The 144,179-nt window shown below is 43.8% G+C and overlaps 1 protein-coding gene across 1 annotated transcript; it reads right to left on the reverse strand.

The window, feature by feature from the left end:
• Window positions 1-7,085: 7,085 nt before the first annotated feature.
• On the reverse strand, window positions 7,086-111,591 carry Bmerb1 (bMERB domain containing 1). The gene is made up of 6 exons (XM_006983870.4): window positions 111,317-111,591; window positions 55,867-55,990; window positions 32,017-32,090; window positions 12,616-12,730; window positions 11,516-11,598; window positions 7,086-8,309 (listed from the first exon to the last, which is right to left on the reverse strand). Exons 1-6 carry the CDS (start codon window positions 111,417-111,419, stop codon window positions 8,197-8,199), a joined length of 612 nt encoding a protein of 203 aa, XP_006983932.1. The 5' UTR covers window positions 111,420-111,591; the 3' UTR covers window positions 7,086-8,196.
• Window positions 111,592-144,179: the final 32,588 nt, after the last annotated feature.

Raw genomic sequence — 144,179 nt, forward strand, 5'->3', positions numbered from 1 at the left:
TCAGGCTTTAGAGCAACACAATTCAGCTGAGATTCATTCTGGATGAGGACTCAGAGGCTTCCAGTCTGAGGAAACAGGACCAGCTGAGGAATTGGCAAGGTGAGATAGCTGTGGCTTGTTTTGTCTCTCTGATCTACCAGCATTGACCCCAGTAACTGGCCTCAGGTTTGATTTAATTAATAAGACTTTCTAAGATTCATGCTACATTGGCTTTGTGTCCTGGGGCCTTATTTGCAACTTTGGATCCTGGAGTGTATGGAGAAGAGTGACCTGAGCCATGTGTCAGGTCACACAAGAGAGATGTGGCAAATCTCATGCCAGAAGATGCTGAGGTTCAGAGGTTATCATGGGACCTGCCCTGGGGACATGCAAGAATCTTGGGAAAGTACATGGCATGGGGCCTTGGCTGGTATCAGAACTGCATCATTTGTGGTGCCCCTGAAACATCCCTCCTGCTGACCTCTTAAGAACCACAGCAAAGCTTAGCAGCCTTCCCATTTCTAGCTTCCTGTCTTCAGGCTTGCTGGTGGCAGGTTCCTTTATCACATGCCTGACTCTAAGCTCCCCTGGTCCTCTTATGCATTCCAGTATCTTAAAAGCTGGATATGGGAAGTGAAGAGATGTGAAGACGGTGTCCTGGGTTAACTCAGGTGGAGCTCCACTGGGGTTTAGTTCTGAGCAATGTAGCTCCATGGTGAAGCCTCAGTCCCTTTGGCTAACCCCACTATTCAAGGAGATTCCATTCTGCTTCCAAGTTCCTCATTGATCTCTGTCTTTCTCACTGGATATAATGTTCACACAATCCATTTCCCAGCACCTGCCAAGGACTGCACTGACCAATGGAATTACCTCACACATCCACAAATTGAAACATGCCTGATGTCTGTTCCTGGCCTCAGCACTCTGGCCCAGCTGTGATGCTCACCTGCTGTCTTAGGAGTGGCAGGTGTCTAAGTCCTGGCTGGTAGTGTCCCCTGTGCTCAGTGGAACTACAGCTTTCTACATTGTGCATGAGCTGAATCATGCCCTGAGGGTCAGGGATATGGAACTTGAATGTTCCTTTGAGACTTAACTACTGACATGACCATGAGCTAATTCCTTTTGGTCCCTCACAGCCAGTGTATTGATGATGATGCTGGAATCACACGTATAAAGTGAACACCAGATCTGACAGACTCTCACATAGATAGCTCAAGACTTCTGGTCCCTGAACCAAACTCCATCACTTCAATACATGCTATGTGACTTAAAGTTCATCACTTCCCCACTCTGAGCCTCAATTTACCCATCTACCAACTGGGGATGATGGCCCTACTGCCCTGCAGCACTGCAATGAGAGAATTTTCCTTGTCTGATGCATTGGCTTCTACCCCGGTACTTTACTGGGTGCTATACAGCATCTTCTCTTACTACTGGGCACTCCTCTTTGCACAGTCTTCCTTCTTTGCTGGCAATTCCTGTTCAGTTTGTCTCCATCTCCTTAAGTCACTATGAACCAAGGCACAAATCTAGAGGGACTGGGAAAAGGGTGGACAGAAGGCTTAGATTGTGTGGACCTGAGAAAGCTGGCCTAGGACCTTGGACTCTCCCACTAAGGCCTGTAGGAAAGCACAGGAGGACCACAAGCAGCAGCCCTGATTACAGCTATGCTTTGCAAAGATCACTTCAGCTGTAGAGCACAGCATGATCCGTCTGGAGGCAGAGCCGCATGAAGAAATGCTGGTGAGGAACCCGAGATGTCTTTGGCAGGGGAAATAACGTGAAGATCTAGGAGACAAGGCAACAGAGAAAGTGGAAGAGGAGCTAAGGAACCTGTGTGCTCTGTGTCGAGTACCAGTTTTCTTCTTTCACCATAAAAATGGCTTAGGAAAAATCAATAGGCTGCTGTGTGAAGGTATTTAAGGAATGAGTGTTAATGAAGGATTAATGAGTGGTTGTAGTTGACAAAAATTGACAAAGTAATAACAGTGCCTACCATAGGAGAGGCCACATTCTAGAGATACGTATGAAGTAGATGCTGAAGATGTAGCAGTTGAGTAGAAATGTGTAATAAAGAAGCCAAAGACAAGAGGGCACGTCCTGGAATAACCCTGGGCAGTGTGGGAGCCCACAGAGGTTTCTTAATGAGATCTGAGCTTGCTTTACCAGCAGGGCTGCATAAGGGGATGACTTGACCATGGGCATGGTTACCAGGTGTTTGGAAGGCTCTGCACTTGGCTGTGTGTTATGTTTTGATCTAGCAAGGGGGAGGTCTTCTGCCCCACCCCTTGGCATTGCTATAAAAAGCCCTTTTGAAGAGACAGAAGGGGCCAGTAGATTTTTATCCGGGTCCTTCCAAAGCTGTCCTGTGTTTCTCTCTTGTTTCATCTCCACTATCTTTCTATCTACAAATTCCTTATGCCTCTGTCCTCCTCATAGGAACCCTGTAAAAGGTGGGAGCTAGTCTCCCACAGGGCAGCTGGGTTCCCTTCTCCAACATGGGAATCCTTAGAAGAAACTTAGTACTAAGTTAGACTGGGTCAACTGATTTTTCCAAAGATTAATTATTAGTGTGCAGGGCACGGATGGGGGTTGGGAGACTCATGCCACAATATGAGTATGGAGGTCAAAGGAGAATTTTCAGGAATCACTTCTCTCCTTCCACACAGGACCCACCTCAGGTCATCAGGCTTATGTGGCAAGTACTTTACCTGCTGAGCTATCTTGTCAGCTTGAAGTTGACCAATTTTGTCTTATGGCTCAGAGACTAAATTGTGGACCATGTGTTCTTTAATAGGCAACTCTCCTACTTAGCACAGAAGCACCCAGAGGTGATCTGGGAATGAGTGAGAGTGACTTTTTTTTACAATAAACTTTATTTCCAGGGGCTGGAGAGGTGGCTCAATGGTTAAGAGCACTGGCTGCTCTTCCAGAGGACCGGGGCTCGCTCGATTCCCTGCACCCACATGGCAATGACAACTCCAGTTCCAGGAAATTTAATACTCTCTTCTCCATAGGCACTGCATTCAGGCAGTGCACATACATGCAGGCCAAACACATATCATCAAGGTCAAGGTTTTGAAAGCTTTATTTACAAAGACAGAAGGCAGTGGGCCTTAGACAGCAGCTTGCCAGCCCTTGCTTAGGATGTGTTACTTTAATGCACATGTTGTATTCCAGTGCAGATTCAGGATGGATCTGAGTTTAGTAGAGATTTTGATTGAAGAACATGTCTAGGAAGCTGTCTGAGTGTAGTTGGCTAACCAAGATGTTTGAGGAGTAGAAGAGAGAAAAGAGCACAATCGCCGAGGGTCCCCAGGACCAGGAAGCTTTAAAGGAGCCCAGGAAGTTGGGCTATAACCCTGGCATTTGAGAGGCAAGAACAGGATGCTGCAAGTCTGAGAGAGCCTGTGGCCAAGCCAGTCTAGGTACTGAGTTCACCTGACCTACATGGCAGGAGGCTATGTAATAAGAGGCCAGAAAGATGGCTCAGCAGTTAAGAGTGTTGGTTGTTTTGGAGACGGGTATTAGTTCAGTTCCCAGCTCACAACCTCGTGTAATTCCAGCTCCATAGCCTCTGACACCCTCTTCTGGCCTGCACAGATACCTGCACACATGTGGCATACATACACACATGTGGCACACATATGCACACACATCTGTAAATAAAAAGTTCAAAAACAAGTTAAATAAAGGGAGGTCCTCCTGGGAGGTAGGAAGCATGTGTCTATGATAGGCACTAGAGGCCAGGCTGGCTCATGTGCTTGAGCCAGATGTAACCTCATAGCTGTATTCCTGGTGAGTTTAAAAAAACAGGTTAAAAGAGACTTAAGAGATCTGGCAGCAGCTCCATGGTGGAGCACTAACACGTACAAGTCCCAACCCCAGAAGGACAAACAAGTAGACTCAGGAGGCTAGGAAGGTGGGGGTGGCAAGGCTATGGCCACCTCAAAAAATGTAAGGCTGTGAAGATGCTGAGAAAGACAGCAACGAAAGGGGAAAGGTATTTGCTTAAATGTGAGATGTGTTTAAATGCAGTAAGAAGAAAATGAACTGCCAGGGATATAGGAGCGTGAGCAATGAAAGATGGTTCCCCTACCAACTGCCACGGGACCTGGGCCATGGAGTCCTGCCATTTCCTCAACTGCACAGTGGAGGTAGTAAAAGGATCTGCTTCGTTGGCCAATAGGAGATGCAAGCAAGCCAATGTGTGTATGTTACTCAGTACAATAAATGGGTATTGGAAATTCCTTGGGGGCCTGCCCTGAGGAGATTTCTCTGAGAGTTCTGATGCTTTCCACAGGGGTGGAGTCTGGGTGTGGAGGGTCCTATGGTCTTCAAGGTTCCCCAGCTTTGTGGTAGCCCTGGTGATCTGAGAGCATCATCTCTCAATTTCATCCTGCCCTGTCCGCTAAACCACAAGTAAGTGTTTGTTTTATAACTTGTATAATTGTGTGTGTGAAATACGCTGTGAGTGTGAATGCACATGTGCAAAGGTGTCCATTGGAGGTCAGAGGACAACTTTCAAGGGCAGTTCTCTCCTTTGAGGCAGGATCTCTTGTTGTTTCTGCCATGCTGTGTATTTCAAGCTAACTGAGCCAAGAGCTTCTGGGCAAGAAAGTGAGTGTCTTGTTCCTGCCTCTCGTCTCATGCCAGAGGGCTGAGGCTGCAGAGGCTTGCTACTGCATCTGGCTTTTTTTTTTTTTTTTTTAATGAGATGTACCCCATAAGTCTTGTGCATTTGAATACTTGGTTCCATTTGGTGGCTGTTTGGTGGGGAGGGGTTGGAAGGTGTGCCCTTCCTGGAGGAAGTATGTCACTGGAGGTGGGCTTTGAGCTTTCAAAAGACCACTGCCATTCCCAGTGTACTCTTGATTCTCTGCTTGTGGATCAGGATGTTTGCTCTCAACTGTTCCTGCCACCATGCCTACACTGCACCATCATGGACTCTAACCCTCTAAATGCTTTTTAAAAAATAAGTTGCCTAGACTGTGGTGTTTTATCATAGCAATAGAAAAGTAACTAACACAGTGGATTCTGGGGATGATCAAGTTTGTGTGACAAGTACTTTTTTACTCACCAAACCATCTTACTGGCCCTAGATATTTATTTTTAAAACCAATAATGGAATAGCAAGAAATAATACTGGTCTGCTAGGAGCTTAGTGAGGTAATGCATTCTGGGAACTTAGTGGGTGTACTGGATGTTGGAGCTTAGTGAGATACAGGATGCTGGGAATTTAGTGGTACTGGATGCTGGGAGCTTAGTGAGGTGAGTACTGGAGGCAGGATATTTGTAAGGGATTGGCTCTTCTTGGCCCTTTGGCTTGCTGTGTTTTCTATGGGGGAAGGGACAGCAGAGAGCCCTTTGTGTTGTCATAGTGTTTTGTGTTAGAGTGTAAAAAGAGTCTATAAGAAGTTGAATTACATCGGCCCCAATTTCATGTCTACCTCTGATGGTTCATCTTGTCTGATTGGATTAAGAGATACCTGAGGGATCAACAAGGCACATCTCTAACTGTATCTATGAAGGTGTTTCCAAAGAGAGAAAGACCTACCCCGTATGTGGCAGAATCCCATCTTACAGGCTGGGAGCCCTAGTAGAATAGAAGTGGGAAGCCAGATAAGGTAGGCATTGCTGCTCACTGTGAGGTACAGGACTCCTCCAACATTCTGCACTGCATTCTGTCCTGCTCAAGTGCATGGAGCTAAGCAGCCATGGGTAGATCCCTCAGAAACCGTGAACTCACAATTCTCCTTCTTTAAGCTGTTTTATCAGGCATTCCATCACAGCAACCAAGTCTGAGCCACACAGCCAGACATTTAGAATCCAGAAGATCATGAAGTCAGACTGAGTTAGGGCCCTAAACTCTATCACTGGTGTCTTACATGATGAACAAGGAGAATGCCTGAAGACAGGCAGGGATGGGAGCATTGAAACCAACCAAGGCCCAAGATTCCTAGGAACTGAACGAAGCCAAGAGGGACTCTGCCCACACATAGCCCTGGCAGTGAAAGCCCTAGGGACCTTTGACTTCATGCTGGATTTCTGTGGTACTGAGCCCCAAGTTTGTGCTCACTTATTGTGGTTGTTCTAGGACACACATACGGCCTGGCTTCACATGTGGTCTAGGGTACTGAAGGAGGACATAGTGTCCCCCTGAGGCCAGTATTCTGACAAATGCCCTACTGAGAATCTTCACTGATAGGATATCAGGATGTGGCCTGTAGGCTGAAGCAGAAACTCATCTGGAACAGTGCATGGTCTGGTCTGACACACACTGTCCACCCTACCAAGACACCAGGTCCCACAGCTGGAACTGAAGTCCCACAGCTGGAACTGAAGTCAATTCCAAAGCCATTTACTTTTTTTTTTTTTTTTTTTTTTTTTTTTGAGATGGAGATCTTATTTAGCTTTAAATATAACATGTAGCCAAGGGTGGCCTTAAACTTCTTAACCTCCCATATCCACTCCCCCCCCAGTGCTTTGAGTCAGACATGCCCTATCACACCCAGGTTATACACAAGTCGAGATAGAACCCAGGGGCTTTGTTCATGTGAGGCAAGCAGTTTACCTAAGCTATACCCCGAGCCAAGTTGACAAGTATTTTGAAAATGCTTCTTATTAATGGTCTAACAATGTTTCTTCTAGTCTATCTTAGAAAAAAAAAAAGACAGAAATTCAGATGAGGGTTTATCTCCTCAGGATATTGATCATGACCTTATTGTAATGTGGGAAAAGGTAGGGACAGTCTAGATGCCCAGTAATGAGGCAATGGTAAGATAACAAGATGGAGTACTAAACAGCCATTATAAATATTTATGAAGAGTGTTTAACATTAATAAAGAGCTTTTAATGATGTAGGAGGAACCTATGTGGAATAATAATAACTGAAAAGAAAGCTGGGTATAAAGTGTTTCAATATGGATGCCAATCATGACAAAAGAAATCTATGAGAAGGCTTCAAAGAAATATGTCAAAATATCAGAGGTCATGGGAAAGTTGTGAGTGGTTAAATTTTCTTATATACTTTCTGTACTTTTAAAATGATTTCCTATGTACATGTCCATAATCAAGAAAGAGGTAAGAACTTATAAAATGCGGTGTCTGTGTTTTTCATTTTTATTTTCTCTGATGGATAGTTTGCACATCAGCAAATCTTGACTGGTGCTAACTATTTAGGCCAATCACAACACACATATACGCACAGAGAGGTCACACAGGCTGTGCCAGGCTGGCCATGGCAAATGTACATCAAGTTACACAGGAGGAATTGTGGGGCTGGTTCAAACACACCATCAGACGGACGGGACACAGTTGGGTCAGGCTTCCTTTCCTGCCTGTCAATTGTTCTTTACAGAGATGTGTTTGGGCCAGCAGGGTGACCCCTCACTGGTACTCCCTGTAGCATCCCTCAGTGGGTGAAGAGGATGTGGGTTGGCATCTGTTCTGGATCCCTTTCTCGACCACTCAACCTTGACATTGGCACCTGCAGCTCTCTGCAACCTGGTCCAAGCACTGCAACTGTTCTTGGCCACTTCTCCCCACCCTGCTCCACTGTGGGCTGGATATGGCAAACTGAGAAAGAACCTGGAGCCTGATGTGAACTATGACCAGATACAGGATGGGAGGGAGCTGGAGGCGTAAACCCAATACCACACACAAACTCAGCCCTCACAGACAGGCCAGTGCCTCTAGGAAAGTGATCATAATGGAACCTAAGAGGAGTGTGGGCTGTGTGGAACCCTCCAGGCTATAGTCCCTGGGAGAGGACAAACAGGGAACAGGACTTGTATCTGACAGCAAAGCTGGGAGGGTGGATGGGGAATGGGTCCAACATGGTGCTATATTATTGGAATTCACAGCCATACACACCTAGGGGGCATGCCCCTTTCCCAGTTTGTTCACATGATGGGTTTGTGGGGGTATACTCTTTTAAGGGAGGGGCTTTCTTGGTGGTTAGATAAACAATGAGACAGACTCCTGGGTTGGGCATGCTCTGGGGAGGGCCATGCGACAGTGAGGGGCTTTCTATTGCTACACTCTGCACAGCAGTGGCTGGGCCCACCTGCCATACCCATGGCCCTTGATAGCAGTCATGGGCTTGCCTTCAACCCCTTCTGCCTTGGAAATCTCTTAAACCCCTGTAAAATGGGGGCTATGAGGACAAGAGGGTGGGGGATGGTCCCCATGGCTCTGGGGTACCCCACATAGGGGCTACATGATGTTGCACTGGGTGGCCCCACAGCAATCCTTGATGAGTGCCAGGCCTGTCTTGGCCACAGTTGGCTTGCTAGGTGGGGGATCTGCCTTCTTCTCTGCCCGGGAGCCTGCAGCAATGGAAAAGCAGAGGGAAAGAGAGAAAGGTAAGGACAAGAAAGCCCTGACCATTGGCAGTCCAACCCAAACCCAACCCATGACCAGGCCTTGTGGAGAATGGCTATGCATTTTATGTTTTTCATTCATGGACCTTCATGTCATTCATTCCTCAGGTTTTAAGTGAAGCTTTAGCCTATCTCCTAGTCAGTTCCTCTCATCATGTTAGCTTCCAGGCCTAGTGCAGGATAAATGGGAAATTTTGTTCAAGGCACTTTAACCTGAGGGTTCACACCCTTCAATTTAGGAAAATGCTCATGTTATCTTTTCAGAATGCTCTACTGGTCATCCTCCATTTTATCCCCTTCAGAATACCTATTAAATGTAAGTTAGACCTTGTCATTCTGCCCTCTCTCTTTGTAGAAGCTATTGTATTTTCCACTGCTTCCTATTTGTTTTGTATCCTGAGTAATTTCCTCAGAACTGCCTTCCATTTTATGAAGCATGCTTTCAACTGTGTCTCCTTATTTAATCCTTTTAATTTTTTTCTTCCACAGAAGTTTTATTAATGAGGCTAATGTTTTTGCAAGTCTGTTTATTCTTTTTCATAACATTGTTCTATTTCATCTTGAGTTTTGTTTCTTGTCTCTTTAATAATTTCAGTATGCCCAGTGCACTGTCTCTTCAAGATAGTTTTTTTAATATTTTTTAAAAACTTTATTTATCATTTATATATATATATATATGTGTGTGTGTGTGTGTGTGTGTGTGTGTGTGTGTGTGTGTGTGTACACACACACAGATGTTGTGTAGGGAACATATGTGTGGAGGGCAGAGGACTACTGTGTGAAGTTCTCTCAGATTTACATGGGTGCTGAAGATCAAACTCAGGTTGTCAGGCTTGTGTAGCAAGTGTCTTTATCCACTGAGCCATCTTGATGGCTTCTTCTATCAGGTTCTTGGGAAGTCATTTTCTTTGTTGTATCCACTGACTCCTGTCATAGTGATTCAATTTTCCATGAGTTTTGAAATTTTACTGTGAGATAATCTTCCTAGAGGTTGTTGCCTATGGAAGGCTGTGTGTATGAGATGTGTGCACCACTTTGAGAAGTTCTACAAGTCCAGTTTTTTTGTGCCACCCTTTAATGACCTGTGAAAACATGGTTGTCAAGTATGAGGAATATAGAAGGGCTCTCTTGTATTGGTCACTAAAACCACAAGGTACACAGCCCTGCCTAAAATCAGTTTCCTCACTGGCCTGTCTCTTCTATAAAATATTAAATAGAAAGACTCCACCTAATAACATGGTGAGAGAGCAGAGACATATACCTTCTGTGTAGGAACATGGATAGAATAAAGTAACACAGAGAAAAAGAGAGAGAGAGAGAGAGAGAGAGAGAGAGAGAGAGAGAGAGAGAGAGAGAGAGAGAGAGAGAGAATTTTTCATTCTATAAGTTCTGTTCCTCTAGAGAACCCTGACTAAAGTACAAGAAAGAGCCTGGTGCTGGGCAGCAGTGGCGCACATCTTTAATCCCAGGACTCGGGAGGCAGAGCCAGGTAAACCTCTGTGAGTTCGAGGCCAGCCTGGTCTACAGAGCAAGATCCAGGACAGGCACCAAAACTACACAAAGAAACCCTGTCTTGAAAAACCAAAAAAAAAGGGGAAGAAAAAAAAAAGAGTCTGGCATTACCTTGGAGATGCCAAGCTGTGGTTCTGGGTTCTGGCCCATGGAGACCTCTTTATCAGATTATGATAGTTCATATGAATTTTCAAATTGATTGGATTGAGAATTATCTATTTAGTAAAGCATACCTCTGGATGTGTCTATGGTGGTATTCCAGAGAAGGTTAGAATGTGAAGCTCTGGCCTAATTAATGGAGTCATCCCTTGAAGGATTCTTAATTTGAAAGCATTGCTAGAGTTGGAAGGAGGTGGAGCAAGGCCCACTTAGAGGAACTGAGTTACTGGGGCATGCTTCTGGGAGATACATTTTGTTCTGGCCCCTTTCTATGATCTTTTTTCTTTTATTTCTAGACATCATGTCAACTATTCTTCTCCATCATGCTCCCTCTATCATGATGGACTGACACCTCTGAAGCCAGGAGCTCAAATGAACCTTTACTCCTTCAGGTTGTTCTGGCAGGTCCAGTACACAGGAGCCATGGAGCTAGTGTAAAGGACATGAGTTGTGGGGAGAAGGAAAGGCAGGCTTAGCAGTGCTGTGTCACAGAGGATGAGTTCTTCTTTCTTGAACAACTCTTCCCCATTTTCTTAGTCTAAATTTAATAAGGTATGTACTTTTTTTTCTGAGGTAGGGTCTTACTTTGTAGCTCTAGCTGGCCTGGAACTAGTTCTATGTATGTAGACCTCAAACTGAGACCCACTTGTCTCTGCCTCCCAAGTACTGGGATTAAAGATGTGCACCACCAATATCCAAGGATATCCACTTATTTTTTGTTTGTTTGTTTGTTTTTGTTTTTGCCTTTTGGTTTTTCGAGACAGAGTTTCACTGTATAACAGCTCTAGCTGTCCTGGAACTAGTCCTGGAGACCAGACTGGCCTCAAACTCACAGAGATCCACCGCCTCTGCCTCCTGAGTACTGGAATTAAAGGTGTGTGCAACCACCACCTGGCAGGATATATAGTTCTTAAAACTAAAAGGGACCTCACTAATGTAGCAGTTAGATATTTCTACCAAACATTATATCAAAAAAGAGAAGACATTGGCAACAGAAACCCTGATCACTTTAACATCTGGTGGACATGAGGTATTCCCAAATTTGTCTCATGCAAAACTCTTTCTGCTCTGGGTGTTTCTTAAAGCTAATAATTATTTTGAGAATTGTGTTTCTGGCTCTTTCAGATTCCAGCCCTAACAGCAGCTGGAACTCCCCCTTTAATGAAACACATCAAATGGGACTGTGGAAGGACAGCTCTGCAGAACCAGCTGCTTATACTGGGGGAAATGACAGCACAAGGCTCTTGAAACCAAAATTACTACAAGTTTTAAGACCATTGTAGCAAAACATTAAACCAAGCATGGAGCACATCAGGGCATGGACCTGGGAAACTGCACAAGTTGCAGGCTCATGAGCCTGGCACTGCCTGCTGCCATCCCATGCTCGAGCTATATTTATAAAGCATGTTTTATGCCCCCTGCCCTCACTTGTTTGAAATCTTCTCTGTCATAGGGAAGGGGGGAACCATGCAGGCACTCACTGGCTGAAGATTTGGTTACTTTGTCTAGAGGTTTTAACTTGATCCTCAGGAAATCAGCCATTTCCTTGTCTTCTTCCTGTTCCCTGGGAAGATGGACATGGGAAAGAGAAGAGGGAAATAAAGTCAGCAAAGAAAATGCCAGTGATACCCAGAAAGGGGCTAAGTGAGAGCAGACATGTTGAGCTTTGTGGGCGGTGTGGATATGTTATTGTGTAACGTGTACATATGGTGTGTGAGTCTGTGCTAGGTGGACTGTATCTCTAATGAAGACACACACCACTGTATAAATGCTGGCCCAGAGCTATAGTGAGACCTCAAGGCAGAAATAAGGACATTCTAGGACCCAGTCACCTTTCTGGGGTTCATTGAACTGGGAAACATCCTTGTGCCTTCAAGCTAGCCCACACACCCTGACTCCCACAGGTTCAGGGCCCATCTCAGAGAGAAAGTCACCTTTGCCTTCAAGGCTGCTAAGAATAAAATGGGTTTTGTGCAGCCCAGCTGACTCTGGCAAAGTTCTCAGAGGACACAGGCAATGAAGAGAAAGTTGCCCCCTACATGGAGAGAGACTCCAAAGGCTTTGTCCTGGGACATAATATCCAAGACGCACAGCTGCACCCAGACCTGGCATTCTTAGGGGCCTCTAGTTAGTTGAACAACTCCAGAGATGGGGGGGGGGGGCCTCCAGGCTAAGATTTCCAGGTACAAATAGATAGGAAACAGCATGAGGGGGAGAAAAGGAGAGGAAAGCACAGAGCTGGGAATGGGAGACACTGTCATGAGGGCAGTGTTTGTAAGTATTGACAGTAGTTTTGATGCATCCAGACAATATGTAGGGCACTTTGTCCTCTATCACATGATGGATTCCTTCCTGCCCACCTGCCTAGATGGCAATCAGCTGAGATAAAGAGGACTTTGAGGGATGAAATGGCGTTTTTCTTGAATATGAAATAGGTTCTGCTGTCAAAAGGGTTCAGTGTCTGGGGAGCAATGGCAGAGGCCACGCCTGTTAGGCAAGGCCCTGAGTCCCAGGAGCAGACAGTGGGTTTGTAGGGTGGTGCAGGGAGTAGAGGCTTGGGATCCGATGGCCTAGGCCCCACCTTAACCGTTCCACCTCAGCATCATCCACCAGGAAATCTCTCTTCTGCACCAGTCTGTGAATCTTCTGGATTAACTCATCCTCTCTCTGCTTCTGCAGCTTGGTTTTTTCTTTTTCTGGGAGGAAGAAAACAGGGGGGAAGCTATGATGGTGCTTGTCTGCAGTCCCAACACTAAGGAGGTTGAAGCAGGAGAGTGGTGAGTTTGAAGCTAGCCTGGGACAACATGTGAGACCCCGTCTCAAGAAAGAACAAAACAGTCAATGAGTGTAAGTAGTAGAAACACTGAGTCTGAGGGACAAGATTGGACATGTGGCTCTGTGACTTCATTCACTGGGTAAACCTGAAGAGGCAACATGGCCTCTTGTGTGTTTGTTTATGTGTATGAATGGGCACATATATGTGTCTGTGTGCTCACTCATGTGTATGCATGCAGGTGGAGGATAATGCTCAACACTGGGTAATTGCGCTAGATAGTTTTATGTCAACTTGACAAAAACTAAAGTCACCTAAAAGAACCTCAATTAAGAAAATGCCTCTATAAGATAGGGCTGTAGGCAGGCCTGTATGGCATTTTCTTAATTAGTTGTTAATGGGGGAAGGCCCAGCCTATTGTGGGTGGTGCCATCCCTGGGCTGGTGGTTCTGGGTTCTATAAGAAAGCAGGCTGAGCAAGCCAGGGGGAGCAAGCCAGTAAGCAACACCCCTCAAGGGCCTCTGCCTCAGCTCTTGCCTCCAGGATCCTTCCTTGTTTGAGTTCCTGTCCTGACTTCCTTTGATTATGAACAGTGATGTGGAAGTGCAAGCTGAATGAACTCATCACTCTCCAAGCTCCTTTGCTCACACTATTTCATCATAGTAATAGTAATCCTAACTAGGACAGGTGTTGTTCCTCAGGTTCTGTCTAACAGTTTTGATTTGTTTGCTTTGGGGGGGGGGGTGTTGTTTTTAGAGACAAGGTTTCTCTATGTGGTCCTGGTGGTCCTGGATCTCGCTCTGTAGGCCAGGCTGGCCTCGAACTCACAGAGATCCACCTGCCTCTGCTTCCCGAGTGAAGGGATTAAAGGCATGCCCCACCATGTCCAGCTTTGTTTGTTTGTGTTTGTAGTATGTGTGTGCCTGAGAATATGAGTGTGCACCATATGGCTGCAGGTACTTGTGGAAGCCAGAAGAAGGCCTCTGATGCTCTGGAGCTGGAGTTATAAGCAGTTGTGAGCTACTCTGTGTGGGTTTGGGAAATGAATCCAGTTCTCCTGAAAAATAGCAAGTGATCTTAACCACTAAGCCATCTCTCCAGCCTCCACTTTTCTTTTTAGACGAGGTTTCCTCTTGTGTCTGCCACCTTAGCACTGATATCACAAGTACAGGTGCAATGCCTGACTCTGTGTGTGTGTGTGTGTGTGTGTGTGTGTGTGTGTGTGTGTGTGTGTGTGTGTTCGTTCTGGAGATTAAATGCAGGTCTTCATGCTTAAAAGGTAAGCACTTTACCAACTGGGCTATCTCCCCAGCCCTTGTATGGAAGGGACTTATATAAGATGGACTGGTAGGTATGATGATGCACACAGCTGTAACGCCAGCACTTGGAAAGTTGAGGCAGGAGGATCATGAGCTTGAGGTCAGCCTGTTTAAAAAACAAAAACAAACAAACATACAAAATACAACTTTAGGGTTTTTTTTTTCCTTCATATTTTCATAGCCTTCTGCAATCAGCCCTCCATGGGTACCGAGGGACAGTATGCCTTGTTCTCACCTCTAGTCTTGTTTCCAGATCTCAAAGAACTTGTCAGTGTCCATCCCTGGACAGTCAGATGGGCACGCTGCCCCTCATTTTAATCCTTAGAGATCTGGACTGAGAGAGCCCACAGTGGCTTTAAGTTTCATAGTTTTCCTAGTCTCATCTTCAGCCCTCTTTCTAGTTTTTGGGCCCCTCATATCTGCAACAAGGCTGTCATTAGCAGATGAACCCTTTAACCCTCAACATAGAGCCGATTCCAGCTGTCTCCTTCAACCTGAGTCCGTGGCCACCTCCTACCTTAGAACCCCCTGCTGGATCATCACTGTTTTCTGAGTTCCATCCAAGGCCAAGCTCCAGAGGTTGCCACAGAGACATAGGGTGTGCAGTAGGTATTCAACAAATGCCATGTCTCTCCCACTTCCTGTGCCAACAGAAGCTGGGGTCATGCTTTGTAGGCCTTGAGGCTAAGCTGTAACCTAGGTTGGCCTGTGGACATGTATTCAGTTCTGTTTGTGTTTTGTTTTGTTTTGTTTTTGCTAATATGACTGCACTATGAGCCTTCTTGTGTGTATTTTACAGATAGGGACACAGAGCTTTGGAAAGGTCATGGTATGGGGCCTAGGAGATGGCTCAGTTTACAGTAAGATGCTTGGCTTTCAAGTTTGGGGACCTGAGTTCAATCCCCAGGACCCACAGAAAAGCCAGGCATAACGGCATCCATTTATGATCTTAGTGCTGGGAAAGTGGAGAGAAGCATATCCTTGGGTTTTGATGGCCATCCAGTCTAGTATAATTAATGGGCAACTGAGGGACTCTGTCTCAAGGGAGGTGGACAATGTTTCTGGAGATCTCACACACACACACACACACACACACACACACACACACACACACACGCACGCACGCACACACACACACACACAGTATTTGTATACGACCCCAAATACTTGTATATATTAAATCACTTCCAGGCTGTCTGCAACATGGAACACAACACACACATTTAGTAAATGGTTGTTATGTGTATCCTCCATGGATACTGACAAGAAAAGATCTGTACAACTTTCAGTGGGGATATTATTTTTCCAGGGGTACTTTCAGTCCATTCATGGCTAAATCTGTGGATGTAGAACATAGAGCACACAAGACACACTGAGCTGCCTGGAAAGCAAAGGCAAGGTAAAGATTTCTTGTTGACCAAAAGTCACCACTACCTCCATGCAGCAAGCATGGACAGTCACCAACTATCACCCATTGGATGAAAGTGCATGGCTCCTGTTCAGTGAGGCCTAGGTATGAGTCCCTAGACCACACATTGCACTACAGAGCCCTCCCTGCCTTATCCTCCAGTGCCAGCACCCAGGGACTCTCACAAGGAGTCTGGGGGACAGCTTCTTTCCCATCCACAGCACTCCGACATTTCCAGACCTTACCTAGAGCCACCTGATGACTTCTGGGTGTGCTAGGCTTCTGACAGACACCTACCAACATTTTCTAGTTCTCCTTTAGCTGAGCACTCCCCAGCCTCTCCTGGATTCTCAGAGACAGCACTTCCAGTCATACAATGAAGGAGCCATTGCCTCACACTTACTCAGTGTAGCCTCACCAACCAGCACTAATCCAAGTCTCCAAGCTGTGGCCAGTGCTCTTCATTCATTCATCACATCCTTCTTATCAACATTTCCCACCCACCTCCCGGCACCCTCCCTCTGGTGGAGTTCCATTTTGCACCTCTTTCTCCTTCTCTTCTCAGACTCTGGGATTTATTAAAGCCCCAATGTCTTACTGGAAATGGCTTGGCCTCAGTACAGCTCAATCAATAGCCAAAGATGACACACTCAATTTTTCAAATTCTCTCATATGGTAGCAACCTCTGCTACTGCACAAACAAATGAACCCCAAATCTCTTATTTCTAAACTTTCTCTGTTCTACACTTCCAAAAGTCCCTTATCTCTAAGATTTTTCTACTTTCCACTCCTAAAAATCTTTTATCTCTACAATCCGCCCCCCCTCTCCCCGAGAGAGGGTTTCTCTGTGTAGTGTTGGTGCTTGTCCTGGAACTTGCTCTGTAGACCAGGCTGGCCTCGAACTCACAGAGATCCGCCTGGCTCTGCCTCCCGAGTGCTGGGATTAAAGGCATGCCCTACCACTGCCCAGCCAAAAATCTCTTAAGACCATGCTGTAAACTATCTCAAGATTTGTAAATTCATAGGCTATAGTTAAAAAATCTGTAAAATCTGTAACAAAAAGTTAGCTTAAAACTTATAACAAAAGGTTGACAGTTAAAATTTTAAGCATGGGTAATCTTAATTTGCTACATGTGATTCAACTCTTAAAATTAGTTCTACACCAGGTGGTGGTGCTGCACACCTTTAATCCCAGCACTTGGGAGGCAGAGGCAGGCTGATCTCATTGAGTTTGAGGCCAGCCTGGTCTATAGAGTGAGTTCCAGGACAGCCAGAGCTACACAGAGAAACCCTGTCTCGAAAAACAAACAAAATTAGATCTACAACTCTGTGTGTGTGTGTGTGTGTGTGTGTGTGTGTGTGTGTGTGTGTGTGTGTGTGTAAAACTTGGATTCAACTCTTGTTTAGAAAGTAGATATTTTTAAATAGCAACTACATGGCTCTCCTTCATCTTGGCTGATGACCTCATCAAGACAGAAGCAACCATGTGGCTGGCAGCCATCTTTACTAAGGTTAAAAGAGAGTACATGTACTGTAACTTCACCACCATCTTAAGGTTACCACATAGTATAAACTAACTAATGCAACAATGATAAAACTTCTTAGTCCTACTGAGCCCTCTGCTTATCATTGTATCTCCTTTTTAGACTAGGGAGGTAACAGTAGGTCTCCCAAATATCTTGGATTAGGATAGATTTTTGTATGATGATAAACTGCTAAAGTTTATAAAAAAAAAAAACTTTGGGGCTGGAGAGATGGCTCAGAGGTTAAGAGCACTGGCTGCTCTACCAGAGGTCCTGAGTTCAATTCCCAGCACCCACATGGTGGCTCACAACCATCTATAATGAGATCTGATGCCCTCTTCTGTGTGCATAATAAATAAATAAATAAATAAATAAAAAATAAAAAATAAAAAAAAATAAAATAAAAACTTTATAAAGTTTATAAAAAAGGATATAAGTATGTAAATGTCTACACGGGTTAACAGAAACTGAGTTAGAGGTGTATGTCTAACCACATATGTCCTTACTAACTGTTCAATACCAGGCTTCTAAAAATTTTAGATTAAGTGTGGTAGTTTGAATGTAATTGGCCTCCATAAGCTCATTGGGAGCAGCACTATTGGGAGGTGTGACCTTGTTGAAGTAAGTATGGCCTTGTTAGAGGAAGTGTGTCACTGTGGGGGTGGGCTTTGAGGTTTCCTATGCTCAAGTTACACCTAGTTCAGATCAAATCTTGGTGCCTGTGGATCAAGATGTAGAACTCTCAGCATCTTTTCCAGCACCAAGTCTGCCTGCATGCCACCATGTTGCACCATGATGATAATGAACTAAACCTCTGAAAATGTAAACCAGCCCCAATTAAATGTTTTCCTTTATAGGAATTGCTATGGTTGTGGTGTATCTTTACACCAACAGAAACCCAAACAAAGACAATAAATAACAATATATGTTTGATAAATAAGGTTTATAAACTCACAAGGTTTACAGTAACTGATTTGAAGATGTGTGCCTAGTCTCTCTGTCTCTGCTAAGCTTGCAAAGCTTGAACTACTTGGATGAACTGAGTCATACAAGAAACTGATATTCTGTAATGGTACACTAAAAAAGGATCAAAAAAGTTCCCAGCCTTTCTGTGGACTGTATTTATGGTTTAAAATTTATTGCATTTATGGTTAAAGTTTTTAATCTAAGGATCTTCAATTAAAATTTTAATTAAAATTTTTAAAACTCAAACTTAACAAAGATAAAATTATAAATTCCTTTTCTTTCCTTTCTTTTTTCCTTTCTTCTTCCTTCCTTCCTTAATTTTTTTAGAAGTGGAATTTCTCTGTGTAACAGCCTTGGCTGTCCTGGAACTCACTTTGTAAACCAGGCTGGCCTCAAACTTAACAGAGATCCACCTGTCTCTACCTCCTAAGTGTTGGGATTAAAGGCATAAAAGCTACTAATTTGTAAACTGTTAGATAACTAAGACCTGCAAGTTAATGCTCAGTCACCTTATAAATGGTCAAATTCTTTAATGTGCTCAGAACTATGCTTATTGTCATGCTAATTACAAATGAAATTCATTTACAGTGACAAGCTTTATTTGGCTTCCTGCTATATAAATTTTCAAGATTAAGCCTAAAGCAAGTAACTAAAAGCAACTAAAGTTTGTTTAACTTAGAAATATTTAATAGATAATGGTCCTCAAACTTTTCAGAGATCTGCTGAATTTGGCATTTAATGTTTAATTAAAGTTTCCCATGATAGAAGAAATGCCAGCTCCTAACAGCAACCCTAAGGTCCAAAGAAGATGGGGCACAGATGATTCCACCTGGACTGTGGTAATGCTAATCATTAGGCAAAGAACAGCCACATGCCTCACCCACTATCAGGGCCCTGAACAAACTAAGGACACTGTTGGGTTGACTGCTTTACTCTGCCTCAACAAAGTAGGTCAGTTTCCAAGTTCCCCCCTCCACAGGTAAAATCTCTCAGACCTTTTGGGTCTGGCAGCTGAAGGCTGATGCTATCCTGTGCAGTAACTGAAGATGTAATGTTGTCCTGTGTGACAAAGACCTACAATCTCTGTCCCCTAATGAAGCCATCAAGACCACTGGAGTCTAGGTAGTAGGTAAGTCTCTGTCATTTTAATTGCTACATAGACCATTATACTTCCTGCCATTATTTATCCTGCTCAGATCTCGGATGGTGTTGATGGCCAACTGTAGCTTTGTCAGTTTGGCAGTGGCAAGCACCCAGCTCCTCCCCTCAAGGCTGCAGCTGCTTGGTCAGTTCATTTCCTATGTAAAATCTGGCCTCACTTTTGTAGAGCCACTGGATTTCCTGCTGAAAAAGGCAGACACAGACACAGTTCACCTTGCTGACTGACTTCACTTTGAAAGAAATAAACTCACAAAACAGGTTTCAATGTAATTTTTACTATTCCTTTATTTAAAGGAACTTTCTTTGCAACGACTACTCTCAATGATCAACCACTTGTGTCTCCTGATAAATTTTTTATGTCTATTTAAGTTGTGGGGGTCTAAGAAAGTAATTTTGTTTGTTTGTCTGGTTGGTTGGTTGTTTTTGTGAGACAGGGTTTCTCTGTGTAGCTCTGGCTATCTTGGAACTTGTTTTGTAGACCAGGTTGGCCTTGAACTCACATAGATCTATCTGCCTCTGCCTCCTGAATTCTGGGACTAAAGGTGTGCATCACCACTGTCTGGCTTGAAGAAAGTAGCTTTACAGTATGTAAATGCAAGTTGTAAAGGAAATGACTTAAGATATGTGAAAATTGAGAAATGTTTCAGATTTCTTTCCTTCATTATGCTATTGTTATATTAAGACTTCAAAAGTTCAGAGTTTTAACATTAATCAGTAGAGTTCTGATAAGCTATTAATACAGCCCTGGGAAAGCACTGACTAAAGTATTTCTCATTGTGCTGAAACATCTCTTTCCAATCTATGTATCCAACCATCTGGACAGAGGAAAGAGTGTTCATGCTTTTAACCCAGAATTATTTTTGGGGTCCCCAAGCTTTTACTATGACTCAAAAGTGTGAGTCAACTGCTTTTTCTACAATGTGGATTTCAGTGGTAATGCTAGCATAGCTAAAACTTTTATCTCTTTTTGTCATGAGACTTGGATCCACCTGTCACAGGTCAAACAGACCCCATTTTCCTGTCAATCAACAGCCTAAGTTCCCCCACCTGCCTATTCCTGAGGGTGGGATCTGTGTGTGTGCACATGTGTCTCTCTGTCTGACTCTGTCCTTCTCTTTGTGTCTCTTTCTCTGTGTATCTCTGTGTGTCTCTGTCTCTGTCTCTGTCTCTCTCTTTGTCTGGGGACTCCCCCCAGCTCCAATTACCAGGACCATAGGCCTGGAAGTTTCAAATGTACACCTAAGAGAAAAAGTTCCCCTAAACTCCTTAACTTTATCTTCAGTCCCTAGTCTACATCTGTCCCAACAGATTCCCAATCAACTACAGACTGCTCCAAAGCTGCTTGCAGTGGTCCTTGGAACCTACATACCAGATGGCTCCAAAGCAGCCTGCATTTCACTAGCCACAGGTGGTCTCAGGGAACCTGGGCAGCAAGCAAAACAGATGTCCCCCAGCCTGCACTCCTGTCTCCCTTCCCATCCTTTGACCATCATTCCAGCCTTCCTGGGCCAACAACAACAATGCCTTAATTTTAGCAGGAAGTATTACAGAAGAGGTTATGTCACCTCTTAGCATCAACAAAATGCTGGAATGGTAGGTCTCCAAAACACTCAGGACAAATGACTAGCTGAGGTGTCTATTATATCAAAGTAGACACTGGCTTCCAGGTTCTCCCACCATCACAAGTACCTGTTACAGAGTCCTGGCTCCTCCCAGCACTTCTCAGCCCCACCTCCTACCCTAAAACTTTTCTAACTCATGAGCTGGGCTTTGCTTCCTCTTCCCCAGCTTATTTTTCTCTATATAACTCAGCCATTTTGGCCATGCCTGCTCTCTTGGTTCTCTTGGTTACCATGGGCTCTGTTGATTCTCTTGGCCCCTCTCTCCTTTCTTCCCTTCCTCTCTTGCTCCTTCTTTATCTCCCTCCTCTAGTGGTTTAGTCTATTCTGCTGGCCATGTTCAGTCTGGACTCTTCCAGGTGCCTCTGGCTGTTCTCTTCCTCATATCTACAATAAAAACCTTATCCTCAACCATACACCAGAGCAGTCATGTCCTTATTTTCATTCACTTAGCAAAAAGAAAGCCACCTCACCTATTGTGCCACATACCCAGGTCTTTAATGCCCCTACATGCTTGCTTCTCATTTCATTCCCTCAGATGGGGCCACCATCTATCCTCCCTAAACAACGCTATGGCTTCCTTTCTGATTTCTCTGGCCTATAGCTCCTGTCTCACCTGTGACCTTTACTGTCTGGGAGAGACAGGATGGTTGTGATGGTCTACTTGCCCTCTCTGCCCAGCTATGTGACTCTGGGTGCATTCCTTGACCACTCTAAGCATCCAGTGTTTCAATACAGATTGTCATAGAGTTCTTGTAAGTTGCTTGGTTGGTTGGTTTGAAATAGGCAGACCTCATACTCATAATTCTTATGCATCAGTTTTTCCAAGTTCTGACATAATTAGTATTTACATATGACCCTGAATATCCTCTTGTATACATTACATCACTTCCAGATTGCCTATAATATGGGACATGTACAAACATTCAGTAACCAGTTGTTATATGCACCAGCCATGCCAACCAGTCCCAAGTTTTAAGAGAAATAAATCAAGTTTTTACTTGCCAAGTCAATAAATCAAGTTTTACACTTGCCAAGGTCAAGTTCTTGAAAACGAAGCTGTGTCTATTAATAATCCTCCCTTAGCACTACCAGACTTCCACACATGCTATCAGTGGCATGAAGTGAGAGAGATGCATTGGCTGAGTCAACAAAGGAGAGCTACCATGAACAGCCATAAGGGGTTTTCTTAATCAGGTTATCTGAAGTAGGAAGACTGACATCAAATGTAACTGGCACCATTTGGTTGCAGTATAGATTAAATATGTGAGAAAGAAAGCTTTGGCTTTTGCCTATTATTTATTACCATCTGTGAAGTCATCACACAGCTTGCTGCTGCTGTGTGGCTGTTACATTCCTTTGCAGATCTCAGAACCAGATTCTTTGGCCTTCCAATGTGAACTGACAATCAGTGGCTCTACAGGAACCTGCCAGGCCCTCAGGGACAGATTGGGGCTACTGAGGCATAATCCAGCCTCATAGACTGAGCAGCCACTGGGCTCTCAGCCTCCTCAGTGTGCAGAGACCAGAGTATATCATGTATATCATGTCAACCTAATAAATCCCCTTTAAATATATATTCATCCTATAGTTTCTGCTCCTCCAGAGAACTCTAATATAACAGACACTTGACTGGTTAGTCCTTTGATAAACAGAAGGCCGATGGGGCACCTAACCCAGGGTGTTTGGGGAGGTAAGTCATTTAGGGGGAAAAGGGATGAGATAATCAGTACCACTGATAACTAATGTAGGTTTGACCCCAATATTAACCCATGACTGCTCTATTCTCCCTGTTTCCACACATAATAAAAATGGCACTACTGGACTCTGAGCCAAAGTGATGCTTGACCCAAAGTGTACGTTTACTTCTGGGATAATTAGACTTGGGCAGCTTTATCCTACTTTTGCAGTGATGGGGTTCAGACACCAGTCCCTGCACACACTAGGAAAGTATTCCGCCACTGAACTGTTCATCTCAGTCCCTCATGAGACTGATGTTAGGTATACTACTATTCTGTTTTCAGAGAAAGAAAAATTGAGTCTTGGAAAAATAAAGTGGCTTGCCTGAGGTCAAAGTTGGCCCTGCCTGACATAAACTTGTGTTTACCTTGTTTGTTTGAGATACAGTGGAAGTCAGTAGCCCAGGCTGGTTTCAAATGTGTGGGCTATCTTCTTGCCTCCTGCCTCCTAAGTGTTTAGATTATAGGTGTGTGCCACCATACCCTGCATGAACTTGTGTTTAATTTATGGAGCCTCCATTGCAAGACTGAGTCCTCATTAGGAAAAGAGACAACCCCACTCCTCCCAATCCCATGGGTGTTGGCCCCATAAGGCCTGAGCATGAGGCCCAGTATAACTTCCTGAGCCTAGCTCGAGTTTGGCGACCTGTCTTCAGACATGACTTCCACATCTGAATGACTCAGCTCAACCTGACCTAGAATCGCCTCTGCCTAGTAACTACTGAGATGGCATCATCTCATTGGCCTGCTATCCTCACCCCATCCCTCATCACCCCAACCTATATAAGTCCACTCCTGATGTGATAAAATGAGTTCCTGCTTTGACAAGACTCCCAGCTCAGTGTGCTTCTCTCTGGTAGACAGGGGAGGTCTGGGTTGTCGACACTCACCATCCTGCTCAGCCCCAGGGAGAGACCGGCCGGATCGGTCCTGCCTCAGCCCTACCTGTCAGTCAGCCCAACAGACTGGTGCCCCATGTGAGGAACGATTTCTTTGACAGAAGAACGCTGATGGGCCAATGTCTGCAGGTGAGGGTAACCCCATAAGATATGGGGCAGTCTTCTTCTAAGCTAAATCCTGCCTTGGAGTCCCTGCGAGTCCTACTAAAGAGCAGGAGTCTCAACCTCTCTAGTAGTCAGGCACTCTAGACATGGACTTAACCTCATTAAGATTGCCCCATGGTTGCCTGATGGCAGTCTTTTCAACTGGGACACCTGGGATAGAATAGAAACCCTGATTCACAGGGCCCAGGTTGACAGAGCAGAGATTCCTCCACTGGGAGTTATCTCCATTGGTACTGCCTTAAAAGGCTGCTTTCCACCAAGGCCCATTAAGGAGAAGTGGCCCATGGATACCTCGGAAGACTCTAAGAGGGAGACATAAGTCAGGAGCCCTACAAGGATAAGGGGCCTATAGGGAGACCTCAAGGAGAGGAAACAGAGCCCAGATGCTACAGGCCACAGGAAAATATTATAAGAACTCAGCTAGTTATGGGAAAGCCACTTACCTGAAGGGATCAAGGAATTCTTTCAGAGGAAGCCAAATTCCAAGGACCTTTTTGGTGTTATTTGGCTTGTTATATATCAGCTGTCTTCTGTTATGAAAATCATGTGTGCCTTCATAGTTTTCACAATTGATTTTTCCCTAAGAAGGGCTAACAGTGTGAACTGATCACTCTCTGAACATACACATTCCAGGAATTTGGAGAACAGCCTCAGGAAAGGCTTCCTTCCCCCCAGCCCATCTGTTTCTCCCCTTTCATCACTGGAATCAGATACCTCCCTTAGCCACTTTCAAGGATTAACAGAAATAATAATCCAAACCACCACATAATAAGTCTCCTGATTTAAGGTAAATTCCACAAGGAGACACGGGCTAGGTCAAGGTGGACCTTAAGTAATAGCTTTATACAGTTTAGTTCGGACCCTCCTTTCTTACAGCCTTGCTAACTATATGGACCCCTAACTTCTTACCTAACCACTTCTCAGAATGTAGACTGAGCATATAGATCCCCTTTTTGATATGCTAACTGGTCATAGCACTCAGTTGACCTCTTTTACCACTCCCATTTTGGATTGTAAAAGAAGGCCTGGTGGTCACTGCCTGAGGAAAATTCTTACCTGCCTTTATGACCCCAAAGAATTCAACCCTGGTGACCTTGCTCATCCAGAGGATTGATATTGCTTGTGTTTATAACTGGATTCCTGAGAGACTTAGGGAGTACTGAGATAATAAGGAGACAGGAGAAAAGAGAATGGAAGAACTAGATGGATAAGAATTGGAGAGAAACAAACTGAGACAGGGAAGAACTAGATTAAAGGGCAAGAAGAGAGTACTAGAGGGATGAAATGGAAGATGAGAAAAAGCCAGATGGGGAAGAACAAAATGAGAGAGAAGGAGATGGGAGAGGAACCAGTATGGGAAAGAACTAGATGGATGAGAACCTAGAAGGGACAGAACTAAAATGAAGGAATTTAGATAAAAACTAGAGGGGATAGCAGATACATGTAGAGAGAAATCAGGCAAGAAAGGAGCTAAAAATGAGAGCAGAATAGAAGCTTGTAAAGAGAGAACTGAAAGAATAATAAAGTATATGGACTAAGGAGTTTCGTGTACATAGATTAATTTTTTTCATCAAAGATTAATTATCAGCTGGTTATATATTTTTCCTGGACCCTGGGAGGGGACTATCAAGGGGCTGGACCTCCATAGTCCCCAGAGAGAAAAGAGACATAAAAACTCAGGCCACACCCAAACCAAAAATCCCTGAGTCAGCCTGGCTCATCTGGCTCCTTGTCTCCATCTCTTGATCCTTTTGATCACACACACACACCACCACCACCACCACCACCACCACCACCACCACCACCACCACACACACACACACCAGCCTTCAAAGGACCCTTCAACATCCGCTATCCCTACCAATACATTCCTCACCCCCTCCATCTTGCATTCCATTCTCCCAAATCTGTCTGCACCTCTGCCCTGCTCTGGGTGGGGTGCGGTCCCAGGGAATGTGACTGGCCTCTTTCCTGTTAATATTAACCCTGGCGGCAATCGCCCCTTTGCCTGGTTTCCCTGGGAGGCTCAGGACCTTAAGGACCTTAAAAAGGCCATTTCAGAGGACAGGCCATAGTCCCCTTGGGCTGAGACTGTTCTTCTGGATCTGGCTCATCAAGCCTTGACCAATCAGGATTGGAAGACCCTCGCCAAAGCGGTCCTCTCTGGACCCCTCTACTTGATATGGGATGCCTTCTATCTAGAGTGCAGGGTCCAGGCAGAGAGAAATCAAGCAGCCAACCCTCAAATCCCAATCACCTTTGAGATGCTGTCTGGTACCTCCAACCTGTACTCCACTGGCCTCCAGCAGGCCGTCATCCCTGCCCCCTGTCAAGATCAAGTTAGGGCACTTGGGATAGCTGCTTGGAAAAAAATTGAATGAAGGCCCCACAGAGGCTCCTATAGCTGGGGTCCATCAGAGATCAGGCGAGGACTTAGTGACATTTGTTGAAAGGGTCAGTAAGAGCCTCCAGAGAAAGTTTCCTCCAGGAGAGCTGAGGGATAAATTTGGTAAAATGTTGGTGTGGGACGGCATGAACACTGATCATAAGCTTGCCTGTGCTGGATTGAGAGATCAGGGCATTAGTAAATGGATTGTGGCCTCCCGAGATGTTGGCTCTACTTCTCACCAGGCTCAAACCATGGCCGTAGCCATGCCGGCAGCTAATAGTGAACAGATAACAACCTTAGTCTCCATGGGGGAAAACGGTCCTGCTTCGGTTGTGGGGGGCGGGGAGGCCATTTTAAAAGAGTGTCCTAACCATGTTAAGGTTGCCTCCATGGCTCCTCCCCAATCGGGCCTGCCCCACACCCCATGCCCCAGGTGTAAGAAGGGGTTCCACTGGGCCAAAGACTGTAGATCTAAATTCAACCTCCAAGGGTGCCTTTAAACTCCCCCAGGGGTGATCCCCAGCCCTGTTAAATAAGAGGAAAGAGGTGGTCAAAGCCCACTGGACTGTACCCTTGGTGCCTGGATTGAGGCCCAAGATGACCCTAACCATTGAAGGAAAAACCTTTAATTTTATCATAGACACTGGGGCTGACCATACGGTTATCCAAAAGGAGGAAATCCTCTCCTCTTGGCGGTTGGTTCCCGGACCCCACGTGCTTGGTGTGTGTGTGTGGGGGGGGGGGTTATTCTATGTCATGGGAGACAGCTAATTGGTTGTCCTGGACTGACCCCGATGGTAATTATGGGGAGGTGCACCCCCTTGTGGTTCCTGGTGTAACTGACAACATTCTTGGCCTGGACATCCTTGGGGAAGCTGAGGCCTTTATCACCACCGACGTGCTTGACACAGAAGAGTACCAACAGCAGTTTGAGGAGGGGTGGGAAACTCACCCCAATTACAGGGATGATCCCTATTTTGAGAAGCTCAGATGAGACTTTTCCCAGGTTCACCCCCAATCCCAAGGGCCACTGCTTGCCCCCTGGTGCCAAAGATTCAGTGGACACCTGGGGAACCTGTATGGGTTGAGCAGTGGCCTCTACTATCCTTTAAATTACAACAGCTTGATGCTCTGGTTAAACAACAATTGTCCTTGGGGCATGTTCGGCTGTCCACCAGCCCCTGGAACTCTATTGTTTTTGTTATTTAGAAAAAAAAAAAAAAAAAAAAAAGGCTAATGGTTCCTGGAGATTCCTACATGACTTAAGAAAAATTAATGAAAGAATGATCCCATTTGGGATCCCCCAAAGGGGACTTCCCTGGATATCTGCCATCCCTAATACCTATTATCTGACTATTATTGATACTAAGGATTGTTTTTTCTCCATTCCATTACATCCAGATGATATGGAGAAGTTTGCATTCTCCCTGCCCTCTACCAATTTCCAGGGCCCGGACTTAAGGTTCAAATGGACCACTTTGCCCCAGGGGATGGCTAACAGCCCCACTATGTGTCAGTACTTTATGTCACATATTTTTTCCTCCCTAATGGGATGCCCCAACATTTTATTTTATATTTACATGGATGATATTATTCTAGGAAGCCCCACTTTGACGGGCCTTCAGGACCACTAATTTCCTTACCATCTTTAAAGATCATAATTTTAGGGTGGCTCCAGATAAAGTACAGTCCATTCTCCCCTTTAAAATTCTGGGTGCTCTCCTGTCCCTTAATACAGTTTCTCCAGCTAAACACCAGTTGCTTATTCAAGGGACCTATACCTTAACTCAGCTTCAAAAGATGCTGGGAGAAATAAATTGGCTGAGGTCATGGATCTCTGTGCCCACAGAGCAGTTAACCCCTTTAGATGAACTCCTTAAGGGCCTTGATCTTTTATCCAGATTACCTTATCCTCCCACCATTTGCAAATCTTGCAACAGGTTCAACAATCCATTGATACAGCGCCCCTAAGGAGATTCAACCCTGGCCTGCCTGTCTCCCTGTGTATTTTTCCTGGGGAAACCGTATGCACTGTGCTGTTAGCACAAGAGCCCATTCATTGTGTTCACCTCTCGGTGGGTGGAGCCCCCAGGTTTACTCCCTGATCAACCAGGTAGCCGATTGCATTATTAAGGGCAAGCATATTCCTGCCAGGATATTTGGCACAGAACCTCATTCTGTTATTGTTCCATTTAAAATTACTGACTTTACCTGGCCCCAAAGAAATAATAGCAGAATTGCCATAGCCCTTGAGGGGTTTCCAGAGAAGGCTGATTGACATTATGGTCCTTATAAATGGATGAGTTCCTTCTCCCGTCTGGAGTAGAGGCCCCCTAGAATTTTTTTGCCTCACCCAAACCCCAATTTTCTTAAGGTGTTTACCGACAGGGGATGCTTGTGGGGCTCCCTAGTTGTGTTCCTACCCCTTGGATGAGGAGAGGAACCTATACCTATAAAAACAATCTTCCTCAACATGGAGGGGTCTGCACAGTTTAAGGAACTGTTTGCTGTTGTTATGGCGCTAGACTCCATATCAGAGTCATTTAATCTATCCTCTGATAGCCTGTATGCTGTAAATCTTTTGCCTAACCTGGCTGAAGCCCATATTAAATTAGATTCCAATCCCATTTCTCCTCTTATGATTCAGGCTCACTCTTTACTTAAACAGAGACTCGATCCCATTTATTTACAACATCTTAGAGGTCACTAAAATTTGCCAGGATTTCTCTCCAAAGGAAATCAGTTGGCTGACCATCTGGCTTCAATGCCTCAATGTAATACTGTTACTGAGGCCACAGATTTCCACCTACTTACCCATGTTAACTGGAGAGGCCTGAAACATAAGTTTCCCTGGGTACCGATTAAAGACCTCAAAAAAACTGTCCAGACCTCCAAGTCTTGTCAGCCCTTCCTTCAAATCCCTCCCCTCCAAAAGATGGGGAGCAATCCCCGAGGACTTCGCCCCAATCATCTCTGGCAGATTGATGTCACACACTATTCCCCATCTGGAAAACTTAAATATGTTTTTCTTTCTGTAGATACTTTCTCCCATGCCTGTTGGGCATCAGCTCATGCCGGGGAAAAATCCAAGCATGTTTCAAATCAAATCAAAACAGATAATGACCCATGCTTTATTGGCAAAGCCTTTGTAAATTTCCTACACACCTGGAAAATTTATCATTTTACTGGCATCCCCTATAATCCTTGGGGTCAGGCCATTGTGGAAAGATTCAACCAAACACTTAAGTCCAAATTACAAAACAAAAGGGGGAGTCATGATCAACTAAGAAAGGCATTATTAACCTTAAATATTTTAAATTTTTCTAAGGAAGATAAACTTTTGTCTCCTTTTCAAAAACATTGGTCCTCCTTGGTTACTTATAGTACCATTTGGGTCAAGTGGAGGGACCCCTTAATTGGGGCCTGGAGAGGGCCGGACTCACTCCTCACTGCAGGAAGAGGGTTCAGATCTGGGTACCGGCCAGAGACCCCAAATATTTACCCCAACAAGGGGACAATGATAATGACGGCTCCAGGGAGTATTCTACCCCAGAGGGTAGTCTTTTTGCTTCTTCCTCAGAAACAACCAAAGATGCGGATGCTGTTGCTTGTCCTGATGCTGATGTTGACTGCCCAGCCTGGTGAAAAGGGGTTTGGGGGTCATTATGATGCACAAGAACCCCTGAACTTGATATGTGGAAAACCCTGTGATTGTGGTGGTCGAGTGTTCAAGGCCTCACCATACTCTGTACAGCTGATTAGCACAGCAGATTGTGGGGGTAAAGTTGCATGCCTCAGTATTCATACCAGCACCACCATTATTGAATCTGCCTCACATAAATGGGTGTGGGTAGACAAGCCTAAAATCATACCTACAGTAAATGGCAAACCTGGGCCCTGACCCTGCACCTCATTTTACCAATCCATGCATGCCACCTGCTACACCATGGTGTGTGAATGCATTAGAAAGACTGATAATAAGACCTACTGGATCACCACCAGAAATGGCATTGGCCATTCAGGTACTTTTGGTTCTGTTTGGAAGGCATCCAGTGGGGAACTAAACCCTGTTTCAGCCACTCCAGTGACCATGTTTACTGGGAATTGGAGGCCCCCATGGGTTACTCTGATGGTGGAGGAGTGCAGGACCAGTTGTAGGAGTTACAGATCCAAAAGAGAGTGGAACAATTGCTTAAATCTGAGTTCCCCAAGCTCTTCTATCACCCCTCAGCCCTCCCTGATCAGAAAGGTGATCTTAACCTCAATGCTGATACCCAGGCCATCCTGGAGACATATTTCTCCACACTCAATCAGACCAATCCCTCCCTTGCTGAGAATTGTTGGCTCTGCCTATGCCTGGGGCCACCATGACCACTGGCATTGCCTGTTAATGTTTCCCATTCCATCCTTACCTTTTTTGAAATTGATGTTTCCTCTACCATCCCCCCACCAGGCTGTTCCCCTACCCTGCCTATTAAGGTGCAGCCCCTCCATGTTTTGCCCACTAATTTCCTGTCTCTGGGCTCCACCACAAAATAGTATGGATGCCATTGATGTGGGCCAGGTCTCATCTTTCTTTTGTGCTGGAAACCACACTAGCACCGCCCCCCCCCCCAAGGAGATATGTCCCTCCATGGGAATGGTTTTTTTGTGCTGAGGAGGAATGGCTTTTAGCTTTCTCCCTGGGTCATGGACAGTCCTTTGTGCCCCTGCCATGCTGATACCAGATGCAGATGTCCCCAATGATGAGGCTCTTCCAGTACCCTCTTTTGACTACATAGGAGGAAGGTCTAAGAGGGCCATTCAAATGATACCGCTCCTTGCTGGACTGGGAATAATTGCAGGCATGGCCACAGGAGCCATGGGGGATAGGCCTGTCCTCACATCTTTTTAGGAAATTATCCACTCAGTTAATTGATGATGTAAAAGCCATTTATAGCACCATTCTTGACCTGCAGAGTCAGTTAGACTCTGGCTGAAGTAGTCCTCCAGAATAGGAGGGGGTTAGATCTGCTAACTTCAGAAAAGGGGGGCCTTTGTTGTTACAGGAAAAATGCTGCTTCTACACTAACAAGTCGGGGATTATCCAGGATAAGAGAAAGAGGCTCCAGAAAGACCTAGAAAGGAGACGGTGGAAATTTCAAGACAGTCCTCTATGGACAGGTCTTCATGGATTCTTACCCTACCTACTTCCCCTCCTTGAACCCTTCCTTCTCCTTATTTTCCTCTTCACCATTGGGCCTTGTGTGTTCTATAAGTCCACACAATTTATCCACCAGAGATTAGAGGCAATTAACATAAATCAGATTGAGGTACACTACCAAAGATTAGCCACTCAGGAGTCTGGTCCCTCCCATGGCTGGGTATCCTCCTATGAGTGCCCTTCTTCTGCTCTCCACTTGACCAATGACGGTAAGCTCTCAAGCGGGCTGAGACAACCTATGGCAGGTCATGGAGTGACCTCCCCCTCCTATTTATGATACATGGTACTCGATGACGGGTAAGATCTCCAAGTGGGAGACAACCTAACACAGGGGCTATATCTTACAAAAAACAAAAGGGGGAGATGTTGGCCCCCATAAGGCCTGGGCATGAGGCCCAGTATAACTTCCTGAGCCTAGCTCGAGTTTGGCGACCTGTCTTCAGACATGACTCCCACAGATGAGTGACTCAGCTCAACCTGACCTAGAATTGCCTCTGCCTAGTAACTACTGAGATGGCATCATCTCATTGGCCTGCTATCCTCACCCCATCCCTCATCACCCCAACCTATATAAGTCCACTCCTGATGTGATAAAATGAGTTCCTGCTTTGACAAGACTCCCAGCTCAGTGTGCTTCTCTCTGGTAGACAGGGGAGGTCTGGGCTGTTGACACTCACCATCCTGCTCAGCCCCAGGGAGAGACCGGCCGGATCAGTCCTGCCTCAGTCCTACCTGTTGGTCAGCCCGACACATGGGTACAGAGGGCAGATGAAGAGCCCTAGGCAGTAGCTAAAAGAGGGTGCAATCACTCACATTACCTGGAATGGCAACCAAGTTCTGCAGCTCCTGCTTCAGGTCCATGATGTCCTTGCAGAGCTGAATGTCATCCATCCTGTGGGGGAGGGGACACACACTAAGTTACTTCAGCAGAACATACATCAGCATTAGCCTGGTTTAAACACAGGCAGCTGGTGCGAGTGGATGCCCCTTCCAAGAGCTATACTGACTGCTTAACTTGATTGAAGGAGGCCTGGGTTATCAGTGACCAGCCTGTTTCTGAATAAGTCTGGGTCTTCATCACTTTTCTCCTTGCTGTGACAGAATACCGAACTTACAAGTAACTTAGGGGGAAGAGTTGTTGTTTAGGCTCACAGTCCTAGGGACTACAGTCCACCAGGCAGCTCTGTAGCCATGTGAGCCTGAAAGCTACTTTTACACAGTCCAGACTAGGAAACAGAGCTTGGGCAGAAACCTGGCATGTAGAACCCTCTAGGCTTGCCCCCACAGCTAGCTAGACCCCATATTTCCAAAATCACATAACCTTCCACAACAGTACCACCAGCTGGGGTCAAACATATAAGCCTGACATTAGGGATAGTTTACATTTAAACCACAACAGTCTGTGACAATGTCCCCAGAGGTTGGCTTGTGAGTCACTGAACTGTTTAAGGAAGTCCTGCCCTCATGTAGGCAACATCTAGTCAGCTGGAGGTGATAGGGGAAGAGGATGAAAAGGAAGAAGTAGGGGGTTGTCCACTCTCTCTGTCACTATTTTTCTCTGTCTTTTCTTGATCTGTCTCTCTCTGTTTCTTTGTCTCCTTCCCACTGCCCTTAAATATAACTCCAAAATTTTCACCTCTTGGATTCTGGGTTTTGTACCATTGATACCCAGGGGCTGACCTGTGGACTGATCATCCACTTCCAAGTTCTGAAGCTTCCAGACACAAACTGAATCAGAGTACTACTCATGCCTCTAGTTTAGTATTGATTCTTACAGGTTTAAAAATATGCTAGTTATAAATATCATATGACATTGTTACTATACAGAATATTTCAGCAATTTGCTCTTTTTTCTTTATATATCTTTTTACATCAAATTATATGTAATTCTATTTAATAATACATCTTGGGCATGGTTCCCTGTTAGTAATGCAAGTCAATTGATGTGTGTGTGTGTGTGTGTGTGTGTGTGTGTGTACAGTATCACACTATGTTGCTATACAGTGATTGATGCACTGCTCACATCTAGGTTTTTCTGTGATAAATTCCTAGACAAGCAAGCCACTGGTCAACCAATATGAACATTTATATTTCTATAGGAATTTACAAATTCCTTCCAGGGGTATGTTTAAACTGGGCTTCCCTACAATTCTGCTGTGTGTCATAGTAGGGTGTGTGTTATTAAAAAAATTAACTCTGGCCCAAGACTGTAGCTCAGTGGGTAGAATACTCTCCCAGCATGCTCAAAGCCCTGGGTTTGATTCTGGTGCTCTGAAGAACAAGGCAGCAGATGAAGGGAGGATGGGTCTTTTTGGAAACAGCACTCTGTGTTGGCCTTGACAACCATCCTGGGAAGAGGTATAGAGAAGCTACCAATGTAAACTTAGGTTAAGGGACTTAGCTGGACCACAAGTTACACAGGATCAGGACGAGAGCCTTACTCTCTGGAGTCTGACTCCGACCACGTGCCTACTCATCACCACACCTTTACCAAAAGCCTCAGTCTGCAGTTCCTCCCCGAAGTGTGACCACAGAACAGTGTGGGCCCACCTGTGGCTGACCTCAGATGCCCCCAGTTTTCACCCCACTCCTAACATCTGAGATCCCAGGACCAGGGCAAGGATTCAGTCTGCATCTCTTCATGCCAGAAGCATGCCAGGCCTTTTTCAAGACTCTGCCTAGAACATCCTAGCAGGTCACCTTGAATGAGCCAGGGCTTGCCAGAAGGGCATAGGCTGCCTGCTGGTTTGTAACAGGGCCCCACACCTTAGTAGACTCCTAGACCTTAGCACAACTGCCTCCATGACAGAAATACCATTCAGGCCATAAAACTCATCTGTAGACAGCACCACCTGCTAAAATGAAAACAAAGTCTTAATCTATCAAAGTCCATAGTTCTGAGAAAGTCTCTAAATGTACTAACCTTGCCTTTTGGCTTCTGTAGTTCCATTTCTGGCTAACTGTTCTGGTTAACAGAAGTATGTTAACCCAGAACATGGTTTTTTGTGCTTAAAAGCTCATCCTGAAAAAGGTTCAATGCTACACTGTGATCCCAAATACTCCATGTAGTTGCCAGTGGACTAATTAAGACTTTCTATTGGCTTAAACCCATGTCTGAGCAGTCTTCTATAGTGAATATCCCACAAGAGGTTTCTCCCAGCAAGTATTCAGCTGGAGGTCTCTGGAATCTCCAACTAATAGAAATCCAGCTAAATTATGATCCTTAATGGGGTGATATGATCTCTAAGGACAATTGATATGGCTGGAGACATATGTGCTATTACAACTCCTTTGGGTAGACAGTGTTGCTACTGAATGAGGCCCCAGGGCGTTGCTAAACACCTGCCAGTGCATAGAAAAGTGCTCCACAACAGAGAAGGATCTAGTCTGAACTGTCAGTCAAGTTGAAGGTCAGCAATACCCAGTTAAAACTCAAAACTCAGATATTTTGTTGAAAATGAGATGGAGACAGAAATAGAAACAGAGAGAGACAGAGATAGAGAGAAGCTAGAGCTGGGGAACCAAAAGCCATGCACCAGGGACTTCACTTCCCCAAGTCTCCAAGTCTCACTACCTTCATCTTTGTTTTGTTTTTCATTTATTTACCATCTACCTTTATATGAATGTATACGTGTATGTATGCATGTGGGGGGGTACACGTGTATGAGTGTCACAGCACATCTGTGGAAGGCAGACAATAACTTCAGCATGATGCTGGGAAATGACTGGGCCAGGGCTCCCTGGAGACTTGCCAGCACATTAGCACTCCAGGGATAACACTGATGCTTGCATGTCTAGTGTGCTGGCTAGTTTTTATGTCAGCTTGACACAAGGTAGAGTTATCTAAAGAAGGGACTTCAGCTGAGGAAATGTCTCCACAGGATTGGCCTGTGGGCAAGTGGGGGGGGGCATTTTCCTGATTGATGATTGACGTGGGAGGGCCCAGACCACTGTAGGCAGTGCACCCTGGACAGATGGCCCTGGATGGTATAAGAAATCGAGCTGAGTAAGTCATGGGAAGTAAGCTGGTAAGCATTCCTCCACGGCCTCTGCTTCAGTTCCTACTTGACTTCCCTAGACTACAACTGTGAGGTGAACAACCCCCTTCCTCCCCAAGCTGCTTTTGGTCACAGTGTTTATCACAGTATTAGAAGCCCTAACCAGCACATCTGGCCAAGGCTAAACCAACGCCCACATTCACACGTCAGAACAATTTGGCTTGAGGAAATGGAGTAGCCTGAGAAGGTGCGACACACACTCAGAGGACAGAATGCCATTTAGAAGCTGTGATGGTTAATACTGTCAACTTGGCTGGCTCTAGAATCATGTAGGAGACAATCCTTTGAACATGCCTTCAGCCAAACCTGACAACCTGGGTAAAATACCCAGCACACTAGACATGTAAGTATCAGTGTTATCCCTGATAACACTGTGCTGATGTACGGACAAGTCTCCTGGGAGCCCTGGCCCAGCCATTTACCAGCATCATGCTAGGGGCCAGGGTACAGAGAGGAAAGAGATGCCCCTGGGACATCCTTGAAGGCCCAGCTATCAGTTTCCTCCCTGGGGCTTTTTAAATGATCTCTGTCTTAATCTCCATTGTCTCCTGGGTTGTGAACAGATCTTTCCTGGATGAGACACTTATTCCCCAAAGAACACCATATCCCCTTGAGAACAGCTTACTCTTTCTTGAAAGAATATTCTAGACTGAGTTTTGATTCTTTTGTGTGTATGTGGTGTATATGAACTTTAAACTTTTAAATTTAGTTTACCTTTTATTTTACATGTATGCATGTCTTGCCTGCTTGAATGTCTGTCTACCATGTGTGTACCTGGTGTCCATGGAGGCCAGAAGAGGGCATTGGATTCCTTGGTACTGGAGTTATAGATATCTGTGAGCTGCCATGTGGGTGTCACTGGGTCCTCTAGAAGAGCAGCCAGTGCTTGTAACCATTAAGCCACCTTGCCAGCCCCATCTAAGAATCTTTTATGCTTCAAATGTTCCCTCCACAATTTGTGTTAAGATTTAGCAGTCATTGAAATGTATTTGTCTTATGAGAGAGGTGAATCAGTCAGAAGGGTGTGGCCCTTTTCAACGCCTCCCAGCCTGGACTTGGTTCCCAACTAAACCTTATTTCCAGTAATTTTTGCCTGTCAGCCTTAGCCATGCTCACTTGCCTCTCCAGAGATTTTCCAGCAGCCAGAACTTCAAGAATATAAATATCTTTTTAAAAAATGCAACCTAATCAGTGATATGGGAGACTGTGACTTGGGTGTGAAGCTAATTTCTTATGTTTTTTTAATGAATAGGGGACCTCACTCTGTAGCCACCTGAGTGCTGAGATTATAGGGTATATACTACTGTGTCTGCTAATTGTTTTCTTTATGACCTCTCTAATCTCTGTCTTGTTATGGTGGAACAACACAGATGAAGACAGGGGCTTAGTCAGACTTTGTAAGCTGTGTTTAGCCTCTGAGGCTGTTCTGATAATGGTGGGATATCCCAGCCTCCTTATCTTCTCACTCCTGAGGAGTGCCATGTGGAAGAATTTCCAGTTGTATGAGAGTTGGGAGGACATCAGTGAAAAGGCAGATGGGCTAGTACAATGGCTCAGTGGGTAAAGGGCTTTGCTACCAACATGATACCTGGGACCCACGCAGTTGAAGGAGAAGAATGAGTCTGGCAAGTTGTTTCCTGACCTTCATGCATGCACAGTCATGAGCATACACAAGAGCTGTGGAGCTGTTCAGTGAACCAACACTGGCAATCCATGCCACTTTGAAGACAGTTAAATCCTTTAGTCTTTCCACTGTTTATGAATTTTTATCCCAGGGAGCTTATGGGCATGTGAAAATGTAGTTGTGACTGCTACCGCCTGTTTATAAGAGAAAAAAAAGGAAGCAAGTGGATGTCCAACAGCAGAGCATGGCTGAAGCAAATTATGGTGCAGAGGCATGAAGTAGAGTTCTCTGAAGACACTAGCAGTGTGGGAGAGTAAACCACATGAAAGCAGCTCACAGGAAAGATCACGGTCCCATTCTGTAAGGTGCATCTGCACAAAAAGAGACAGGGAGGCTCCATTCACAGTGTTACATTATTGTGAAAGAATACTTACTTCCTTCATTAGCTTCTTAGCTTCTCTGAGGGTGTGTGTGTGTGTGTGTGTGTGTGTGTGTGTGTGTGTGTGTGTGTTGAATATGTCTTTTGGGGGGACTGTATTTGTGTGTATGTTGGATATGTCTTTAGGGACTGTATTCGTGTGTGTGTGTGTGTGTGTGTGTGTGTGTGTGTGTGTGTGTGTGTATGTGTATGTTGGATATATCTTTTGGGACTGTATTCCTGTGTATGCATGTGTGTGTGTGTGTGTGTGTGTGTGTGTGTGTGTGTGTGTGTGTGTGTGTCTATGCAAGAATGGATGTGCCAGAGGTCAAGGTTGGATATCTTCCTTGACTACTTTTCACCTTATTTTTTTGAGGCAGGGTCTCTCACTGAACCTCAGTCTGGCTAGGCAGGCTGGTCAATGAGCTTCACAGAAGCTCTGTCTGTCTCTGCCTCCTCTGGGGTTACAGATGTGTGCCACCACACCTAGCTTTTTACTTAGATAGGGATTCAAATCCAGGTCTTCGTGCTTGCTTGACAGGTGTTTTTATCAACCTAGGCAGCAGCCTACCAACTTTTTATTTTTATCTTCCATTTGTTCTTTGGAAATTTCATGCATGTATACATTGATCATATCCATCTCAACTCGAACGCATCCACCTCCTGCCTTCATGTTCTCTCTCTCTCTCTCTCTCTCTCTCTCTCTCTCTCTCTCTCTCTCTCTCAAAACCTACTAAGTCTATTTAGTGCTACCTGCTGGAATACTGGCTGATCTTGTTGGCTTGCTCTTGTGTAGGTAAGAACTTACCAGAGCTGTAGCGAGTTTATGGGTGCAACAGCCAGGTCATTTCCAGAAGAGAGCATTTCACAGCACTCCTTCCCATCCTCCACCCCTTACATTCTATCCACCCACTCTTCTGAGATGTTCCTTGAGCCTGGGAGAGGAGGGACTACCTTAGTTTTTGAGAAAAAGTCTCTCGGTGAACCAGGAGCTCACTGATTGGGTTAGATTGGCTGGTCAGTAAGCCCCAAATCCTGTTTGCACCTTCCCTGCACTGGGATTATAAGACTGCAATGCTGCACCTGTTTTTTTTTTTTTTTCACATGGTTGCTGGTGACTGAACTCAGGTATTCATGGTTACATGGCAAACAATCTGCTGACCAAGCTATTCCCCATTCCCTTCTCTGTAGTTTTTTTATTTTTATTTTTACAATAAGTTTGTGCTATTTAATTTTAAAATTTGTATTATCACTATGAACAACAACAATAATAATCATAGTGTGTGTGTGTGTGTGTGTGTGTGTGTGTGTGTGCATGTATGGTGCTAGAGATGGAATCCAGGGCCATGTTCAAGCTAAATAAATGCTTGAGCATGGCCATTGAACTACCTGACCCACCCAGCTCCTGTCTGGATAACTTTGAAAGGTTTTATGTTTTTAATTTCATGAGCAACTCCTTTCTTTGGAGACCAATATAACCACAGTCATCTCAGCTCCTCCATTCCCTAGCTTCTTCTGCCTCAGAGTGCTTGAGTTATGGCCCAGTAGCTGTTCTACAAGCCTATGAGTTATGGCCCCACATCTTCCCAGTCTTTGACCAAACATTTCCTAAGTCATAGCACCTTTGCTGCTCAAACTAATTCCTGTGCAGCCTTCAAAACAGCCCAGTGCCTCCTTCTGGAACCTTCTCTACGTTCCCAGGCTGGTTTAGTTCCTCTCTTTCATGATAGCTCAGCTTTTGTGTTTCCCCAAACAGACTGCCCTCCTTAAAGGACTTGAGTTCTGTTTCCTGTGTGACACATCTCAATCAATATGTGATTTTTTTTTTTTTTAAAAGCAGACAAGCTGTCAGGTGGGCACAGAGAAGAACACATAGTCCTGGATTCCATTGAACAAAGCTTAGAGCTTCCAATGCAAGTGGAAATTTTCAGATCTTATGAGAGAGACACCAGGAGGATAATAACATCTATCAAAGGCAGTGAGTCACTCTGGAAGAAACCCAGTTAAACACTGGTAGTTCGAGTAATGTAGCTTTGCATTCTGTCAATGAGCTCTTGAAGTCACTGCCTCCCCCCATGCCTTCCATGGTCAATCACTTGCCAAGACTTCCTGCCAGTGCCTTGTCTTCTCTCCTACATACTACATCCCCACTGCCAAAATCCACCCATCTTTCACACTGACACCAACAAAAGCTAACACATAGTTGACAATGTCCTACCAGCCTGTATCTGGTCCCAGCACTGTCTAGGACAATGCTCACTGCCTATAGGGCACACATTCCCATTCTTTCTAGCAGTCTTACAGAGGTTAAGTCAGTCAACCAAGATCATACAGCTGGCGAGATTCTAGAGAACATAATCTGGGACAATTGCCACTGTAACACTATGTGATATGTCACCCAGATCCCCTTTTCTTTGTTGTACTCATGAGCCTTTTAGAAGGCCCAGCATCAGGCCAGGTGTGGTAATACACCCAGGCAGATATCTGGGAGTTTGAGGCTAGCCTAGTCTACATAGTGAGTTCCAGGACAGCAAGGACTATCTATCTCCAAAAAACCAAAATAAATAAGTAAATAAGTAAGTGAGTAAATAATGCCCTAGGGGTAAGTCTAAGAGGTGGGTTTTCTTAGCAAGATTTGAAAACTGAAATCTCAGGCAATAAAGAAGACACAAACTGAGGGAATACTGGAAATGGAAAATCTGAGTAAATGAACAGGAACTACAGATGCAAGCATAACCAACAGAATGCAAGAGATGGAAGAGAGAATCTTTGACGTTAAAGATATGATAGAGGAAATAGATTCGTCAGTCAAAGAAAATACTAAAGCCAAAAAGTCATAACACGGGGCTGGAGAGATGGCTCAGAGGTTAAGAGCACTGACTGCTCTTCCAGAAGTCCTGAGTTCAATTCCCAGCAACCACATGGTGGCTCACAACCATCTGTAATGAGATGTGGTGCCCTTTTCTGGCCTGCAGTCATACATGCTGTATACATAATAAATAAATAAATCTAAAAAAAAAAAACAAAAAAAACTCAATTTCTTAAAAAAAAAAAAGTCATAACACAAAACATCCAGGAAATTTGGGACACCATGAAAAGACTAAACTTAAAAATAATAGGGATAGAAGGAGAAGAAAACCAACTCAAAGGCACAGAAAATATATTCAACAAAATCATAGAAGAAAACTTTCCCAACCTAAAGAAAGAAATGCCTATGAAGATACAAGAAGCTTACAGAACACCAAATAGACTGGATCCAAAAAAAAAAAAGTCCCCTTGCCACATGATTATCAAACCACTAAACATATAGAATAAAAAAAAATATTAAGAGCTGCAAAGGAAAAAGTAACAAAGAAAGGCAAACCCATCAGAATAACACCTAACTTCTCAAGGGAGACTCTGAAAAGCAGAAGGTCCTGGAGAGACATTATGCAGATATTAAAAGACCATGGATGCCAACCCAGACTATTATATCCAGCAAAACTCTCAATTGCCATAGACAGAGTAAGCAAAATATTCCATGATAAAACCAGATTTAAACAATACATGTCCACAAATCCAGCCCTACAGAAAGCACTAGACGGAAAAAATCCAATCTAAGCCAATCAACTGTCTCACCTATTCAGAGGGCCTGATCCAGTTGGGCATCTAGGCAGTGGTACCAGGTCCTGTGCTCATTGCATGAGTTGGCTGTTTGAAACCTGGGGCTTATGCAGGGACGGTTGGCTCAGTCTGGGAGGAGGGGACTGGACCTGCCTGGACTGAGTCTAGCAGGTCTATCTCAGCCCTCAGGGGAGGCTTTGCCCTGGAGGAGGTGGGAATGGGGGGTGGGCTGGGGAGAAGGGGAGGGAGGGGGGCAGGAGAGGGGAGAACAAGGGAATCTGTGCCTGATATGTAGAACTGAATGGTATTGTAAAATAAAATAAAAGGAAAAAAATCCAATCTAAGGAAGTTAGATACACCCATGAAAACACAGGCAATAGATAATCCCACACCAACAAATACCAAAGAAGTGAAACACACAACATTACCACCAAAAAATAACAGGAATAAACAATCACTGGTCATTAATATCCCTTAGTATCAAGGTCTCAATTCACCTATAAAATGACACAGGCTAACAGAATGGATATGAAAACAGAATCCATCCTTCTGCTACATACAAGAAACATACCTTAACTTCAAAGACAGACACTATCTCAGAGTAAAAGGCTGGGAAAAGACTTACCAATCAAATGGACTTAGGAAGTAAGCTGGTGTAGCTATCCTAGTATCTAATAAAATAGACTTCAAACTAAAATCAATCAAAAGAAATGAGGAAGGACATTATATATTTACAACAGGGAAAATCCACCAAGAGGAAGTCTCAATTCTGAACATTTATGCTCCAAATACAAGGGCACCCATATTTGTAAAAAAACATTACTAAAGCTTAAATCACACACCAAACACCACACACTAGTAGCGGGAGATTTCAACACCCCACTTTCACCACTGGATAGATCTGCCAGACAGAAACTTTACAAAGAAATAAGGGACCTAACAGAAATTATGACTCAAATGGACTTAATAGATATTTACAGGCCATTCCACCCTAACACAAAGGAATATACCTTCCTCTCAGCACCCCATGGGACCTTCTCTAAAACTGGACACATGCTCAGTCACAAAGCAAATCTCAACAGATACAAAAACATTGGAATAACCTCTTGTATCTTATCGAACCACCATGCCTTAAAGTTAGATTTCAACAACAACAAAAACTACAGAAAGCCTACAATCTCATGGAAACTGAATAATGCCCAAATGAATCACCAATGGGTCAAGGAAGAAGTAAAGAAAGAAATTAAGTATTTCCTAAAATTCAATGAAAACCAAAGTACAACATACCCAAACTTATGGGACACTATGAAAGCAGTGCTAAGTGAAAACTCATAGCACTAAATGCACACATAAAGAAAATGGAGAAATCTCACACTAGTGACTCACCTGAAAGCTCTAGAACAAAAAGAAGCAAACTCACCCAGGAGGAACAGACAACAGGAAATAATCAAATTGAGGGCTGAAATCAATGAAATAGAAACAAAAAGAACAATACAAAGAATCAGAGAAACAAAGAGTTGGTTCTTTGAAAAAATCGAAAAGATAGACAAGCCCTTATCCAAATTAACCAAAAGGGAGAGAGAGAGAGAGAGGGAGAGAGAGAATCCAAGTTAACAAAATCAGCAATGAAAAGGGAGACATAACAGAAAATGAGGAAATCTAGAGAATCATCAGATCATACTTCAAAAACCTGTACTCCACAAAACTAGAAAATCAGAAAGAAATGAACAATTTTCTGGATAGGTACCACATACCAAAGTTAAATCAAGACCAGATAAACTATTTAAATAGACCAATAATCCTTAAGGAAATAAGAAGCAGTCATTAAAAGTCTCCCAATCAAAAAAAGCCCAGGACCAGATTTTGAAAATCTACCAGATTTTGAAAGAAGAGCTAATTCCAATGCTCTTCAAATTGTTCCAAACAGAAGGAACATTACCAAACTCTTTTTACGAGACTACAGTTACCCTGATACTCAAACCACACTAAGATGCAACAAAGAAAGAGAATTACAGACCGATCTCCCTCATGAACATTGATGCAAAAATACTCAATAAAATATTGGCAAACCGAATCCAAGAACACATCAAAAAAATTATCTACCATGACCAAGTAGGCTTCATCCTAGGGATGCAAGGATGGTTCAACATATGAAAATCCATCAATGTAACACATCATATAAACAAACTGAAAGAAAAAAACCACATGATCATCTCATTAGATGCTGAAAAAGCCTTTGACAAAATCCAACACCCCTTCATGATAAAGGTCTTGGAGAGACCTTGTATCAGGAATACAAGGAACATTCCTAAACATAATAAAGGCAATTTACAGCAAGCCAACAGCCAACATCAAATTAAATAGAAAGAAATTCAAAGCGATTCCACTAAAATCAGGAACAAGACAAGGCTGTACACTCTCCCCTTATTTATTCAATATAGTACTTGAAGTTCTAGCTAGAGCAATAAGACAACAAAAGGAGATCAAAGGGATAGAAATTGGAAAGGAAGAAGTCAAACTTTCACTATTTGCAGACAATACATAAGTGACCCCAAAAATTCTACCTGGGAACTCCTACAGCTGATAAACTCCTTCTGTAATGTGGCAGGATAAAAGATTATCTCAAAAAATCAGTAGCTCTCCTATATACAAATGATAAAAGGGCTGAGAAAGAACTCTGAGAAACATCACCCTTTACAATAGCCACAAATAATATAAAATACCCTGAGGTAACTCTAACTAAGCAAGTGAAGGACCTGTATGATAAGAACTTTAAGTCACTGAAGAAAGAAATCGAAGAAGATATCAGAAAATGGAAAGATCTTCCATGCTCATGGATAGGTAGGATTAATATAATAAAAATGGCAATCTTAGCAAAAGCAATCTACAGATTCAATGCAATCCCCATCAAAATCCCAACACAATTCTTCATAGACTTGCAAAGAACAATACTCAACTTCATATGGAAAAACAACAAAACCCAGGATAGCTAAAAGAATCCTGTACAATAAATCAACCTCTGGAGGCATCACCATCCCTGACTTCAAGCTCTACTATAGAGCTATAGTAATAAAAACAGCTTGGTACTAGCATAAAAACCAACATGTAGACCAATGGAATCAAATTGAAGATCCTGACATTAATCTGCAGCTGATTTTTGACAAAGCCAAAACTGTATAATAAAAAAAAAAAGAAAGAAAGCATCCTCAACAAATGGTGCTGGCATAACTGGATGCCAACATGTAGAAGATTGCAAATAGATCCATATCTATTGTTGTGCACAAAACTCAAGTCCAAGTAGATCAAAGACTCAACATAAATCCAGTTACACTGAACTTGATAGAAGAGAAAGTTGCTGTGTATATCGCTCTGTATAAATAAAATGCTAGTAGCCAGGCGGGAAGTATAGGTGGGACAAGCAGAGAAGAGAATTCTGGGAACAGGAAGGCTGAGTCAGGAGATCCTGCCAGATGCTGCCATGAGTACCAACATGTAAGATACTGGTAAGCCACGAGCCATGTGGCAAGGTATAGATTTATAGAAATGGGTTAATTTAAGATGTGAGAACTAGATAGCTCGAAGCCTGAGCCATTAAGCCAAACAGTTTAAATAATATAAGAGTCTGTGTGTTTATTTTATAAGTGGGCTCCGGGACTGCTGGGGCTTGGCGGGAGCTGGAGAGAAACCCTCCAGTTACAGAAAGTAAGAAGTAGTCTTGAATGCATTGGCACAGGAGACCACTTCCTAAATATAACACCAGCAGCACAGACACTGAGAGCAACAATTAATAAATGGTACCTCTTGAAACTCAGAAGCTTTTGTAGGGCAAAGGACATGGTCAATAAGACAAAACGACAGCCTCCAGAATGGGAAAAAATCTTTACCAACCCCACATCTGACTGAGGGCTGATTTCCAAAATATATAAACAACTTAAGAAACTAGACATCAAAATACCTAACAATCCAATTATAAAATAGGCTACAGAGCTAAAGAGAGAATTCTCAATGGAAGAATGTCAGATGGCTGAGAGACATTTGAGGAATTGCTCAACATCCTTAGTCATCAGGGAAATGCAAATCAAAACAACCCTGAGATACCATCCTATACCTGTCAGAATGGCTAAGATCAAAAACACTGAGAACAGCTTATGTTGGAGAGGATGTGGAGCAAGGGGAACACTCCTCAACTGTTGGTGGGAATGCAAACTTGTACAACCACTGTGGAAATCAGTATGGCAGTTTTTCAGAAAAATTGGGAATCAATCTACCTCAAGACCCAGCAATACCACTCTTGGGCATATACCCAAGGAATGCTCAATCATACCACAAGGACACATGCTCAACTATGTTCATGTCAACATTATTCATAATAGCCAGAATGTGGAAACAACCTAGATGCCCCTCAACTGAAGAATGGATTAATAATATGTGGTACATATACACGATGAAATACTACTCAACAGAGAAAAACAATGACATCATGAAATTTGCAGGTAAATATATGGAACTAGAAAATATCCTGAGCAAGGTAACCCAGACTCAGAAGGACAAACATAGTATATACTCACTCACAAGTGGATACTAGATGTAAAGCAAAGGATATCCAGACTGCAACCCACAGCTCCAGGGAGGCTAGCTAGCAGGGAGAACCCTAGGAAGGACACATGGATCACCCAGCGAAGAATAAATAGATGAGATCTACATGAGCAAACTGGGGGTGAGGGAGGTTATGGAGGGCAAGGGATGGGGAATGAGAAAATAAGGGAACGGGAGGTTCGAGCTGGAACAGGGACAGAGTGGGAAAGCAAGGAAAGAGACACCATGATAAATAAAGACATCATGGAAATAGGGAGAAACAGAGTGCTAGGGAAGTTCCCAGGAATCTACAAGGAGGACCCCATCTTAGACTACTGGCCATAGTCAAGAAAATGCCTGAACTGGCCTGCTCTGGTGGTCAGATGGCTGAATACCCCAACTGCCATCATAGAGCCCTCATCCAATGAATGATGAAAGCAGATACAGAGATTCATGGCCAGGCGCCAGGCTGAGCTCCAGGAGTCCAATCAATGAGAGAAAGGAGGGATTCTATGAGCAAGGGACATGGAGATCATGATGGGAAAATGTACAGAGATGGCCAGCCAAACTAGTGGAAATGCATGAACTGTGGACCAATGGCTGAGGAGCCCCCATAGTACTGGACTAGGCCCTCTGGATAAGTGAGACAGTCATTTAGCTTGAGCTGTTTAGGGGGCCCCCAGGCTGTGGGATCAGGACCCATCCCTGGTGCATGAGCCAGTTTTTTGGAGCCTAGTGCCTATGGTGGGACACTTTGCGCAGCCTTGGTGTAGGGCAGAAAGGCTTTGACCTGCCTCAGCTGAGTGTGCCAGGTTCTGCTGACTCCTCATGGGAGACCTTGTCTTGGAGGAGGTGGGAATGGATGAGGTTGGGGGGAAAGGCTGGGGGTGGGAGGAGGGAGGTGAGGGGAATCGTGGTTGGAATATAAAATGAACAGAAAATCTCTTAATAATAATAATAACAAAAACAAACAAACAAACAAAGAAACAAAGCCCTTTTGAATAAACAGAAGAGGCTGTTGGCTATTGATCCAGGCCCTCCCAAAGCTATCCTGTATTTCTGTCTTTCCTCTGGTCAGCTAGGTCTCTCTTTCTATCTAATATTTTCTTATCCCTCTCTCATAAGAACACTTCAAAGTGTGGGAGCAGGCCTCCCACATTGTACTTATGGAGAAACTGAGGCTCCAACAGGACAAATATTTGTTCTAGGCCACATAATTGGCAATAGAAACTAGACCTAAAATCATTGAGAAGCTCAAGGGTTGAAAGCATTGATCTATCCCTACCCTCACTCCCCAGAGACCTCAGGTCATACCACCATCCTCTGTTTATCAGAACCCATGCAAGCTTGGACAAGTAACTCAATCTCTCTGTGCCCCAGTTTCTCATCTATAAAATGAGTATGTGATATCATCCACCTCCAGAGCTGTCTTAGTCAAGGTTTCTATTGCTGTAAAGAGACACCATGACCACGGCAACACTTAAATAAAACATTTAATTGGGGTGGCTTGCTTACAGTTTCAGAGGTTCTGTCCATTATTATCATGATAGGGAGCATGGCAGCATGCAGGCAGAAGAGGTGCTGGAGCTGAGAGTGCTACATCTTGACTAGAAGGCAGCAGGAAGTCGATCGACTGACTGTCACACTGAGTGAAGCTGGGGGAAAGGAGACCTCAAAGCTCACCCCTACAGTGACACACTTCCTCCAACAAGACCACACCTCCTATTAGTACCACTCCCTTTTGGAACTATTTTCTTTCAAACTACCACAAGAGCTATGATGAAGATCAATACATCAATACACAGAGAATCTTCCTCAGGAATGGATGGGGTCTGCAGTGTGTGCATCTGCCGCCGCTCTTGGGATCTCTGCCAGGTTCCTAGGACTTGGGCTCTTCCTCAAACCTTATGTTTCTAAATGAAATAGTTCTGGGGAAATATTAGAATCCAGGACCTCACTCCTGAGATATGCCCTTCACACCATCATTTTCCCTTGCCTGATGCCATTAAAAGCTGCCACTGCCTGGAGCAAGCTGAGAGGAGGGCCACACATCCAGCAGGTGGAGAGTGGAAATAACCAGCCCAGCCCACTGGAAGGCTGAGGGTACTTATTTTCTAGAGCCCAGGAATAGGGAGGGGTATGAGACAGAGAGCTGAGCCAGGTAGCCAAGGGCTACAGGAGTTATTAGAAGCTGATAACGTAATCCCTGGCTGGAATGAAGGAAAAGAGAATATGCCTGAGGTTGTAGCAGCAGACAGGATTGGAGAGACAAGAGTGCCCTGGAGAAGGACAGTCCTAAACATTAGCCCCCAGCTACTGCTGGCTGCTGCAGGGGATGGGGTTCTCTGAGACCCAGGAGCTCCCTAACTTCTTTGAAGGAAAGTTCAACAAATTTCAGCAAAGAAATCTCAAAATGGCATTTTGTAGGTTTGAAGCCAGAGGGCAAGCTAAAGGGAAGACACAGAGAAGACATACTGGGTATTCAGATTGGGAAACATACTACTGGGGGCTCCTTTATGACTAAGCTATGGATCTGACCATGGCCTAGGAACCTGACTGTGGTGTATAACTTGACTGCATGGGCTTGAGTGTCTTGATATATCCTGTTACGAAGCACTTAGTGTGTGCCACGGGCCCAGGAGAACTAAAAAAGTACCAATATTGTGAATGTCATAGTTACTTTTCCTGTTAGGACAAAACAGCTGGCAAAAAGCAGTAGAAGACTGGAGGGGCTTACTTAGTCCCACTGTCTGAAGGTGCAGCAGGAGCATGAGACAGCTGGTCACATCACATCCACCATCAGGAAGCAGAGAGATGAGTTGCCTGCTGCCCAGATGGCTTTCTCCTGTCTCCTTTTTCATCCAGTTCCTGTTTCCTGCCCAACAGGTGGAGCTGCCCATATTGAACATGAGTCTCCCTCCTCAGTTAAAGCCCTGTAGAAACTCTCTTAGACACTCCTAGAGCTGTGTCCCCTAGAAGATTCTAAATCCAGTCAAGTTGGCAATCAAAACCATTAAGAGGTCCCCAGGAACCCTTGAAGAAAGGGGGCTCCACAGCAAGGTCATAGTGGGCTGTCTTTACTAACTTGGGGTTTAGGATCTGCAAGTCCCAAACTGTCATTCTGTATCCTAGATCTAGAATGTCTTCTACAGGCCCACGTGTTAAAGGCATAGTCCCAGGATGGTGCTTTTAGAAGGCAGTGGAGACTTTAAGAGGTGGAGCCTAGTGAGAGAAAGTTAGGCCATAGGGGGATTCTTTTGCAGAAGAATTTTGGGACCCCATCTCTTCTTACTTCCTTTCCAGGGTATTCTGTTTCCTCTAGGCTCATAGCAATGAAGCCAACTGATCACAGTTGAAACTTGAAACCCTGAGCCCAGAGAATCCTCTCTGTTTATGAATCCATTATCCTAGGTGTTTGTTATCATAACAGAAAGCTGCCTAGCACAGTTTCTGTCCAATATGACTTCTATCTACTCTCAACTCAACACATGGGGAGAGAAAGTTTTTATTGTAGATATGAGGGAGAGTTCAGCAGAAGTATCTGGAAGGTTCCGAACTGAACCAAGCCATGGGAGATAGGGGGGCAGGGAAGAGAGAAGGCAAGAGAAGGGACCAGGAGCCAAGAGCAGAGGATCCAGGGGGCACATGGCCAAAATGGCTAAGTTTTATAGAAAAGGAGAAGCTGGAGGAAAGGAAGCAAAGCCCAGCCCATGGGCTGGAGAGGTTTTAGGGTAGTGGGTCTGGGTGAGAAGTGCTGGGAGGAGCCAGGACTCTCTAACATGCACTTGTGATGCTGGGAGAACCTGGTAGCCAGCACCTGCTTATGCTAATAGACACTTCAGTTAGTCATTTGTCCTGAATTTCTTTGGGACACAGCAGTGAGCAGGCACATGGTGCCAGGAGGTGGGTGGGAAATGTTGATAAGAAGGATGTGATGAATGAATGAAGAGCATTGGCCACAGCTTGGAGACTTGGATCAGTGCTGGTTGGTGAGGCTACACTGAGTAAGTGTGAGGCAATGGCTCCTTCATTGTATGACTGGAAGTGCTGTCTCTGAGAATCCAGGAGAGGCTGGGGAGTGCTCAGCTAAAGGAGAACTAGAAAATGTTGGTAGGTGTCTGTCAGAAGCCTAGCACACCCAGAAGTCATCAGGTGGCTCTAGGTAAGGTCTGGAAATGTCGGAGTGCTGTGGATGAGAAAGAAGCTGTCCCCCAGACTCCTTGTGAGAGACCCTGGGTGCTGGCACTGGAGGATAAGGCAGGGAGGGCTCTGTAGTGCAATGTGTGGTCTAGGGATTGAGTGAGGGTTTCTTGGGGACCTAACAAAGATGGTGAAGCAAGACAAAACCCAATGTGGGCATGCGGGCACCCCAGCAGGAGCTTGCTCTGTTCTGGAAGGGCTGGACAATTAAGGGACAGGGGATCCTTGCATTGGGAGTAGCTTCAGGTTAAGGCTCTGCCTCCAAGACAGACATCACGGGTTCAAATTGTGCTTCTGTTGTTCACTAGCTACTGACCTGGAGTCAGTCATGTCTCTCTTGCCTCGGTTTCTATATCCACGTAGGGGAAAAGTTGAAACCACATTTTGTTGGTTTCTGTGAATGAATTATACCGTGTGTAGGGCACACTGTGTGACATTTCAGAGCCCCCAGGAAACAGCAGCTCTTAGTTGCCTTGCCTTGGGCCCAAGTAGTAGTAGAAGCTCCTGAGTTCTCAATAGGGCTCAGAGAATGGATACATCTCTCTCTCATACTACTCAACATTCTGGCGGAAGAAAGATGAGGAGAGGCTGTGCATCCCAGAGGACAGAGCAGTAACAAACCAAGGAAGAAACAGAGGGAGTGATGGCAGCTGCCACCACACCTGGTCTGAAAAGGATCTGCGCATGGCCACCTGGACTGTGGAATACAGGTTAATTTACAGGTCCCACAGCAGCTTAAAGATCGCCTCAGAGCGGGTGTAACAGAACCGGTCTCCTCGTGGCCATGACTGCTACTGGTTCTGCCAAAGGCTGCTAGGTTCAGGTCAGGAGAGAGAGAGAGAGAGAGAGAGAGAGAGAGAGAGAGAGAGAGAGAGAGAGAGAGAGAAATAACAAGGCTCTGAGGGATAAGGATGGGTAAGGTTGAGAAAGGTAATCTATTGTACATTTGAGAAATATTAATTGGCCTAAGTACTCAGCACTGCTCAGAATGCTAGAGATGTTACATTTACATTAAGAGAGATAAAGGTCCCCACCCCGTCCCCCTCCCCCTCCATCCCCCCACAGGCAACTATTCAGCTTATTCAGATGTAGTTTCTGCAGCGCCCTTTCCCTCCCCTCCCCTCCCCTCTCTCCCCTCCTCTCCCCTCCCTCCCATCTTCCTCCTTTCCTTCTTTCCTTCCATCCCTTCTTTTCTTTCTCACAGACTGCCAGCCATTGCTCCTGCAGCAGCAGACGAATTCTCCAGCCATCTCAAGTAACTCCAGGCTGAAGGGGTCCTCAGTCCTCTAAAGCAGCCTGTGTTCTTTGTCCTACTTTTAATGCTTGGGTGGAGTGGGGTGGGGGAGGGGAGTGTGCAGGGTTGTTTCTGAATCCTTATATTTCAGTTTGCTTATTTCCAGACAAAGGGAACATTGGTTTTTTGTTGTTGGTGGTGGTGTTTTAAATCTGTAAACTGGGAATGTTCTGAAGCCTTCCTTCCTCCAAAGGATCCCATCAGCAGAGTCATGCCCATGAAGCATCAATCCCTCTGTTTAAGCCACACTCTGGCACATGCAGAATAGAGTGAATGGCTGCAGTCAGTATTGCTCTCCATTTTACAGAGTAGGAGACAATACCAGAGTGTTATATACTGAGAGCATAGGTTTGAAGTGGGGGGGGGGGACTGGGCATGGATTCTAACTCCCTCTTTCCCAGATGGGAGACCTGTGGCAGCTCCTTTAACCCCTGAGGCTTGGTCTCTTCCTCTGCTAAATGGGATAATCACACACCCTGCTGAACAGGTGGGGCTGGAAAAAAAAATCACCAAAGGAAGATGCTGTGACCTGTTTGGAGGGTGATGCTCCCCAATTCCACTTCTGGTAGAGGATGGAATTGAGCTGACAGACAACTGAGATGTCAGCCCAGCTACCTTTGTTTTGTTGTTTTCTACTTTAGAAGGACACAGATCTAGCTGCACTTACTGTCTTTTTAGTGTTCCATGTCCAGTAGCCTGGGCAGGATGCTTGCTTAGGAATCTGACCAGAACTAGCCTGCTGTATGCATGGGCTAAGGGACTTTGAAGTGCACACACAAGCACAGTTCTTGCTTGATGGAACTAAGTTCACTTGGGCATAAGCATCTTCAAGTTTAGGAGCCTCTGTGTGTTCCCTTTGGTTATAGAGACCCTTCACAGAGCCAGGAAAGATGGCTGCACCTCCTCCTTGCAGACCCTGGTGTTTGGAAGTGCTGTTTCAATTCTCCTAGGTTCCCAGGTGTAAGAAGGAGTCCCTGTCTCCTAACTCTTTGATGTGCTTCAGTTCTAAATGCTCACCGTATGCCTGTTAGAATCCAGTTTTTAAAAACATATATTCTCACACCGGGTGGTGGTGGCACACGCCTTTAATCCCAGCACTCGGAGGCAGAGCCAGGCGGATCTCTGTGAGTTCGAGGCCAGCCTGGTCTACAAAGCGAGTTCCAGGCAATGCACAAAGCTACACAAAGAAAATCTCTGTCTCGAAAAAAAAAAAAAGTGGGGGGGAGGGAAACATATATTCTCTTGGGAGAACCCCTGCTCATCCCCAGGAATCCCGAGTTCTGGAGACCCAGATCACCAGGCAGCCCTAGAAAACAGTGCTATTTCTTGTATAATATTAGAGGGACCAGCCTTAATATTATACATCCCAGGGGCTCAGGAGAGAAACTATGAACAGCGAGGACTATTTTCAGGAAATAGAATCTCAGCGCACCGAGCTCTTAGTCCAGTCATTTATTCTCCCAAATCTTCTTCTCCATCCTTCCGTGCCCTGGGAGTCCCATGCCCTGGGAGTCCTGGTATGCATAAGCTTACAAGCAGTAATCCCTTGGTAGTGCAAAGGCAAGCTTCCAGGGGCAAACGGAGGGGTGATAAGAATCACAAAGAGGAGCAGTAATTGTTAATTATCATTTGCAACCCAAAAGGGAAGTGACTAATGGGGAAATGAATTAACTAAATTCGGGTAATATCTAAGAAGAGGGATCTTATGTGCTCAACTATATATAATCTTAAATGTGATTGGGAGAAAATGTTGCTAGGTCAATGGAAGAAAATAAAACTGCCTCCTTTTTTCCTGTGGCTCCTATCTGTCCAAGCTATCTGCCGTTTTTTCTACAGGGTGGGGGGAAGTGTGCTTGGTTGCTAGGCAACTTGTGTACAGGTAGATGCCTCTGGTGATAGTTAAAGGGAGATCTGGAACTAGAGGTAAGGTTTGGGAAAGGAGGAAGTTAAGCTTAATTGGCACATCCGCCAGGCCTTCTCAAATGGGTAGTTCTGTTCTTAGAGAATACAGAGGTATCTCAGATAAGGTACTTTCCTCCATCTGGGGATGGACCTGGCCGGATGCTGCCAATGATGATAATTACAGGGAGGCTTGAACTGGGGTTCTGGCTGTGCATAGCTGTCAGCACAGAAGGCTATCTAAATATTCCTAGAAGTGGTTAAGTAAGGAGTTAGAGGTCCATAAAATTAGTAAGGCTGCAAGAGAAGGAGGGCATGAGCTAAATTGTGCGAAGCTATTACTTGAAATCCACCTGACCTAGGCAGTGTCTCCTTCTGGAATTTACCTTAAGTCAGGAGACTAGCATGTATGTGATGGTCTGGACTGTTATTTCTGTTAGTCCTTGAATGTGGGTGAGGGAGATATCTGATTCCAGTACTGAAAGGGGAGAAACAGATGGGCTGGGGGAAGGAAGCCTTTCCTGGGGATGTTCTCCAAATACCTTGAATGTATATGTCCAGAGAGTGATCAGTCCACACAGTTAGCAATTCTTAGGGAAAAATCAATTGGGAAAACTATAAAGGCACACGTGATTTTCATAACAGAAGACAGTTGATATATAACAAGCCAAACAACACCAAATGCTCCTTGGAATTTAGCTTCCCCTGAAAGAATTCCTTGATCCCTTCAGGTAGTGGCTTTGCCATAACCAGCTGAGTTCTTATAATTTATTCCTGCGGCCCATAGCAGCTATTTTCTCCCCTTCTGCACTTGAGGGCACCAAAGCCCAGGGAGTCGCCTGCTGGATGGTCCAATTTGCCTCTTTAGCTCACACAAGGGCAGCACCTGGGGGTATCCCAATCCCTAATGAGTGACAGGGAAAGAGTTATCGCTTTCGAAGCAGGCTAGCCTGAACTCAACCCAGAGGCCTTATTTGACATGGTAGTAACAGCTGAACCTAGTGGAGCACTTAGGCACCTGTTCAGCATTTGAGAAGCCAGCCTGGGATACATAGCAAGACACTGTCACACACAAACAAAATAAGAAATAGTAGATGAAATATCTGCTTCTCTAGGTTACAGTGAGAATCTAAAATTCTTTTTTTGCATATAAAATTAATATTTGTGCAAAACATATATTTTATATGTGTTTTACATAATTTAAAAATTACCTCTAAATGCCATACCACACCTCCTTAAAACAAGCCAGAGGCTGTACGTTCACAGACTATTCACCTTGATAGTGCCACTTCCTGGAATACTGTTGCTAGTTCCCCCAGCAACCAGCTTTCTATTTCTCTTGGCTCAAATTAAGAACCACCCTTTCCCCAAACACATATGCACACACACACTAGCATGTATACATGATTGCATATACATACTTGTATGTATATACTTTCATAGTTTCATCTGGGTTGTGGCTGTTGCAGCACCCCACCCCACCCCACCCCACACACATAGGGCCCTACATTGTTAACATTCTAATGTTCACTTGTGAGTTGGTAAGCCATCCCAGCTCAGCTCCAAGGACATGGGAAGTTAAAAGCATTTCTCAATACAACAAAATGTACCAATCACATGACAGGCCAGAGAGCAGAGCTGTGGTGGTAATCTAATTTGTAGCTAGAATTTTCCTGCCTTGCCCACAGTCAGGACAAATCTTTGTCACCCGCCAGTTCCACAGCTGCTCAGACCCAACCAAGTAAACACAGAGACTTATATTGCTTACAAACTGTATGGCCGTGGCAGGCTTCTTGCTAACTGTGCTTATATCTTAAATTAATCCATTTCCATAAATCTGTACCTTGCCACGTGGTTGGTGGCTTACCGGCATCTTCACATGCTGCTGGTCATGGCGGCGGCTGTAGTGTCTCTCCGCCTCTGCCTTCCACTTCCCAGAATTCTCCTCTCTCCTTGTCCCACCTACTTCCTGCCTGGCCACTGGCCAATCAGTATTTTATTTGACATACAGACCATCCCACAGCACAGAGCTTTTGAGAAAAAGCCATAAGTAACCAGTTTCTGGAATTTCCCACTTAAAATAACAAAGTTAAAACATAAAGATACATTTCTTTCTTTTTTTCTTTCTTTCTTTTTTTTCCCCTCCAAACAAAGTTTTTCTGTGTAGCCCTGACTGTGTCCTGGAACTTGCTCTGTAGATCAGGCTGGCTTCAAACTCAGAGGTCTGCCTGCCTCTGCCTCCTGAGTACTGGGATTAACGATGTGTGCCACCACTGCCCAGCCCTAAAGACACATTTCTTAAGGCTTCCAGGAACCCTGGGATTTCCAGAGAGAGAAGACTGTAGATGCCACCTGTATACTATCTTCTATGGTGATCCCAATCTATCTCCCCTCAACAAAAAAACCAAGATTTTTTTTATATATATATATAATTTGTTGGTATTCTATTTTCTTTCCTTAAAATTTTTTTAATTAAGAAAACGGAATTTAAGCCATGCATGGTGGCAACACCTTTGATTCCAGCACCTGGGAGTTAGAGGCAGGCAGATCTCTGAGTCTGATGTTAGCTTGGTCTACAGAGCAAGTTCCAGGACAGCCAGGGCTATACAGAGAAACCATCCTAAAAAAAAAACCAAAACCAAGAAAGGAAACAAAGAAGAGAGAGAGAGAGAGAGAGAGAGAGAGAGAGAGAGAGAGAGAGAGAGAGAGAGAGAAGGAAGGAAGGAAGGAAGGAAGGAAGGAAGGAAGGAAGGAAGGAAGGAAGGAAGGAAGGAAGGAAGGAAAGAAAGAGGGGGAAGGAGGGAGAGAGGGAGAGAGGAAGGAAGGGAGGGAAGGAGGGAGGGAGGAAACTGAGTTTAGTTCCTTGAATATGTGGCATCCATGAGAGGTTTTCTTGGTGCCTTGAGGAATCGGTGTTAGTACATGACACTCAATCACCTATGTTTTCCAGGCTGCCTCTATTCTTCACACCTCCACCTTGCTTCCCCACTCACTCACATGAACCTGAGTTCTGACTCTCGACGGACCAGGACTTCACGGAGACGCTGGATTTTCGCCATTTCCAGCTCAATCTCTTCTGGCATCATGCTGGTCTCAGCCATGGAGATGATGTCCAGCTGGCCTGTGTGAACAGGAAACTGGTGTCAGGACTCTAATGCCATGAGGGCTTTCAAAAATTCCCACCAGGCATATGGGGTGTGGTTCCTCATTCCAGCTACTAGGGAGGCAGAGGTAGGAGGGTTGAGAGTTTGAGTTTCATCTGGGACACAGTGAGATCCTGTCTCTCCAAAAAAATAAGCATTCTTACAGGGAAACTGTGCTATTGCTCTGGGGAGCAACCATGCCGCAGCAGCCATAACACAGCACAGGGGCAGAGATATGAACTAGGCTGAGAGTGTGTGTGAGAGGAGGAACCTTCCAAATCCAGGAAATCCATGGTGCTATGGTTTTAATATGACTTGTGTTGAGGCTTGGACCCAAGCATAATGGAGTGAAGAGAAAGTGAGGCCTGTGATATATGATTAGAGATAATCCAGGTATGCGCCTTCTCTCACAGGCCTGGATTAGTTCCTAGGAGGCAGCTTGTAATGAAGCATGTTCCATTTCCTAGCTCACTCACCTCTCCTGCGTGCACCTGCTGCCCTGATGCAGCACGAGGCATCACCCACACGTGAACTTTCTGTCCTTCACCAGAATCAACTCCTTTCTTTACAAATCATCCTTTCCTGGGTATTCTGTCCTAATTACAGAAAATGAACTAAGACATGTGTGGAGCCTGGTGGGATGTCTGCAGAGGCTCAGTGGGCTCATGGGAACTTTCCCAAGGCATTGTCTGTCTCTGCCTGCTCCCAGCCCCTCAGTCTGCCTCTTTGACCGTGGCCATTTTGCATCCCCAAGCCTCAAAGACTAAGGATGATTCTAGATGAAAGAAAACTCTGTTTTAATTGTTTTAAGGTGCTAATAAGTAATGTAAGTAGTAATGGTACAAAGTAACAGAGCTTTGTTGTGGGAAATTCACAGAATGCTGGTAGGAAAAAAATACAGAGGGAAAAAATCTAGAGCCAGTGAGGGGGTAAAGGCTCTTGCTGGCAAGACTGATGACCTGAATTGAAGCTTCAGAACACACAAGATGGAAGGAGAGAACCAACCCCTCCCCCACAAGTTGTCCTGTGACTTCCATACATACACTGTGGCACACATGTGCCCTATCCCCACAATAAATAAAATAAATAAATAAATATCCATATGACACTGCCCAGAGAGAGCCACTACTTACCTTTTAGTGGACATCCCTCCAGGCTTTTATTTTTCTTTTTCATTCTCTTTTTTAAAAACTTTCAGTGCTAAGAATCAAATACAGGACTTTGTAGGTGAGCACTGGGCTACTGAGCTATACCCTAGCCCTCTTCCGGTGCACTATGGTCACTTATACACATTACCATATAACGTGTATAAGGAACTATACTGGGGCTGGAGAGATGGCTCAGCAGTTAAGAGCACTGGCTGCTCTTTCAGAGGACCTGGGTTTGATTCCCAGCACCCACGGTTCTCTATAACTCCAGCCCCAGGGGATCTGATGCCCTCTTTTAGCCTCCACAGGCACAGACTGATACATGGTACACAGACACACACAGGTGAAACACCCGCACACATAAATTAACTGTATGACCTTGAACTCCCATCCTTCTGAATCCACCTTCTACATCCTGGGGTGACAGGTCTGTGCCTCCATAGTCATCACTCCCTATGGTAGTCCATGAGATGTCATGTTAGGGTGACAGAGGTTGAGAATCTCCAATTCAAAACCAAAAATCTGGAATCCAAAGTCCAAACTTTCTGAGCACCACCATGACACTATAGGGGACAATTCCACACCTGAACCTGACCTCTGTATAAAATTACCTACATGTGGCCAGAGGTGTCAGATTCCCCTGCAGCTGGAGTCACAGGTTGTGAGTCATCTGATGTGAATGCTGGGAACTTCCAGCCTCAAACATACTTAAAAAGACTAATAAAGAGCTACCAAAATGTTATTAGTTAGAAATGTTAATACATATATATGCATATATATACCATTAAACATATAATATATATAATGCATATATAAACCATTAAACACATACACATGCATCCACTGCTCTGTGGATTTGGTGAATCTCAATAGCTCATCCTTTCTCTTCTCACTCAGCACATGTCACGTGTATTTCCTATCCTCAGCTGCTCCTATGCAGTGGTGTAAAAGCCCAAGCCCCTTCTATTTGTGACTGTATTATAAATTGTTTCCCAATTTAAAAAAATTCAGCTCCCCCCCCCCATACACACCCCTATATACGGCTTTGTAGTGACCATCCCCAAAGCCAGACCTCAATGAAGGGGTCCTTCTGGCTACATTTCCAGAGGGAATAGAGGTTGATAAAAGATGCAATATTCTAAGGCCTTTATGGTGGTACAGGCAGCCTGTTTGAAGATATATGTGCTGATTTCTTCCACACTACTGCCTGAGGCTTGGGAAGATGATGTGTAAGAGGATCTGCAGGAAATTTTCCAGCATTATGGGCTGGACAAAGGTCTGGTCAGGGCAAGCTGGTTGTGCTTCAGTCCCCGACCCACCACCCCACAATCATATTCTGGGTCCCGTTGCTCCAGGGATCACACCAAAATGCTCCAGGACTGGAGCAATAAGGCTCTACTGAGGAGAGGAGAAAGGATGGGCCGGGGGCACTGCTCTGTTGAAAAAGTGCCTGCCATGCACCCATGTGGACGTGTCAGGTGCTGAGAGCCGGTTGTGCCCTGCCTGCTCTCACTTACTCCACGTGGGCCACGCCTTGCCCCAGGATACTCCATTTTACAGGCAGCTTTTGCCTCCATTTTGAGGGAGGATGACTGCCTCTGGGTGGACCTAGAAACTGTATAGCTAAGCATCGACATTCTGTTGCATCTGCCAGGACCACCTACCCAGCACAGACTGAAAAATGACTTATCCCTATAATTTTATAGGGCTGAGTTGAGAATGTAGAAGCACATGGGTATATTAAAACCCTATCAGGAAACATGGCTCAAGAACTTAGGAGACACATCAGACCAAGGAAAGGTGGGAAGCTCCCTTGCATGGATCACACACTTAACACTGCAATGGCATCTGATACTTGGCATGTTGGTCAAGGGCAAGAAGTCTTCAACTGTGCCTAAAGCTTGGGTTCAGCTTCCTCCACCTCTGCTGTTGATGCAGCTTCATCAACTGCCTGCCAGCCCACCTTTTTGCCCATCTGGGCCTGGACCTGTTTTCTGCTCCAAATCTGGTTTGGCCTTTTACATCACAGCTGAATTCCACAGCTTTGCTCTCTAACATGACCAACTCCAGCAGCAGCACCCTCCAGTTCATTGTCTTACTGAGAAGACTCTTTCTCAGCCCATTTCTGACCCCTCTTAAACTCTGCTGCAGCTTCTTTAACTTGTACTCATTCTGTAGCCCATGTGCATAGAGATACATAAATATATTTACTGTGCTCTGTGTGATCTGAGAATTAATATTCATAATTAATATTGGAATAGAAGAACCTGCATTTACCTCAGCCAGACTACCAAGTCAGGTGGATTATATGATAAATTGCTGTTGTTGAACTCCATAAACGATGTGAATTTATTGTTATTTGATAAATTCTGACATTGTGAAAAGGCATAAACATGTTCTGGCATAATGGCTTATGAAAGCAGACATCTGTAACACCAGCAATGCGGATGAGAGGCATGTGAAAACAGGCAGATCCCTGGAGCTTGCTGGCCAACCAGCCTAGCTGAACCAATAACCTCCAGGTTCAGTGAGGGACCCTGTCTCAAAAAACTAAGGTGAGAGCAATAGAGGAAAGCACCAAACATCAACCTCTGGCTTCCACATGTGTGCACACACTTATACATGCAACACACACATACACAATAATTATAACATTCATATTGGCTGAACATCACTCTATGCAACTTTGCTGACTCTGGGTACCCAGCTTTTGAAGGTGAAATTGGATGGTGAATAAATGGGGCTCTCTGGAATCTAATGACATGGGCTGGAGCGCGAGGCCCGCACCTCACTCCCTGTAGGACTTTGGGCAGTCCGTCAATCACTCTGGCTCAGCAGCTCTGTGACCAGAAAGTCAGGGAGTCCTCCACATTGGCACTCGTGAGGAATGAATTTGCCCAGGTATGCTGTGCTCCATATATGGTCACAACGATCCTTTGAAGGACCACTGCACTTAACCTGCTACCTTTTGACCTCACCCCATGCTAGCAGGGTCAGAATGCCACTCTCTCAGAAACCATCAGAAGCCAGGCCGGAAGCAGCAGGTGTCTCAGAAAGCAGCCAAGAGGTGTGAGGGACCATGGGAAGGGAAATGGAGTCTTCCAGGAGCCAGCAAGGGACCCAAATTAGTAAACTTGCTCTAATTCATCAGCTACACAATGTCAAATGTCCTTTCCCTGATGAATATTTTTTTTCTTCTGCAAAACAGGGATGCTGTGCTGCAGATTCTATGTCTTATCTCATCTAATCCCTAACAATGACTCTGGGATTGGAAAAGACAAGTGATGGGCTGAGCGTGTGGCTCAGTTAGTAGAGTGCTTATTTAGCATGTGCAACGCCCTGAGTTCCAGCTCCAGCACAGCACACACTGTGTGTGCCTCTAATCCCAGAACTGAGCAGGTGGAAACAGGAGAGTCAAAAGTTCAAACACATCTGTAGCTACACAGTGAAGTAAAAGTGGCTTGCCCAGCATGTATTCCAGCACCAATACATTGGAGAGATGGAATACAAACAGACCCAGCTCACTGGAGCCCTTTCTCCCTCATTTTCCCCCAAACCACGAGTCATATCTTACCCACACTAGGCCATTTCCTGGTGCAGGTTACATATATCTGTACTTGTGAGCATGTCCTTTGAACCAGAGTACAATAGAACCCTTCTTGTGTTTCAATGCACCATTCAGTTAGCCGACCTGCTTTTGAAGATACAAATGCTGAAAATTGCAACACGCCAGGGCAGTTCTTAAACATTAAACCAAGCACATTATAGTGATCCCCACCAGAAACTTGAGTTCTGGCAAGATTGCTCAGGGGGTAAAGGTGCTTGCCACCAAGATTGATGATCTGAATTCAAGAGAGTACTGACTCCTGCAAGTTGTCCTCTGACATGGAGATGTATGTGCTGTGGTATGTGTGCAATGCCCCCCCTCACAGTAAATATGATTGTTTTAAAAACCAGGTTTATTCCACGTATTAGCTACTTTCTTGTTGTAGTGATGAAATACCCAACAAAACAACTTAAGGGGAAAGGCTTGGGCTCGAGGTTTAAGAAGGGATACAGTTCATCATGGGATACAGTTCCCATGGAGGTGGGGGGATGAAGATGCTGATTCTACTATTTTGCAGTCAGAAAGCAGAAATCGGTGAATGTCGATGCTTAGCTATACAGTTTGGGATCCCAACCCATGAATGGTGCTGCCAGTATTCAGGGTGACTTTTCCCTCCTCAGTTAAACCTCTCTAGAAATTCACTCACAGACACACCCACAAGTGTGTCTCTTAGGTGACTCCAAGTCCAGTCAGTTTGGTACTGAAGATGAACTGTCATACTCAGCAATAACATCAACAACTAAAATTGATGGAGCATTTTGTATCACATGGAGCCTTGGGACCTTATTTGATTTTCAAATAGCCCTGGGATGTCAGAACTGTTATCCCATTTCACAGAGGAGAAGTTGAGAATCAGAAAAAGAAGAGATGAGGCTGAGGTTAAAACTGAGATCTATGAGCTGGGGATGTAGCTCAGTAGTAGGGCATTTATCTGGTATGCATAGGGCCATTGATTTGACCCCTGATAGATAGATGGATAGATAGATAGATAGATAGATAGATAGATAGATAGATAGATAGATAGATAGATAGATAGATAGATGAGTCCTACTCCAAAACCCTTGTGATCTATTCATTTAAGGAGCATATTCCTACTTGAAATGCACCATCATCATTATATCAATAAAGAAAACAGAACATAGGTTGAGCAGCCATAATCCATAATGATCTGAAAAGATGATCCCAGAAGATTAGAAGACCTTTTGGAACATTTTGGATTCTGGTCTAAAATCTGGAAAGCTCCAAAGTCTGCAGCACATTCTGGTCCCAAGCATTTCAGACAAGAGACAGGCCATCTGCATGTCAGTGGTATTGCCTCTGGAACATGCAAAATGGCCAGTTGCAGGCTAGTGAGCATAGTGATGGTTAAGATGGCTATTGCCAGGCTCAGCAACCACCCAGGAAACTAGCCTCTGGGCATGCATGTGCGGGATTATCTGGGGTTAACAGAAGTAAGAAGACCCATCACAGATGAGGCTGTTGCTGTGGGCTGGGGTCCTGAACTAAAGGGAGGACATGAGCACCAGCACCAGTGTTTGTCTCCTTCCTGATTGCAGATGCAATGTGACCCTTTGTTTCCCCGCTCCTGTCACCTTGCCCTCTCCACCATGATGAGTGTCCCCTCCAACTGTAAGCCCAAACAAGCTTGGCCTTTCTTAGGTTGCAAGACATCAATTTTATGGGAAGTTTGTTAAAAGGGCATCCTCCAAGGATTAGAATAACCTGGGCCAAAGGTCACGTCCTTTACATGAGGAAGACTTTAAACCTCAGCAAGGCAGATACAGGAAGTAGATAAACAAGAGTCTCACATGATGGTTTCTACACTCCCTTCTGATATTTCGGGAGACATCCATCAGCTGTCAACAGCTGGACACTTGAGGAAAGCAAATTATGAGAGGAGCAGGAAGTGTCCGGCCTGGCTAGGAAAGTTGGCTCTGTTTCCCAGCTGAGCTTACTTGCTGGGGATGAGAACAAAGCATTAAGGCACAGAAATCTCGAGCTCCAACTGCCATTGCTGTCACAGCACTTCCAGGAGTTGAGTCATTCCTGGGGGAAGAAGCAGCTAAATCCATCTTTTTTATCCCCAAATGCCACCCCAAGGACACACGTGCCTCACAAGCAGCAGCAAACAAGAGCTGAGTGCCAGGCATGGCTGGGATGGGCCAACAGGTTCAGCCATTTATCTTGAGAGTGTATATGCCCAAGGAACCCATGCCTAGCAATGGGGTGACAGCAAATGAGAACTAGCAATCTAGAAACTGCTATTTGTGCAGGCTGACCTCAAACTCTTAGGCCTCCCTGGGGGAGAGATAACAGACATCTATCACTCCCAGTTTGAAATATCCATGAACACCGGCTCAGAGAATAAAATAGCTAATGACAAAAGAAGTATCCCTTAGCATATGCCGCAGGCACAGGTGGCCAGGACCTTGCTGTCACTTTACAATCCATACATCCTGGTGTGCAGGACAAAGGCTCCTTGCTCTCCCTAACACTCTTCTTCATACCCATCTCTTTCTAGTTTAATCTAAAAGCATTGTAGAGGTCGTAAATGATTTGTCAAGGTCAACCAATAAGTGGCAGGGCTGAGACTCCAATCCAGACTTAATTAAAAAGCCCTTGTGCTAGATCAAAGAACTACCAAAACTACAGACCCTGCATAGAATTCACATGTTCTTACTAGGACATGTCACCTCAACACAGGCCCTCAAAACAGGCCTAAACCAACAGGGCCAACTGGTCAAGGTGAAACCTCCACACACTTACCTAGGTTTATTATTATTATTATTGTTTTACATTGACTCTGCTTGTGGGGTTTTTGTTGTTGTTTTGGAAGTGTTTATAGTTATTATTGGTTTTGGTGCTAGGGAGTTGGGGAGTCCAGGGCCTCACATGTGCTAGACAAATGTTTCACCACATTTAAATAAAATGTTTTTAAAAACATTTAAAAAAAAAAAAAAACTTAAAAATGGCCGGGCGGTGGTGGCGCACACCTTTAATCCCAGCACTTGAGAGGCAGAGCCAGGCAGATCTCTGAGTTCAAGGCCAGCTTGATCTACAGAGCAAGATCCAAGACAGGCACCAAAACTACACAGAGAAACCCTGTCTCGAAAACAAACAAACAAAAATAATAATTTAAAAATGTACATGTGTGAGTATGCAGACACACACGTGGAGGCCCATGAAGGCCAGAAGAGGGCACTGAATTTCCTGTTGCTGGAGTTACAGGCAATTGTGAGCCACTCAGCATAGGTGCTGGGAGCTGAACTCCAGTCCTCTGCAAGAGCAGCAAGCACTCTTAGCCACCTCTCCAGCCCAGTCCATGACCTTCTTTAGGGAAAATGTAGCAACCCAATTAGACTCTAGTCTCTAAACTCACATTTCCACAGGAACATCTTCCTGACCTTGACCCAAGGGAGAGTCTTATGTATCAGGGAATAGATATCTAAGCCCAATTACAAAAGCCCTGGTGGCAGCCCACCGGTGGTTGTCATCAGCTGTCGTGTGAACCCATTTCAGCCCTCAAGCACTCTGTCTCAGGGTGGGCTGAGAGGCTCTCCTCTCTCTGATGTTAATAGAGTGAGAAGGAAGCAGCCAGCTGCTTTTTAATGAGTCATTCTTTCCCAAGGGGGTAAAGTAACTGCTTTAAATTTTGAAGCTCCTGGCTGCTTTATCCCTGAGGCCTGTCTTGAGAAGGAGGATGGAGCTGGGGCCCAAGAGAAAGCATACTGCTGCACACCGAAGCTTCCACACTGTGTTCTTTGACTCAGTTACCTTGAGGAGAGCACAGCAGCTCTGGAGCCAGAATGCCTCCATAGCCTTCCAGAAGTGTTTTTCTCCATCTCAGCCACAAGCACATTTTTCAACTTCTCTTGAGTTTCTAGTTTCTCAGCCTCATCTGACCTCTCCAAGAACATCAAGGTGATCTGAGGTGCTATGGTTTGCATAGCATCCCCTGAAGCCCCATGTGTTAAAGACTTGGCTCCCAGAAGGGTGCTATCAGGAGATGGTGGGGACTGAAAAGGTGGGGCTCAGGCTTGGAGCTGTGAATGGGTACCCAGTCCTTCCTCTTCCCCTCCTCCACTTCCTACCTGAGAGCTGAAGGCCACAAGACCAAGGCAGTGACCACATGCTGAATCTCCAAAACTGAGCTAAAATAAATCTTTTAGTGTGTGTGAGTATATGTGTACATGTGTGTGTTTGTGTGTGTATGTGTACACATGAACATATACACATGCAAACCAGAGAACAATCTCAGGTGTTGTTCCTCGGGAGCCATCCAGTTTGGCTTTTGAGACAGGGTCTCTCATTTACCTGGAACTCACTGAGTAGGTCAGGCTGACTAGCCAGAGAGCCCCAGTGGCTGTTCTGTCTCCACCTCCCCAATGCTGGATTATAATCCTACAATATACTCTTACATGCCTTCTTATGTTTGTGCTTGGGATCCAAACCTAGGTCCTCACGTTTGCACAACAAACACTTTACTGAGCCATTTCCTCAGTCCCCATTTTTTTCTCTTTGTAAGTTGCTTTGTCTCATACATTCATTACATCAACAGAACACTGACTGGGCATAGTCAGCAATGTGGCTCAGACACTGGGGCTTGAGGAGACTGACTTGGACCCCAATCCTGGCTCTGATTCTTTCTAACTGCTGACCTTGAACAGACAACAACAACACCTGCTTGCTAAGACTCAGTGTCCTTGCTGACCTCTGTCTGGTATCTATCTGCCTTTTTTTTTTTTTTTTTTTTTGGTTGCATGACACCTTGGGGCTATTTATCACACAAGGTCCAACTTGTTCTGAACATCTTTCCCAGAGCAAAGATTTATCACCATGTAAAATGTCCCTGAGACTTTCTGGCAGGCAGAAACTGCAGCTCCCAAGTAGGATTTCCAAAAGGTTTCCTGTGAATGTGTACCAGAGAGCTGGCACTCCAAATGAGATGATGGTCGAGTCCTGTGGATTACTGGACTATATGTAATGTCATCTTGCATTAATCAATGTCCTCTCCTCAACACTTCCAGATGACCTTCGGTGAGTCACTGGGCCGCTGTGACACAGTTCTCCTAAGCCTAAGCCTAAGTAGAAGGGCTCAGATTGGTTCCTGAGACCTGTTGGGACCAAGCAAGTGAATATCCCAGAGAGCTGTTCTGAGACTGAGGATGTGGCTTAGTTAGTAGAGTGCTCATCTACCATGCACAAAGTCCTGTGTTTGATTCTCAGCATAAACCAGACATGGCGGCACATGCTGTGACCTAAGGCTTGATGAGGTGAAGGCAGAAGGATCAGATGTTCGAGGTCATCTTTGGCTACATAACAAGTTTGAGGCCAATCTGGACTACCTGAGATTCCACCTCAAAACACAAAAACAAATAAAATAAAAAGAGAGAGCATGTTATTCTGGCTGTTGAGTTAAAACTGTGGAACAAATAACCCTATAGTGACAGGATAATTGGCTGATTAGGTTGAAAAGCATAAACAACCAATGCTTTACAGCATGATGGTTCATTCTATTATTCATGGGTTTTTTCAATTTCCTTCATGAATCCAGACAATTATAAAAACATCCTGAGCTGTGAAGCACGAGAATCTTCACCATGACTCCCCAACTTCCAATTTTAAAACCAAGTCAAGAATTAGCAGAGGGCCCTGGCCATGCAAGGATGGTTAGAAAACCAAATGGTGCCTCAGAAAAATGTGCTCAGTGGGACTACAATGAGAATCTTGGGAGAAAGTGATTAGGACTGTCGAAAGTCAGACTTCAGGTTTTAAAAACTGCCTAGCTTGAAAGGCATGTTGCTGGTTGAATTCTCAAAGCCTGGAAACCTGTCATGGAGGTAAGCCATGTGGATGACAGGGTTTTCATTCAGAAGGTTCCAGACCATGAGAATAGTGTGGGAATTGGGCGGAGGCTCTGAAAAAGGGTTAGCCATTTCTTTCATTTTGGACATGGATGACTTCATTGTTCCTGCTTCCTATGGTTCTGTGCAGGGAGTGAGGTGTTGCCATGGGTGCTGTTCTCACATACAGTGTCACTAGACAGATAAATGAACGCGGGCTGAGCCCCAGGGAGCCAGAGCATCTCTGGACACAAACTCTAGCATCATAGCTGACTGTAAAAACTGGGTCTGGAGCCCTAGTCTGGGTCCCAGTGAAGACTATGTTGAGTGTCTTGCTTGGTAGTTCATGAAGTGGCCACCTGCCACTGGGGGTCACTGTCTCAATTTAACAGAGCATAGAGAGAAAGATATTGGATCTAAATGATGAGATCATTTCTAATGAAAATAGGGTCAGGAGGGCAAGGAGATGGCTTAGTCAGGAAAATGCCACACAAACGTGAGGACGAGACTTTGAGCCCCAGAAACCCCTTAAGAAACGCTGGGTATGGTAGCACACACTTTCGTTCACAGGTGGAGGCAGCCAGGCAGGCTATTGAGGTCATGAGTCCTGGACCCTGTTCTCAAAACAAAAAATGAGGAAGGACACCTGACTTTGACCTCTGACTTCCATGTGCACCTGTGCATGCACACGTGAATGTGCATACACATACCAAAACAAAGGACTACCACCCCCTTAAAAACAAATAGGGCTGAAATGACAGGTACCTGGGTTAAACTGGAGGTGGTTAGTTACATTTGGGGAAAGATAGAAAAGTCTAGACTCTGGGAGTGAGTGTGGGAGTGAGTGAAAAATGCTGCCCACAATACCCCAACGCTAGGAAACTCCAGCATGAGTCATGGAGAGCCCACGTCAGAAACAGCTATTTTGAGTCCAGCTGGAAACTTCTGCTCCCACCAATGTATAAAGCAGGCATGGTGGTGCATGCCTGGAACCTCAGCGCTCCCACCAATGTATAAACCACAGTGGTGCATGCCTGGAACCTCAGCGCTCTGAAAGTGGAGGAAGAGAACCAGAAGTTCAAGTTATCTTTGGCTACATAGCAAGTGTTCACAGCCTGGACTACACAAGAACAGGTCTCAGAAAAAGGAGAAGAGGGGGAGAAGGGAGGCGACAGCTTCTGCTAAAGATGGGTCTGGAAGCTATGGCCTGGTGGCCAGTCCAACCCACCATCTGCCTCTCTTTGTTCAGCCTATGAGTCACAATGGTTTTTACATTCCCAAATGGTTGAGGGGGGAAAAACAGATCACGATGTGAAAATGGCACAAAATTCTGACTTTGGTGCCCATAAAGAAAATACCATTGGAATGGGGCCATGCACAGTTGTCATGTACTGTTTCCATGGCTATTCTGTGCTACAACAGGGCAGAGTATCTGGGTGGGGACCATATGTCCCTCTGAGGCAAAAATATTTACTATCAACCCTTGAAGAAAAGGCCCCTCTCCTAAGTGAGCCAGTGACTGTGTTATGTGTTTGAAGACATTTAGCGAAAACTGAATAGGTGATAGGTCAGTCAATAAAATGACCTGAGTTCAAACCCCAGAACGCAACTGAAGAAGCCAGGTGTGATAGCAAGTGCTCATCATGCAGCACTGGGAAGACAGAGACAGACCCTGGGGTTCACTGGCCATCCAGTCTAACTGAATTAGTGAGCTACAGACCAATGAAATACCCCATCTTGTAATATCAGAAAGAGTAGCAGCAGAGGAAGCCACCCAAGGTTGACCTCTGGCTTCCAAATGTACAGACACACACAAACACACATGCACACAACATACACAAACACACAAGCACACACATGTAACACACACACATACACACAGGTACACACATCTCTAACTTGTTTCATATAAACCAAGGCATTCAAGATTTTTAAAATCCACTCATATTGTGCTGGGAAACTTAATGAAACATTTGCTATTTCTTGCCAGGTGGGCAGGATTGCTAATATTTTATATAAGCCTGCTTATTGATGCTTTTAAAGTTATAAAGCAAACATGCCATCTAGAATTTAAATAGTAATCCCCAGTGCAACAACAATGGTATATTCAATTTCATAATGGTCACTTAGCCCCATTTTTATAGTGTTACAAACTACATCACCTGTATTTTGTATAATCTTATATCATAAGCCATAATTGAAATGAATCTGACAGAAATAACAGTCACTACTTTTAATTAAATTTTTGGTGTGTGTGTGTGTGTGTGTGTGTGTGTGTGTGTGTGTGTGTGTGTGTGATGAGGGGCCATACATGCCATAGGGATACATATCCATACATATCTATGAGAATAACTTTTGTAAAGTGGTTTTTCCTCCCACTTTTATGTGGGTTTTGGGGAGTGAACTTGGGTTTGTGAGACAAGTGCTTCCACCCTCTGAGCCACCCCACCAGTCCTGTAGTCTCGCTGTGACTTTTCTAGCCTTTGCCATGCATCAGAAAGCATCAGCAGCACTTTCTGTTTATCAGTACCTTTAACAACCCTTTTTCTCAAGCAGTTCCTATTACTAGACCCAGTTTGTAGAAGACAAAACTAAAACAGATTCAGGTGAAGTGCTTTTTGTAAGGTCTCAGAGCTGGTGAATGCTGGAACCAAGACTCACGTTGCATTATGACCTAGAAACTAGACTATACTATGGGGTAGATAATCTCAACTTTGGGAGTTTCTCTAGTCTAAATTGTAAGTGGTAGCATGATCCAATACATCCTGTTGCAGTTTTCTGCTCATTTTGGTTTGAGCAGTACTCAATATTGAACTCAGGCTCTGTGTATGCCTGGTGTGATGACTGTCAACTTGACAGGATCTAGACTCACCTAGGAGACAAACCTCTGGGTATGTCTGTAAGAGAGTCTCCCCTCCCACTGAGCCATGAAAATTCCTCCACCTCCCAAGGTGCCTGGAGTGCTGATTAAGCCTTTCACACTTAAATCCTTAGGGCACACACATTGCTCAGTGAAAAGCAAAACAACCCAGCCATTTTCATATTATCTGAATCATCCATATGGGCCTCTCATATGATAGCTTTGCTGGGTTTATTTCCTTGGCTGGATATGAACTGGGCCAGCTCCCAGGGCTTGCAAATGGATGGATTAGTTAAAATTCCTAGAATGGTGCTCAGGACAAGCTGGGGCAACAAATGAGCTCTGGGTTTCACTTTGGTTTCTCTTATTCTTACTTGTTTGCTTCCTTTATTTTTTTATTTTCTGAAAAGAAAACAAATACCTCCCCTGTTTCCCTCCTATGACTCAGCTGCAAGTGTTGTCTTCCACTCAAGAGGGAGCTTGGAGAGATGGTGTCTCATAGCCAATTACAGAAATGACCAGAGTGGCTCCAAGCACTGATGGAGAGTTTCCTAAGCCCCATCTCTCAAAGTGGAGGTAGTTCTAAGATATTTCTCTGATGGAATTAGAAAAGTGGATGGGGAAAAAGAGGCTTAGCTTCCTAGACTGGATAGAGAGAGGGGAGGGATATGGATGGACTGAGATTGGAATGGGTGGTGGTATGCCCTTTACAAAGGGGCAATGTGGGGGCTTGAGTGGCCAGGTCATCAGAATACTCTGAGGGCAGCTCTTCAGCCCAGAGACCTATCTATTCTTTTAGCCCTCCATGCACCCATTTCCTTTAGGAATGAGAGGTGACCCAGAATCTGACCAAGCAGAACCAGCTGCTTCCATGTTCTCTACCACAGTAACTGGTTCAGGCTGGGAAGATTAGCTACATGCAAGATAAAGTCCGGACTTCTAATGAAATCAGCACCCCATCTCTCTCTCCCCCTGCTGTAGAGTGTTACAGCAAGGAACAAAATCATCAGAGCAGCTGTAACTACTTGCAAAAGATCTTCAACATTGGCCCTGTGGGTATTCCCCTGTAGAAGGAGGGGGAAGGGTCATTGGCCTCGTGCTTAAGATTCCAGTCACCCCTGCCAGCACCTCTCAGCCAGCTGTATGTAATTCTGCAATAAATACATGCACCCTCATTATCATTTCTGGAGGTGCTGGGGTGTATAGCCCAAGGTGCTGGAAGTTTAATTGAAGTGGGTTCGCTATCTGTGCATCTATGGGAATGAGACTGTCTAATAGTGCACCTGCTTTGGGGTCACCATGCTCCTAAGTGAGCACAATAAACTCTCTGGTTCCCTAAGATGGGCTTTGGTAGTATCATCCACTGGTTTGTTAATGGTATGTTGACATTTTGATAAACCAGCCAGCCTCCATATTAGGCTTGAAGGCCATCTTATAGAAAGACAAACTAGGCTCACTACTGTTTATGATTAAATCTGCTTCTCCAGGATTGGGCTATGTTCCACCTGTGACTGTAAATACAAATGGCTCTGTATTGCCTGTTCCAGGAAATGGCAACTATGCCATTGTCTCAAAAAGTTGTTATGATCATCTTGCAACCCTACCTTTGTTTCAAAAGGTTGTTATGACTACCTTGTTATAATCATCTTGCATTCATGTCTTTGTTTCAGGAGGTCCTTATGACTAACTTGTTATGCTCATGTTCTGCTCCTATAACCCTGCCTGTTTTACCCACCATATGCCCCATTTGGAGACCTCCTACCCCTGAGCTTTATAAAATCCTTGTCTTCCTCACATCCAAGGCTGACCTCTAGAACTCTGCCCTAGGGAGAAGTAGCCTGCATATACAAGTTTTTAAAAAGCTAACTTTAATTAATTTGGCCATGATGACTTGGGTTGGTGGTCTTTCTCCTTACATCTTTGGGATTAACATTTGGAGTTCCCCAGTAAGATCAAGATCCCAAACCAAATTCAGAAGACAAACCCTTCCCTCCCGAGAAATTCCAAGGCCCTGAGGCACACCTTCACCTCTGAAGGAACAGCTTCATTAAGAAATGGAAGCAGCAGAGAAGAGAGGTGGCTCAGCGGTTAAGAGCACTGACTGATGTTCTAGAGGACCTGGGTTCAAGATTTATTGTACGAATTTTCTATGCCTTGGGATTTATAAATTTACTGAATATAGTTAAAAATTTGTAAAATCTGGAACAAATTTGACTTAAACCTTATAACACAGGGTTAATAATTAAAAAGTTACATAGGTAATCTTAAAACAAAGACCTAATCCTTCAATGTCTATAGTCTTCAAATTTATTAGCCTTGCTTTTTTTAACGCCTGCAGTTCCACTTCTGGCTAACTGTTCTTGAAGGCTCAAGGCTACCGTAGAATCTCAAACACCCTGCACAGTCGCCAGCCAGCTAAAGTTAGAGCCACAATTATAAAACGAAACACTAAACACCAGAAATGATGATATTCCTGTCTTATTATGCAGCAAGACAATGACCTAAGCAGTCTGACAAAGAGCCTATAGAATGTCTCTCCTTACCTGAGGTCTATTCCAGCTAACCTCCTTGTCTTTGCTAACTTTGTTAAGCTTTAGCTATTTTGATAAACTGAGTCATGTAAGAAACTGTGATATTGTGCAATGGTGTACTATAAAAGGACCAGAAAAGTAAAGTTGCCAGTCTCCCTATGGACTATATTTATGATTTATACTAAAAGAATTTCATTTCAAAATTTGCAATCTTTTTAAGGCTAAACTTAACAGAGATAAAACTGTAGAATTCTAATCTTATAAATGCTAGTAACTAGCCGGGTAGTAGTGGTGCATGCCTTTAATCCCAGCACTTGGGAAGCAGGTGGATCTCCGAGTTCGAGGCCAGCCTGGTCTACAGAGGAAGTTCCAGAACAGCTAGGATTGTTTCACAGAGAAACCCTGTCTCAAAAAAAAAAAAAAAAAAAAACCAAACAAACAAAAAAACAAAAAAAAAAACAAACAAGAGGCTACTAACTTACTGTAAACTGTTAAAGATTAAGACATGTAGATTAATAGTCACCTTATAAATGATCAAATTCTTTACACATATAATTCATTTACAGGGACAAGCTTTATTTAGCCTCCTGTATATGTTTTCAAGGTTAAACATAAAACAAGTAACTAAAAACAAGTAAAGTTTATTTAAATTCAGGTATACTTATAGATGGCCCTCAAAACTTTTCAGAGATCTGCAGAATAAGGCATTTAAAATGTTTAATGATAAAGCTTCCCATGATAGAGAGAAATGCCAGCTCCTAGCAGCAACCCTAAGGTCTTCAAGGAGATGAAGCAGCAACCCTAAGGTCTTGAAGGAGGTGAAGGGGCACAGACAACCCCACTTGAATTATGGTAACACTAACCACTGGGCATCTGCTAACACCACCAGGGCTCTTCCCACACTGTGGACACAATTTGGTTGACTGCCTTGCTCTGCCTAATCACAGTGGGTTAGTTTTTCCAAGTGCCTCTTCCATAGGAAAATCTCTTGGACCTTCCAGGTCTGACAGCCGAAGGCCTATGCCGCCCTGTGCAGCAGCTGAAGATGTCCTGCTGTCCTGTGTGACAGCACAGCTGAAGACACACTGCCACTGGCCCCAAATAAGCCACCAATACCACAGGAGCCTCAGGTAACCACCCAGACAGCGGTAAGTCTCTGTCATTTTAATTGATACATAGATTATTTGGATTATGCTTCCTGATATAATTTATCCTTCTCAGATCTCTAATGGTGTTGACAGCTAACTCTAGCTTCATTAATTTAGTAGCAGCTGCCCGGTCAATGCATTTCATGTATAAAAACCAGGCCTAGCTTTTCTAAAGCTATTAGGTCACCTGATGAAAAAGGGAACTCACAGACAGGATTGCTTTACAAACAGGTTTCATATTAAAGGACAAACTGGTTTTAGAGGTAACTTTTACTGTTTAAAGGAACTTGCTTTGCAAAGGCTGCTCTCAGAAATCAACCACTTATGTATATCTAATGGTAAATAATTGGATAAAAAGTTTAAGGTTTATATAAATTATAAACTTCTAAAAATATAAAAATCTAAATAAATTATGAATATCTAAGAAAGTTATTTAAAATATATAAATACAAGTTATTCTGTGCTATTGTTATACTAAGATTTCAAAAGTTCAGAGTTTTAACATTAATCCATAGAGTTCTGATAACTTATTAATCTAGCCCTGGTAAAGTACTGCTATTATTAGTCACAAGCTCAAGATTAAAGATTTCTTCTGGTTGTCTTCTAAATATAGACTTTAAGATGCTTCTTATCATGCTAAAAACATCTCTGTCCAATCTATATATATAACCCTCTGGACAGAGAAAAGAATGTTCATGCTTTTTAACCCAAAGCCATAGCTCTTGCTATGACTCAAGTGTGTGAGTCTATTCCAGCTGTTCTGGACACCTGTTGGCTGCTTTTTCTATAATGTGGATTTTAGTACAGATTACAAACATCATAATGTAAGTTTCAGGGAACCAAGAAAGTCATAACAATTGGATCCATCTCTCACAGGTCAAATGAACTCCAGATAAATACTGCTGTCAATCAACAGCCCAAGCTCCCTTGCCTATTGCCTATTCCTGAGGGGGAAGCTCCAAATGTCAGTTTCCCTTAAGTGCCTAAACTTTAACTTTTGTACCTAGTCTTTACCTGTCCTGGCAGAGTTTTACTTATATAGTTGACACCATCCAGAAATCAATTTCATCTACAAACTGCTCCAAAGGTGCTCTATATCACACCAGTCCCAGGCAGTCCCATAAAATCGGAAAGCCCGGGCTTTGCTGAAAGCTGATGTAAGCAGTTCAACCCAAGTGACTGCTCTCTTCAAACCAGATGCTTCTGATGAATGCCCCATCACTCTAATCCCCTCCTAGTCTTTGACTAACATTTCATCCTTCCCAGGACCTGTCAACGGTGTTCTAATTTCAGTAGGATGTAGTTTAGAGAACCCATCACCCCTTATCCTCAATAGAAAACTGGAATGTTAGATCAACAGGTCCCCGGCAGAGAAGACAAAATGACTGACTACCTACAGTGCCTTTGGCAAACCAAGATGATAATGGCCTTAAAAACTTTGTCCTTTCTATGCTAACTAAACAGGTATAATTTATAAAAGGGGCATGCATTACAAATTTTGTCATATCCCACACCCAGATAAAGAACCCTATCAAGGTCACCTAAGACAAGGGGGGATGATGAACCAGCCTGCCTCCATTTTGGACTTAAAAGCCATCTTATAGTAATCATATTTTTATTTCAAAAAATGACCATCTTGTTTCAAAAACTTGTTGTGGCTACCTTATTATGACTACATTGTTATGTTCTGCTCCTGTAACCATGCCTATATTGCCTGCCAAATCCCTGATTTGGAAGTCTTCCTCGTTCAGTGCTGACTTCTTGAACTCTACCTTTAGGGGGAGACAGTCCATGTACTGGAATAAAAAAAGCTTGCTTTAATTAATTGCTTGTTTTTTTTATTAATTTGACCATGATGATTTAGGTCAGTGGTCTTTCTCCTTCTATCTCTGGGATTAACACATACCAGAACCTTCTTAATAAAATTCTCATGAAGACTAACAGGTAATGTATGCAAATTTTGCCACACTAATACTCCACCACACAGGACCATGCAATAAACATGGAACTGCTTGATTATTTCACCTGCACTAATTTTATAACTTGGAACATGAGCAATAAATGCTATTTTAAACCCCTCTCAACCCCTGCAAACACAGGAGCCCCTGGAAGTCACCTCATTCTGTGCTCTATAGGTGGCCCCTCCTTCAGTTGCGGGACTGAGGTAGCAGTGAGTCACTGCAGCTTCTAGACGCCCTTGAGTCAGAACTCAGCTGCCTGTTGCTGAGCATGGAAAGCAACAACTGCTGCCTCTTCTTTTTTTTAAACACACACTCACACACACACACACACACACACACACACACACACACACACACACTATGTTTTGTTTTGAATTTTTTGAGACAGGGTCCCTCTACGAACCCTGGCTGTCATTATGACTTGATTATTGTTTTCACTTGGAAATTAACCATGACATAAGGAGACATGATTGTGTCAACTTGAGGATGGCTAATCTTGGCTGTCAACTTGACTACATCTGGAAATAACTAAAACCTAATCAGCTGGGCATAGCTGTGAGGGATTTTTCTTGGATGGATCATTGGAGGTGGGAGAACCACACAAAATCTAGATCATGTGAATAAGAAGACTCACCCTAAAACTGGGCCACACCTTCTGGTGGCAGGCCACATCAGTGTGGAAGGAGGAAGCTTTTGCTGTTTGCCTGCTTGCTCTTGCTCTGGCTGGCAAGATCATCCACTCTACGCCCATGCCACTCCTTCACTGGTGTTAGAACATGCTTCTTCTGGATTCCAGTTTAGACTGGAAACTGGCAGCTCTTCAGCACTTACCTAGGACTCCAGCAGCAGACTGGGACTGCCGAGACATTCAGTCTCACAGACTGAAAACTAGCGGATCCTGAGCCTTTTAGTCAGGAGACAGCTGTTGTTGGACTATTCAGACCACAGCCTGTAAACCACGCTAATAAATTCACATATATTATGTCACCCTATTATTTCTGTTCCTTTGAGAACCTAATGCAGATTGTGGTAATACCAGCTTTAGGGAGTGAAGACAGGATGCCGGGCTTACTGGGTGAATCACAAAAAGGGTCCAAATGTAACAAGCTCCCTTTTTCTTTATTTTGCTTTTTGCCATGTTTTTTCAGACAAGATTTCACTGTGTAGTCCTGGCTGGCCCAGAATTCTCTATGTAGAGCAGACAGACTGGCCTCAAATTCACAGAGGTCTTCCTGCCTCTACCTGGGATTAAAGGTATGCCCCAACACACCAGACCTACAAGTTTTCTTGAAACAAAAGAAAAACTAGAAAACTCCCACAATCTCCAGAAAGAAGGTTATTAAAAAAAAAAAAAAAAAAAAAAAAAAAAAAAAAAAAAAAAAAACATTAAGCCAGATTGGTGACTCACGATTGCAATCCTAGCACTCATGAGGATGAGGCAGGAGGATTGTCATGAGTTTAAGGCCAGCCTGGGCTACAAAGTGAGACCCTGTATCTTTTTAAACAAGGAAATTAGAAAATGAAACACTCAATCAAAATTAAAAGGTCACCAGATGGCCTCAGCAGGAGATTTATCAGGATAAAAATCAATGAACCTGAGATCAAATGAGTAGTATTGCCCGATCTGGTCACAGAGAAAGTGAATAGTCAGCACTCAAATAGTTGTAGCTGGAGGACTGAGAGTTCAAGTCCAGCCTAGGCTACAGAATTTGAAACCAATCTGAGCTCCATGGTGAGACCCTGTCTCTGAACAAGGAAGTAACCAGCCTCAGGGCCCCATAACAAGCAAGAGTGAGTGTTTCAGGCTGGGAAGTGAAGAAATACACACACAGGGCCAGGGAGATAGCTCAGTGGGAAAAGGTGTTTGCTGCCAAGCCTGACAACCTGAGTTTGATCTTCAAGAGCTACATGGTAGAGGGAGAGAAAGGAGTCTTGCAAATATTTCTCTTATCTTCACACATTCCCTGTGGTGTACATGTTTATGCACACACACGCACAATAAACAAATAAAATAAATTAAAAAAATAAGTAAATGGTCAATGTTTCTATCATTGGGATCCAGAAGTCAGCAAGAGGGACAACAGAACTGAAAAGGTTTAAAACTTTTCAAATGTGGTAAGACAGTCTGTAGAGTACAAAAGAAGAGAAAATGCCAAATAAGCTAAGTCCAAAGAAATCCTACCAATGTCCATCAAAGTTCATTTGACAAAGGAAAAGATTTTGAAAGAAAGAATCCAAAGAGAAAGAAATACAGCTTAGAGAGGAACACTCACTCAAATGATAGTGGATGTGGAACTAGGGTCACTTGCAGAAAGCGCCTTGGTGTGTCTCAAGTGCTGATAGAAAGGATTCCCAAACTGCATTCTGTACTGGGGGTGGTGTCTGTTGGGAATTTAAGGGAGATGCATTCCCTGCTGAAGAGAAGCTCAGAGACTTTGCTGATAGTGAGACTGCCTTTAAAGAATGGCTGAGAAAGTTCTCTAATCAGAGGGATGGTAACAGGGAAGGCTTGAGGCTTGAAGAAGGATGTTGGGTGGATAAAACAGGAGCCCACAGGATGGACTGCTTTTCTCTTGTGTTTTGTAAGTATTTGATGTGGTGGTATTGTGTTCCCCAAAATATTGTACACCCTAATAAACTTATCTGGGGTCAGAGACAGAACAGCCACTAGATACAAAGGCTAGAAAACGGTGGCACTCACACCTTTAATCCTAGCATTCCAGAGGCAGAAATCCCTCTGGATCTCTGTGAGTTCAAAGCCACATTGGAAATGGCCAGGCATGGTGACTCACGCCTTTAATCCCAGGGAGTGGTGGTAGAAAGCAGAAAGATATATAAGGCGTGAAGACCAGAAACTAGAAGTATTTGGCTAGTTAAGCTTTCAGGCTTCTAGCAGCACAGTTCAGCTGAAAGCCATTGGGATGAGGACACAGAAGCTTCCAGTCTGAGGAAACAAGATCAGCTGAGAAGTTGGCCAGGTGAGGTTAGCTATGGCTTGTTCTGGTTCTCTGATCTTCCAGTTCACCCCAATACCTGGCTCAGGTTTGATTTTATTAATAAGAACTGTTAAGATTCCTGCTACAATTTGATGCAAAAATAATATAAGAAGCAAAAATTATAGTCTGGTGTGGTGCTCAATGTATTTGGAAAAAGTAAGATAGGGCTCACACTTGATGGTGCTGGTCTGTCATCCGCTGAGGCAGAAGGATTCTGAGTTCAATGCCAGTCCTGGTTACAAATACAAGGCCAGTTTGGACAATTTAGTGAGACTCTGTCTTAAAATAAAAACATTTTTAAAAGAATCAGGCAAGTAGCTCAGTGGTGGAATGCTTTCTTAGCATGTGAGAGACCCCAAGTCAGTCCCTAGTGCTATAAAAAGGAAGGGAATGGATAAAGGGAACTAAGGGGAATAATCCCAGAAGGTACCCGTAGACAGTGGTGAGTTACGCATAAATAATTCAAGACAAAGTGTACCCACTAGGAGCACCTAGGAGAGCTAAAGTTATGTTCTAAGTTTAAATTACTCTTCTTAAGAGATCTATAAAACAAAAAAGCCTCTAACCTATAAGCACTACTTGCCCAAGGGCAGATAACTTCCTGGAATGCTGGGGTTGTTTTTCATTTAAATAACAAGCCACAAGGTTTTTTGTTGTTGGTTTTTGGTTTTGTCTGTTTGTTTTGTTATTTTGAGACAGGGTTTCTTTGTGCAGCCCTGGCTGTCCCAAAACTCACTCTGTAGACCAAGCTGGCCTGGAACTCAGAGATCCACCTGCCTCTGCCTCCCAAGTGCTGGAATTAAAGGCGTGTGCCACCCTTTAAAGGCCCAGCAAGCCATGTGCTCTCACTTCAGTAGGTTGCTGGTCCCAACAGGATGTGCTCGATCACATATAAGCAGGAGGTACTTTGATATGTAGTCATGTGTGTGCATGGATGTATACCTCCAGCCCTCTGTGATCATATCCTATGTGCAGTTCTATGTAACCACCCACTCAGTGTGAATACTGAATTCTCATCATTCTATCACACAGACCTTTCATGCTCAAGCGCACCAAGCTTCCCTAGGCTGCTTTTCTTTTTCTTTGTGTTTTTAGGTGTGTGTGTGTGTGTGTGTGTGTGTGTGTGTGTGTGTGTGTGTGTGTGTGTTGGTAGAGATCTACTTCAGGTGTTTTTCTCTGGAGTCATCCACCTTGTTTTTAGTTTGTTTGTTTGACTTTTTGAGACAGGACTCTACATAGCCTGACTGGCCATAGACCAGGCTGGGCTCAAACTCACAGAGATCCTCCTGTCTCTGTCTACTGAGTGCTGAGATTAAAGTCATGCCCCATCACACCCAGTTCACCTTGGTTTTTTGAGACAGGGTCTCTCATTGGGATCTGAAAATGACTAGTTAGAGCAGGCTAGCTGGCCAGAAAGTCCCGGATACCCCTCTGTCCTCACCTCTCCATGTAGGAGAATGACAAACACATGCCATCATGCCTGACTTTTTACAGGGTACTAGGGATGTCTGAGTGGCAAACACTTTATCAACTGAGCTATCTCCTCAGCCCCTCCTCTAGGCTATGTTTATGCCTGAAATTAATTAAATGATTAATAAGATAGCACACATACATAAAGAACCCCTATTTGGTCCATGGTACTGGCACCCACATTTGGAGGTTCCAGGACTAGGAAGCAGAGGGTAGGTTGGGCTTCACAGCTAAGAACTTGCATCACAGCAGCCAATGCTAGGACAGAGCCTAGACTGGATGGGTAGTTGGAAGAAGAGAGAGACATCCCATCTTTCTCTGTGCATCCAAACATTGCCAGGGTGATGTGGAGCTCACCCCTGTTAAGAAGCACTACTGCAGGTTCTGGTTAGATGCCCAGTGGCAGGGCTTGTGGTCCAGCACACCATGTACAGGATGCTCATGAGCTCTTTCTCCCTAGTGGTTTGCTGAAAGGTTTCTCTCAATAGTTTCTCTCTGGCATATCATTTACACTATTATTTTATTTTTATTTATGTATATGTGCACATATATGTTTGAGTGCCCTTACAAGAGCATGTTTAAGTTGGAGTTCAATGTTAGGTGTCTTGCTCTATCAATCTCCACCTTACTTTTTTTTTCTTTCTTCCTTTGAGACAGTTTCTCACTGAGTCTGTCTCTCATTGGGGCTTGCCTATTATATCTCCCCAAGACTAGTATCCAGCAAGCCCAGGAATCACCCTGCCTCTGCCTCTCTGAGGCATCTTTATGCAGCAAGTCTTTACCCACCCAGGTGTCTCACCAGCTTCTCTGCTGCACTTTATGTTGAAACTGAAATGAGCTGGAGATGCAGCTCGATGTACAGTGCTCACCTGTGCCTACCCCCCAGGCTGTCATCTCCAGCTCCACAACAAAAAGCAAACCTCCTGGGCCTTCCCAGGCTTTGAAACTCTGTGTTACATGTTAATGGGCAAAGTCAGGTGCCCTTAGGGAATGACTGCCTGGAGTGGCATGCTGGCCATGCTCCTGCCACCTGACCACAGATGGGCGGGGGTGTTCCTGGCCCGGCTCCACAGATGCATGTCTTAGAATCAGTAACCTCGGTCACTGCACCTGACACTTGTGCGGCGTCCCTCCTGAAATGTGAAATACACTTACTCACTTCCTAATTGCTTCTTTCCTCATCTCTATTATCCAGGGAGTTAAATATCTGTGGAGCTCCAGGGAGGCCTCCCAGACACTGCCATCTTCTCCTCCTCCCCCGCCCTCCCCCACCCTAGTCCAGCATCTCACCATTTCTGTCACCCCCCCTCACTGCGCTGGGGCCCTTTCATCACGTGGCTCATGACATCTTGGACTTGAGGCTGCCAGACTGAACACATGAAAATATAGCTCACTCAGTTCCCTTTGGTTTTAAATAAGCAAATAAAGCAAATAGATAAAGGTAATGTATATCTCAACTATTGCATGGGATATACTTAACTTTCCAAACTACTTGCTGTTTATCTGAAAACCAAAGGTAGTAGTGTGGTCTGCATTTTACCTGGCAACCCTGCCTGGGCTTTCCCTTCGTGCACTTACCACAACTGAAAATTATCTTTCTATTTGTGTGACTCATTCTAAAAAGGCCGTGGGCAAGTCAAGTTTCTCTCCCTATTTTGTCTCTGACTCTTCAGCCTAACACAGGCTTTCCTCTTTACTTTATAAAGGGCCATTTTCCTATAGGCCATGTCTGTCTCCTCTCCGTCCAGAGCAGTCCTTTATCCTCCCCACTGTCCCTTCCCCTTCTACTGTCTCTGAGTCTCTGCCCTCTGTCCCTCTGGAGAACTTCATCTGGGAGGCTCCGAGCTGATGCTTTTCCTTTCAGAGATCACTGAGGACAGCACAGATGTTGACCTCTGGCCTCCATACACAGTACAACACCCGCACACATGGGAACATGCATACACAGTACACCCGCACACATGGGATCATGCATACACAGTACACCCGCACACATGGGATCATTCATACACAGTACACCCGCACACATGGGAACATGCATACACAGTACACCCGCACACATGGGAACATGCATACACAGTATACCCGCACACATGGGAACATGCATACACAGTACACCCGCACACATGGGATCATTCATACACAGTACACCCGCACACATGGGAACATGCATACACAGTACACCCACACACATGGGAACATGCATACACAGTACACCCACACACATGGGAACATGCATACACAGTACACCCACACACGGGAACATGCTCCATACACAGTACATCCGCACACATGGGAGCATGCATACACAGTACATCCGCACACATGGGAACATGCTCCATACACAGTACTCCCTCACACATGGGATCATGCACATACACACACCTCTCACATAACACATGCAAAAAGATTTTTTTGAAAGAGAGGGATGGGAAGAAACTAAGTCAGACTGGACTGCACTCCCAGCACCAGAAGATTGGATCATGAAAATGAGCTTTTACACATGACCCAAGACAGCAGCGTGTCCTTACTACAGTGGATTTCCTTACCCCATTAAGGCTGCCACTAGGTCTGCCACATGCTAAAGTGCATGATGATGCCTTGGATTAGAGAGGAAAATCAGCTACTTAGGAAAAAAAAAGCTGGGGACGCTGTAAGGGATGTATCTGGACACACAACTCATCCTAGAGTTCCTTTCTATTTTTGTGGTTAGTGTATGCATGATGTAATTGTCATCTTACAACATGTGTGCAAGTACCCACGGAGGCCAGAAGAGGGCATCAGGTGTCTTAGTCATGCTCTGCCTGGTTCCTTTAAGGCACAGTCTCTTCCTGAACTTGGAGTTGGGGGTGGGGGGCTGTTTTGTTTTTGTTTTCAACTAGGCTGGCGGCCAACAAGCTAGTGACCCTCCAGTCTCCGTGTCCCACAGCACCAGGATGACACGCACATGCTGGCCAGGCCTTCCTTGTCACGCGGGGCTCATATCTAACCACTGAGCCATCTCCCCAGCCCCTTGACTTCTGCATCACTGTCAAGTGTCCCTCCTTGCTGTAATAACATGTTTCCGTTCTTTTGTGTGTTTGCCTGTTTGCTTTTTGCTTTGTTTTGGTTTTGGTGTTTTGTTTTTTTTTTTAGAAAGCTTACAGTCTTTTTTTCTGACAGATGTGCAGCACCTCCATGGTCCTACATTTGCATCCCAACTATTTTTTCCATATTCTTTTTATTTGTGTCTTTAAATATAAAATTTACATGCTAAGCAAGTACTCTACTACTGAACTACATGCCAAGCCCACTTCTCTTCTCTCTCTCTCTCTTTCTTTCTCTTCTCTTTTCTTTTCTTTTCTTTTTTTTTTTCCAGGCAGGGTATCATGTAGCTCAAGCTGGCCTCATGCTGATTATGTAGCTGAGACTGGCCTTGAACTCTGCAGCCTCCACCTCCTAAGGGCTGGGATTACAGGAATGAACCACCACACCGAGCTTTGGCCCCTTGACATTTAATATAATTAGTGACATGGTTGATTTACACCTGCTGTCTTGCTGCTTTTCTGTATGTGTTGTGTCCTTTTTGTTTGTGTGTGTGTGTTTCTCTGTCACTGCCTTATTTTATGTTAAATGTTGGGGACTGCTTACCTAGTATACATAAAGCCCTGGGTTCTATCCCCAGTACTCGGTGAGGAGGCAGGAGGATCTATTCAAGGTCATCTCTAGTTTATAGTGAGTTTGAAGCTAACCTAAACTACAGGAGAACCTGTCTCAAAAATAAATAATGAGTAAATAAATCCAGATGAGAAACTTAGACGCAATGTGATTAATGTGATTAAGCCCCAAGAATGTGATGCACTCAACTCAAGCCATAGGAGTCAGGAAATGCTTCCAAGGAAGGCAAGATGCCCCAGTTATTCATTGACAAATGAGTAGGACACAGTTGGTGAGAAAAATGGGAACAATCTGAACCTTCACCTGCAGGAGCAGCAGGCTGTGAAGTAGAGGCAGGGCGGTGGGATCAAAGGCTTTGGCTGGGTTTGAGAACAAGACAGTGGCTGCTGTAAACCCATTTTAGCTTCTTTCTAAAGACAATGGTGAACTGCTGAGCTCAACGAGGGTCATATTCGCATTGCAGATAACTTTGTCAGGGGTGCAGAGATAGTTCTGTTGACAAAACACTTGCCGAGCAAGTGTGAGGACCTGACTTCAGACCCCTGGAACCCATAGAACTGATGTGGTGATTGTGACTATAATCCTGGGTCTCCTATGGCAAGATGGGAGGCAGGGGTAGCAGAATCTGAAGAAGCTAGCCTGGCTTGTGCAAGGGCAAAAGATAACAAGCTGGAGAGCAAGGACCTACCACCCCAAGTCATCTTCTGACCTCCACGTGAACATACATGGACACACGAACACAGGTGAACACAAACTTTTTAAAAAATGACGTGGTCAATTATTCAAAAAGCTCCATAAGACAAGAACCAAATGCCCAGAAAAGTATTGGGGGTTTGGCCAGCTGGTAGGAGAACAGGGCTTCACCCAGGGCCACTGAGCCACTGGAGTTGTATTTCATTTCTTGCTTAAGAAGTTTTAATTGGGTCAAAAAAATGAGCCCTCCTACAATGAAATCAGACATACATGCCTCCACCATTCAGCCTGTTAAGTTTCAAACCTGGGACAAAAGGTTGAGGTGCCTATTTAACATATCAAAGCGAATCTGGCCACCAGGTTCTCCCAGCACCCCTCAGTCCCTACCTGTCCCTGCCCTCCAGCTGGCATACCCTGCCCTTCCCTCAGCTGCCCTTCCCTATATAATCCAACCATTTGGTTACCCAGTCCTTTTGTACCTTTGGCCTCCAGGCTCCTGCACCTGGTTCCCTTCTCTATCCTCTCCATTTCCCTCCCGCTTCTTGCATGGCCTGGCTCAGGTCATGCTCACTCTGGACTCCCAGATGTCGCTGTCTCTGCCTGCACTCTCTCTTCTGTCTATAATAAACTTTCTCTTCCACCATACCTAGGAACAGTCATGTCTTTTCCTTTTTATTCATTTATTTTAACTCACAGCCTTACTGAGAATCTTTACTCAGCAAGTCCACTTGAAGGATCCATGCAGAGGAAGGGCCAGCAAGACAGCTCATTGGATAAAGGCACGTGCCACCAAGTCTGAGGACCTGACTTAGATCTCTAGGATCCACATGGTGGAAGGAGAGAACCCATTCTTGCAAGTTGTCCTTGACCTCCACATGTACTTCATGGCAAATCTGCTCACACACATAACACATAAATAAATAGATAAATTTTAAATTTTAAAAAATATACAAATCAATAAATGTCTGGGCTGGGGATATAACTCAGTTTTAAAGGGCTTGTCTAGCATGCACAAAACCCTGGGTTTGAGCCTCAGCACCCTATAAACTGAGTGTGGTGGTGCACACCAATAATCTCAACACTCAGAAGGTAAAGGCAGGAGGATCAGAAGTTCAAGGTCATCCTCAACTACATAGCCAGTGGAGGCAGGCCTGAACTACATGGGACTCTGTCTCAAATAATAAACACATACATAACTATCCAATAAGAACCTAGGAGTTTGTACACTAGGATTGTATGGGGACAGAAACATGAAGCAGAGAATGACTTTTATTTCTTGCCCTTTGGGTATAGTTTAAGTTGTTATAATGAGGATTTGTTACTTCAAAATGATTTCATAAAAGCTTCCTGACAGTTCCTGTATAAGAATGCCAAGGAATTAATTCAGTAGATATGTTTCAGCCACTGGAAGAGAAAGGAAGGTTTCAACTTGACAGCTAGAAACTGCTGTTAAGAATAATCAGGCATTAACTATGGTCCTTTCAGAGAACACAGTGAAGATCAGGCCAGAGCATGTGGGGCAAATTTCTTGACAGGGAAGACCTTTGAAATGGTGCATTTTTTCTAAATGAAGCCTGGAGCTGAGGATGTGGCTCAGCTGGTAACGGCCTCCCAGTATGCACAAAGCCTGGGTTTGTTTCTCAACACTTCACAAATCTCGACCTTTTCCCACAAAGCAGGTCAATGCTGGAGTGCTTTTCACCAGAGCTTGTCACCTGAGCTGCTCTGGTGACAACTGGTGGGTTCTGGGAGACAGCACTTTCCTGTGCTGAAACCAGGAGAGTCTCGGGCAAGCCAGACCTGGCTGCTGGCACAGCACTGCCGTCGCTGGGTGCTTTTTCAGATTTCCTTTATCCTGCCTTCCCCTGTGCACGTCTGCTCTTCTGCTGCTCACACATGCCTCTCCTCACTTGTCCATTATAGCCCAGTTCTAGCAATCAAGCCTGCTGTCTCAAAGGTGGCTGTGCTGCAGCCTTCCAGTGTCACCCCACCGTTTCTGTTCAGTCTGTCAGTCTGTTCATGAGAGAGAGTATCCATCTTGATGCTTTTTTCCATGTGGAAAAAGTCTGTGGTAGGTGTTAGACTTCCTAGCCACTCCCCCCGTAACATGACCACACATGTGCTGTCCAGTAGCCAGGCAAGATGCTTAGTCATCCTAGGTCCTTACATCCTAGTAATCCATGCACTGCGTGATCACGTAATCTGAGCACAGCATGGTCACGTAATGTATGCACATGGGTTTCGTTGTGCCTCGTAGCTTCTCTCAAATGGTAAATAGCACTGCTTAATAAATAACAGTAGGTTTATACATGTGTGTGCCTGTGTGTGCCTGTGCATGTGTGTGTATATGTGTGCACGTGCATGCTCAGCACAGGTGCAGTGCCTCGATGGTCACCTGTGTATAGAAGCCGTAGGAAAACACCAGCTGTCATTTTCCTCAGGTACTATGCACCTTGTTTTTTTGAGACAAGGTCTCTCACTAGAACCAAGAATTCATCAAGTAGGCTACGAAGGCTGGCTGGCTAACAAGCCCCAAGGATCCTCCTGTCTCTGTCTCCTCAGCTCTGGGATTACAAGAAAACACCACCATGCCTGGCCTGGCTTTCGTATTCGGGTTCTGGGAATTGAACTCAGGTCCTTGTGATTGTAAGGCAAACTTTAACACATGGGCTATCTTAACTCCTCAGCCTCTTGAAAAGTTATTTATGGTCATAAATGCTCACTCCCAGCCATTAGTAATGATCCCTTTAATTGGTTTTAGGTGCTCTCTAAGCACAGGTAGTTTGAGTATGTACCAGGGGAAAAAAATCTCTAACCCTGTGAAAGACAGGAAGGACATGAAGTGCCCGCTGTTTCTCTTGGTTCTTTCCAATGGATGGCTTGAGAAGTTCTCACTAGAGTGTGAAGACTTCACAGTTCTGTACCTAAGCAGTTAAAATTTAATCACAGGCCATAGATCATCGTATAATGATTACAACCTAGAGAACAGAGAAGGAGAAATCAGTTAGGTATTAGCAGAATGAGTCAGGTACTGTGGCCTGCTTTCAATATAAGTTGACTTTACAAAGTATGTTCAAATATGTTATTAACCACGTACATTTGTCTGAACAGAAATTAAATTTTTTTTTCCGAGTCAGGGTTTCTCTGTGTAGCTTTGCGCCTTTCCTGAAACTCACTCTGTAGCCCAGGATGGCCTCGAACTCACAGAGATCCGCCTGCCCCTGCCTCCCGAGTTCTGGGATTACAGGCGTGCGCCGCCGCCGCCGCCGCCGCCGCCGCCACCACCACCACCACCACCCGCCAGAAATTAAATTTTGAAAGGAGATTTTTTTTCTTTTTCTTTTGAAGTGTGTGTGTGTGTGTGTGTGTGTGTGTGTGTGTGTTTGTGCGCGCGCGCGCGCGTACATGCACACTGCTGCTGATCAAACCCCTTGCACATTCGAGGAAAATATCATCATTGAGCCACGTTCCCATCCCCCCATATTTCTCTTTTCAAATTGTGATAAGAGAAGTGGGGGCCTTCATATTTTTCTTGAAAAATACAAACTATGTTATGGTCAAGCAAAAAAAAAAAATAGCAGAACTTTGCACACAAAGAGGAAAAAAAACTTTTCATATTTTTTTCTCTCATTTTTTTGGGGGAGCACAAAGGTCCTTTTGCCTACAGACCACCAGCGAAACCAGGAATGTTAAGTTCTCAGGGTTTTTGTTTTTTGTTTTTGGGTTTTTTTTTCCAGTTTAAAAAAAAAAAAAAATGTATCACCTGTTTGCCCACCCAGAAGGCTAGGAATTGGAGGTGATTAATAGCTTGGTTATCTGAAGGGCCAGGCCATATCAAGCTCCCACAAGGCAGGATCTAGGTGACCTTTGCATTATTGACCAGGGACTCCCCCAGGCTCCTATAGCCAGGCTAACAGCCAAGTGCTATCTGTATGACAGAGACCAGGCCAGTTCCTTCCCTAGGCCCTTGAGCTAGTACAGGTAGCCTATCTGCAGAACCCATCTTCTTGGAAGAAATGGCATGCACTTTCAGTTGAGTTTCTATGTATTTATGCCTCCATGTGCACTGGGAAACTACACTAGGAAACTTTTTTTCCAAATTGCACTGTGCTTAAATATGCTTATAATAAGTTTCTCTGAGTTAGATTCCTGAAGTTTGAATCAACCTGGCTAAATTGTGCTGAACTGAGTTTCCCTCTTGATTCTCAAGTTTCATTTCTCTGCCAACAGTAGAGCTTGCAAGGACCCCCAGAATTTTTTTAATGTGATAAGTCAGTTGCTTATTCGTTCACTTCAAAAGAAAAAGAGGACTGAGAAGATGGCTCAGACACTAACGCATGAGGACCTGTGTGTCCCTAGGACCCACATAAATAGCCAAACACAGCGTCGTGTATCTGTAATCACAGAGCTAGGAAGGTGGATCCCTGGGGGTTGCTGAGCAAGCTCTAGGCTAGTGAGAGTCCCTGTCTCAAAACACATGGTGGCTGACTCCTGAGAAATTACATATGTGCATTTGTGGAAACGGAAATACATAAACCAGAGTCATAGATACCAGCATTCTGAAGGGAATTCTAAAGGAAGGTGGGAAAGGATGTCACACCAGAGGGCTGAGTTTTACTGAGATTTACCGAAGACCCGTCGTGGTAGTAGAGAGAGCTCCTCCTCAGCCTTCCCTTCGCCACTAACATGAACACTGTATAGAAAATGGCACCTATCTAAACATTGCTCTAATGCCTCACACTGGCTCAAAGTTACCAGTCTTCCCACTCATGTCCCCTTCCCCTTCAAAGGCCCAACACAACATCCCACACTGCTCTAACAATCTCTGTCAGCAGCTACCTGTCTTGATCTGAACTACTAGCCTCCATTCTCTTTGCTCCTTAAGAGTGTATCATTTCATTAACATGGTCATTGCCTTTTCATCCATTTAATGAATATTAACTGAATATAGATAAATGCTAGGCAAATATACCAGGTGTGATTCCCACCTGGACAGAATGGAAAGGAAACTGATGTAACAACTTCTACGATGGGGAGGTGAATCCAAAGAAGACAGTGTGCTAAGGGAGAGGGGCTGAGACTGGGGAGACATCAGGGAAGCAGGTACTGATGTCTGAGACCTAACAGTATGAAGGAATTTACAAGTGAGAAAGAGAAATCAAAGTAGAACAACCCCAAAGACAAGGTTCCTGGTTCTAAGAACCAAGAACAAGCTGGAGATAGAATTTGGTGGTAGAGTGCTTGCCTAGTGTGCTCAGGGCCTAGGGCTCCATCTCCAGCATGCAGGACAAAGAAAATAAAGTATACAAACACAAAGGCGTATTCATTCATAAAGAAGAATAAAATGGATGGAACTGGCACCCATCATCATAAACTCAGATAAGCATTTGTGTTTTCCCCCATATTCAGAACCATATATATGAAGTTAATATTATATAATATATATGCAAGTATGGCTATGTGGGGGGAGGGGCCTAGAGGGAGAGAGGAGCAAGAGAGGGTAATAGCTCAGAATCCAAAACTACCTCCCTCCTTCCCCCTACACACACACACACACACACACACACACACACACACACACATACACACACACACACACTTGGAACACAGCATGAAAGGGGAAGGGAGAATTAAAGGTGGATGAAGGGAACTGGGGAAATCCGTTGCTGTTGAATAGCTATTTCCTCCAGATTGAAACTTTTCCACCTACAGGGGAAAGGAGAGACCCATGAAACTCAGAAGAAACTTAAATAACTCTGAAGAAGGTTTCAAGGCTCAGCAAACCTGTCCCCAAAGCCACATAAGTAGTAACCAGAAACAGGGGTGGGGTGGGTACATCAGACTCTTCCTTGTTGGTGGCATGGTGGTACTGTGGAGCTCCAGAGATGCAGCTTTCATGAGTCACATTACCCAGGCAGAGGTAAGGAGGAAGGCTTTCCAAAGATGCAGCTCCTTGAGTTTAAACTCACTGATTCACCAAGCTGGTCTAGAATGGATGTTTTTCTATGGTTTGTCATCAGTACCGTGATGTGAATCTGGGGTGAACAGATGTTTGTTTGTGTCCCCCCCCAAGAAGTCCTGCAATATTACTGCTTAACAGTTGATGGGAGGCTCTGAGAGCCTGAGAGAGTGTGCAGGATTCAGCAGTCTTTTAGAGGTGTTTATCTTCGGCTTTCACACATAGGAGGTGGGATTATTAGCCACAGAGAGTGACTGTGGTTAACACTATCCTTTTCTCCCCTCTCCCCATCTGGACAGTGAACACAGTGTGTCAGAGACGTTTGCAGTAAAACACAGGCAGCTTGATGATGAGGCTTTGACTCCCTCAGTGCAGCACAGCCTCTCTTCTGACTCCCGACTGTTTGGTTTTTATTTTATTCTGGAAAGATTTCCACCTTCTTCCGTACATTTGGTTTTCTCTGGCTTTGCAAATTTATTTAGGTAAATTTATTTATTGTGACCCACAGTAATAAATATGCAGTGTGGGCCCGTGAGATGGCTCCGTGGGTTAAGTGACCAATGCAGTAGAAAGGGTGAGACCGAGGACAGGCAGCTCGGCCTCACTCCCACAGTTCCAGGCACCCTCAAAGAGTTCCAGTCTGCACCAACTGTAGATGCAGCTCAGGAATGGAACACTTGCCTAGCACGTGTGAGGCCCAACACAGCAGAACTGAGAGACTCCTACAGCCAGGAAACCCCACCCCCTGCATTTTCACACAGCCACTTGCAAATTTATTGACCACACTCCCACTTCTTTTTCTTAGAAAACCTATTAACAGCTGCGATTCCTCAGAATAGGATTTATAAAACACTGTCTTAGAGAAAGGCAAATTGCTTCAGGGAAATTCTGTTTAAACTGTGCCTCTGATGGGCTTCTCTGTGGCACTTTCAGCATGGTGTGCATCAGACTAGCAAACAGAAAGGTTAGGCCCACAAGCCAGCTCCAAGCTGCTCTCACTGTATTTTTAGATAACAGAAACAGCAGCTGAGTAAATGCTGGAAATCTGGATGCCTGGTTCCAACCCACAGAGGTCAAAGTTATCTGTCTTCTTAGGTCATTTTTAGAGATTTGTTAATGCTCAGTAACCCTACTTCTTTAGGAACTGACACATGGATTTCTTTGGTTGCTTAGGAATCAAATACCTCCAGTCAATCATCAGGTATATGTAGAATTTCTACTGTGTGACAGCCCCTGTTGTTCTTCAAAAGGATCTGATCTGCCAGCCAAGCAGGCTGGTTATTGTTACACACAGGTGACACAGCTGTGACCCTGAGCTGAAAATACGTATACGTAGTGGATATTTTTAGTTTGTGGGTCAGCTAAATTGGTAACAGCAAGACTGGGGTGAACTCTGGGTTTACATCAAGCTTCACATCTATTTGAGGCTTATACAAAGTGAGTAAAGCACGAGGCACTGGGCATCAAATGAGGATATCTGGATATAACTGACCAAATTTTTCAGTTACTTTTCTACAGCCACTGCAGACTCCAGGTTGTTGAGCTCTGATACTCATGGGACCAGGTTTCATATGAAATCATTTTGTTGGTCTGGAGATATGGCTTACTGTGGGGGCCCACAGAGGCTCCCTAGTAAGGCCTTACTCAAGGTCAGAAAGGCTGAGCTTCCTTTACCCAGCAGGGCTGCATAATGGGATGATTTGGCCAAAGACATGGTTACCAGGTGTTTTGAAAGATCTACACTTGGTTGTACATTGTGCTTTGATCTTGAAAGGGGGAAATCTTTTGCCTCCCTCCTTGTTAGTGTATAAAAGACCCATCATGATTAAACTCAATCAATTGGGTATTGACCCAGGACCCTCCCGAAGCTATCCTGTGTCTCTGTCTTTCTCATCATCTCTGCCTATATTTCTATCTAATACTTCCTCATTCCTCACTCTTCCCTCCAAGAACCCTCCAGGTCAGAGCTGGCCTCCAACATATAGCGCCCAACATGGGGCTTGGGTATGGAGGATAAAGTGAAGGAACACTGCAGGTTGCAGTGAGCATGCTCGGACAATAATGGGGTGCAGTGATTTTCTTTTTTGGGAGTAAAATTGTAAATATAGAACAGAGTAATAGAAGATAGCTGTTTAAAAAATAGCCAGAGAAGCTAAAGTTAGGCAGCAGCAAGAATCTCTTTTTCTCTCTGTCTGCTAAGTTAGGTCTAAAGTAAGTAAGTTATAAAAGTTATAAGTAAATCATAAAAGTTTTGGTGAAGTTTGAAAAATATAGGCTTTAGGTATAAGGATATTGTGAAGACTTAACAGAAAGTAACTTAGGGTAGAATAGATTTTCCTGAGTGTGGGACCAGGACACAGAAAGCAGTGTCTATGACTGAGCAGCCACTGCAGATTTAGCAGTCTGAGCATGAGCAGTGTCTTCAGAAGCCCCCACCACAACCAGCAGCATCACTGAAACCCTCGGGGCATTATCGCATCACAGGGAGCAGACACTGAGAGAACCATCATGAGCAGCAAGAGTCTGCGCATTTTCTGCTGTGAAGGAGTCTCAGTGACAAGAGCACAGTCATCCAGGGTGTTTGCAAGAGCCAGACTGACACGGCTGGAGGCTACACTCTGCCTTGATGAGCTGAGCAGAGATGCAGCAGGAGAGGTGAAAGGCAAACAGCAACTGTGGCATGGAGAGTACAGCAGAAGCTTTGAACCCCAGATCTGTCAGTGGGCAGCTGGAGGCCAAGATCACAGGGCATGGTGGTGGCTGTGTCACAAATAAAGCCTCTAGAGAAAGATACCTATAGAGCATGCACCAGGCAGGCCAGGGAACAGGTGCCTCCAAGTCTGTGTGCACCCAGTTGGTTGTGCATTCCAGGGACACCAAGGTCCCTGCAGAGATGAGGCAGCATCCCCAAGGGTAGAACTGAGGCAGAGGCTATGGCCCCAGGGGAAACTGCTGGCTGACAGGATGCCTGGGCAAGACATGCCCAGGCATGGAGAGTACAGTGAAGATTTTATGCACAGGGTCTGAGTGAGTCCCTAGCAGCAGCAGTGCTGGAACTACTGAGGTGAGGCAGAGCTACTCTCCAGGCTGAACAGCAGAGACACGCTGGAACCCAGGCTAGCCTAAACTCCCAGCAGCAGGGTGAGGCAGAGCTGTGGGGTTACCCTGAGGTTGGCATTTGGCCATACAAGTAAGGCAGCACACAGAGGTCACAAAGCCACCAGCAGAGTAGGTAACAGAGCCAGGGTGTACCACTTGCTGCTACTGGCCACAGAGTGGGGGAAGGGGATGTTTCCTCTAAGACACAGAGTACTGGGAAGCACCTTGAGCCCTTGTGACATAAGGTGATTGAGAGCCTCAGGCTCTAGGACACTGGGGTCCTAGAAAGGACAGGCCTGAGACAGGAGGCACAGATGGACCAGGACTGTGAAAGCCGAATGTGACAGAGTCAGTAGCCAAAGCCTCACAGCTTCTGTTTGCTGGCTAAGAAAAAAAATGTGTGGCTTCTTTAAGAGATGGCTTCCTGGTTCATGCTCAGTGCATGGAGATCTTTTTTGAGAGGTCTGCAACAACTCAGCTACTGTGACACCATTTTTGCCTTGGGGCAGATTGCCTAGGGAAAAGGTATTGACTGAAAAATGCCTCTGTAGTTGAGAGCAAAAGTTTCAGAGACTCCTGTTTGAACTGGGTTGTTGCATTCAAGGGAACTGCAACAAATTTTTGGTTGTGGGTCTCTTTGTATTTGGAGCTTTTAACTTCAGATTCATTATGACTTGGACTTTCAGGGCAAGGACTTTTAGGGCAGCTGGTGAGCCAGGCCCTGATCTTGAGCTTTCAGTGGAACATTAAGACTGGTATCAGAAGTGGTTTTTGACCTCAGAAATGGGACAATTTTTATTTCACCTACACATATATACTCTATCAACCGTGGTGACTCTCAAACTGTTTTGTGCAGGAATGAAACTGTTTTGTGTAAAAATGGAACTGTTTTGTGTAAGAAAGAGAAGTTTATTTTTTCTACCCAGGCTCAAGATGCAGCTTTAAAAAATTAAAAATAAAAGGGGGAGTTATATCCTCAGTCACCTCATTATATTTAAAAAAAAAAATGTACTGATGAGTAGGAGTTGGCATAAAGGTTTTGCTGCTGGACTGAAGCAGCTCAAATGCAAAAACATTTTCTTATTCTTTGTATGGATAACGTTAGCCTGTATTAATGTACACTATGTTTTGTTAGCAAGAAAATATAAATAGTTCTATTAAAACATTGCTTTTGGATGTTTGCTCAAGTATTGGAAATGTAAATAGTTCTATTAAGAGCTTGCTTTTGGATGTAAGTTTGTAAGAATTATAACTGAATATAGTAATATTCATACTAGAATGAATGTTAACTTGTTAATGTTAATGAATCATAATACGATGATGCTAAGGAGTCCTTAGATTTGATGCGGTTGCATCAGGAGTTTACTGATTTATTTGATGTGGTTATATCAGGAGTTTATTGATTTAAAAAAGGTTGGAGGCAGTTAAAACTGCTGTAGACATTCTGGACCCATTTTAAAAGGCCATTCCATCTTGGTCATTCTTTTTACTCCTTTACTAGAAGGTATAGCAGCCATAAGGAACAGGTGTATTGCTATGATCATTCCAGCAAGCTCTTAGTGGAAAAGCTGCTTCAGAGCTGCATAGAGTTAGGCTCTGTACCTTCCCTTGCCAGAGGCTGGTAGCCAAAGATGGATAAATCCTTGCTGCATACTTATTGGAAAGTGTGTTTCAAAGATGGGTAAGGCTGGATGGTTGAAGAAAGTGACCTAAGACAGGCACAATCCATTTAAGAGGTCTGAGGAACCCTTTATATTATAAAGAAGGGGGAATCTGTGGGGGCCCACAGAGGCTCTCTAGTAAGGCCTTACTCAAGGTCAGAAAGACTGAGCTTGCTTTGCCTAGCAGGGCTGCATAATGGGATGATTTGGCCAAAGACATGGTTACCAGGTGTTTTGAAAGATCTACACTTGGTTGTACATTGTATTTCGATTTTGAAGGGGGGAAATCTTTTGCCTCTCCCTTTGCTGTATATAAAAGGCCCATTATGATTAAACTCAGTTGACTGAGTATTGACCCAGGGCCCTCCCGAAGCTATCCTGTGTCTTTGTCTTTCTCATCATCTCTGCCTATATTTCTATCTAATACTTCCTTATTACTCACTCTCCCCCCCCCCCCAAGAACCCTTCGACAGGTCAGAGCTGGCATCTGACAGCTTACTTAGCAGTGTGCTTAACTAGTACACTCAAAGCTCTGGGCTCATGACCCAGCACTTCATAAACCAGGCACAGCTGCACACACCTGTAAATCCCAGCACTTGGGAGGTAGAGGCAGGAGGATCAGAAGCTCAAGGTCATCCTCTGCTACATGGCTAGTTGAAACCAGCCTGAGATGTTATCAAGTACCTGGCACTCACTACCTCCTCAGGAGAGCAAGTAAATTAAATAGGGGAAGTGTGTACTCCCTTAGAGACTGTGCTTCCTGTGGAAAACACTGTCTAGAGGTCACCTCTGAGGTGATCAAGTCTGCTCTTTCACTGTCTTTGCAATGCAAATGGCAGGAAAGTGATAACAACATACTAATTATTCTGGTCCACATCCAGATTCTGTCCTCGCTTATGAGACATCAGTCTCTCAGGGAACATTCATCCCTCTATCCCTATCAACTACATGGTCCTGTATCCCTGACTGCATGGTCCTTCATGGTCTGTTAGGTCCTTTAAAACCTGTTATCACACCTGCCTGGATCTCACATGGATTCAGATGAATGCAGTGTATAGTTGTTTATTTATTTACAGGGTCTTTTACAGCCCAGGCTGGCTTCAAAACTCCTGGTGCACCCTGAGGTTAGCCTTGAACCTCTGATCCTCCTGCCAACACTTCCCACAAGCTGGGAGAAAGTACAGATGCTCAATACCACAGGCAGCTTCAGGTCTTGTTGGGATAGAATACAAGCTGTGCAAGTGCTCGTCCAACTGAATTTTAGCTCCAGGCCCAGACAACAATTTCTAACTTCTGTTTCTTTTTATCTTTTCCTGAAAATTATCTTTTTATAATAATATAAGAAGGTTTTGTTTTGTTTTTGTTTTGGCCATATGCTATAGTTTGAATCTCAAATGTGCCCTAAAGGCTCATGTGTTAAAGGTCTAGACCCAGCTGGGCATGGTGGTACACGTCTGTAGTCTCAGCTGAGGCAGAAGTATCAGATCAAGAATAGACTGGGCTACATAAGACTCTGGAGAGAGAAGGAGAGAGAGAGAGAGAGAGAGAGAGAGAGAGAGAGAGAGAGAGAGAGAGAGAGAGAGAACGAGAACACAAGAAAGGCTTGGTGATGAGTCAGCCTATAGGCCTATGAGATGGCTAGCCTTACAACCTGACTTCAATGCCTGAGAACCCACTATGGGGGTGGACTTCTTAATTGGAAGAAGTCATGCCACTGGGTATGTGTCTTGAAGGGGACACTGGGACCCAGCAGCTCTGATTTAACCACACACCTTGTTGTTCACAGAGCTCACCCACTATGGACCAAAATCTTGCAAAGCATAAGCAAAATAAACTTAATTCATGCTGGTCACCACAGCAATACAGAGCGTCTAACACACTGTGTCACCTGAAACACGTCTTTGACTTAGTGGTCCAGTACAGGCACATTTCTACAGCAATTGTGTCTGTCTGTAGCCAACTAAGTCATTAGGAATGGTAGTGACTACTGGATCCTTATCCTTCCTAAATACACCTTGTTGCCTTTCTTTTCCTCCCCCCTCCTCCTCCTTCTTTTTTAGAAAAGGGAGTAAAGTAATGGAGGGTTTGACCCACAAAACATGAATTCTGCATCCCTCTATCCATGGCAAGATTTGAATGTTTACAAATAGTAACGAGAGCATTAGCGTCTTTTGTAACCAGCCAGGACGTCTAGTCCAGGACATCTGCTTTCTTTCACCCGGGAACCACAGCAGGTGGACATTGGGTCAGATGTTTTACTGAGAGAATTCAGGGTTTGGCCACTGTGAAAGGGACTTTTTTTTCCCAGTTAGCTTTTTTCCTTTAAAGACCGAGTCTTACATAGCCCAGCTAGCCTCAAATTCATGTGTAGTGGATGATACCCTTGAATTCTGATCCTTCTGCCTCTATCACCAGGTGCTTGGATATCATGCCTGGTTTACACAGTGCTGAGGATTGAACACAGGGCCTTGTGTATGCTAGGCAAACATTGTGAGCTATATCCCCGCCTTGCTTTTTGTTTCTTTCCTTAAAAAGAGAAAGTGTGTGTGTGATAAGTGGGTTCAGATTGACTTCCGTTGCTCCCCAGACCTTGGGAATATCATCTTCCCTCTGAGCTAAAGGCCTCTAATCCTCTACAAAAGGAAGGTGGAGGAATAGGTTGATTTATTAAATGTGACTTTAGGGACTCTAATGTGCAGCCAGAGATGGCTCCCACAGGGCTAGATGTTCCTCGGCATCTTCCATTTTGTTCTACACCTGGTAGCAGCAATAAGAGCAACTGAAAGTCAACATGGATAATGTGTACACAGTGGCCTCCTAAGGAGATCAAGGACATCTCAATGTTTAGGAGCATCTGATATGTCAAGATATTAGTGAGATTGGCCATTGGTACCTTTTCCTCTTCCTCCTCCTCCACCATCACCTCATCAAATAAATGCTAATTTCAGTTTGGAAAAAAAAAATAAAAGAAATGAGCGGAGGGACGGCCCAGATTAGTACAGTATTTGCACTGAGACCCCAGTCTCACTCCAGCACTCACATGAATGTGCTGGGCACAGGCTATGAGCTGGCTAGCCTGGCAACCTGTGTTTAATGCCTGGAACCAAAATGGTGGAAGGAAAGAACCATCTCTGTAAATAGTCCTCTGACCTCCACAAATGAGCTATGGCATGCTTACACACCACACACACACACACACACACACACACACACACACACACCGCGCACGTGCGAGCTGAAATGTCATTTTCACCCAGGGTGCTTTTCATTCATCTGCTGTTTCCTATGAACTTTGGGAGGTGGCGATGAAGAAACATGGTTCATCCTGGGAACTGATCCTGTCTCAGAGGTAGCTTTGAATCCATGGCTGAGCAGACGCGGGGTAGCAGCCCCGAGTGCAGGTCATGAGCAGGTCTCAGCGGCTCATGAGTGCGGGGTGTTTCTAGTCAGCCATCTGAAAGAGTTTTGGCTGTAAATGGAAGTGACAATTTTTCCTTCACTTCAATTTGTTGAAAGCCGTAAATTTCCTAGGCAGGAAAATCAAAGCCATTTTGAATGGGAGCTTCTTCATGCTTCCAAAGACTCCTAATTGTGTTTCCCTTGGCTTTACTCTGAGCACATGCAACAATTTTGCTTGTCAGTGGTGTGTGTGTGTGTGTGTGTGTGTGTGTGTGTGTGTGTGTGTGTGTGCAGAACACTGAGACAGAAATATCCTAGGAATGGAGATGAAGAGAGGGGATAAGGAACACTATTAGACTGGAGTATTTGCATCCTAACTCAGGGATTTCTGGCTGTGGGGTGGAGCCCAGCAACGGGGTGAGGAGGACTGGTTCTTCTTTGACATTTACACATGGGTGGACAAACAGAATGTAGCTTCCTTCCTTCCTGTAAGTGCAGCATTCAGCAGCAAGGTTGAAGTGCTGATGCTTGCTAGAACACAGAGGAGCCTTTAAAAAATGATGCTAGAAAAATGAGCCAGACACAAAAGGTCACATGTTGGATGCGTTCTATTTATATAAAAATACCCTGAGCTGAGAGCCCAGTGGGTGTTAAGGACCTGGAAAGGGGCCACAATGGGGTTCAGAACATGTTACTCCAAAATATAGCACCTTGGCATTTGAGGAAATAGCAGGAATAGGATCTTTGAGTGACAGGTGCCTTGTCCTATACCCAAAGGGACGAAATATCATACAAGGAACTGGGGGAGGCTGTCAGCAAAATGCTTGCTGCACAAGCATGAGGACCTTATTTTGATCCCTAGGATCCATGAAAAAAAGCCAGCTGCATGTAATTCCAGTGTTGGATGGCCAGGGATCCTTGGGGCTGGGTACTTAACCAGCCAGTCTAGGTCAGTGAGGGACCCTGTCACAAATACAAAAACAAGGTGGACAGTGTTTAAGGAATAACAGCTGGGGCTGACCTCTGACCTCCAAACAGTCCCATGAAACTTACACCAACCTCAAAAGTCTTATTCAAACTTAGAGTAATCCTGTTTCATCCTTCAAAGTGCTGGAATTACATGCCCAGCTTATAAAAAGGTAGCATTATGCATGTGAGGCCAGCACTCTACTGCTGAGCTATGTCCCCAGCCTGAAATCTTCTGAGAACCAATATCACAATTAGAGTTGAAAATTCCATACCAATGTGGAATAACGAGTCATAATCAACACAGAAGTACACTAAAAATATTGCATAAAATGACGTGGCTGTGTGTATATGCTATATATAGGAAACATAAATGAATTTAGTGTTTAGGCTTGGGCCCCATCACCAGGACATCTCGTTATGCATATACAAACATACGCAAACATTCCAGAATCAGCAATCAAAACCACTTTTGGTCATAGATGTTTCAGGAAAGGGACATTCAACTATGTGGATAAATTCTTAACCTTTTTCTCTTGTGGATCATCATTTATTATTGGAGTCTCAGTCATGAACCTAACAGTAGGATAGAGAAGTCTTTTCCTGCCCTGTAGACTCAAGGAGAGGAACTGTGTAATCCCATCAGTTTCCTTTAGGGAAGAACAAATGTATCAGAGTGAGATGGCTAATGTTTGCCCCACTCTGCGACTGCACAAAATGGCAACACATTGTCAACTTTAAGATCAGTTAGAGTGCTTGCCTAGCTTGTGCAAAGCCCGGGATTCCATTTCCAGCACCATAAAAACCATGTGTGGTAAAGCACACTGCAGTCTCAGCACTTGAAAGCAGAGGCAGGATCAGATGTTCAAGATCATCTTCAGCTACCTAGAAAGTTCCAAATCATCTTGAGACCCTGTCTCAAGAGAGAGAGAGAGAGAGAGAGAGAGAGAGAGAGAGAGAGAGAGAGAGAGAGAGAGAGAGAGAGAGAGAGAGAAGCAAACTTTGAAAAGCAGTTGTGCGGGTTAATATTGTCAACTTGACCTAGACTAGAGTCACCTAGGAGACAAGCTCCTGGGAATGCTTGTGAGGCATTATCTATATTAGGTTAAAAGAAGTGGGAAGATCTGTCTCAACCACAGGCAGGGCCATCCCATGAGCTGGGGTCCTGGACTGAATAAAAAGAAGAAAGTGTGGTGAGCCGCGTCATCCATCACTCTGTGTGATGGATGGATACCGCTCGACCAGCTTCCACCTCAAGTGGGTGCTGCCTTGATGTTCTCACCAGATGAACTCAAACTGCCAGCCAAAATAAGTCCTTCCTTCCTTACATTGCCTTCGTCAGGTATTTTATCATAGCAACAGGAAAAGTAACCGGGACACAGGTCATGTGAATCATGCCTCCATTTATTAGAAGATCTATTTCAGCAGCGATGACTAAACTAGCCTAGTCTCCCCTCCCGTGAGCCTCTGGGAAATATCTAAGGCAGAACTGATCCTTAGGGAACTGGGCTGCTCCTGGTACCTAGCCCAGCTGCTGGGGCCCAGCAGACAGTTCTGTCGGACGTGTTTGCACTAGCTGTAACCACCAGGAAGAGTTCCACTGACACTTCAGTGTCCATCCAAAGAGGATGAAGATGGGCGGGTCCTGCCTGGATGGGTGACGAGTCTCTAGATTTACACAGACCTGTAAACAGAGGAGTGACATCCCATCTCACCCCTGCACTCTGGACGTGGGAAGAACCAAATGGAAATAATTTCTTTTAAGAGCTAAAATCTATTTTACCTTCAGAGTGAGACCTGGTCACATCTCTAACTTTCAGCTGTCTTCTTTTCCGTCTCAACCAAGGGGCCCATTTATAGACTGTTCATGAAATTCAGATGTTGAAACCAAAACCCCAACATGATAGGATAAGTGTGGCTTTGTGGAAAATGATGAGGTCTTGAGAGTAGACCTTTACAAATGGAATTAGTAAGTTCAAGGCCAGTTTAGTCCACACAGAGAGTTTCAGGCTAGTCAGGGCTGCACAGTGAGATCTTGTCTGAAAATTGATTTCCATTTATAATTAAAAAACATAGACAATACTTATAAAGTTGGGGTGAGAAGGATTTTGTCAGATAAAACTAAATTTCCTCAAGTCTGAGACACATACTAGCACACATCACACTCATACATAAACACACACATACACTTTTAACACACCCATACTTTTCATATTTCTGAAGTGAGGATCCCTTCTCCCAGTCTACAAACACACAGTTTAGCATAAACATACAATTATGACTGTATGTGTATTTTCCCAATGAAACTCTTTTTTTGTGTATAATTTCATTTGCTCCCCATTGTGTCTTCCTGTTTCTGCCTTTATATCACTCCCAGCTCCCTGGCATCCAACAGCAAGAATTGTGCACTCTGTCATGTCCCTGTGAGTGGAAAATGATCACTGTCTCCCCACAGGCCCAGTGTGACTGAGAGCTTGCCATCCACGGTGCCAGTGCAATACTGAAGAGTCCTGTGGTGCCTTCTGGAGGTGCAGGCTAGCAGGAAGTCTTTAAGTCATTGGGGGTACACCTTTAGGAGACTGTAGTACACTAGTCTGTCTCTAGTGTGTGTATGTGTGTGTGTGTGTATGTATGTATCTTACACACACACACCTGCTGACTCACCAGAGACCAAACTAATAGAGCCAACTAATTTTAGCTTTTCAGTCTCTGAAGCTGTGAACTAAACACACCTTTTCTCTTCACAAGCTCCCTGCTTCAGGTGTTCTGTTGTCATAATGCAAAACTGATTAATATATTTTATCCATATTAATAAACTCATATACACAAATGCATGCATATGTGTCATCTATATATGTATAGGTATATAGATACTGTATTTGCAGATGCAGAGTGAGAAAGGGAAACAGAAATATGGAAAGAGCATGAATTCTGGCTCACAGAATAAACTCTTGTCACAGACACTTCTTGGATCTCATCTGTCCCTCAGAAATACCTCTGAGACAACTTGTCCTTACTAACAGCTGCATAGCATTTCATAACAGATAAGCAATAATTTGTAAATGTCTTCATTTTGTGTCCAGCAAAGTATCTTTGTACACTAGTATTCCTATTTCCAGTGTACAGACTCTTATGGTTTCTCTTCAGAATGTATTTAATAAAGGCTAACATCAGTAAGGTTGCTAGGTCAAAATATATGAGGTGTGTGTGTGTGTCTACCCCAGCCTCTACCCATAGTCACATTGTCAGTGTTAGTGGTTACCAACAACAGTGCCATTTCAGATACCATATACGTGATCTTAAAATATTCTTCTTGCAGAAAGAAAGAATGTTGATCTAATAAGCACAGCCTCGGAAAAAAACTATGTCAAGCATATGGACAGCCAATGCAGACTAATGAAGACCCTGACTTTCTTTCAATTTCATGATATTGAAGGTTTACAAAATACATTTGCACCTAGGCCTCACGGATTAACAGCCTCCCAATTCAGTGACTATTGATTAAATAAGAGGGGTCTAGGTGCTGGATATCGTGGTAAGCACTGCACAATCAGCTCCACCCACCATATTTTAATAAATGTATGTGTGTGTGCAAGCTTGTGGATGTGTGCATGTGTGCCAGCAGCTCCCTAAGCACTGTCCACCTTGTCTTTTGAAGACAGGGTATCTCGCTGGCCTGTGGCTTGCCAAGTAGGTGAAGTGAGCTGGCCATGGAGTCTCTGAGATCTTCCTGTGTTCACTCTCCAGCACTGAGAATAAAGCACATGCCACCAAAGCCATTGTTCTCATGTGTGACCTGGGGATTGAACCCAGGCCCTCATGGTTGCACAGCAAGCATTTTCCTGGCTGAGCCATCTCTTCAGTGAGTACCATGGTGCATGTGCAGAGGTCAGAGAACAACCTATGGGAGCCAGTTCTCTCCTTTCACTTGTGAGTTCTGGGGACCAAACTCAAATCTTCAGGCTTGCTGGCAAGTGCCTCCATCCACTGAGTCTTCCTCCTACCTCTGAGGTTTCTTAATAAACGTCAGCTAAGCTGACTGAACCCTAATATTGGGACTTTCAGTAATATCAGACATGAATATGTCAAACCCCATGCTTACTGACACTGCCCTGTTTAATCCTCAGGGGACTATGGCCACTTTACAGATTAGGAAAATGAGGTTTAAGGATGTGAGGCATGCTGTGGGGTGGTCTGTATGTCAAATCTGTTGCTCTGATTGGTCAATAAATAAAACACTGATTGGCCAGTGGCTAGGCAGGAAGTATAGGCGGGACTAACAGAGAGGAGAAAAGAAAGAACAGGAAGGCAGAAGGAGTCACTGACAGCTGCCACCCTAACAAAGAAGCATGTGAAGATGCCGGTAAGCCACAACCCACGTGGCAAGGTATAGATTTATGGAAATAGATTTATTTAAGCTATAAGAACAGTTAGCAAGAGGCCTGCCACAGCCATACAGTTTGTAAGCAATATAAGTCTCTGTGTTTTTTTTTTTAAAGATTTATTTATTTTATTATGTATATAGTATTCTGCCTGCATTATGCCTGCAGGCCAGAAGAGGGCACCAGATCTTACTACAGATAGTTGTGAGCCACCATGTGGTTACTGGGAATTGAACTCAGGGCCTCTGGATCAGCAGCCAGTGCTCTTAACCTCTGAGCCATCTCCCCAGCCCAAGTCTCTGTGTTTACTTGGTTGGGTCTGAGCGGCTGTGGGACTGGCAGGTGACAAAGATTTGTCCGGACTGTGGACAAGGCAGGAAAACTCTAGCTACAGAGGTACATTGCCTAAGATCCCAGTTGCTAGGAAGCAGCAGAGTGAAAAAGGGAACACAGGCAGAGAATTCCCCTAGGATGGAGGCTGGGCCTACTCTACTCTGTGTTTCTGAAGCTAGCACACAGTAGGCATTCAACCTGTTCAGCAAGTGAATGGTGAAGAATGGAGAGCCATGTGCTAGCCTCTTCAGGGGCACTCATAAGCAGTGTTCTGAAAGGCTACACCAGAAGAAACTTTCTGTCTGTGATAGCTTCCAGACCACATGTGCGTGGAGGAAACACATTATTGGCATAAGGGAGCCACATGGAATAGCAATAAGACAATGGAAGCATATTTCATTAAGCCAGGGAAAAGAAGCCAAGAAAAAAAAATCAAAGCAAAACCCAAAGCCAGTGCATGGACTCCGACCTTTGAAATCACCTCCTCCCTGCCTTGAGCAGGCGGCTTACCTGAGATGCCCTCTCTTCAAACTGGCAGTTAACCTCTCTCACCCTCCTCACCTCTCTCCACTTCTAAAAACTGCTTAGTTCCCAGCCCACTGCAAACATTCTTATTTGCTGTCGGCCTGAAGTCCCTTTGTGAGCACCAATCTCCTCTTACTCCTGCTTGTGTTCCCATGGAGCAACGGTCTCATTCCACTGACACTGTCCTTTGTCATTGCATTCCCTCTCGGCATATCTGTGTGTTTTGAGGTTCCAAGCTATGTCTTACTTTATTTCCAAATTCTGCTGCCTCTTCACTGGGCTAGGAATACCAGCCCTCCCTGGAAAGAGACACTTGGAGTCAAAGAAACCTAAAATCATATTAGGCTACACCAATTACTGACTTTAAGACCTTCAGCAGGCCAGCCATAGTGGCACATGCCCTTGATCCCAGCACTCAGGAGTCAGAGACAGATGGATCTCTGTGAGTTCAAGGCCAGTCAGGTCTACAGAGTGAGTTCCAGGACAGCCAGAGCTGCATAGTCTTAAATAACTAAAACAAGAAGAAAAGAAAAAAGAAAAAGTCTTCAGCAACTTCCTTGATTTCCCTATACCTCAGTTTCCCCAAGCATAAAATGGGAAATACAAATCTGTCTATGTCACAGAACTGCCATAGGAAGTGAGTGAGCTTGAGTACACAGCTAACTCTCTGGACTGTGTATTATTAACAAGCATTTAATAACCACTCAGATATCAGGGGTCAGGCGTGGTTGTGCACATCTTTAACCCAGCACCCTGGAGGCAGAGCAGGTGGATCTCTGAGTTCAAGGCCAGACTAGTCTACAGAGTGAGATCCAGGACAGCTATACAAAGAAAACCTGTCTCAGAAAAAAAATAAAACAGAACAAAACAAAAAAACCAGATACCAAGAATAAACACCCTTGACATTTCCCCCTTTACTTAATACTCAGAAAGAAAGCATAAAACACGAAACATCAGATACAAGGGTGATGGCCTGTGATTTTGACAGTCAGGAAGCTGAGGCAGGAGGATCACTAAGAGTTTGAGGCTAGCCAGAAAAAGCAGAACAAATTCTTTAATACCAGCATTGTCATAACTCCAATTTCTGCTTCTATAGTTTCCACAGCTCGAGCTTGTGCCTATCAGCTGAAGGTAACGAGACATGTACTCTTCACTAAGTGGTCAGCCTCCCCAGGCTGGCCATGCTGTCTCTGTCCCTTGTCAACGCTTCGCACTCAAGGCCATTCCCCATTTGCTCAAAATGGATGTCATCAGGAAGGAAGAAGGCATGCTTCAGCTGCTCAAGCACTGCTGTGTGGATCACAGCTTGCCCCTCTGTGGTCCTATTTTCCCTCAATAACCAGTGTGGCGCTTTAAAACAAAAGCCACCCTGTGTTTTTCCCTTGCTTAAAATAGCCCTGCAGGGGCTAGCAAGATCACTCAGTGGGTAAATGAGCTTGTTGCCAAGATTGACCACCCCAGGACCCACATAGTGAAAGGAGGAATGGACCCCTGTCCTCTGATCTCCACATGCCCCCCCCCCGACACAGAATAAATAAGTATATTAAAACATGAAAAAGTGTGGCCCAGCAACGTGTCTTACCATGGTAGCCAGTCTCAGACTTCTCTTAAAAACGTAACCACAGGACATATCTGGCCAGCCTCCTTCCTGACTAAGCACTACCTTTCCCTGACTCACTGGATCCCAGCTGCCTGAGCCACCTGCCTCTTCCTCGAATACTCCAAGTCTTTGCATCCAGAGCTATTTACATGTCAAAATGTCATATTCTTCAAGCAGTCATTTCCTGATGACCAGATGAATAGCATTCCCCTGAGAATTCCCAGGAAACATTTATCATGACTGGAATGGAATGCTGTTTAGATATTATCTGTACCCTCATTCCTAATCCTGATGTCCCCTAAATATGGGAGGGGTTTGCCTTGCTCAGTGCTTGTGCCCTTCTCCTTGAACACTACCAGGAGTGGTGTCATGTGCCTGTCACTCCAGCACTTCCATGGTGGAGGCAGGAGGATCAGGAGTTCAAGGATATCCTTGACTTTATGGTGAATGGAAGCTAGCCTGGAATACATGAGATCCTGCCTCTAAACAACACAAAAAGTAAAATTATTATTTTTATAATAAGAAGGACAAAATAATTGCCAAAAATAAAATGAGAAATAATACAATTATCCTCCCTAATTAGAAAGTCAGGGGAGATGAGCCAAACCAAGGAAAATGGTGCAAAAACATCCCCCCAACAGTGTGTTCACAGATAAGCAGCAAGTCACATTACTTCAAGCTCTGTATTGTTTATTAACAGAGATACTGGTCAGTTAATGATCTGATTGCTAGTCGCTTCACATCCTTGGACTTGTAAATAACAGTCATCTTCAAGGGGCTTCTGGGAAGGTTGCCGCCTGGGCTGGCTGTTTTATTGCAGCCTCTCCTACCCTGATGCCCTCAGCACCCCCCCCCCAGCCATCTTCCCACCAACCCAACCCCCAGTCCTTGATCATCCTTTAAGGCACATTCAGATTTGCCAAAACGTGGCCCTGACAACAGACCACTGTGCTTTTTAAGAGCCCCAAGCTTTCTCAAAGGCACCGTGTCTTCATGTCTCCTTTAATTAAGTACAGTCAGTTGAAAGCAATATTTTTATAGATCTTGCCACAGTGAAATGTCACTATGCATTTTCCAACTGAGTTATTAAAAAAAAAACAACACCTCACTGCTTATGGAAAAATGCTATCAAAGGTGGGTGGGGGGTGGAGTAGAGCCAGAAGCTCAGCTCTGAGGCTAGCCTGGGCTACCTGGTAAGGGTTCGGGGAGGCGGGAGGGTTAATAGAGGCCATTTCTTAGACTCTGTTTCAACTGAGGAAATGCTAGATGGTTTTCTGGCATTCATGATGCCCTAGTTCAATTCCTAAAACTGAAAAAGAGTGCAGGGAGGGCTGAGGTACTAAAAAGTCTTTCTGCACACACTTCTATGAAGAAGGCAGAATAGACACGGTCATCATCCACACTTTACAGCTTTTCAATAACCTCTGCAGATACAAGGGGCTTCTACTTGGTTCCTATTACGACAACCATTTGGCATTGACCTGGGGCTGTGTGTTAAATGACTTCATTCTGTACTCCAAGAGCCCCAAACATCCATTACTATTATTATTCTCATTTTAGAGCATTTATTTGTTTGTATGTTCACAAATGTGGGTGTCTGTATAGTTCAGAAGACAGTGTCAGATCTCTTAGAGCTGGAGGTACAGAGGGTTATGAGCCACCCAATGTGGATGCTGGGAACTGAACTTAGGTCAAGTGCCCTTAACTACTGAATCATCTCTTCAGTCCCATTTATTACCATTTTACAGATAAAGCAACCAGTAGTATAGCTTCAACTATATGCCCATGGTAACAGAGCGGGAAAGGGCAAGGGTGAGTTTGAACTCACCTCACCTGGCTTCAAACTCCTATTCTTTCACTTTTAGTTATTTGTTTTTGAAACAAGGCTAGCCTCAAACTCTCTTTGTAGCAAAGCATGAGCCTGAACTCCAGTCCCTTCTGCCTCTACACCCCAGTACTTAGATGGCAGCCATGTCCCACCATACCCCACTTTTCTACTGTAACTGTGGCACATCACATTTCTTCATCTAAAAACTGGACCTGAAGCTTCACCAGGTAGTACAGGCCTAAGAGGGTTCAAAGTTCAAGTCCTACCTGGACTTCAGTGTAGGTTTAAGGACTTTAAAATACCGCTTAGTGATAGAGCATTTGTCTAGCATTCACAAGACCTTGTGTTCAGGATCCAGTACCACAAATAATAATGATAGTAAATTAAATAAGTGCTATAGTTGAGAGCTGGGGTATAGGTCAGTTGGTAGAGCACTTGCTTAGCATGCACAAAGCCCCAAGTTTGAGTCCCATCAATGCAAACCCAGGCATGGTGGTTTATACCCATAAACTTAGGAGTAGAGGCAGGAGGATCAGTTCAAGGTCAAGAGCTAATTTAATGGTTTGGCCAGTAAGGACTCTTGGCATTAGCCCTGATGACCTGAGTTTGATTGGTATCTACATGGTAGAAGAGAACTGACTTCTACAAATTGTCCTCTGACCTCTACATTACAAAGTCATCTTTGGCTATATAGCAGGTTCAAGGCAAGCCTGGACTACGTGAGACCCTTCTTGTCTGTAAATAAGTCAGAGTACATAAATACTCTAAATATTCTCGCTGAAATGAAAGGAAGCTAATACAATCGCAGCTAAAAGCAACCACGTCTACCCACTTTCCCCTCTGTTAGTTCTTAAAAATCTTGGAATGCATGCAGAAGTGAAGCAGAACCTTTTTAATGGGCTCTTTCTTCCTTCAACATGTCAAGTGTTACAGCTCTGGCTTGGCACTAGTTTGGCCATAGTACCAGTATTACTAATTTCCACACTTCATTAATAAATAAATGAGGCCCAGACCTATGGGAAGGCTCTATAGATCTCTTGGGAGTTGAGAGGATGTTTATACACAAACAAAAATCCCAAAATGCCTGATTGGAGACAGGAATCAAAATACTCAAACTTGCCAGATTCCAGTTTCCAAAGTGAGCCTCTGGATTCCTGCTTTGAGAAGATTTCAAATGTGAATAGCTTAAAGAGCTAGGGGATATGTTTGGGGATCTGTGCCAAGGCACATAAGAAACTGATCTGCCATTGAACCACCAGGCAAGTCTCAGAGTCTTGGATGGTTTGGAACAGAAAGGATCAGGGAGTTTACAGCCAGGACTCAGAAGTACAAAATTTTCAGGGACTCATATGGCATAAATTGGATTCTTACCTCAATTTTCCCTACATGCTTGAATTTGTTTTTCCCCAATAAAAAGGCAAGAAATGAAAATCTGTAAGAGAAATGCTAGGAAGGAGCCGAGTGAGCTGGTGCACACCTGCATCCCAACACTTGGGAGGAGAGGCAGGAGAATTCAAGGTCATCCTCAGCTACAGAGTTTGAGGCCAGTCTGGGTTACATGAGACCTTGGGGGACGTGTGTTGCTGTTAGAGAACTGCTCAATATTTCAGTTTGCTTTTGGTTTTTGTTTTGAGACAGGGTCTTACTTTGTAGCCCTTGCTGGGCTGGAACTTGCTAAATAGACCTGGCTGGCCTAGAACTCACAGAGATCTGCCCAATACTGCAGTTTTAACGTAGTCTTACTTTGTGCAGTTTCATGGAAAGGATGAGAGGACTTCCCTCTATGGATGGAGGAGGAACTATTGAAACATAGCTGTGTCCTGAGAACTCACCCGAGCACCATCTTATTTAATATTCATGATAGAGCCATATGGTCCATGATATTATCCCCACTTTCAAAGAAGAGGCAAAGTAATGACAGAAACATACCTTGTCACATGGTCAGTCAGAAAGTCTTAGTCAAGTCTGAGATTCCTCAACTGTGCTCTGCTTCTACTCTATGGAGACCCAACCTTCTTTGGAGCATTGTGGACTGCAGGGACCAACAGAGCCACTATCTGCTTATAAAATCACTGACCATCTTTGAAACAGACCTAGGAAGTTTCCTGAAACTGTGAAAGCAGTAAACCTTCATGAAAAATGTGTGGAGTCCAACTAACCTGGGTCCGAATCCTGGGTCTATCAATTCCATTTGCATTACCTAGCAAGCCCCAGCCCTCATGCAAGGGGTGTTACAGGCCACACAAGGTGGTAACAGTAATTAATGAGATGGTGTATCTGAAGTTCTCAGGATATAGCAATCTAACAATAAAAGGCACCCATTGGTGGTATTATTTTGAGTTTGTAAAACTGACCTGCAGCCTTGAGGTTACCTCAAAATGCCAAAGTCAAAGAGTTAGAAAGGATGAAGCAGAAGAATGGACCCAGGTCTTAAAAAGAGAAAGAAAATGAAAGAAGGAAAGAGATTGGAAGGATTAGGACACCCATCCTAGCAGGAATGAAAACATTTGAACTTGAAATCCAAACACAGTATAGCTAAGCTGTTGAGTGCATAGTTATAAGTATGAAGAAAACATGTGCATGCTCATTTGTACACACACACACACACACACACACACAGAGAGAGAGAGAGAGAGAGAGACAGAGACAGAGACAGAGACAGAGACAGAGACAGAGACAGAGACCGAGGAGCGTATTTACAATACTTTAAGTGCATGTAACTCAGGGACTGGTGCTGGGAATGAGCACTGAACCCAGAGACCCAGAGCAGAGCAAGTAGCTGCAGGGCCCCTCAAACGACAAGAGGGCTTTTCCCAGCCTGGCAGGCTACAAACACCAAGGCTGCTGAGCAAGCCCTAGCAGAGCAGGAGATGGGGTGGAAGACACTGGGAAGCCCCTAGAGTTACAGGAACATCAGTGACCCTAGACTTTCCAGCCTCCACACTTTGCAGTTTTAAGTATCATGTCCAATAAACTGAAGGCAAAAGTCTTGGATTTATTTAGCAATGTCTGTTGATACCAAAACACCATAGAGAGAACTGGTGAGTGCAGAGGTCTGTTTTAAAACTGCCTGCTAAGGCTGAACCCAAACCAAATCGGATCATCAAGTTAAGGACTAGAAGCGTGGGGGTGTGTGCACAGGGCTGACCTTGCCCTTGCTTGCTCCTTCCCTTCTCTCTGACCCAGGAGGAGGTGGGAAGATGCTGGGATTTCTGCTATGCCCCAAACCTCAAGGCAGGAAGAGCAAACAGACACTCCCCCATCTTCAGTACGTGGGAGCTTCCCAAGCTGACCCTTGGCTCCTGCGCCCTCAAGCATCTCAACGCCCTAGCATCCTCCTTCCTAGGCTGCAAGAAAGGTTGTCCTTTGCAAGAGCAGCCTCCGGCTCCCAGATCTAGGACTCCCTAATCCAGCCAGGCTCCTCCTGGCTTAGCTGCCTTGTGATTTCCCGGTGCAGCCCAGCCCTGGAGGGTCCCCTCTTTGTTTGTAGGGAGAACACCGCTGCTGTGCAACACTGGAAGCCTGGCTGCGGGGGCGATTCCTCCCTCTGCTCAACCACGTTCCTCGCGCACTAGGGGCCACCAGATTCAGCACAGGGTCTCCAACTGTCCCCTCCCGTTCCCTGCCCAAACACTTACTTCCCAGTCCCTCTGCTTTCCATGCTGTCTCCTCCACCGCCCCATAGCGCCTCAGAGGCTTCTCGGCTTCCAGATGGACAGAGAGAGATTGCTTTAACTCCATTGCTGATCCCGGCGGGCAGGTCAAGCAAGGGGTCCCCTTTCATTCCATCCCTGCTGAAGGCTGCAGGGAGGAGGGCGGCTCTGGTCAGCAGCGTTTTAAGGGGCTGGGCGTTCCTGAGGAAGCTGTTCCATCTCTTCAACTGCCAGCACCCGAAAGCGCCCAACTGGTACCCAGGATGGGGGAGGGATGCATAACACATGCGCAATGGAGGCTGGAGGGGGGAGGTTTGGGGGCTGGGTAGGGAGAAGGAGGGACAGATGATAAACTCTCTAGAACAACAAAAACAAAAACAACTAAAATAAAATCATCCCTAAAGGAAACAAGAATACGGTAACTGCCCATATTGGAGCCAGTGAATAGGCTTTGCGTGAATGGATCTAGCATTGTGGGTGGCTTAGGATCTGCCAGAGGGCTGGTAGGTTTCAAGTGTGATTGGTGAGCCAGAGTGCATCCGTTGATGATGTGTGCTTTGTGAAGGAGTGTGGACCCCGCTGATGAGTTCTGTGTTGCTTGTGTTTACGTACATGATTTGAATAAAAAGGGGGCAGCAGACACTGTGTGTGTGTGTGTGTGTGTGTGTGTGTGTGTGTGTGTGTGTGTGTACACCTCTATCAGTCTTGTGTGTTTGTATGGACAGGAACAAGAGAGACGAAAATATTTTGGGGCACATGGGCAACAAAGTTATTTGAAACATTGATCTTTACAAACCTGGAGAATAATCATAATGACATTACAATATAGGGTCAACTGGTACAGCATTCACAGCCCAAGCCTGAGGACCCAAATGTGAGCTCCAGAACCAACATTGAAAGAGCAGGTGCAGTAGTGTACACTTCTAATCCCAGCGCTGGGAGTGAAGACAGGAGGATCCCTAGGACTTGCCACCCTTAAGACACCTTGCACCAAATTCTGACCTACACACACACTTTAAATGTGTGTGTGTGTGTGTGTGTGTGTGTGTGTGTGTGTGTGTGTGTTTAAGAAGTAAGGGATGAGAACACAGCTAAGTAGGTAGAATGCTTGCACAAAGCCTTGGGCACTGCATAAACCTAGCACACAAGTAGAGGCAGGTGGATCTGAAATTCAAAGTCATTCTTGGCTACATAGGGAGTTTGAGGCCAGCCTAGACCATGTCTCAAATGAGTGAATGAATGAATGAATGAATGGATAAAGCATAATCAGCAGCTAGGTTGATAAAAATTAATACTACTTATTGAATGACTGCTAAACATAAAACACTTACCAAAGTCACTGTGAAAGCTAGCACTCCACTCCCCCTTGTTTTACAGAAGACAGAATTGATGTTCCAAGAAATCACTTACCCAAATCCCCACACTTCCAGGTATCGGAATTAGTCCTTGAATCCAGAATATATGAATTCAGATTCCACCTCTTCTTGTCCTGACTTTCTTGACTGTGTTATATTTAATTCTTTTTTAAACAATTTTATGTGCATTGATGTTTGGCCTGCATGTATGTCTGTGTGGGGGTGTCAGATCCTCTGGAACTGGAGTTACAGACATTGTGAGCTACCACATAGGTGCTGGGAACTGAACCCAGGTCCTCTGGAAGAGCAGCCAGTGCTCTTAACTACTGAGCCATCTTTCCAGCCCCTGTGGTTATATTTAAATTACATGTATATGATGAGCTGGGATGTGTGTGGGAGGTGCATGTGAATGCATGTGCTCTCAGAGGTCAGAGGTCAGAGGCATTACAGCCCCTGGAGCTGGAGTTATAGGCAGTGGTGAACCACCAGACATGGGTACTGGGAACCAAACTCAGGTCCTCTGCAAGAGTCATGCATGCTCTTAACTGCCGAGCCTTCTCTGCAGCATCTCACTGCTGTTACGTTTTGTATGGAGGGAGAGGAACAGACCCTTCTCTGGGTCAGGAGATGCTGGCTTACTGTTTGTTAGTTATTTTGTGATGTCATCTGGGAACACTAGTGTCTATTTTTGTGAACTGGAAGTGTAAGCAGACCAGTTTTCCAAGAAAATGATTTTACCACTTAAAAAAAGTTATCAACAGTGAACTCCTAAAAGAGCTAGCTTCAAAACATCCTAAAACCATAAACCTAGATTATAATGACAGGTTTTGCTCTGTTTTGTTTGGGAGTTTGAATTGAGATGGGGGTCTCACCATTTGGCCACTTCTGAGAGGTCCTAATCTAATTAGATAAAAACATAAAATAATATCTTATTTCCTTTATTATCAAGGCATGAGAAATGAAACAAGGAGGTTGGAATTTCAGTTGTTATGAGTACTGACTGCTCTTGCAGAGGACCAGGGTTCCATTCCTAGCACCACAAGACAGCTCACAACAGTCTGCAAGTTCCAAGGTACCAATGCCCTCTTTTGGTTTCCAAGGGCACTGCACGCATGTGCACAGACACACAGTCAAAATACCCATACACATAAAATAAAAATAAATCTTTAAAAAACCCAAGGAATTGAAATATGATTGAGTGTGGTGGTCTAGGCCAGTAAGACCTGAGCTCAGGACTGGCAAGATGGCTCAGTGGGTAAGCCTTCCAAGCTACGGTGACTAGTTCCAGTATGAGCCTTGTGTATAAGCACTTATTTGAGTACCTGTTTCTTTGGGATATACACCTAGAAGTAGAGTTGTCAGGCCACCTAGTATTCTGTGTTTAGCTTTTTGAGAAACTGTCAAAACATTCTACTTGTCTGCCAGGAATATGCAAATGTACAATTTCTCTGTATGCTCAGTAATGCTTAATTTTCATTTTTGTGACCCATCAACTAATATCTTACTGTATTTTTTCTATTCTTTCTCCTTCCTTCCTTTTCTTTTCCTTCTCTCTTTCCTTCCTGTCTTTAGCATTTTATTATGTAGCCCAGGCTGGTTTTGGACTCACTATGAATCCCAGAAAAAGCTATAATTTTTGACATTCTTGCCTCAGCCTCCACAGCAGCTGGGATGTTAGGCTTTTTCTACCAGGCCTTCTTTGTTCTTGACCTTGTTTAACATTAAATGTACATCATGATCTCAATTCTGTTCTTTCATGGACTAGTAATGGTAGAAATTAAATGAAAAAAATTTTTTATTTTTTTCTTGAGACAGGGTCTATGCAGCCCTATCTGTCCTCAGAGTTGCTAGGTGTCCACGGATGAACTTGAACTTGAAGAGGTACTCTGCCTCCTAAATGCTGAGATTATGGGGATTATAGGTGTGTGTGTCACCTTAGCCAGCAATGACTCCCCACTTCATATGTTTACATATTTGCTCACATCACCAGGGGGAAAAGTGACATGCAGCATATTAATAATGGTTACCTATAATGCCATGATGGCAAATGTTTTGTTTGTAGTCTACAATGTTCCTATGAGATAATATGTATTACTTTTATAGTTATAAAACTGATTTTATTTGTTCTTTTTGTTAATGTAATTTGTTCTCTGACATCTTATAAAACATGTATAAAATGCATCTGTATACTCTGACCACCTCTGCCAACCCCTGCCCATCCTGAATCATTTCTCCACATTCATGTCCTTTTGTTTTGTCTTATGACTCACTGAGTTTAACTAGTAGCCATGAATGTGGAACTGTCAATTGGAGCTTGGTGGGCTCCCCAGCACGACACAATCAAAGACAATAACTGGCCCTCTCTCAGGATCTTTCAGTAGTCAATAGTTTAACATGGATTGAATAAGGCCCCCATGAGCCCCTCCCCCACCTATAATTGTGGACAGGGCCATTCTTTTCTATTATTATTACATGTATGTATTATGTATATATTATGTAAATTAATGTATGTATGTGCACACACGCACACATGCATGCATGTACTTATGTGAATATCAGAGGACAACTCAGTCCTAAACTTTATGCCTGTGTGTGTGTCTCAGTGTGTGTCTCTCTTTGTGTGTGTGTGTGTGTGTGTGTGTGTGTGTGTGTGTGTGTGTGTGTGTGTGTTATCCTGGGCTAGATTTTGAGGAATGAATAAGAAATAATCTGATAATACATAAATCTAATGAGTTTGGAAAATCCAAGGTATTCGTATGACACATACATACACATATAAACACACATGTGTGCATATGTAAGATAAAATTTTGTATTTGTTTTAGTGAGTTATTGAAACCAGAAAGTATATGTATTGGCCCACATCTTGTTGACTCTTCTAGGTACCTTCACTTTTACTGACCTGTAATCTCCCCTTACTTTCTACTCCCATTGAACCAAATCGAGATCACATTCTTTCCCCCAAGACACTGTGATCTCTATATAACATTCACTCTTTCCACAAATATCATTCTGTGCTGGATGCTTCGCTAGCTGCCAGGGCTCCATTCAGTAGTTGACACATTGATCTCCCTTCACAGGCCCATTCACTGTACAAGGCTGTAATCATTCCTAGAACCTCCCCCCCTTTTTTTTTTCTCCAATATTTTCCCCTAAAAATTCTTTGGGAACTGATGCTTCTCAGGTTTCTTATCTAGAAATACCAGCTGTCACTCCAGACCCTGGGAACATTGCTGATTTGGTAAGGGCAGATTCAGAGGCAATAAAATTTAATGGGCACATATAAGGAAGCAACACAGGAGATATTAATTATATCTAATTCTGAGGAAATAAAAACAAACATTAAGATGGAAAAAGTGCCTTATGAAAGTTCACCCTTTATAGAGGATTAGGCTGCAAGACCCTTTTGTAGGACAAGGGAACGGTTGGAGAAAAATAAGCTAACTGTCTGCATGCAGCTTATGGGAAATCACCCCTCGTTGTGTAAATAAGCTTTGTTGAGTTTTGAATGATATTGTTCTTGAGAATGTGTGCCTATGTTTATCACCCTTTAACTTTGTAAGAATGGGATGTGCCTGGCTTGATGTTTAGCCAAGCTAGCAAAATGTTGAGCATTGTTTTTGGTTTAAATTTGTTTTTTCCAGAGGTTAATCCTGGAGGGTGGAGAAAACATGCTTGTTTTTGAAGTATAAATAAAGATGGCTTGAGCTATTCGGGACCAAATGCTTGTGTGAAACTCATTTGATGGTTGGACAACTCTTCTTCACATCTTCTTCTTCATCTCAGGACCCAAACTCAGCTGCAGTGGGACCTCAACACAGTATAACTACTTACATGGAATCAACGTGGGCGTTATAAGTAAGCTGCTGGTGATGTGAGGTGTCTGGGAGATATGTTTGGTTATAGCCAAACACCACACAGTTTACAGCAGGCTTCCTGGTCTTCTGTGGACGCTAACAGTGACTGGTCCCACAGGTGCCTGGACAGGCTTTCATGTTTTGTTTCTTGGTGTGTGAAAGACAGATGGGGTACAGAGCGGTTTGGGGAAGTGGGAGGAGGCAGGAAGGCAGCGTCTGAGCCACAGCACTCACTGAAGACAAAGGACAGCCTCAGTATAGGTCTGCACCTTCCACCTGGTTGGAAGCAGGGTCCCTTTTTTGCTATCAGGTCAGCTTGAGAGCCTCCTAGGATTGTGCTGTCTCTGCCCTCCCCCCCACACACCATCTTCTGTAGGAGCCCTGGGATTACATTGCATGAAAGTATGTCTGTTTTGTTATGTGGGGTGTATGGATTCAAACTCAGGTCCTTATGCTTATGAGACAAGTGCTCTGCTCACTGAACGATCTCTGCAGTCTGAAAGCTTTCGCATTTAACCCTAACTTACCTTAAGGTTGAAAAGTCTAGCTTCAAGCAATGTGCGATGCTGAAATCCATAATCCCAGCACTTGAGAGGTGGAGGCAGGAGGATCAATAGTTCAAGACCAGCCTGGGCAATCCCAGCACTTGGAAGGCAGAGGCAGGCAGATCTCTGAGTTCAAGGCCAGCCTGGTCTACAGAGTGAGTTCTAGGACAAGCAAGACTACATAGAGAAACCCTGTCTCAGAAGACAAAAAAAAGGGGAAAAAAAGAAAAGTTTAGCTTTTTGTCCAAGATCCTACCACTAGTTCATAGAGGACATGGCACTAACGACACTTGTCTAAGAATCATACTTCTCATTAGAAAAGATGTCCCGTCTGCAGCCATAGCACCCTGACCATGATAATCTTGTCTGGCCTCAGAAGCTAAGCAGAGTAGGCCTGGCTAATACTTACATGGATTAATGTAATGGGAGAAGAGATTTCCTTGTGTAAAGCCCAGGGACTTTGCAAGGGAAATATTGGACTACCATACTATGACTGATCAGCCTGACTGAGTATTACCTACTCATTATACTGCAGCACTACTGTACAGCTGAGAACAGGCTGTTGCACGTCTCCCTCTGGCGACGCGCCTAGCTGCACACCTATCACAGAGCGATAAACTCAGCTGATGTGTGACCTACATATGTAATCAGTGCTGGGAAAATTCTTCATTACTCAACATTTACAATGTCAAAAATATAAGGGCCAAATTTTGATGGCCTCTGCTTCTCAGTAATGCTGACTCAAAAGGAAACCGTTTATCACTAGAAGTGGAAGACAAGAGCTGAATCATGTTCTTCCACGGCAAATGTTGCTGCTATTAACACATTGAGTGATACAGTGAGCAAGATGGAATTCGACCACCTCAGAGCAATGAACAGCTAATGCCACCAGCAGACAAGTCCAAGGAACACTGTCATAGTACTGCATCACTTCTTTTCCGTGGATGTGCAATGTACTGGGGCTTGAACCTACAGCCTTATGCAGTTAGTAAACACTTTACCATTGAGCTGTGCCACCCACCCCTCTTCTATTAGGAAAGCACAAATTGTCATTTCAAGTTATTATCAGATGAGCTTATCGTTAATATGTGGTGATTTGGTCAGATGTACAGTATTGCAAACTCCAATGCCTGTAGGTATATCATAGAGATAAATGTATTGTAAGACAAGAGAAAGTAAAATCTGTGGTGAACTATGGCTTAATCGAACACTATTGCGGTTGTGTAGACTTTGTCAGGTCCAAAGGAAACTGCATTTCCTCAAATTCTAAAAGAGAGTCTAAAATAAACATCAAGAAATGGGCTCAGCCTGGACTGTAGGAGGATTTCTGGTGGTTAGATAAAAGCCAGCATCCCTCAGGAGCTTGTGAAACTGGTCCCCCTCTGCCAAAGGGAGGTTTTTCCCTTATCACTGGCCAAAGGGGCATATGGCTTTCTGTGGTGCCTATTAGCATATCAAAGCTCATGCTGGCCTCCAGGCTCCCTCAGTATCATAGGTACCTATGACACATGTCAGAGTCCATACTGGCATCCTAATCTTTCTCACCTCCTCCCCTAAACTCCCTCTGCTCATGGGCTTCTCTTCCACAGCACTCATTCTCCTGCTATTTTTGATATGTGTGCTTGTAGGTAGACATTTCTGTCCCACCAGCCAGCTCCCAAATAACCATATAAAGACTTATTATTAATAATTTATTATTATTATAAATGCTTGGCCTTAGCTTAGGCTTGGCCTTATATATAGCACATATAATTAGCACTTATAACTTAAATTAACCCATTTCTATTAATTTACTTGGTGCCATGTGGCTCATGGCTTTTACCTCATCTTGTACACATCCTGCTTCCTCTATGTTTGGCTGGCACCTCTGCCCTTCTTTATCCCAGCAAGCTTTCTCCTTGTCTGCAAGTCCCACCTAATCTCTTCCTGCCTACCTATTGGCCATTTAGCTTTTTATTAAACCAATGAGATCAGCATCTTCACAGTGCACAAAAAGATTATTTCACAATGTGTGCTCTCTATCTCTCTCTTTCTCTAAGTTCCTCTCTGTCTCTCTCTCTTTTCTGTTCCTGCATTTCTCATGGCCAGGTCTAGTCTTCTGGCCATGTTCAGTCTACTTTCTTTCTCTGCTCTGAACTCTTCCAGATGCCTCTGGCTATTCTCTCTCTCATATCTACAATAAAAACATCCCCTTAACTATACCATGGAGCAGTTGTGCTGTCAGTTTATACAGCCTATACATCTGTTTTATGTTTTGAGACCAGGTCTCATGTAGCCCAAGCTGACCTTGAACACACCATGTAGCTGAGGATGACCTTGAACTCCTGATTTTTCTGCCTCTATTTCCCAAGTGCTGGGATTACAGGTGTGTGTCAACATACTTGGCTATCTTCCCATTTTATGAGATGTCACAAATTCATATAGTTGGCAGAGTTGTAGCCAGAGTAATCTCATTCTTTGGGTCCCAACAAAACAGGGCCAACCACAATAGCTCAGTGGGGATGAGGGCAGAGAAGGGATCTACTTCCGGTGGTCACAGCACCAAACAACAGGTCTGCCTATCTTTAAGGCACTGACAGAAATTGTGGGATTATATAGGTGAAAGACAAAAGTGGGGATCAATGTTATATGCGCGGCTGATGGGGTGTGGATAAAGGCACTGGCTGCCAAACCTGACAACCTGAGTTTAATCCCTGAAACCCACATGGTGAAAAGAAAACTGATTCTTACAAATTATCCTCTGACCTCCACATGCAATGGCATGCATGTGGCTATGCACATCCACACACACATAAATACAAGGGTTTTTTTTAAAAAGCTTTAATATAAAATTCTCTAAGTTTTCAACCCCTTTGGATACGATAAAAGCATCCTGTAGACTATTAGTTTGCAGCTACTAATCTAAAATATCACAGAAACTTCTTCATTTTAAACATAAAAAAGGATGTGGTAGAAAAAATAGAAGCACTCACACCTAGGTCATTGTTGAATGTGTAATTGCTGGTTTTTTTTTTTTTTTTTTTTTGGTCTGGTTCCTGGGAGCTTCCTTCACCAGCACCAAATGATATCTAGAACAGCACATGCTTATCCTCACACCTCTTCCAGTCTCACACCTCACACAGACATGTAAGTGGCTCACACCTGCTCCCTCAGTCTATGTAAAAGAAGACTCACAACCTGACAGTATTCAGTCAGTCTAAGCAGAATCTGAGCCTGCTTGAAATGGAAGCCTTGTTTTAAGAGCCTCATTCTCTAAAAGTAATGTTTTCGGGAAGGTTTGCTTTTCATCAGACCAAGACAGATGCTCCTCCTGAGTTCTATGGCTCTGGCTACACATTCATACTAGGGGTAAATATTTGCTCTGAAATGAAAGACAGGTAGTCTGGTCATTGCTGTGTTGCAAATCTCAGAGGGGTCTGGAAGCCTCAGCCATCCATTTCCTCAACAAACTCCAAGGAGCTTGTTTTTCATTTGTTCAATAAATATTTTAGTCCAAACTGGTATTTCCTCTATTTTATTCCTAGACTGACTTTTAACTGTCTCTGCTTCCACTCTTAACCAAGTGCTCCATTATCTATGCTATTAGATACAAATAACAGAGGCCACTGATCTGGACTAAGCTTCTGCATAAATCTGGCTGAAAATCAAAATGGAACCACTTGTGCTAAAGGGCCACATCACCTGGCTGAAATGAAACTGTTTACCTGATCTTCCTGGAAATGAGGATTAGAGAACTCCATTAGCATGACAACCAAAGTTCCTGGTCCTAATCCTAACATAAAAGAAGGAGTCTGAAATAACTAATCCTTTGTTTTCCTATTATTTTGTCCCCCACTTCACAAAGGAAAGTTGATTTAAAATGCCAGGCTGGGAGTTGCAGAGATGGCTTAGCAGTTAAGAGCACCAACAGAGTACTTGGGTCAATTTCCAGCACCCACATGGCAGCTGACAACTGCTCACTCCAGTTCTAAGTGATCTGATACACTCATCAGACATACATGCAGGTAAAACACCAATGCACATAAAAATAAAATTACATTTTAAAAAAATGCCAGATGGGCTTGAAGATGTAGCTCAGTAGTAGAATGCTTGCCTAGCATGATCCCCCTTTCTTTCCTTTAAACCCTTCCCTGTCTAAAAACAACCTCCTCTGCTTGGACCATCAGAACACTTACTTCATTTTATAATGAGAAGTATTGTCCATCCAATTTTAGAATTGAAAAGAAAACTAATTTACATGGTTCAACTAAATAGTTATATTATTACCCTTTGATAATACCTGCTATAAAGTTTGTCAACTTGACCAATAAATGTCTGTGTAGAACATCTAGAGTCTAGAAAAAAATGATAAACAAGGTCTGAAAGTCTAGCCTGATCATAATAAATTCTGTGAAACAAAAACAAACATCACAAACACAAGATCTACATGTTTACTTTACTCCTGGAACTCACTGTTAGAATTCCCAGCCACTCCCCCAGCTACATGACTGCATGTGCACTGTCCAGTAGCCAAGCAAGAAGCTTAGTCATCCCAGGGCCTTACATCCTATGAAATCCCTGAGCGCACAATCATGTAATTTGGGTGCAGTGTGGTTACGCAATCTATACACATGTGTAGTATAGCTAAGTAAGTCCATATGCACATGTGTGGGGGGAAACCTATAAAAGTGGGTTCCACCTATTTATTCCTCCCCCCTCTTCTTCCTGCATGGTCATTCCATAGGCCTATGCACACCCCTTCTATTCTCTTCTCTTAATAAACTCTTAGAGTGGGTTTCATTGTGTTTTGTGGCTTCTCTTACATGGTAAACAACACAGCTTAATGAATAACACTCATCACATTTGTGAACTACACCAATCAATGGACAAGATAATGACTAAGTATTCTCAATGTTTACTGTGGTGTTTTAGTCCTTTTTTTCCCTCTTCTTTTAAAAGGTTTACTTTGTGTGTGTATCTGTGTCTGTGTGAGTGTTGTGCTTGTATGTGTATGAGTGTAAGTGTCTGTGCCCAATATCCTCCTCTATCACTCTCCACATATTCTTTTGAGGCAGGATCTCTCCTTGAACCTTGGGTTTGCATTTTTTTTCAGCTAAATCAAAAAAGCCCAGAAATCCTATTGTCTGTCCCCTTGGGACTAAATTTACAGGCATTTTCAGGGATGCCGGCTTGCTATTTGGGCACAAATGCAAACCCCACAATTGCAGAATAAACACTGTTAACCTAACACTTGGGATACTGAGACAAGAAGATTATGAATTTGGGGCTAGCTGGTGTTAATCCTGAGACTTGCAAGAGAAAAATTTGGAGACTGATGGGGAATAATCCTTCTGTAAACTGTGAATATGTATTACTCTCATTGGTTAATAAAGAAGCTGACTGGCCTATAGCATGGCAGGATAAAGTTAGGGAGGGACAGTCAAACTGAGGGTACTGGGATGAGGAAGGGTGGAGTCAGGAGAGACGCCAGACAGCCACCAAGAAAGCAGGATGTGTAGAAAATGAGGAAACAAGCTATGAGCCATGTGGCAAAGCATAGATAAGAAATAAGGGTTAATTTAAATGTAAGAGTTAGCTAGTAACAAGCCCAAGCTATAGGCCAATCATTTATAAGTAATACTAAGCCTTTGTGTTGGTTATTTGAGAGCAGGCAGTTGGGACTGGAAAATTCCACCTACATATGGTGTTCCAATGTATGGCCAAAATAGCCACATAAAACCTGACAATGCTTAAAAAAGGATTCTAGACACACAAGAATAGAGTCAAGCATAGCTTCTTGATAGCTGCATTTTCTCATTTGGGCTCTGCTTGCTGGCAGTCAGCAGAGGTGCAGATCCTTTAAGAGATAGCTTTCTGGCTTAGTGCTAGGAGCAAAAATGGGTGGCTTTTCTGAGAGGTCCTAATGCCAAACACTTAAATGGTTTTTGTGAGTGGCAGGTGACAGACTTCTTGATGGCAGTATGGACCCCAAAACTTCCAAGAGTTGGGGTGGTAACATGGCTCCCAGAGCTGGCAGTAAATGTACCTCCACCATGAGACTAGCCTCTCAGGGAACCAAGGGGGAGGAGCTTGCCAACAACCATGATTTAATTTACAAAGCAGTTTACTTTGTTTTTTTGCTCATGAAGACTGAAAAGGTTACAGATGCACAGTAAGACCAGATTCAGACAAAAAAGAGCCTCTAAACCAGCCACAGTATGTTTGAAAATATACATAGGCTTGGGAGAAAGAAGAGAAAGTATATACAATCTTAGATAAATCCCCAGCAGTCTCCAAATTTTTTTCTTGCAAGTCTCAAAATTAACACCAGCTAGCCCCAAATTCATAATCTTCTTGTCTCAGTATCCCAAGTGTTAGGTTAACAGTGTTTATTCTGCAATTGTGGGGTTTGCATTTGTGCCCAAATAGCAAGCCGGCATCCCTGAAAATGCCTGTAAATTTAGTCCCAAGGGGACAGACAATAGGATTTCTGGGCTTTTTGATTTAGCTGAAAAAATGCAAACCCAAGGTTCAAGGAGAGATCCTGCCTCAAAAGAATAAGATTTTACAAACTTAAAATATAGTTTTAAAATAATAATAAAATAATAAAAATAATAAACAGAGAGGGGTAATAAAACCCCCAGAAATAGATTACATAATGCTCTATTAACTTTGAATTTTCTCAATGCTAATAAAAAGGGAACAACAGCTATGAAGAGACATTGGATAATAAAAAAAAAAAAACTACAGAATTAAATTAGCCTTTAATTTAATTTAATTAAATTAAAGATGTGCTGACCTCAGAATGGAAACCAGGATATGTGTTACATTGGAGATGAGGTTTTGCTTTTGTTTTGAGAAGAAAAGCTATGGATACCAACAAAATTGATAAAGGTTAAATTTGAACAAGGGAGACCTCTTAATTAGAAGAGGTGATAGGTCATCAACCAGCATGACCATTCAATTTAAATTAACTTATACCACTAACAAATGCTTTTCAATTGATCAGATATAACTTGCCAAAAGGGAATCTCCCCAAAGTTAGGGTTGGGGAAGGGTTTTGTTTTTGTCTTTCAGGAGAATAAAGGCTAAGGGATCTGAAGAACACTGGACAAATGAGACATCTGAAGAAAAAGAACAAATCATCCAGAAAAAAAATGTCCCAAGAAAAAGAGTAAATTGTCCTATTGGCACATCACATATCTAACAGGATAAAATTTCATAAGTCTTCCTAGATGTTTGTGTCTGCTGTTCTCTACAGACACATAATGCAAATGCCCTTTATGTAGTCCCAGTTCAATTAAAAATTAAAGCTGGCTTTGGAGTTGGAGCATAGCTCTCTCTTTCTCTAAACCCAAGCATGCTTGTTAAAAGGAAAAACCAAAATCTCTGTATCATGTCAGAAGAGCCACCTGATGTGGGACAGAAAAAAAAAAAAAAACAAAATTGAGAGACTATTCTACTGCCACTAATTTCATAATTCCTCAGTTTTATTTCAACTCTTCAAAACTTTTCTTCCGAGATCAGACGAGATCGGGCGCGTTCAGGGTGGTATGGCCATAGACTTCAAAACTTTTCTTAAGGTTTAAATTTTATATCAAAATTTATAAGATTAATATATATATTAAACTTTTGTCATGATATCAATGGTCATATAGAGTACTAACTAATCCTAGAAAAAAGACTTCATCTAGCTGCATGTACATAATTTCAGATTTGAGTCTCTATCAGTTTTCTGCAGTGAAACATCATCATACCTAACGGAGACTCTGAAGTCTCCAAAGAGATGATGGAGTCCCACAACAATGATTCCATCAGGACGATGATAATACCACTAAAATGACAAACACCACCCAAAGATCGACTTTGGCCTACAAACTGCTCAGGACAATTTCAAGATGGCTAGCTGAGATTATCCAACCTCACAGACTACTCAAGCAAGGACTTGAGACAAGCCCTGCACTTTCCCATTATGCAGAGACTGGACAACAAATGATACAGCTACCTCTCCCAGGACTTGATAATTAACCCAAAAATTTTCTTTTCAGGATCCCCTAAAGATGCCTTTGCCCCCAGATAGCAGGAAGTAATTTTAAGAAAATGACACTCACATTCCCAAGAGGTGGGGTGGGTGGTTTTTGGTTGTTCAATGGGTTATGGATAATTGTCATTGTTTAGGATGGTTGGTTACAGGTTGTTATTGTTAATAGTCAGGAAAAAGGCTAAACAAAGGAGATTACATTTAGAGTTCTTGTTTGAAAAAAAAAGAAAAAAAGAGGATATATATATATATATATATATATATATATATATGATAAAATGTAGATTATCGAATCTACTCTGTAAAGAAAATAAGAGGATATATATGATAAGATAAAAGGTAGATTATTGAATCTACTCTGAAAAAAAAGATATAGAAATGATGGATAAAGGGTAGATTGTTGAATCTATTCTGAAAAAAGATATAGATATGATAAGATAAGGTAAATTATTGAATCTCCTTTTAAAAAGCAACTACTAGTTTTGTATATTTTACATTGGATTGAATTTTTGTATATTGTTTACAAATTATGTATATTGATACAAATTTGAGATTGATTTTGTTAGAAAACACTGTACATGTATTTCTAATCTTGTTCAAGGTATTGTACCTATACAACTCATTTAACAATGTAATGTAATTTTCTAGTCCTTGCAAGTTATTACCAACTAATTAGGATATAAAGAAATGCAAGTTGCCGGGCGTTGGTGGCGCACGCCTTTAATCCCAGCACTCGGGAGGCAGAGGCAGGCGGATCTCTGTGAGTTCGAGGCCAGCCTGGGCTACCAAGTGAGCTCCAGGAAAGGCGCAAAGCTACACAGAGAAACCCTGTCTCGAAAAACCAAAAAAAAAAAAAAAAAAAAAAAAAAGAAATGCAAGTTAGTAGTTAGTCATTACAATTGAACTTGTAGTCATATTAGGTATGTTTTCAAGGTCAAACAGAAATATATTTAGATATACAGGTCATCTTCAAACACTTCAGAGATGTACAAAATATGACATTTAAGATGTTTTCATAACAGATTCTTTTATGACAATGAGACATGTCTGATCCTGACAGCACCAATCTACTTCAGAGAAGATGATGAGCATTGAAGAAATGCCTTATGAAGTTTACTTTATTTGTGGCAAAAGTTAGCCACTGGGCAAGAAAATGCCCTTGCTTTGACTGCTAACAGTATGCTCTCCAAAATGGACAAGCAGGACACAAAAGAAAGGACTGCCGAACCTTGCCAACACAAGGCAGGAAGGCCCTTTAGAAAACCCTGCTTCACAGATGAGTCTGTCAGATATGCCAGGCCTGTAGGCTGAAGATGGATGCCCCAATGTTGCAGAGAAACCTTGGGTGACTATCCAGGCAGTCAGCTGTTTCTGTCATTTCTCACATATTTTAGAAGTCACTTGTTTGCACTTCCTGCTTACTGAGTTAATATTATTTCCTGTTTAGGTATCTGAGGGAGTAGAAGAATAGATAGTTAACAAATTCAGAAAAGAGACTCACTAAAGAGGTATAAAGTGTGTATGTTTGGAAGACATCAAAAGATAGTTTTGGGTTGGTAACACAAGTTAGGATAGAAAGTGAATTAAATACAACATTTTGGACTCACCAAAACGGGATAAATAATGGAGTATTTTCTCTGAATCTGTCAAATGTTAATGGACTGAACATCGTTAATGGAATTCTTGACTGTATATATTGTATATACTTGTTGTATATAGTTTTTCTTATATTGGTTATAACCTTCTTTTGTTATTTTAGACAAAAAGGGGGAAATGTGGTGATTTATTGAGTACCCTAATAAATTTGCTTGAGGATCAGATTAGACATAGAGCCAGACAGTGGTGGCACACATCCTTAATCCTATCACTGAGGAGGCAGAGATTCATCTGGATTTCTGAGAATTCAAGGCCACACTGGAAACAGAGCCAAACAGTGTTGACACACACCTTTTGTCCCAGTACTGGGAAGCACACAAGCCTTTAATCCCAGGAAGTGATGTCTGGGCAGAGAAAGGTCTATAACACATGAGGAAACAGGAACTCACTCTCTTTTGACTGAGGATTTCATAGAGGGAAGAACTAGTGACTAGCTGTTCTGCTTCTCTGGTCTGTCAACTTTCACACTGATATTTGGCCCTGGCTTTTTTATTAAAAGACTATCTAAGAGTCAAACAACAAATAAAGTCCTTAAAGAGAGAGTAAAGTAACATAAAAGAAATAAGCCACACAAAGTCAAGAAATACACAGATTGTCTGGATTCTGTATATGGTGGTATTTTATTTGTACTGAAATGTGATTTTAAGTATATGTTAATCAATAAAGTTGCCCAGGGGTCTGAGCTATTAGAGCCATAGCAAGAGCGTAGTGGTGCCGGCGTATGCTTATAATCCCAGCACTTGGTAGGCAGAGCTAGGTAAGTCTCTGTGTGTTCAGGGATACAGCCAGCATTGGAGACATACGCCTTTAAGACCTGGAGGGCTGTACTTACAGGCAGTGATGAGGCAGTCACGTGTTTGGGTTTACAACCAATGAGAAGGCAGAACAGAAAGACTATCTAAAGACAAACAAACACATAGGAAGTAGGTCTCTTTCGGAGAGGTAGGACCACTGCAGGAGGAAGGGTAAGGTTTTAGCTCTGAGCTCTGACCTCTTGGCTTTATTCTTTACATTGGTTCTGTGTTTCTTATTTAATAAGACAGTTGGTTACATCTACACTGTATGTTACTGTGTTGTCTTTGAATTTTTTTGGCTACTAAGAGACACTGGATTATAAAAACTTCGAGATTCAAGCAACCTATATATTTTAAAGATAACTTGACTTCAAAATTTAAGTCAAAAGATGTGTTACTTTGTGGGGGAGATTATTTTTTTATTTCCACAGGAAATGAAAGGCTGTGGATTCATCCCAGGTTAAAGAAAATCAGGTTTGGTTGAGGAAGATCCCCTGAAATCCTGGCTACAGACATAAAATATAAACATGGAAGAACTACAAGACACATGATGTATATTTTACCTGCTCAAACATAAAACAAAAAAATCTTTGGCTGATTTGTGTACAATGCACAGTCTATACTTGTATTAATACAGCTATGTATGTTACCTTTAAAAGTTTATGTATTTTCAGAACAAGAGGAAAAGACACCAATGAAAATAATGGCCCAGGTGATCCAGCATTCAGAACAGCTTTCAGGCTGTTGACTGAGATGATTCAGCCTCACAAAATACTACAGCCAAGACTTAACAATTATCCTAAATTTTCTACGGGTCCAAAGATTACTAGTACCTCCAAATAACAAGAACTAAGCCCATATTCCAAAAAAATGGATTAGGGGATTTGGTTACAAATTATTATTGGTTATGGTAAAAAAAAAAAAAAATTAACCAAAAGATTCAAAAATCTGTTTCTAAAGGAAAAAAGTGGGATAGGATATAGAAATGATAGGATAGAAAGGTAGAATATTGAATCTACTTCAATCCAAAAACAACTATTAATTTAAATATTTTACATTGGTGTGGATTTTGGTTTATTGATTTAAACAAATTTTAAATTAAATTAAATTTTAAAAATTAAATAAACAAAATTTAAAATTAATTTTGTTATACTATATGTATATTTCTACTCATTTAAGATATTATGTTTATGCAGCTCATTTAAAAATGTAATGTATAAGCACAGATTAATTAATAAGAGGACTCTCTATAATAGTCAAATTTATAGTCATATTAGGTATGTTTTCAAGGTCATACACAAATATATTTAGATAGATAGATGGTCTTCAAACACTTCAAAGACCTACACAATATGGCATTTAATATGTTTAATAACCTATGGCTTTTCATGACAGTGAGACATGTCTGCTTCTGACAGTACCAATCTACTTCAGAGAAGATGATGGGCATCAAAAAAAACTCCATATAGAGCTTGCTTTCTTTATGGTAAAGGCTAGTCATATGGACAAAGAAACTGCCCTTGCTTCAATTGCTGACAGTTACTGTCCAAACTGGACCAGCAGGACACAAGAAAGGTGACTGCTGAACTTTACCAAGACAAGGTAGGACAAGCCATCAAAGTTCCCTGCTTCACAGGAAAGTCTGTCAGCTATGCTAGGCCTGTAGGCCAGAGTTGGATACTCCAATGTGACAGAGAAACTTTAGGTGACACTCCAGACAGTCTGATGTCCCTGTCATTAGGTAACATTTCACGCTTCTGGGGGCTCTGAAGGAGTTGAAGACTAAATAGTTATAGTTTTCCTTAGTTATGATAGAAGGTAAATTAGATACAAAACTTTGGATTCACAAAGATAAGACAGATAATAGAGTATTTTTAAAATCTTACCAAATACAAATAAACTAGATATTGTAAGTATAATTCGTACTTAATAGCTGTTTTCTTATAGTTTTACTATGTTAAGGTTAAAACACTCCTTTTTAATTTGGTAAAAAGGGGAAAATGCTATGGAATAATCCTTCTGTACACTGTGAATATGTATTACTCTCATTGATTAATAATGAAGCTGATTGGCCAATAGCAAGGCAGGATAAAGTTAGAAGGAACAATCAAGGAGGATACTGGGATGCAGAAGGGCAGAGTCAGAAGAAATGCCAGCCAGTCGCCGAGGGAGCAGGACATATTTAAAATGAGGTAGCAAGTCATGAGCCACATGGCAAAGCATAGATAAGAAATATGGATTAATTTAAGTGTGAGAGTCAGCTGGTAATGAACCTGAGCTATTGGCCAAGCATTTATAAGTAATATTAAGCCCCTGTGTCAGTTTATTTGGGAGCAGGTGTTCAAGACAGGAAAACTCTGTCTACAGGAGACCTTTTCTCTCCTTGGTCAGCCATACCAGGTGGTTACCCTTAATCAAGATGGTGGTAAAGCCATAGTACATCTTTCCTCTGCAACCCCAGCAAAGATGGCTGCGAGCCACATGGCTACCTAAGGCAGCCAGCCGTGTGTTGCTGATATCCCAAAATGGAATCATGCCACATGGTTCCTTTAAGATTACCTATGCACAGACTTTCAACTATTAACCCTATGTTATGAGTTTTAATTAACTTTTGTTACAGATATTACAGATATTTTAACCAAAGGAAGTTCATATGCTAGTTTAAGGCAATTAAATGAAACTAATAATCCCTTTTGTTATTCTGCTTTTCTCTTTTCTCCCTCTCTCAGCTCTTGACTCCATACATAGAGATTTTAAAGGCATGTCTGAGTCCAGGAAAGAGAGAGCTATAACCTAATTTTAGAGGCAGTTTTTCAATAAACTAGAACAACAGCCAGGTGTGGTGGCACATGTCTTTAATCCAAGCTCCTGGGAGTCAGAGGCAGGTGAATCTCTGTGAGTTTGAGGCCAGCCTGCTCTACAAAGCAAGCTCCAGGACAGCCAGGGCTACACAGAAAAACCCCATGGCGGGGAGGGGAGGTTGTGAGCAGGGGAGGGGTGGAGGTCCCACGGGGGTGGACCAGAACAGCATGAAACAACTTCAATATTATCCATAACCAACCGACATTTGAATCCCTAGTACATTAGTTCCAGTGGCCAGAAAGCCCAGCGATAAATTGTGAGCCCTAGCTAGGAGAAACAGAACAGTAAGCTCATACATTCAAAAGAAGTCAGAGATGTTAAGGTTTATGAGGCATGGTTCCTTGGCAGATCCAGGCCAAGGAGTGTTGCAGAAATCACACCGTGCAACAGATCTCCCACAGAAGATTTATTGTGTATGTGGGGCAGGAGGTGGAAAGCAAAAGGCCATCTAGGAGTGGAGACGAGAGACAGAGACAGACAGACACAGACAGACAGAGCAAGAGAGCAAGAGTGGTCTGTGATAAAGGGGACTTTTTAAAGGGTATGAGTATCATATTTGGTAGCTGGTGCCTGGTGATGACCTGGCTGAGGGCACTGAGTTTTGAAGGTGGGCTGGGACAGTACCTGGTTTCTAACAAGAGACAATCAGTGGCCACCATACATCCACACATTACAAAACAGACAGACAGAACTTCCCTACCTCCTCTGTTGTACATTGGGTATAGGGGATGGCTTGGTAGCCGCTGCCGCTGAACCTAGTTCTCCACCAGCACAGTGGTGCTGCATCAGGGCTTCTGTATGGGAGGGAGCCCCTGGTTTTTCAAAGCTGCTCACCAGCATCAAGTCAGAACATATAACAAGAAGTACAGACACTAGACAAGACATAGAGCTAGAACAACACAACAATTGGAATCCTCTGCTTCAGAAGTTCACCAGTCTGACCAGGAGAAAATTTCTCGTAACCTTCTAGTACAACCCCGATGCTACGAAGCTGTCAGGGCCAGGCCTCTTCAAGTCCTCCTTGGCTCCCTGATCCCCACTGGGCCTTTCCAAACCCTTGGCTTGGCCCCTGGTGTTGTGGAATGCTTCTATGGTTAGGGCTCTAAGGCAGGTCAGGAGAAAAACTGGTAGCGCTGGCTGAAGTTCCCAATGAGCCAGAATTAATCAGAGGGTCGTGGGAAATCTCCCTTTGCCCTGAACATGGGTGTACAGATGCTTGGGATGTTTTTGTATATGCTGTGAATATATGTTGCTCTCATTGGTTGATAAATAAAGCTGTTTGACCAATGGCGAGGCAGAATAAGGTTAGGCGGTACATTCAAACTGCAGATGGAGATGAAGAAGGGTGCAGTCAGGCAAAAGCTTCGAGCCACGGCCAGGAGAAGCAAGATGTGAGAGAACAGGTAATGCCATGAAGCCACGTGGCAAAACATAGATTAATAGAAATGAGTTGGAAATGAAGTTATAAGAGCTAGTTAATAATGAGCCTGAGCCATAAGCTATACAGTTTATAATTAATATAAGACTCTGTGTGTTTACTTAGGACCTGAATAGCTGCAGGACGTGGAGAGAAACAGGAAAACTTCCAGCTACACACAGATCCCATCAGGTCTTTCCCATATTCCCAGATCTGGGTAGCCCAGAACCAGAATCCAGAAACCAGGCATAAAAATGTCATAGGAAGCTAAAAAGGCTTCCATGACTTACCAACAATGCTTGCTATCTTGTTTTTTAGAGTATCAGCATTCACGGAGGGAGGTCCGAGAGCCAGAGTGAAGAGCCTAGCTCCAGAATTTGGGGGTGGAATGGTCTTTTTTGTCTCACTGGAGCCTCCAAATATTAATCCTGAGATTAGCAAGGGAAAAATCAGTTCCACAATTTTGAGCCAAATTTGAAGCAAGCTTTAATTAAGTACTGACCAGCATGGACTCTGATCAGGGCAACACCTATGTTCCCAGCAAGTGGCAATGAGTTGCATATTGTAGGGGCTTTTTAAGGACAAAACTATATGGTCACCATGTTTCTCATGTGGTTTTGATATTTTCCAAGAACTGCAACTCCCAGCATTCCAGGAAGTTACGTGGTCCTTTGGGCAGGTGGATCTTACATGTTACGATAATTGACAGTATTGGAAATGGCAGTGCCAGGTGATAGTCACCAGAAGCACCAGCTACAATGAAATGGAGCAGGCTGAGATCTAAAAGACAGGCTATATATACATATGCTGCCAAAGGTGAGGCCAAAGAATTGATCCAAGTCTCTAAATAAAAGAACCCAAAAGATTATGAATGAATTCCAGATATTGAACTTTGGGACTGTTTGCACTTTGGAGCTTGGTTTTGCCTTATACATATTGTGGTTATGACATGTTTTCTTCCTCTTTATTTAAGTAAAAGAGGGTACTTCATTTTTGATATTGCAAGAAGACATATGAGAGATTTTAAACCTTTTTAAGAACAGTTTTTAAAATATTTAAATTTATAGGGCTATGGGACATTTTAAGTTTATAAAATGTTCTATATGTTAATATTTAGACTTAAAATAAAAGGCTAAAAATTAGAGTCACAGCCATAAGCACCAATTACTAAGCAGAAACTCAGATTTTCATTTCATATGATACAGCAATGACCTAAATAACCTGGCAAAGGGCTTGGAACAGCTTCTGAGCCCAATAGTCTCCACCCTTTGGGGGTTGAAAAACCTTTTTACAGGGGTAGCCTAGGACCACTTGCACATCAGATGTTTGCACTGAGATTCATAACAATAACAAAACTGCAGTTGTGAAATAGCAAAGAGAAAAAAATTTGTAATGGAGGGGGTCACCACAACATGGGCTAACTATGTTGAAACATCAAAGCTCTGGGAAAGTTGAGAACCAATGGCTTGGAGAATGTTTCTCCTTATTCAAGATCTATTCAGGCTTAATAGGCTTAATGTATGTCTAGCCTTCTTGTTGTTGCTAAATTTGTTAAGCTTAAGCTATTTGGGAAAACTGAGTCATATAAATGTTTTATACTGATTCTAAAAGGAGCCTCATTTGAGAGATTGTTGTATTGTTTTGTTTTTTTTAATTTATTTATTTATTGTGTATACAACATTCTGCCTCCATGTATCCTTGCACACCAGAAGAGGGCACCAGATCTCAAATGGCTGTGGGCCACCATGTGGTTGCTGGGAATTGAACTCAGGATCTCTGAAAGAACAGCTAGTGCTCTTAACCTCTGAGCCATCTCTCCAGCCCCTATTTTTTTAAGGTTCATACTCAACAGAGATAAAACTACAAAGTCCTAGCCGGGCGTTGGTGGCGCACGCCTTTAATCCCAGCACTCGGGAGGCAGAGGCAGGCGGATCTTTGTGAGTTCGAGGCCAGCCTGGGCTACCAAGTGAGTTCCAGGAAAGGCGCAAAGCTACACAGAGAAACCCTGTCTCGAAAAAACCAAAAAAAAAAAAAAAAAAAAAAACTACAAAGTCCTTTTCCCAAGGTCAGGCATTTAGATAAAGCTCCCATTCCCTTGGGGGCTTGGAGAAAGTTCTTGCTTGTTAAAAAGGGATTCACTCTCCTTATCTCTAGCAAAAGGAACTTGTGCCCCTTCCATTAGCATATGGTTGTGGTGCTGTAGAACTTGTCAAGAACAAAGTGAGCCCCTAGGCTCCCTCAGTCCCTGCTCATGGGTCACACCCTAACTCACCCCTTTCTCCTGTTCCCAGTTTGCCCTGAGATCTTTCTCTTTTCACTTCCCTGACTTTCCCAGAGATAACTTTAACAGCTTGGTACAAACTTATTCTGGTTTTACCCATTGAATGGCTATTTTGGTATCTTTATTGAACCCATATTTGATACTAGAAGAGCTTCAATTAAAAATCATTGTTTTTTTGTTTTGTTTTGTTTTTTTGTTTGTTTGTTTTGCTTTGTTTTGTTTTTTGGTTTTTTTTTTTTTGTTTTTTTTTTTTTTGAGACAGGATTTTGCTGTGTAGCTTTGGAGTCTGTCCTGGAACTCACTCTGTAGACCAGGCTGGCCACAAACACACAAAGATCTGCCTGCCTCTGCCTCCAGAGTGCTAGGATTAAAGGCCTATGCCACCACTGCCTGGCTAAAAATCATTGTTTTTAAGGCTAAACCTAACAGGAATAGAATGTGAAGTCCTAGTCTTATGGAAGCTGCCAATTTATTATAGACTATTAGAGAACACATGTAAATAGTCAGTCATCTTATAAATAACCAAGTTCTTTAAAAGCAGTCATGCTAAGTACTGATGTAATTAATTACAGAGATAAACTTTACTTAGTCCCTTGTCTACGTTGAGCTTAAAACAAGCAACTAGAAACAAAGTTTGTCTATTCGGACATACCTGGAGAGCCCTCAAATACTTCAGAGATCTGCAGATCATGGCATTTAAAATGTTGATTAAAAAGCTTATTATATCAGATAGACTCTCAAATCCTAGCAGTGACCCAAGGTTTCTGAAGAAGATTATGAGGCACCATGCTGTCTCCACCTGGATTATGGCAATGCTGACCACAAAGCAAGATGCCCTGATGCAACACCTGCCACCAGGACCTGGCCCAGACTCTAGACAAGCAGCAGGACACTGGAGAATTGATTGCACCCCTTTTGCCTAGATAAAGTAAGATCAGTCTTCCCCATGTCCTTCTTCTACAGGAAACACTTTCCCTTTATGGACCTGCTGGCCAAAGATTGATGTTATTCTGATATTTCTGCCTCCAACATTATGGAGACCTGGGTATGGCTAACTGGGTATGGACTGGTCACTGTCATTTTTAATAGATTCAGAAGCTGCTTGGTCTGCACTCAGATATAATTTATCATTCTCAGATCTCTGATAGTACTGACAGCTAGGCTAGCTATAACTTTGTCAGCTTGGCAGCATGAGACAACCAGATCCTTCTGAAAGGCTATAGCCAGCTTGTTAGCTCATTTTTAAGAAAATGATTTAAGAGATGAATGCAAGTTGTAAAGATATAAATAAATAATTTAGATTATTAGAAATGTTTTGGATTGCTCTCCCCTTCTATGATATAATGGTTCAGAGATTAACATTTAATAGAGTTCTGATAAGCTGGCAGAGCAATGACTACTTACTGTTCAGTCACAAGCTCAACATTTTAGCTTTATTTTGGTTGTCATCTAAATATAAACTTAAAAGTGCTTCTCATCAGACCAAAGAAATCTCTGTCCAATCTATACCTGGCTGTCTGGACAGAAGGAAAATGCTCGTGCTTTTAAGCCAAATCTGTAGTCCTTGCTAGGACTCAAAGGTATGAGTCCACTTCTGCTGTTTTACAGATACCCATTACTTGTTTTGTCTATGATATAGATTTCAGTACAGATTGGTAATACTAATGTATCTAAAACTTTTACATCATTTTGTAAGATAAAAATTCATATAGGCCTCAGAGGATTAAAAGAGTCATAAAAGTTGGATCCACTTCACAGAGGTCAAAAGGACTCCAGATAAGTACAGCTTAAATTTGTAGCTGGAGAATTTCTCTCCAGCTCCCACCAAGTCCTGCCAGTCCCGGAGCCCACTTATAAAATAAACACACAGACTCTTACATTATTTAAACTGCTTGGCCATTGGCTCAGGCCTATCATTACCTAGCTCTTACTCTTATATTTAGGCAAATTCTATTAATCTATACTTTGCCACGTGGCTCCTGGCTTATTGGTACCTTACATCTTCCTTGTCCTGGCAGCAGCTGTAGGCAGTGTATCCCTCTGCCTTCCTGTTCCCTCAATTCTCTTCTCTGTTAGCCCTGCCTATACTTCCTGTCTGGCTACTGGCCAATCAGTGTTTATTTATACAGAGCGATATCCACAGCATAAATTTCCTCACCTGTCTATTCCTAAGGAATTGTATTTTTCTCTCTCCTGATTTTGGGACTCCTGCCCTTCCCAATTACTAAGACTATGTGCCTAAAAGTTCCAAATAAGTACATAAATTATTTCTGTTCCTAGTTTGAACTTGTCTCAAAAGGTTTCCACTTTGCTGGCAGACACATTCAAGCTTCAGTTGCTGACTAAAACCTGCTCCAAACAACTGTGAGCTTTGACTTGCTAAAAGCTGATATGGACCAGCCCAGCTAATGTCTCTACAGCTGGGTCAGATAACCACATGCTTCTGACAAATGCCTCACTGCCCAGCCTTTGACTAGCCTTTCAACCTTTTTAAGCCCTTACAACAACACCCCAGTATCAACTCAAAGCAGTTCCAGAAGAGAATACATTATCTTATGTTCCCTGCCCAAAACAGGTTGAAATGCTGGGTCAAAAGGAAACTCCCTGGCACAGGAGACAAAATGGCTAACAATATGCCCATTGATATACCAGAAAAATAGGTCCAGAATTGTCAATTGATGAATTTATTAACTAAAATGGTTCTGCAATGAGACACTTGACCTTCTTTGTGCAGAACCAAAGAAGTGTTATATGGCCTTTAGAAATCATTATTTCTATATAAATCATTCCAGTTTATACTCTGGTTGTACTCAAAGATCAGAACTACAGGGCCTTAAGAGTGGCAATAGATGCAGATGTTGATGCCCTAGAAAAATTTGTTAGCTAATGGTTCTTTGGTTCCAATACCCTTGAACCCCTGGAAAGGTAGGACTCCTAATTGAGTCCTGTCATTGGTACTTGTAAATTGAGGAATGGGGGGGGGGCAGAAAGCTGCCATGACAGGCTTACTGGCAGGCAATACCTTGATTCAGGAAAAGCCATAAACTGAAACCACCCAGCAATCCACCCAGGGATGGGCCAGCATCTAAGGGGAAGAACTTGACATTCCAAACATTCCAACCATTAGACAAGATTAGGTAAGATAGCCAGATGTCCCTGAACCTAGCACACACACACACACACACACACACACACACACACACACACACACCTACTTCCCCTTTTTACCAAGATACCTCTAGACAAATGTCAGCCAATCAGAGTCCTGAACTCTGAAATCCCCTTACCCCAACCCCTGCTAGGATAAAAACCCTAGGGCTGGAGAGATGGCTCAGAGGTTAAGAACACTGACTGCTCTTCCAGAGGTCCTGAGTTCAATTCCCAGCAACCACATGGTGGTTTTTTAAAAAAAAAAAAAAAAACAACCCTACTCTGCCTGGGCTCAGGGCTCTCTGATCTCACCACTGCAGTGGATAGATAGATAGAACAAGCTTGAGCTTGAATAAAGGCTCTTTGCTTTTATATATGGGATTCAGTCTTTGTGGTTGTCTTTTGGGAGTCTCCATGATCTGGGCATAATATATGGGGGCTTGTCCCAGATCCCCCAAGCCCACCAGGACCATGGCCCATAGAGCTTGAAGCCAGTCAGTGAGTTTTCTGTGTTTACTTTCATTTTGTGTCTTCCTGTTTTAGACATTGTTTTGTAAGTGGGCCTTTTGGCCTTTTGGATATTTTTTTTATAAGGGAGCCCAAAATTTGAAAGTGCCTGCACACAGTCCTTTGGAAGCATTTGGAGCCCTTTGGTTGATTTGTATTTGAATTTGATTTGTAGAGATGATGCAGGTTGCTCCCGCAGGATGACATGAAGCCAGTGTCTTCCTTTTGGTTTTGTTTTCAGGTGCCAGGAGAGCTGTTTAGTTGTCTTATGTGTTATATTTTTGTTTCTTATTTTCCTGACTTATGAAAACTATAGACTCTTATTTTAGGATTTTTGAGTTGGTCAGCTGACACTGTCTCGCTGGGAAAAGTTTTTTTGCCTTTCTGTTGGAATGTTCTGCCTATATGAATGTGTGAATGTGTGAGAAGTGTGTCCACAAGCATGCAGATTTTATTCCTGGTCTTGTGTGTGTATTGTGACTCCAGATAGAAACTGTACATAGACAGAGTTGGAGATGGATGGCCAGCAGAAGTTTCCTTTGATTGAACTGGGACAGAGGGTCCCCCTGTTTGAACTGGGATAGAGCAGGTCACTACTGCAAAATGGAACTGTATTGTACTGATTTTGATACACTGGTACCTGGTTGTCTGTGCCATTGAAGTTTCTGTGTTTCTGTCTACTAACCTACCACCCCCCTGAACATTATATTGAAAAGAGGCAGCCTCCTTCTGTCACTCTCTGTCCTGCAGTGTGGGTAGCACAGGAGGCAGGGCCATCTGGGCAAGGTGTTGGCTGGGCTTGCCCTTGCTGAGCAGTTCTCACAGGGGACAGGGTCGAGCTCAATACAGGCAGTGTGGCAGGGCAGCCGGTCCCTCCTTGTTTCGCTCCACCTTCCCCCACCTTCGCAGTGGTCTCTTTCTGTCTCTGGGTCCCTGGCCTCGCTGTACTGTGTACTCACCATCCCCTCTCATGCCAGTGGGCAGGGTTCCTGTAGCCTTCCCTGGGGGGCTGCCTGCTGCAACATTGTCATGGCAGCTGTGTGGTCCAGGTGCTTCGGGCCCCCCAAAGCATTTTTATGTGGGAGGATGTGTGCATGACACAGCATATGTGTGGAGATCAGAGGACAATTTCCAGGAGATGGTCCTCTCTTTCCACCACATAGGTCTCAAGAATCAAACTCAAACTGTCAGGCTTAGTACCAATCACTTTACCTGCTAAGTCATATCTCTGACCCTTGAAATCTTACTTTGGCTCATGCTTTGAGCTTCCACACAGAAGGGGAAGCAAGACAATAGATTCTAGCCAAGGGGGGGCGGGGTGTTGATGATGACAAGGGAGCAAGTGTTACATGCTCTGATGGGACAAGGAAGTGGTCTACTGGGGAAAACCATAGGGATGGTAAGCTACTGACCAGGGCTGTTTACATCTGTCCATCATGGCAGGGAAGACAGGAGGCAGGGGTTGCGGGTGTCTTGGTCTGTGGTTGTGAGGCTGTGCTGTTTACTCACACATCAGCAGACCAGAAAGTAGAAAACTGGCAGGAACTGGAACCAGGCTGCAAACTATAAGGCCCACCCTCCAGCAACTCACTTTCTTCAGCAAGTTTCCACCTCCTAAATGTTTCACTACCTCCCAAAGCAGTGCCACCAGCTAGGGACTAAGTGGTCAAACATATGAGATTGTGAGGGACACTTCACATCCAAACCACAACATTCTGCCTTCATTCCTCCAGTGTAACCACCACAAATGTCTTCAAACAGTGCCACCCGGTCCCTGAAACAGCACTGCAGAATGACACAGTTAGATTGGATTTCACATGAACCAGTGTTCTTTGCTTGTTTTTTGTTTGGTTGGTTGGTTTTTATCCTTTGTCTATCAAAGAATAAAATCACAGGGTCTAGTATAAAGTCATAATTGGTTTTATTTTCAACTCTAGGATCAGGCAACATGTCTATGATCAGAGTAAGTGTTCTGGTGGGCCAAGTAGGAGAGCAGATGCTTTGCCTGAAGTCACCTAGTAAGGCAGGAACCAGGAGGCAGAACAATGCAAAAGTCCCTGACTGGCTACCTTCAGGTTTCCATAGGTCATGGCTTCGTGGTTAAGGGCATGTTCTAATGAGAACATGCTTTCCTGTTGCTGTAGTAAAATACCACAATCAAAAGCAATGTAGGGGAAGAAAGGGTTTATTTAGCTTAGCTTACAGGCTACACTCCATCACTGAGGGAAGCCAGCATAGGGACTCTAGGCAAGAGCTTGAAGAAGAGACCAAGGAGGACCAAAGCTCGCTTGCTCCTGGGCTCACTTCAGCTACTTAAACAGCCCAGGCCCACCTGCCTAAGGACGGTGTCACCCATGGTGAGCTGGGCCCTCCTACATAAATTAGCCATCAAGAAATGCCCCCATCAATATGCCCATGGGCCAATATGATGGAGGCGATTCCTGAACTGAGATTCTCTCTCCCAGATGTATCAAATTGAGAACCAAAATCAGCTGTGGCCACATGCCTACTGCCAGCCCTGACAACCTGAGCTTGATCCTCAGAACACACCTGGCGGAAGGAGACAACCAACTCTGTCCCTGACCTTCTCACAAGCACATCTTCACCCCTACAGACAAATAAGTAAATAACTAAAATAAAACAATTTTAAAACAGGTACAATACTGATAATCTATAGCAAAAAATACCCATTGTTTATCTGTAACTTATATTTAACTGGGTTTGCCATGTAATGTCATTGTTTATCTGTAACTTACATTTTACTGGGTTTCCCCTATTTCTATATTTGAGTCCAGCAACCTCACCTAGAGGTTGCAAATCGTAGTCCTGAACCTACAGCTCCCCTACTGAGCCAAGCAAGGGTGGTTGGAGCAGCCTGAGATTCCAGCACTTAGGAGTTGGAGGCAGAGGATCAGGAATGGAAAGTCATGCTTGGCTACATACCAAGTCTGAGGAAAGCCTGGGCCTCATAAGACCCTGACTTAAGAAACAGAACAAAACAAAAAAGACAACTTCCACCCTCCATCTTTATGGTCACGAGCCACAACCATGACTACCTAGTTACAGAGAGCTTTATTGGGGTGGGGGTGGGGGACACAAAAGAACCAGGCCTGGGGAAGGAGCACGTACAGAAAGAAGGGAAGATGGTCGGGGGGGGGGGGGGGGGAGAGCAGAACAGAGAGAGAGGGTGGGATATGAGTCACGGCTTTTTAAGTGCAAGACGGGCTTACAGAGCCACACCACGCATGCGCAGATTGAGTGAGTACACACCTTGTATGTGATCACCAGCACATGCTGATGTAAGACACAAGGCCCTTTGCTTAACTCCTGAACTGCGCATGTGCAGTCATGCAGCAGGCGTGAGGCAGAATTCTGACAGTAGGAGCTTGCTCTCTTCTTCCACTCTTTTCTGGGGTTCAAACTCAGTTTGTCAGGCTTGGCAGCAAACACCGTTACCTGCTGACCCATCTCCCTGGCCTTGTTTGTTTGTTTCTTTTTGATATAGTATCACTCACTAGAACTCACTATATAGCCCAGACAGGCCTAGAACTGGCAGTGATTCACCTGCCTCAACCTCCCAAGTGCTGAGATTTCAGTTGTGAGCCACCACACCTAAATAATGGCATATTACTTACTCACTAGCAGCATCAACACCATCTGCTTTTTTTCCATTTTAGGAGGTTTCTGTGACTGAATGAAATTAATGCTCTGATAAAGAAACCAACCAACAGATACTGACCAAAATATTTTAACGAGACATTGGGCTAGAGAGACAGAAAGCATGCGCAGGACTTCAAGGAACTTCATGACAGTTAAAAAGGAAGAGCCAGCCACTGTCCTAATGTTACTGTATCTTGCTCATGACTTCTTGCCTCCTTAGTCCTTATGACTGCCACTTCAAGAATTCACACAAGACACACAGAGTGTAGTGTAGAAGACAGTCAGAGTTTACTGCCTTCAGAGGATGGTAGTGAGCAACACCAAAGGGACCATTGTGCCGGCCTACATTTCAGACAGGTTTTATAGCAGGGTTTTTGTTATTGTTGCGTGTGTGTGTGTGTGTGTGTGTGTGTGTGTGTGTGTGTGTGTGTGTGTTTATGGTGTGATTACATATGTGTCTTTTACTGAACCTGGAGTTAGGCTAGCCACCAGCAAGCCCCAGCAACCCTTCTCTCTTGGCTCCCCACAGTGTTGGGGTCACAGATGCATGAGTGGCCACATCTTGCTTTTTACCTGGGGACTAGTGATTCGAACTGAGGTCCTCATGTTTGCACAGCAAATACTCTTACCCACTGGCTATCTCCTTGGCCCCAGGATACTATTTTCAATAGTATTTTATTTTATATTTATATATTTTATAAATACTATTTGAAATACTATTTGAAATACTATTTGAAAATCTGAGACAGACAGCTTCCCTGAAGGTTGTGTTCCTATCTACATGATTGATAGGCCTGTTTAGACTGACTCCTAAAAGAGGAAGTAGAATGTCCTTTTCTTTATCAGAAAGACTTCTGCTAGACAGTAATCTCACAGGGCGTAGGGCTTCCAGATCTAGGTTCAGATAGTTAGCAATATATTGGCTTCCTGACAATTAGGGATGTTATATCTCCCAGGGCAAAAGAGAGGACTCAGATCCCATCTTCTGGCTGGTAATTAGAGTCCTGCAATTCTGGTCTCACAAGCTGCTGATTATGAGAGTGGGCCCAGTTGATTAGCTAACACTCACTCTATTTCTAGCCTGCTCAATTTTGTCTTGTTCACTTTCTCTTTCCCGGTTTATCTCTAACCCCAAGTACTCTGAACCTTTCCGGAAATTATCTCATAATGGGAACTGAATTCCCACCCACTAAGCTTAACTTGGGGCTGATGTTTCAAAACCAACTTTAGAGGCTGGGGATCTAGATCAGTTGGTAGCCTAGCATGCATGGAAGCCCTGGGTTCAATCCCTAGTATTTCATAAACTGGGTATGGTGAAGCATGCCTATAATCTCAGCACTCAAGAGATGGAGGTAGAAGAATCAGAAGTCTAAGGATACTCATGGCTACATAATAAGTTTGAGACCAGCCTGGGCTACATGAGACCTTGTCTCAAAGAGGGGGAGGGGTGCAGAAAGAAAGAAAAGCAACTTTAGAATACAGGGATCATAACTCAATAGATGTTTTTTGAATAAATTGATGAATCAATGATTAGCATTATAGTGAAATATCCTCTTTCCGTTTTTGTATGTTTTATATATACATGTTTTGGCATGCAAGTGAGCAAGCGTTGCTCACTGAGAGGGTGTCTCTCAGTCAAATCCAGAGCTCAATAACATGGCTAGTCTTGCTGGCCAGTTTGCTCTGTGTATCCCTTCTCCCTCCACCTTTCAAGGCTGGAATTACTCTCTCCCCAGCCCTAAAGTGAATTCTTAACCAGAATTACTCTCCACCACTCATCATATCGATAGCCAGCAAAAAGGGGGAAAAAAGCACAGATAACCCAGAAGTCAGTCAACTCTTAGCTTTGGGATTTTAAAAGAGGCTTTGGGACTTCACCAGCCAAAGGAATGACATCCAAACAGTCCAGAGGTACTGAGGCACAGAGCTCAATTACACCACATTGCTAGTAAGCAGCAGGCACTAAAGTGCTACAAACACAGGTCAAAGTTCAAAACCCACCCAGGTCAACAGCTGAGGGAGCACTAGCCACAGTGCAGGGGCTACACAACAGCCCTCGTTACCTGTACATTTTCCACAAGACACATCCATCTATAGCCCAGATCTGGTCAGCCCACTATGTTCTCTGGTACATGTGGCCCTGTTTCTTTAAATCTGGAAGAGGGAAGAGAAAGCTTTTGGAGCCAACACTGAAATGGAGTGAGCTCCAGGACTCCCCATGAACTGGAGAAGATGAAACAGTAATAACCTAGCAACAACAAAAGGTTTGATTCGCACATAAGAGAAAGCAAGATCCTAGCAGGGGACAAGGGAGTGAGTATCACATGCTCTGATGGGACAAGGAAGTGGCCCATGTGGGGAAAACAGAATAGGGATGATAAGCTGTTGATCAGGGATGTTCATGTCTGTCCATATGGTTTGCCTCAGGAAGGCTTGTCTTATGTGCTGGTAGCTGAACTCATGGGCCCAGGTATATTCTTTTGTTGTGCCCATGTCCTGAGACCCCCGAGCAAGACCACCACAGAGTTGATATCCAATGCAAAACACACAGGGGTTTGTTAATAACAAGCAAGCCCAGGCTTGGTTCAAGTCCAACACTCTGACACAGCAGGTGGAGGACCGCCCTGAGCTCTCAGAATGAGGGTTTTTTAAGAGAAAAACAGCAAGCAGGGTGGTGCAAGCCTTGAGGTCACAAAATTGAATGAGGGTCTGTAACCTTTGCATTTACTGGTTGGGGGTTAGAG

This window comes from Peromyscus maniculatus, chromosome 8, assembly GCF_049852395.1.
Source record: "Peromyscus maniculatus bairdii isolate BWxNUB_F1_BW_parent chromosome 8, HU_Pman_BW_mat_3.1, whole genome shotgun sequence".
NCBI classification, from domain to species: Eukaryota; Metazoa; Chordata; class Mammalia; order Rodentia; family Cricetidae; genus Peromyscus; species Peromyscus maniculatus.

Excerpts from the sequence above, each read along its gene's own strand:
- Bmerb1 (XM_006983870.4), bottom strand. The coding sequence starts at position 111,419 with ATGGAGTTAAAGCAATCTCTCTCTGTCCATCTGGAAGCCGAGAAGCCT. Across the intron at positions 12,731-32,016 it reads GAACTTGGTTGCCATTCCAG|AAAAAGAAAAAACCAAGCTG; the intron begins GTAATGTGAGTG and ends TCTTCCTCCCAG. Across the intron at positions 11,599-12,615 it reads GCTGAGGTGGAACGGTTAAG|GGAACAGGAAGAAGACAAGG; the intron begins GTGGGGCCTAGG and ends CCATCTTCCCAG.